The sequence below is a fragment of the Pseudophryne corroboree genome, chromosome 5 (genome assembly GCF_028390025.1).
Source record: "Pseudophryne corroboree isolate aPseCor3 chromosome 5, aPseCor3.hap2, whole genome shotgun sequence".
In the NCBI taxonomy this organism is placed as follows: Eukaryota; Metazoa; Chordata; class Amphibia; order Anura; family Myobatrachidae; genus Pseudophryne; species Pseudophryne corroboree.
Window position 1 is genome coordinate 63,010,690 of NC_086448.1, and position 144,179 is coordinate 63,154,868.

Sequence of the window (144,179 nt, forward strand, 5' to 3'; positions counted from 1 at the left end):
GCCAGTTTGTGCAAGGGCCTCCAAATTGCCTCTTTTTCCTGCCAGTATAAGTACGGACTGTGTGACGTGCCTACTTGGATGCGGTCACTCATATAATCCTCCACCATTCTATCAATGTTGAGAGAATCATATGCAGTGACAGTAGACGACATGTCCGTAATCGTTGTCAGGTCCTTCAGTCCGGACCAGATGTCAGCATCAGCAGTCGCTCCAGACTGCCCTGCATCACCGCCAGCGGGTGGGCTCGGAATTCTGAGCCTTTTCCTCGCACCCCCAGTTGCGGGAGAATGTGAAGGAGGAGATGTTGACAGGTCGCGTTCCGCTTGACTTGACAATTTTGTCACCAGCAGGTCTTTCAACCCCAGCAGACCTGTGTCTGCCGGAAAGAGAGATCCAAGGTAGGCTTTAAATCTAGGATCGAGCACGGTGGCCAAAATGTAGTGCTCTGATTTCAACAGATTGACCACCCGTGAATCCTTGTTAAGCGAATTAAGGGCTGCATCCACAAGTCCCACATGCCTAGCGGAATCGCTCCCTTTTAGCTCCTTCTTCAATGCCTCCAGCTTCTTCTGCAAAAGCCTGATGAGGGGAATGACCTGACTCAGGCTGGCAGTGTCTGAACTGACTTCACGTGTGGCAAGTTCAAAGGGCATCAGAACCTTGCACAACGTTGAAATCATTCTCCACTGCACTTGAGACAGGTGCATTCCATCTCCTATATCGTGCTCAATTGTATAGGCTTGAATGGCCTTTTGCTGCTCCTCCAACCTCTGAAGCATATAGAGGGTTGAATTCCACCTCGTTACCACTTCTTGCTTCAGATGATGGCAGGGCAGGTTCAGTAGTTTTTGGTGGTGCTCCAGTCTTCTGTACGTGGTGCCTGTACGCCGAAAGTGTCCCGCAATTTTTCTGGCCACCGACAGCATCTCTTGCACGCCCCTGTCGTTTTTTAAAAAATTCTGCACCACCAAATTCAAGGTATGTGCAAAACATGGGACGTGCTGGAATTTGCCCATATTTAATGCACACACAATATTGCTGGCGTTGTCCGATGCCACAAATCCACAGGAGAGTCCAATTGGGGTAAGCCATTCCGCGATGATCTTCCTCAGTTGCCGTAAGAGGTTTTCAGCTGTGTGCGTATTCTGGAAAGCGGTGATACAAAGCGTAGCCTGCCTAGGAAAGAGTTGGCGTTTGCGAGATGCTGCTACTGGTGCCGCCGCTGCTGTTCTTGCGGCGGGAGTCCATACATCTACCCAGTGGGCTGTCACAGTCATATAGTCCTGACCCTGCCCTGCTCCACTTGTCCACATGTCCGTGGTTAAGTGGACATTGGGTACAACTGCATTTTTTAGGACACTGGTGAGTCTTTTTCTGACGTCCGTGTACATTCTCGGTATCGCCTGCCTAGAGAAGTGGAACCTAGATGGTATTTGGTAACGGGGGCACACTGCCTCAATAAATTGTCTAGTTCCCTGTGAACTAACGGCGGATACCGGACGCACGTCTAACACCAACATAGTTGTCAAGGACTCAGTTATCCGCTTTGCAGTAGGATGACTGCTGTGATATTTCATCTTCCTCGCAAAGGACTGTTGAACAGTCAATTGCTTACTGGAAGTAGTACAAGTGGGCTTACGACTTCCCCTCTGGGATGACCATCGACTCCCAGCGGCAACAACAGCAGCGCCAGCAGCAGTAGGCGTTACACGCAAGGATGCATCGGAGGAATCCCAGGCAGGAGAGGACTCGTCAGAATTGCCAGTGACATGGCCTGCAGGACTATTGGCATTCCTGGGGAAGGAGGAAATTGACACTGAGGGAGTTGGTGGGGTGGTTTGCGTGAGCTTGGTTACAAGAGGAAGGGATTTACTGGTCAGTGGACTGCTTCCGCTGTCACCCAAAGTTTTTGAACTTGTCACTGACTTATTATGAATGCGCTGCAGGTGACGTATAAGGGAGGATGTTCCGAGGTGGTTAACGTCCTTACCCCTACTTATTACAGCTTGACAAAGGGAACACACGGCTTGACACCTGTTGTCCGCATTTCTGGTGAAATACCTCCACACCGAAGAGCTGATTTTTTTGGTATTTTCACCTGGCATGTCAACGGCCATATTCCTCCCACGGACAACAGGTGTCTCCCCGGGTGCCTGACTTAAACAAACCACCTCACCATCAGAATCCTCCTGGTCAATTTCCTCCCCAGCGCCAGCAACACCCATATCCTCCTCATCCTGGTGTACTTCAACACTGACATCTTCAATCTGACTATCAGGAACTGGACTGCGGGTGCTCCTACCAGCACTTGCAGGGGGCGTGCAAATGGTGGAAGGCGCATGCTCTTCACGTCCAGTGTTGGGAAGGTCAGGCATCGCAACCGACACAATTGGACTCTCCTTGTGGATTTGGGATTTCAAAGAACGCACAGTTCTTTGCGGTGCTTTTGCCAGCTTGAGTCTTTTCAGTTTTCTAGCGAGAGGCTGAGTGCTTCCATCCTCATGTGAAGCTGAACCACTAGCCATGAACATAGGCCAGGGCCTCAGCCGTTCCTTGCCACTCCGTGTGGTAAATGGCATATTGGCAAGTTTACGCTTCTCCTCCGACAATTTTATTTTAGGTTTTGGAGTCCTTTTTTTACTGATATTTGGTGTTTTCGTTTTGACATGCTCTGTACTATGCCATTGGGCATCGGCCTTGGCAGACGACGTTGCTGGCATTTCATCGTCTCGGCCATGACTAGTGGCAGCAGCTTCAGCACGAGGTGGAAGTGGATCTTGATCTTTCCCTAATTTTGGAACCTCAACATTTTTGTTCTCCATATTTTAATAGGCACAACTAAAAGGCACCTCAGGTAAACAATGGAGATGGATGGATTGGATACTAGTATACAATTATGGACGGGCTGCCGAGTGCCGACACAGAGGTAGCCACAGCCGTGAACTACCGCACTGTACTGTGTCTGCTGCTAATATATAGACTGGTTGATAAAGAGATAGTATACTCGTAACTAGTATGTATGTATAAAGAAAGAAAAAAAAACCACGGTTAGGTGGTATATACAATTATGGACGGGCTGCCGAGTGCCGACACAGAGGTAGCCACAGCCGTGAACTACCGCACTGTACTGTGTCTGCTGCTAATATATAGACTGGTTGATAAAGAGATAGTATACTCGTAACTAGTATGTATGTATAAAGAAAGAAAAAAAAAACCACGGTTAGGTGGTATATACAATTATGGACGGGCTGCCGAGTGCCGACACAGAGGTAGCCACAGCCGTGAACTACCGCACTGTACTGTGTCTGCTGCTAATATATAGACTGGTTGATAAAGAGATAGTATACTCGTAACTAGTATGTATGTATAAAGAAAGAAAAAAAACCACGGTTAGGTGGTATATACAATTATGGACGGGCTGCCGAGTGCCGACACAGAGGTAGCCACAGCCGTGAACTACCGCACTGTACTGTGTCTGCTGCTAATATATAGACTGGTTGATAAAGAGATAGTATACTCGTAACTAGTATGTATGTATAAAGAAAGAAAAAAAAACCACGGTTAGGTGGTATATACAATTATGGACGGGCTGCCGAGTGCCGACACAGAGGTAGCCACAGCCGTGAACTACCGCACTGTACTGTGTCTGCTGCTAATATATAGACTGGTTGATAAAGAGATAGTATACTCGTAACTAGTATGTATGTATAAAGAAAGAAAAAAAAACCACGGTTAGGTGGTATATACAATTATGGACGGGCTGCCGAGTGCCGACACAGAGGTAGCCACAGCCGTGAACTACCGCACTGTACTGTGTCTGCTGCTAATATATAGACTGGTTGATAAAGAGATAGTATACTCGTAACTAGTATGTATGTATAAAGAAAGAAAAAAAAACCACGGTTAGGTGGTATATACAATTATGGACGGGCTGCCGAGTGCCGACACAGAGGTAGCCACAGCCGTGAACTACCGCACTGTACTGTGTCTGCTGCTAATATATAGACTGGTTGATAAAGAGATAGTATACTCGTAACTAGTATGTATGTATAAAGAAAGAAAAAAAACCACGGTTAGGTGGTATATACAATTATGGACGGGCTGCCGAGTGCCGACACAGAGGTAGCCACAGCCGTGAACTACCGCACTGTACTGTGTCTGCTGCTAATATATAGACTGGTTGATAAAGAGATAGTATACTCGTAACTAGTATGTATGTATAAAGAAAGAAAAAAAAACCACGGTTAGGTGGTATATACAATTATGGACGGGCTGCCGAGTGCCGACACAGAGGTAGCCACAGCCGTGAACTACCGCACTGTACTGTGTCTGCTGCTAATATATAGACTGGTTGATAAAGAGATAGTATACTCGTAACTAGTATGTATGTATAAAGAAAGAAAAAAAAACCACGGTTAGGTGGTATATACAATTATGGACGGGCTGCCGAGTGCCGACACAGAGGTAGCCACAGCCGTGAACTACCGCACTGTACTGTGTCTGCTGCTAATATATAGACTGGTTGATAAAGAGATAGTATACTCGTAACTAGTATGTATGTATAAAGAAAGAAAAAAAAACCACGGTTAGGTGGTATATACAATTATGGACGGGCTGCCGAGTGCCGACACAGAGGTAGCCACAGCCGTGAACTACCGCACTGTACTGTGTCTGCTGCTAATATATAGACTGGTTGATAAAGAGATAGTATACTCGTAACTAGTATGTATGTATAAAGAAAGAAAAAAAAACCACGGTTAGGTGGTATATACAATTATGGACGGGCTGCCGAGTGCCGACACAGAGGTAGCCACAGCCGTGAACTACCGCACTGTACTGTGTCTGCTGCTAATATATAGACTGGTTGATAAAGAGATAGTATACTCGTAACTAGTATGTATGTATAAAGAAAGAAAAAAAAACCACGGTTAGGTGGCATATACAATTATGGACGGGCTGCCGAGTGCCGACACAGAGGTAGCCACAGCCGTGAACTACCGCACTGTACTGTGTCTGCTGCTAATATATAGACTGGTTGATAAAGAGATAGTATACTCGTAACTAGTATGTATGTATAAAGAAAGAAAAAAAAAACCACGGTTAGGTGGTATATACAATTATGGACGGGCTGCCGAGTGCCGACACAGAGGTAGCCACAGCCGTGAACTACCGCACTGTACTGTGTCTGCTGCTAATATAGACTGGTTGATAAAGAGATAGTATACTACTAATATTATATACTGGTGGTCAGGTCACTGGTCACTAGTCACACTGGCAGTGGCACTCCTGCAGCAAAAGTGTGCACTGTTTAATTTTAACATAATATTATGTACTCCTGGCTCCTGCTATAACCTATAACTGGCACTGCAGTAGTGCTCCCCAGTCTCCCCCACAATTATAAGCTGTGTGAGCTGAGCAGTCAGACAGATATATAATATATATATAGATGATGCAGCACACTGGCCTGAGCCTGAGCAGTGCACACAGATATGGTATGTGACTGACTGAGTCACTGTGTGTATCGCTTTTTTCAGGCAGAGAACGGATATATTAAATAAACTGCACTGTGTGTCTGGTGGTCACTCACTATATAATATATTATGTACTCCTGGCTCCTGCTATAACCTATAACTGGCACTGCAGTAGTGCTCCCCAGTCTCCCCCACAATTATAAGCTGTGTGAGCTGAGCAGTCAGACAGATATATATAATATTATATATAGATAATAGATGATGCAGCACACTGGCCTGAGCCTGAGCAGTGCACACAGATATGGTATGTGACTGAGTCACTGTGTGCTGTGTATCGCTTTTTTCAGGCAGAGAACGGATTATAAATAAAAGTGGTGGTCACTGGTCACTATCAGCAAAACTCTGCACTGTACACTACTGAGTACTCCTAATGCTCCCCAAAATTAGTAAATCAAGTGTCTCTCTAATCTATTCTAATTCTAAACGGAGAGGACGCCAGCCACGTCCTCTCCCTATCAATCTCAATGCACGTGTGAAAATGGCGGCGACGCGGGCTCCTTATATAGAATCCGAGTCTCGCGATAGAATCCGAGCCTCGCGAGAATCCGACAGCGTCATGATGACGTTCGGGCGCGCTCGGGTTAACCGAGCAAGGCGGGAAGATCCGAGTCGCTCGGACCCGTGAAAAAAACCATGAAGTTCTGGCGGGTTCGGATTCAGAGAAACCGAACCCGCTCATCTCTAGTATTAAGATCCTTCTGAACTGAAGATATGGCCTCCAGAATTGAACACAGTATTCTAGATGAGGCGGTACCAGTTTTGTTCATACGTTTGTAAATCCAGTCATCAGGACACAGAGACATGTGAGTTCACTGCTGTGCTGTTTATTCCCTCACCAACTCCAGGCACACTGCCACTGGACCACCCACTTCCCAGCATCCCCCTGGTCCCAGGGACCATCACTGAAGATTCAGGCTTACACAGATTAGTAAGGGAGTGTCTACAAATATTAAGCATTCTTTACACTAACATCACATCCTCTTTTCTTTAAAGATAAGCCCTGTACGCTTCAATGCAACAATTAACAACATCATATTAAGAACATCATCTAACACGTTTCAATGAGTCTCTCAGGTCTGCGTATTTCCCTTTAGGGTCTTTCATACACAGTCTGCGTTTCATCGACCATATTGGACCTTTCTAGAATCGTGGTTTGTTCACCATTATCAGGATCATCATACATGTCAGATGAAGGGTATTCTTCAGTCATGTTGTCTTCATTATGGTTAGGTTGAGATCTTAAATCCACCCGATTTCTTCTTACTTCCGTTCCATGCTCTGTACGTATAGTTTAAGATCTTGGTGCTACTTGTGCTTGCACAATACCTTTCTGCACCCAAATACCTTTCTCGTGATCCCTAAGACGGACTTGGTCACCCGATTTTAGATCAGATAAGCTTTTTGCTCGCCTGTCATGGAACAGTTTCTGTTTCGCCTGTTGACGTTCCTTACTTAGTCTGACCAACGCTGAGTTATGTGTATTAAGCAGTTCATCATGTATTGGGAGATTTGCTCTAATCCTCCTTCCAATCAGCATTTGTGCAGGAGAAAGTCCATTCTGTAAAGGTGTACTGCGGTAGATTAAAAGACTTTTGTAGAAATCTTCTTCACCTTCTTGAGCTTTTTTTATGAGACTCTTTACAGTTTTTACTGAACTTTCCACCAACCCATTTGAGCGTAGATAGTGGGGACTTGACGTAGTATGGACAAATTCCCACTCATCAGCAAATTGTCTAAATTCAGCACTGGAAAACTGAGGACCATTGTCAGTGAACACTTCCATAGGAACACCATGCCTTGCAAAGATTGACTTCATGCAATTGATTACAGCTTTACTAGTAGTTGTATGTAGTGTCTTCACCTCAGGGTAGTTAGAGAAATAATCAGTCACGACAATGTATGGTTTCCCATTACAATCAAACAAATCTGCGCCAACTTTCTGGTACGGTCTCTCTGGCACTGCGTGAGGACTCAGTGGCTCGACTTGTTGTTTCGGTCTATACGTAAGACATAATTCACATGTAGCTGTAGTCTGTGCTATGTCTTGATTCATACTTGGCCAATACATAACTTCATGCGCTCTCCGCTTACATTTTTCTTCTCCTAAGTGGCCTTCATGTATCTTGCACAGCATAGTTTTTCTTAGTCGTGCAGGTATGAGAAACCTATTGCCTTTGTAAATAATACCATCGACAACTGTAAGGTCACTGCGGTACATCCAATAATCATGGATAGACAGCGGGCATGCATGTTTTTCTGCTGGCCAACCTTTCAGAATGATATCTTTCAACACTTTCATTGTGTCATCTGTCTCAGTTTCTTTCCTAATCTGTTCTTGTCTTGCAAGAGACACTGGTAGAGAAGCTACGATCAAATTAACATAGGCTTCTATCTCTTCATCCATCAGACTTTTGGAACCTTCACTTTTGTCCACAGCATGAGAAAGTGTATCAGCAATGTACATGTATTTGCCGGGACAGTACAGCAAGTGTACATCATATTTCTGTAGTCTGATAAGCATTCGTTGAATTCTCATGGGACAGTCATGTAATGATTTAGTCATGATAGCTATCAATAGCTTGTGGTCAGTTTCCACTGTAAATGTTTGACCATACACAAACTAATGAAATCGCTCACATGCATATGTGATCGCTAGAAGTTCTTTTTCTATCTGAGCATACCTTGTTTCAGCACTTGTCAGTGCTCTTGATGCATAGATTACTGGTTGCCATGTATCCTCATGTTCTTGTAACAGCACTGAACCTAGGCCAAATTGCGAAACATCTGCTGAAATTCTTATTCTTTTCGCAGGATCAAAGAATTTTAGCACTGGTTGCTCTGTAATGATCTGTTTCAAGTTTTGCCAACATTCTTCTTGTTCATGTGACCATATCCACTCGTTATCCTTGTCCAACAACCATCTAAGAGAGGCTGTTTGTTCAGAGAGTTGAGAAATAAACTTTTCTAAGTGAGTAATCATTCCTAGAAATCTTCTGACGTCGTCTTTGCTGTTAGGACGTTCCATGTTCACTATGGCTGATATTTTCCTTGGGTCTGGTTTTACACCTTGATCCGAGACCACGTCACCCATAAAGGTAAGTGTACTCACGCCAAATTCACATTTGTCCTTGTTTAGCTTTAGATTCACTTTCTTGACAAGTTCCATTACTTGTCTCAATCTAGAATCGTGTTCTTCCTTTGTAGATCCCCAGACAATAATGTCATCCATCATTGTTTCAACACCTGGAATATGTTCAAAAATCATGTGTATCTTTTTGTGATATACTTCTGGAGCAGACAATATTCCATATGGTAGTCAAAGAAATCTGTATCGACCTTCTGGTGTATTAAATGTACAAAGCTTTGAGCTGGCCTCATCTAGCTTAATTTGCCAGAATCCTGAAGATGCGTCCAATTTACTGAACCATTTTGCTCCCGCAAATTGCTACATGATTTCATTTCTGGTTGGTAGTTTTAAATGTTCTCATTTAATAGCTTTGTTTAAATCTCTTGGGTCTTGACATATTCTGAGTTGTCCATTTTTCTTTTCAACAATTACTAAGGAGCTTACCCATTCAGTAGGCTCATCAACTTTCTGTATCACACCCAAGGCTTCCATGAGATTTAACTCTTGTTTCAGTTTTTCTCTCAGCGCAAACGGCACTTTTCTACAGGGGTGTACCACTGAAGAAACTTGTGTGTCTATATTTATTTTATGCTCTCCAGGCAAACAACCTAGACCTTCAAACAAGACTCTGTATCCTGTAAACATCGATTTGCAGTTATCTTCTACTTGTGATGTCACCATAAAAACTTTCTTTAGCAAGCTTAGTTTCTCACAGGAACTTAATCCTAGAATCGGTTGCACATTTTTATCCACAATCAGTAGAGATGTTTTAAACTGTTGTCCTTTATATTTCAGTGTCACTAAGCATGTACCTTTCACAGGAATTTCCTCCCCAGTGTACCCTGTAACTTTCACTTTGGCTGGATGAATTTTAGGTTTTACTATAAAAGTCTTATAGTCTTGAAATGATATTAAATTCACCTGCGCACCAGTATCAAGTTTAAAGGGAATGACAATCTCATTCACAGTTAAAGGGACAATCCATTCTTTCTTATCTGCACTGCAAAGTTCAATGCAATCGACAAAGAATTCATCTGTTTGTTTAACAGCATGCACTTTGGTTGTTTTACTTTTAATTTTACAGCATTTGGCAAAGTGATTAAGTCTACCACATTTCATGCAGGTTTTACCATAAGCAGGGCACATTTTAGGATTGTGAGCATTTCCACATCTACTACACATTTAGAAACATAGAAACATAGAATTTGTCGGCAGATAAGAACCACTTGGCCCATCTAGTCTGCCCATTTTTTTTAAATATTATTTTTTATCTCTAACCTTATTTGATCCTTATTTCTTTGTAAGGATATCCTTATGTCTATCCCATGCATGTTTAAATTGCTCTACTGTCTTAGCCTCTACCACCTCTGATGGGAGGCTATTCCACTTGTCCACTACCCTTTCTGTGAAATCATTTTTCCGCAAATTTCCCCTGAACCTCCCCCCCTCCAGTCTCAGTGCATGTCCTCGTGTCCTATTGCTTCTCTTCATTTGGAGAATGTTTCCCTCCTGGACTTTGTTAAAACCCTTAATATATTTGAAAGTTTCTATCATGTCCCCCCTTTCCCTTCTCTGCTCCAAACTATACATATTGAGATTTCTTAGTCTTTCTGGGTATGTTTTGTGATGTAGGCCATGCACCATTTTAGTTGCCCTCCTTTGTACAGTTTCTAATGTATTAATATCCTTTTGAAGATATGGCCTCCAGAACTGAATACAGTATTCTAGATGAGGCCGTACCAATGACCTATACAGTGGCATTATTACTTCTTTCTTTCTGCTGCTGATTCCTCTCCCAATGCAGCCAAGCATCTGACTAGCCTTCCTCATTGCCTTGTTACATTGCTTACCTGCCTTTAAGTCATCTGAAATAGTGACTCCTAGATCCCTTTCCTCCTCAGTAGTTTCCAGTATAGTGCCATTAATACTGTATTTAGCTTTAGGATTTTTGAGACCCAAGTGCATGATTTTGCATTTTTTGGCATTAAACTGTAATTGCCAGACTCTTGACCATTCCTCTAGTCTACCTAGATCCTCAATCATTTGTTTTACCACACCTGGTGTGTCTACCCTGTTGCATACCTTTGTGTCATCTGCAAAAAGGCATACTTTCCCTTTAATGCCATTTGCAATGTCACCAATAAAGATATTAAAAATCACTGGTCCAAGTACAGATCCCTGGGGTACTCCACTGGTAACATTTCCCTCCTGTGAATGCACTCCATTTACCGCAACTCTCTGTTTTCTATCCTTCAACCAAGATCTTATCCATTCAATAATCCTAATATCCAATCCCAAACTTTCAAGTTTATTTAGCAGTCTGCGATGTGGAACTGTGTCAAAAGCCTTACTAAAGTCTAGATAAGCTATATCCATGGCTCCACCTTTATCCATCACTTTAGTCACACAATCAAAAAAGTCAATAAGATTTGTTTGACATGATCTCCCCCCAGTGAATCCATGCTGTTTGGGATCCAGTAAATTGCCGGATTTGAGATAATCTACAACTCTTTCTTTTAAGAGTGTTACCATCAATTTCCCTACTACTGATGTAAGACTCACTGGTCTGTAGTTGTTTGCCTCTTCCTTGCTTCCACTTTTGTGCAGTGGGACTACGTTTGCTCTTTTCCAGTCCCCTGGAATTACTCCTGTAGCTAATGACTGGTTGAATAATTCTGTCAATGGTGCTACCAGCACCTCTTTAAGTTCTTTTAGTATCCTTGGATGTATCCCATCTGGCCCCATAGATTTGTCCACTTTCAGCTTTGAGAGTTCTGTTAGGACCTTCTCCTCTGTAAATGTACTTGTTTAATTTTCCTGAATATCCCTGCAACTTAACTGTGGCCCCTTCCCCTCTCTTTCAGTAGTAAATACTGAGCAAAAATAATCATTAAGATGATCTGCTATTAAATTGTCTCCTTCAACAAGACTCCCAGTGTCCGTCTTTAGTTTTATAATTCCGCCTTTTGTTTTTCTCCTTTCGCTTATATACCTAAAAAAAGTTTTGCCTCCTTTACCCACTGACTGGGCCATTTTCATCTCAGCTTGTGCCTTTGCACATCTGATTACCTTCTTTGTCTCCTTCTGTCTAACAAGATATATCTTTTTGACTTCATTATTTTGTGTCTGCTTATATTTCCTAAAAGCCATCTTTTTTGCTCTCACAATATTTGCTACTTCTTTTGCAAACCACACTGGCTTCCTTTTCCTTGTGTTTTTCCTAACAGTTTTGATACAAAGGTCTGTTGCCTTCAATATTGCACATTTTAATGTTTCCCACCTCTCCTGCACTGTTTCCAAGTTCCTCCACTCTGCCAAAGAATCGCTTACACATTTTCCCATCCCTACAAAATCAGCCTTCCTAAAATCCAACACCTTTGTTTTTGTATGGGACGAGTCAGTCTCTGTCTTAATGCTGAACCATACTGTTTGATGATCACTGGATCCCAGGTTCTCAACCACTTTTACGTCCGATAATCTGTCTCCATTTGTAAGTATTAAGTCTAATATTGCGTCTTTCCGAGTGGGCTCCCTCACCAATTGGTGGAGGGATGCTCCCTGAAGGGAATTTTAAATGTTCCTACTTCTAGTGGAACTAGCAACAGACACGTCCCAGTTTACATCAGGAAGATTAAAGTCTCCCATGATTATTACCTCTCCTTTTAATGCCATTTTAGTTATGTCCTGCAATAGGTTCTTGTCAAGTTCCTCTTCCTGACCTGGTGGCCTGTATATCACGCCAATACGAATAATCAACTTTTCCCCTGTTTCTATGGTCACCCAAAGGGCCTCAGTTTTTTCTTCAATACTTTGTATTAATGTAGTATTTATGGCATTTTTTACATACATTGCTACCCCTCCTCCGATTTTTCCAATTCTGTCCTTCCTAAATAAAGTATATCCCGGTATAGCTATGTCCCAGTCATGATTTTCATTGTACCATGACTCTGTAATTGCCACAATGTCTAGATCATCCCTTGTCATTATTGCAGTTAGTTCTGGGATTTTATTTCCTAAGCTCCTAGCATTTGCACACATAGCTTTTAGAGTTTTGTTTGTGCTTTTTCTGTTCCTAGCTATGTTCTTCTCTCTGCCTATTTTTATTTGGTTTTGATCTGAATTATCTTCTGTTGTTGATATGCTTCCTATTCCCTTTGCCTGCAGAAACAATACCTCTGTGTTGGGGTAGCAGATTTCTTTATTCCTGTTTGGTTCACAGCCCCCCTTTGTTAGTTTAAATAGTTCTTGATGAAGCATCCAAACTGTTCAGTTAGTATTCTTGTTCCCCTTGAAGATGGGTGCAGACTGTCACTTTTGTATAAGCTCCTATCTTGCCAGATGGTGTGACTGTGGACTATAAATCCAAATATCTCCTCATTGCACCATGTCCTCAGCCAAACATTGAAGTTTCTGATGCAATGAGTTCTGTCTTCCCCTCTGTGTACTGGCAATACTTCTGAAAAAGATACAGTGGTTGCCACCTGCTTCAGAGCAGTCCCTAACTTCCTAAATTCATCTTTTACAGCCATGAGTTCAGCATTTGCCAGGTCATTTGTCCGTAGGTGGACAATGACACCCACCTCCCCATCTTTTCTTGCTGCCTTTACAATTCTTATTTACTTATTAGACTGTGGCTTAGACTGCTTCATTCTTGAGAATGGAGGTTTGCATCGCTCTGTTTTCTGCACTACATGCACATCAGCTTCCTTGTGTAACTTTTTGGCTTGAAATCTAGTTATTTCTGCAGATCTACACATAGTCACTGCCTTTTCTAGTGTTAGGTCTTGCTCTCTCAGCAATCTCTCTCTGAGTCCATTATCAGGTATTCCACAGACAATACGATCTCTAATCACTGAATCCTTTAAATCACCAAACTCACAGGTTTTACTGAGTGATTGCAGCTCTGTAACATACTGATCAAATCCATCTACAGACTTCTGATCACATGTGAAAAACTTTTCTCTGACGTCCTAGTGGATGCTGGGAACTCCGTAAGGACCATGGGGAATAGCGGGCTCCGAAGGAGGCTGGGCACTCTAGAAAGATCTTAGACTACCTGGTGTGCACTGGCTCCTCCCACTATGACCCTCCTCCAAGCCTCAGTTAGATTTCGTGCCCGGCCGAGGTTGGATGCACACTAGAGGCTCTCCTGAGCTCTTAGAAAGTAATAGTCTTAGATTTTTTTTATTTTCAGTGAGACCTGCTGGCAACAGGCTCACTGCAGCGAGGGACTAAGGGGAGAAGAAGCGAACTCGCCTGCTTGCAGCCGGATTGGGCTTCTTAGGCTACTGGACACCATTAGCTCCATAGGGATCGACCGCAGGCCCAGTCCTTGGTGTTCGGTCCCGGAGCCGCGCCGCCGTCCCCCTTACAGAGCCAGAAGCAAGAAGATGGTCTGGAAAATCGGCGGCATGAAGACTCAGTCTTCACCAAGGTAGCGCACAGCACTGCAGCTGTGCGCCATTGCTCCTCTCACACACTTCACACTCCGGTCACTGAGGGTGCAGGGCGCTGGGGGGGGGCGCCCTGAGGCAGCAATAAAAACACCTTGGCTGGCAAAAATACCTCAATATATAGCCCCAGGGGCTATATATGAGGTAAATACCCCTGCCAGATTCCATAAAAAAGCGAGAGAATAGGCCGCGGAAAAGGGGCGGAGCTATCTCCCTCAAGCACACTGGCGCCATTTTCCCTCACAGCTTCGTTGGAGGGAAGCTCCCTAGCTCTCCCCTGCAGTTTACAACACGGAAAAGGGTTAAAAAAGAGAGGGGGGGCATTTAATTTAGGCGCAGTATACATTATATAAAAAAAGCAGCTATAGGGGACATAACTCAGTTAGTCCCTGCATTATATAGCGCTCTGGTGTGTGCTGGCATACTCTCACTCTGTCCCCCCAAAGGGCTTTTGTGGGTCCTGTCCTCGTTTAGAGCATTCCCTGTGTGTCTGCGGTGTGTCGGTACGGCTGTGTCGACATGTTGAATGAGGAGGCTTATATGGTGACGGAGCAGAGGCCGATATATGTGATGTAGCCCCCTGTGGGGCCGACACCAGAGTGGATGGATAGGTAAAAGGTATTAACCGACAGTGTCAACTCCTTACATAAAAGGATGGATGACGTAACAGCTGTGGGACAGCCGGCTTCTCAGCCCGCGCCTGCCCAGGCGTCTCAAAGGCCATCAGGGGCTCAAAAACGCCCGCTCTCTCAGATGGCAGACACAGATGTCGACACGGAGTCTGACTCCAGTGTCGACAAGGTTGAGACATATACACAATCCACTAGGAACATCCGTGACTTGATCCCGGCAATAAAAAATGTGTTACACATTTCTGACATTAACCCAAGCACCTCTATAAATGGGTTTTTAGGTTTGGGGAGAAAAAACAGGCAGTGTTTTGTTCCCCCATCAGATGAATAAATGAAGTGTGTGAAAAGCGTGGGTTCCCCCGTTTAGAAACTGGTAATTTCTAAAAAATTACTGATGGCGTACCCTTTCCCGCCAGGAGGATAAGTTACGCTGGGAGATATCCCCTAGGGTGGATAAGGCGCTCACACGGTTGTCAAAAAAGGTGGCACTGCCGTTTTAGGAACGGCCACTTTGAAGGTACCTGTTGATAAAAGACAGGAGGATATCCTGAAGTCTGTATTTACACACTCAGGTACTAGACGGAGACCTGCAGATCGTGCTGCTGCAGCGTGGTCGGTGACCCTGTCAAACATGAGAACATATTAAAGACGTCATCTTATATATGAGGGATGCACAGAGGGATATTTTGCCGGCTGGCATCCAAAATGAATGTAATGTCCATTCTGTCAGGAGGGTATTAGAGACCTGTCACGGGACAGGTGATGCTGACTTTAAAAGGATTCTGCCTTATAAGGGTGAGGAATTATTTGGGGATGGTCTCTGGGACCTCGTATCCACAGCCACAGCTGGGAAGAAATATTTTTACCTCAGGTTTCCTCACAGACTAAGAAAGCACTGTATCAGGTACAGTCCTTTCGGCTTCAGAAAAGCAAGCGGGTCAAAGGCGTTTCCCTTCTGTACAGAGACAAGGGAAGAGGGAAAAAGCTGCACCAGTCAGCCTGCTCCCAGATTCAAAATTCTTCTCTCGCTTCCTCTGAGCCCACAGCATGACGCGGGGGCTCCACAGGTGTAGCCAGGTACGGTGGGGGGCCGTCTAAAAAATTTCAGAGATAAGTGGGCTCGCTCACAGGTGGATCCCTGTTTCTTTCAAGAAGTATGTCAGGGGTACAAGCTGGAATTCGAGATATCTCCCCCCAGCCGTTTTCTAGATTATGGCTTGCCGACAACTCCCTCAGGCAGGGAGGCTGTACTAAAGGCAATTAATAAGCAGTATTCCCAACAGGTAATACTCAAGTGCCCCTACTTCAACAAGGACGGGGTTACTATTTTACACGGGTTGGGGTACCGAAACCGCATGGTTCGGTGTGACCCATTTATATTAAAATCCTTGAACACATACATAAAAAAATTCAAGTTCAAGATGGAATCGCTCGAGGCGGTTATTGCAAGCCTGGACGAGGGGGATTACATGGTATCCCAGGACATCAAGGATGCTTACCTGCATGTCCCCATTTACCATCCTCGCCAGAAGTACCTCAGATTTGTGGTACAGGATTACCATTACCAAGTCCAGACAGGACTGTACAAGGCACCGAGGGTGTTTACCGGGGTAATGGCCGAAATGATGATACTCCTTCGAAAAGGGAGTTTTTAATTATCCCGTACTTGGACAATCTCCTTATAAGGGCGAGGTCCAAGGAGCAGTTGCTAGTCGGGGTAGCACTATTTTGGAAAGTGCTACAACAGCAGAGTTGGATTCTAAACAGTCCAAAGTCACAGCTGGTTCCTATGACACGTCTACTGTTCCTGGGGATGGTTCAGGACACAGACCAGAAATAAGTGTTTCTCCGGGAGGAGAAAGCCAAGGAGCTGTCATCTCTAGTCAGAGACCTCCTGAAGCCAAAACAGGTATCGGTGCATCATTGCACGCGAATCCTGGGAATAAGGGTAGCTTCCTACGAAGCAATCCCATTCGGCAGGTTCCATGCAAGAATTTTTCAGTGGGACCTGTTGGACAAGTGGTCCGGATCGCATCTTCAAATGCATCGGCTGATAACCCTGTCTCCAAGGACCAGGGTATCTCTAAAATGGTGGCTGCAGAGTGCCCATCTTAAGGAGGGCCGCAGGTTCGACATACTGGACTAGGTCCTAGTGACCATGGAGGCCAGCCTTTGAGGCTGGGGGCAGTAACACAGGGAAGAAAATTCCAAGGACTTTGGTCAATTCAGGTGACTTCTCTACACAGGCAAGACCTCTGCTTCAAAACAAGCCGGTACTGATCCAATCAGACAACATCACGGCGGTCGCCCATGTAAACCAACAGGGCGACACAAGAAGCAGGATGGCGATGGCAAAAAGCCACAAGGATTCTCCGATGGGCGGAAAATCATGTGTTAGCACTGTCAACAGTGTTCATTCCCGGAGTGGACAACTGGGAAGCTGATCTTCTCAGCAGACACGTCCTCCACCCGGGAGAGTGGGGACTTCATCCAGAAGTCTTCCAAAGGATTGTACACCTTTGGGAAAGGCCACAGGTGGACATGATGGCGTCCCGCCTCAACAAAAAGCTATAAAAGATATTGCGCCAGGTCAAGGGACCCTCAGGCGATAGTTGTGGACGCTCTGGTAACACTGTGGGTGTACCAGTCGTTTTATGTGTTCCCTCCTCTGCCCCTCATACCGAAGGTATTGAGAATAATAATAAGAAGGCGAGGAGTAAGAACGATACTCGTGGTTCCGGATTGGCCAAGAAGAGCTTGGTACCCAGAACTTCAAAAAATTATATCAGAGGACCCATGGCCTCTGCCGCTCAGACAGGACCTGCGGCAGCAGGGGCCCTGTCTGTTCCAAAACTTACCGCTGCTGCGTTTGACGGCATGGCGGTTGAACGCCGGATCCTGAAGGAAAAGGGCAGTCCGGAGGAAGTCATTCCTACGCTTATTAAAGCTAGGAAAGAGGTTACAGCAAATCATTATCACCGCATATGGCGGAAGTATGTTGCATGGTGTGAGGCCAAAAAGGCCCCAACAGCGGAATTTCAACTAGGTCGATTTCTGCATTTCCTGCAAGCAGGAGTGAATATGGGCCTAAAACTGGGCTCCATTAAGGTACAGATCTCGGCTCTGTCGATTTTCTTTCAAAAAGAACTAGCTTCAGTACCTGAAGTTCAGACTTTTGTAAAGGGAGTGCTGCATATTCAGCCCCCGTTTGTGCCCCCTGTGGCACCTTGGGATCTCAACGTGGTGTTGAGTTTCTTAAAATCACTTTGGTTTGAACCACTAAAAACCGTGGATCTGAAATATCTCACGTGGAAGGTGGTCATTGGCGGCTTTGTCCTGTAAAAGCCCTTATCTGATTTTCCATATGGATAGGGCAGAATTGAGGACTCGTCCCCAGTTTCTCCCTAAGGTGGTGTCAGCGTTTCACCTGAACCAGCCTATTGTGGTGCCTGCGGCTACTAGGGACTTGGAGGGCTCCAAGTTGTTAGACGTGGTCAGGGCCCTGAAAATATATGTTTCCAGGACGGCTGGAGTCAGAAAATCTGACTCGCTGTTTATCCTATATGCACCCAACAAGCTGGGTGCTCCTGCTTCTACGCAGACTATTGCTCGTTGGATTTGTAGTACAATTCAGCTTGCACATTCTGTGGCAGGCCTGCCACAGCCAAAATCTGTCAATACCCATTCCACAAGGAAGGTGGGCTCATCTTGGGCGGCTGCCCAAGGGGTCTCGGCTTTACAACTTTGCCGAGCTGCTACTTGGTCAGGGGCAAACACGTTTGCAAAATTTTATAAATTTGATACCCTGGCTGAGGAGGACCTGGAGTTCTCTCATTCGGTGTTGCAGAGTCATCCGCACTCTCCCGCCCGTTTGGGAGCTTTGGTATAATCCCCATGGTCCTTACGGAGTTCCCAGCATCCACTAGGACGTCAGAGAAAATAAGAATTTCCTCACCGGTAATTCTATTTCTCGTAGTCCGTAGTGGATGCTGGGCGCCCGTCCCAAGTGCGGTGTATCTGCAATACTTGTACGTAGTTATTGTTAACTAAATCGGGTTATTGTTGAGCCATCTGTTGAGAGGCTCGGTCGTTTCATACTGTTAACTGGGTTTCATATCACGAGTTATACGGTGTGATTGGTGTGGTTGGTATGAGTCTTACCCGGGATTCAAAATCCTTCCTTATTGTGTACGCTCGTCCGGGCACGGTGTCCTAACTGAGGCTTGGAGGAGGGTCATAGTGGGAGGAGCCAGTGCACACCAGGTAGTCTAAGATCTTTCTAGAGTGCCCAGCCTCCTTCGGAGCCCGCTATTCCCCATGGTCCTTACGGAGTTCCCAGCATCCACTACGGACTACGAGAAATAGAATTACCGGTGAGTAAATTCTTATTATATCTTTCATAAGTCACATTTTTCCTTGGCACAAAGTAATCTTCAAACTTTTGCATTATAGAAGATAGCACCATATTCTGCCCCTCAGCAAACTGAAAACTATTATAAATGTCCAGCACATCCTCTCCTATCACATGGAGGAAAATGGATGCCTTCGTTTTGTCAGCCTCTGAATCAGCTCCACATGCAGCAAGATATATATTAAACCTTTGCGTAAATCTTTTCCAGTTTTCAGACAAGTTACCAGACATCAGCATGCCGGTTGGAGGAGCTAGTTTATCCATGGTTACTCACTGTTTGAAGAGAGGAGCACACGGCAGGTTTTGCAGACACTGAGTATCACAGCCTTACAGACTGCTGCAGGATTCTGTCACACTCTGAGAGCACTAGCAGTCCAAGTTAAACTTCTTCACACACCATGTTTTGTTCATATGTTTGTAAATCCAGTCATCAGGACACAGAGACATGTGAGTTCACTGCTGTGCTGTTTATTCCCTCACCAACTCCAGGCACACTGCCACTGGACCACCCACTTCCCAGCAACCCCCTGGTCCCAAGGACCATCACTGAAGATTCAGGCTTACACATATTAGTAAGGGAGTGTCTACAAATATTAAGCATTCTAATACACTAACATCACAGTACCAATGACCTATACAGTGGCATTATTACTTTCTTCTTTCTTCCTCTCCCAATGCAACCAAGCATCTAACTAGCCTATACATTGCTTTGTTACATTGCTTACCTGCCTAAAAGTCACCTGAAATAGTGACTCCTAGATCACTTTTCACCTCAGTAGCTTCCAGTATAGTGCCATTAAAACTATATTTAGCTTTTGGATTTTTGAGACCCAAGTGCATGAATTTGCATTTTTTTGGCATTAAACTGTAATTGTCATGCTCTTAACCATTCCTTTAGTCTACCTAGATCATCAATCATTTGTTTTACCCCTCCTGGTGTATCTACCCTGTTGCATACCTTTGTGTCATCGGCAAAAAAGCATACTTTCCCTTTAATGCTATTTGCAATGTCACCAATAAAGATATTAAAACGCACTGGTCCAAGTACAGATCCGTGGGGTACTCCACTGGTAACGTTTCCCTCCTGTGAATACACTCCACTTACTACAACTCTCTGTTTTCTAACCGAGATCTTATCCATTCAACCATCCCAAGATTTTGAGTTTATTTAGCAGTCTGCAATGTGGGACAGTGTCAAAAGCTTTACTAAAGTCTAGATAAGCTATATCTATGGCTCCACCTCTATCTATTACTTTAGTCACACAGTCAAAAATGTCAATAAGGTTTGTTTGACATGATCCCCCCCCCCCCCCCCATCCCCAGTGAATCCATGCTGTTAGGGATCCTGTAAATTGCAGGATTTGAGATAATATATAACTCTTTCTTTTAAGAGTGTTTCTATCAATTTCCCTACTACTGATGTAAGGCTGACGGGTCGGTAGTTGCTTGCCTCTTCCTTGCTTCCACTTTTGTGCAGTGGGACTATGTTCTCTCTTTTCCAGTCTTCTGGGATTACTCCTGTAGCTAGAGCACTGGTGGTGCTGTGTGACATATGTATGGCCACACAACACTAATACTATACATCCGCTTTGCGAAAGTAGTCATCATCACTATTAGCCTTATCCATCTAATACTAGACGGATTTCTGAGTATGCACAACATTGAAAAACCATCATTTTCGTTTGCACACCCATGACATGCCCAGAAATCTCTTGTCCTTTTATTTTGCAAATGCCCAGTTGCTGTCCAGTAAGACCCACTCAGCCACAAGTGATGACATTCCTGAGATGTGTATAACTCTGAATCTATTGGCTCAAAGTTGCGTATGTACGCTCTGATGCATGCGCACTTGCTAATAATGGTATGACCTATCCGCAGAGTGGTCTTGTGTGCAAGTCTGAATCAAGCCCAGTGTCACCAAATACAGTGGGGTAAATTTACTAAGATTCGTGTTTTCCCGTTTGAGGTCAAAGTTCAATCACGAATGACATCGAAAGTGTAAATATGCAACTTTTTGAATTGATTACGACTAAATTACTAAGCTGCTGTATTCTGCATTTTCGGGTTTTCCGATGTCGATGTCATTCGTTTTTTTTGGCAGTGTTTTACGTGAGTGACTTGTAAAACACTGCCGACTTTAATACAATGAATCTCGGCCGGATCTGAGAGATCCGTGCTGGGCTTCATTGTGCTCTTTGTTAAAAAATAAAATAAAGTTTAAATGTAAAAAAAAAATTGTGTGGGGTCCCCCTCCTAAGGCAAACCAGCCTCGGGCTCTTTGAGCCGATCCTGGTTGCAGAAATATGGGAAACAAATGGACAGGGGTTCCCCCATATTTAAGCAACCAGCATCGGGCTCTGCGCCTGGTCCTGGTTCCAAAAATACGGGGGACAAAAAGAGTAGGGGTCCCCCGTATTTTTGAAACCAGCACCGGGCTCCACTAGCTGGACAGATAATGCCACAGCCGGGGGTCACTTTTATACAGTGCCTTGCGGCCGTGGCATCAAATATCCAACTAGTCACCCCTGGCCGGGGTACCCTGGGGGAGTGGGGACCCCTTCAATCAAGGGGTCCCCCCCCAGCCACCCAAGGGCCAGGGGTGAAGCCCGAGGCTGCCCCCCCCATCCAATGGGCTGCGGATGGGGGGCTGATAGCCTTTGTGATAAGTGTTTGATATTGTTTTTAGTAGCAGTACTACAAGGCCCAGCAAGCCTCCCCCGCAAGCTGGTACTTGGAGAACCACAAGTACCAGCATGCGGCGGAAAAATGGGCCCGCTGGTACCTGTAGTACTACTACTAAAAAAATACCCCAATAAAGACATTACACACACACCTTGAAAGTATAACTTTAATACATCCATCCACACCTCCATATACACATACTTACCTTATGTTCCCACGCAGGTCGGTCCTCTTCTCCAGTAGAATCCATGGTGTACCTGTAGAAAAAATTATACTCACATAATCCAGTGTTTTCGGCTCCTCTGTAAATCCTTTTGTAATCCACGTACTTGAAAAAATAAAAAAACGGATACCCGACCACGAGCTGAAAGGGGACCCATGTTTTCACATGGGCCCCCTTTCCCCGAATGCCAGAAACCCACTCTGACTGATGTCTAAGTGGGTTTCTTCAGCCAATCAGGGAGCGCCACGTTGTGGCACCCTCCTGATCGGCTGTGTGCTCCTGTACTGTATGACAGGCGGCACACGGCAGTGTTACAATGTAGCGCCTATGCGCTCCATTGTAACCAATGGTGGGAAATTTCAGGTCAGCGGTTGACCGAAAGTGACCTCACGGATTTGTAGTTCAGCACGGCAGTGTTTGGCTATTGTCGGCAGTGTTGTCGGCAGTGTTTGTGTTTTGCACTTTTTAGTAAATTCCCGATTTCTAGCAAATTGCAGGCGTATTTGACCGATGGTGTATTGATTCGTGATTTTTTCCTAGGACTTCCAAAATATTACGAATGCCCTCATCACTGCCGTGATTTTTGCTTAATAAATTACCGAGATGACACTTTGATGAAAAAACGGCATCTCGGTCAAAATCGGGACCTTAGTAAATATACCCCAGTACGTCAAGATGTTCACAGAGATGGTTGCATTGCATAAACTATTTATTGGACATAAAGCATTCTTTTGCAAGTAGGCTAATGCAAATAACACTGGAACAACAAACTCAATAGCAGAAACTAGTAATATGGTCATATAAGTAATTCTACGCCCAGCTCCCAGCAAACAGACAAGTACTAGCAGGGCATGCTGTCAGAATCCTATGAGCAGAGGCGTAACAAGGGTAGGGCGAGCAGGGTGCGTGCCCTGGGCGCCGTGACAGCCCCAGCAGAGGGGGGCGCCACCGGCACCTGCACTGCCCACTCGCCCCACGGCAAATCACATTGTTGAAACTAGCGGCAGTGCAGCCGGTGCATTGCACCAGTGCACGCCGCAATGAAGGAGCCCGCCCTGCAGCCTCCGGCACTACAGTGAGTCAAACTAACTCATTATAGTATGCCGCTGTGACAGAGGGGAAGCCCGATCATCCACGATGCAGTCTGGCTGGCTGGATGAGAAGGGCCCTCCCCTTTCCTCTCATCTCTCCTCTCATTGGCTCCCTTCTCCCCTCTCCTCCCCCATACTCACCTCGTCTCTCACTGAGTCCCCGGCGCTTCCTTCCTGCCAAACACTGGCTCTTCCTGGCTCGTGTCTCCTCCGCTGCTCTGACTGCCTGGTGCCGCTCCCATCATACAGTGGTTTCTGTGCTGGAATATTCTCCGCTGGTGGTCCCAGGTGCAGGTATGGAATGGCTCCTCCCCTTTGGCCTCTGCAGACTGCAACCCGGTGGGGGCCTATGTGCTGTACTATTATCCTGGGGAGGTTTGCTATGTGCTGTATTATCCTGTGGTGGTGGCCTACTATATGTGCTATTTTATTACCCTCTGTGTGCGTGTGAGGGGGGGGGGGGGGGGGGTAAGCTATGTGCTGTCGTGAAGGGGGGGTAAGCTATGTGCTATCTTATTCTGCATTGGGGGCCTATGTGGTGTATTATTATCCAGGAGGTATGGGGGGGGGGGCTATGTGTCTATTATTATCCTGTGGTGGGGGCCAATGTGCTGTATTATTACCCAGGGGGGGCTTCTGGTGCGTGGCCATGCCCATTTTTTCGGCGCGCGCACATACTTCTTTTTGTGTGTGTGTTTTTTTTTTGTGGGGGGCGCCACTCTTCATCTTGCCCTGGGCTCCAAAAACCCTAGTTACGCCACTGCCTATGAGTTCACGTATCTTTTGCTCCAGCTTCTGATGAGTCTAAGGGTGTATTTTCTTAACATGAGGTCCAACCATCTCCAACATAAACCTTTCTAAATGATCACAAGTATCCAATTATAAAGAATTTCTTCACCATAGGAACTAGGATGTTCCACTTCCAGGACAGCAATCTCTACATCATTGAGGCAGACATGGTCACTAAATAGTGTGTAGGACATAAACCAGACTCCAGGATCACCCGAGCCACTAATTCTTATCCCAGCTAATTAAGGCTTATATTATGGCAGTGCTGGAGATTCTCCCACCTCCGCCACGAAAAGACTGAATGATGTAAGCGGAACACTGAAGCTGTTCTGGTGGCTGGTGGTGGACAATGCCCTAGTTAGACACCCTCAAGCCAAATTTAATAGGACTGACCAAGAACAATATGTGTCTATTTTCTCTGCCTGCTGATGGCGGGCACTGAACTAACTATAACTGCAGATACAGCAATTGACACATTCACGAGAAATCACAGTATACGGCCAAATTTTTTTTTACAAATGATTGTTAACATTAAGCACACAATTCTAAAATAAGCATTGAAATACTTGTTTATGTAGCAAGACAAACATTTTGGGTACAATTTTTTGAGACCGAACAACTGAGCTTTGTGTGGTTTGTGTTTACCTAGGTATTACGGCTGCCGCACAGCAATGTGCTTTTCTGCACACGCACAAGCAGAGGGGAGCTCTGTGATAGGTCAGCTGGAAGGTTGCGAAAAGTTAGTGGAAAAAGAGTGCCAGTTGGTAGCAGCTGTTGGTTTGAGGAAAGTTTGAAAATAGCTGTTGTGGCGGCCATCTTGTCAGGTGGAGACATCAGGGCTGAGTAAAGACTCTACGAGATCGTAGTGACAGAGATTAGAAGGACAGAGTGGCAGATACTTTCAGCAAAGTCACTGTAGTATCAGTGGGAAGCAAGGATGACAGAACAGAAATAAACAAGGTTCAGAAAGCAGGACTTCCACCTAGCTTAACTGCTGTGGCTGCATTTGGAGATCGAGTCTGAACCTGAGGAGCGGATCATGTGGGTGAGAAAGTTTCAGCTGTTATATACGCTGTCTGCTAATCACACACAAAGTGTTATACTGCAAGATATGCTGTCAGACTTGCCAGACAAAATATGCTACCAGTTCCCTTGCTGTGACTGACTACTAAGACACGAAAATCTTAGGAAAGAAATGATTTACTGAAAGAAACCCTGTTGTAATAAAGAACTATATTTCAGTTCTAGCCACGTACAAAGGCTTATTGTGCACAGACCGGACAAACATCTTTATAAAGTACTAAGCTATAATCCCGTTACATTTCAAGTTTCCTGTTATTGGACTTTAATGTTACCTCAGGACTTTCCTGTCAGAGTTAGTGTGTGCTGTGAGCCTCACCGTTAATAGGTAATAATATATGCCATTAGTCCTATAGTGTGTTGTAGACTGATAGAAAGTGCATTTATTTTAATACTTTAGAATTCATCTGATAAATGTCTCTTAAAAGTCTTTATACCTATTGAACTAAAGTCCTGTGAAGAGTTTTAATCCATATTATTGCAAAGTTTACAACATACATTTACAGTATGTTTATCCTTGAATAACTGAGCTACACTAGTTTTACAGAAATACTGATTGCAGAATAAATTCCACAATTCTTTTACTTACCACCCAAGTCATATCTCTTTGTGTCTGTAATGGGTACTGTCCTTACCTCTCTGCGGGGGTGTGGAAAAGCAAGAGAGCAACTCAGGTGAGAAGCTGACCAAGGGGGTCATACAGATATGATCGCTGGGCTGCTAAACGTGTAGCCGCCCAAAGGGGAGTGTATATTCGCCGTGCAAGTGTGCGATCGCATGTGTACGCCGAGCTGCAAAAAATCACTCAGTCAGCGGGAATCCGTTTGCACCTCACTCACCAGCTAATGATTTTACCACTGTGTGCAGTGTGTGCGCAGCCCAGGACTTACTCCTACAGTGTGATGAGAACAGGCTGATCGGGGCCGGAGCTGACGTCACACACCCTCCCTGAAAACGCTTGGGAACGCCTGCGTTTTTCCGGACAGTAAACGGTCAGTTGCCATCCACAAACGGCTTCCTCCTGTCAATCACCTTGCGAACACCTGTTGTTGCTGTCCGACACTCATGCGCATTGCTGTGCATACGCATGACCAGTTAGTACCTGATCGCCCACTGTGCAAAAACGCACAGCAGTGATCAGATATGAATGAACCCCGAAGAACCAGCTACTTGCAATTTGTACTAAACACACCCACCGCACCCACATCACACATCGGGGCACTTTATAACTATGGGGGTCATTCCGAGTTGTTCGCTCGCTAGCTGCTTTTAGCAGCATTGCACACGCTAGGCCGCCGCCCTCTGGGAGTGTATCTTCGCTTAGCAGAATTGCGAACGAAAGATTAGCAGAATTGCGAATAAATAATTCTTAGCAGTTTCTGAGTAGCTCCAGACCTACTCCTACACTGCGATCAGCTCAGCCCATTTCGTTCCTGGTTTGACGTCACAAACACGCCCTGCGTTCGGCCAGACACTCCTGCATTTTATCCTGGCACGCCTGCTTTTTTCCGCACACTCCCAGAAAACGGTCAGTTTCCGCCCAGAAACACCCACTTCCTGTCAATCACACTCCGATCACTTCAACAATGAAAATTCTTCATTCGGACGTGAGTAAATCTACTAAGTTTTGTGCTAAATTACTTAGCGCATGCGCACTGCGTACCATGCGCATGCGCATTTTTGTGCCTTAATCGCTCCGTTGCGAAAATCGGCAACGAGCGAACAACTCGGAATGACCCCCTATGACTGATGGGATGGGTGGAGATATTGTAGCACACTCTGGCGAACCAACGTACTTCCAGGGGTGCTGTAATGCCATTATTCTATAGCAAATGCTTTCCACCTGTAAGTGTTGAGGATATTTAACAAATATATCTCACATGTCAACATGTCTACTAAATGCACATTTTCTATCACTGCTCATTGCAGTGATAGAAAATCCTAACTCATACCATGATTTTTTTGTTTTTATTTGTAAAACCAGTGAGGCAGCCGAGTAATGCTCAGCTCACTGGGAACAAAGGCTGCTAATAGTGGGCCTGATTCTGAGTCAAACGAATTTCTGTGCATAGGCGCAAATGGTGATTGTTTTTCTATACAGTGTAAGGGCAGATGAGAATTTACACATTTCTACTTATTTCTGTCCTATTCTGAGTCATGCAGAACTCAGTCAGACCTGTCTGTCTGTAAAATTAGGCATTATGGGGCTTCAACTGGATGACAACAGTACGGGCACATGGAACCGTCCTGTCTAGATCAGGCTTCCACAGCTGCTCACAACTGCTCCTACTCTGCGTGCAACCAGAGCCATTACGCCGGGTACGTGGCTGAGTAAGGCGCCAAGGTACAGAGGGCGTCGGCAGCCTGGTCCACGCCCCCAGCCTACAAGTAAGCTCATGCTGTTGTGGCATAACATGTAAAACCATCTCTACTGTCTGGCGTAACGTGTATAAGGGGCTCTACTGTGTGGTGTAACGTGTATAAGGGGCTCTACTGTGTGGTATAACATGTATAACGGTTACTAGTGTGTGGTGTAAGTGACTAACGGACACTACTGTGCGGTCTAATGTGAACTGATACTAATATGTGACCACGCCCCTTCCTATGAAGCCACGCCCCATCCAGTTCCACAAAGGTGCGCCAAAATATATATTCGTTTACAAAAAAATTAGGCTTGGGCCGGCCGTACATGCAACTGAGCCCCAGTAAAAGTAGTTTTATCATCTGTCAGGCCAGGCATTTGTGAATCAGCACATGCTTCCCTGGGCTTTGGCTTCGTGTTTAATATTCCTAAAAAAAAAAGCATTTTTTTTTAAAGAGATAATAATAATAAAAAATTTTTTTTTTATAATAATAATAATACTAATAATAATAGTAGCAATATTTTAAAATTAAAACCATTATTTTTCTTTTCAATGCATTTTCTCCAGTGTGAGCAGCCCAGCAATGCCATTGTAAGATGTCTATGATAAATAGGCTTTGCAAACAGCTTCTGGTGAATGATTCTGCTGGCGTTAACTGGCGTTAGTCATCACTAGAAGGGGACTTTGATGTGCAGTATAGGCAGAAGCCCTAAACCCTGCCAAAACTCCCTAAGCCTGTTATTGCTAAGAACGCAGATGAAGATGTTTGCACTAACCTTTCCCAGTGCCTCACTTTATTAATCTCCTTCTGATGGTGTTTCTGTTATTATAGCAGCTACCTGTATGCTACAGCTGACCTCTTCTAAACTATTTTACTTGTCTTAAGTTTTAGACATCACGTTGTTATGATTCTATAAGCATTTGTATTTCAGAAAACAGTTTCAAAGGTTCCTTTCAACCTACGGTAAAGAGAAGGCTGATTATTCCCATGTTAATAAAGAATCACTATCTTTGTGTGAAATTCCTATAACTTAGGTACACACAGGGACAGATCTGTTCGTAGCATTAAAATTCCCTTTAACAAATAACCCCCTGTGCGGAGGCTGTGGTTTAGGGTCTTGTAGAGGCAACGTGTCTGTCTACGTTAATAATAAGATATCAAATCCATTCTTCTTGGATTTGTGCTGCACGCCTGTCAGCATTTATAGAGAAAATGTTTCTGATGTTTGCTGGAAGAAAGAAACAGCGGTCTTGTTTTTCACTTTGCCTGCTGTCATTCACTTCATCCTATTATCATGTGTTATAAAAACAACTCCGTTCGGACAAAATTATACAACCAAGAACATGTCAAGATAATGTTTTAATACGTGCAGTAAACATGTAACTGTGACCAGGGCCGAAATTCGTCATTTGGAGCAAGGCAGTAATTTGGTGCGAGCCTGTGTTTGTGTAACCCCTCTTGCCATCACCACTTACCTGGATCTTCTTCTTGCTCCTCCATAAGGCAGCAGCAGCAGGCTCCTCACACATATTCTTCAGAGCACATGACGTTATGACGTGATGCTCGTAGTGCAGTTAGAGGGAAAAAAAAACTTTTTTTTGCCAGGTGATCCCAGGCCATCTATGACTGTGCCCTGCTGATTAGTCCAGCAGAACAGGGACGGAGCCCGGTCATGGTCACCGGAGCGGACATCAGCTCAAGATGGGTTGGGGGAGCTCTGGTCATCTCGGCACCCCATCAAATACGTCACCCGGGGCACATGCCCCATTAGTTGGGGCCCTGCACTGTGACAGTCACATAGTGCAGCATCATGGAGGAGCAAAACAGGTCCCAGTAAAAGTGTAGGAAGAAATCAGGAGAGCAGAAGCTCTGGTGCCAAATTCAAGATCTTTTGTCTGACATGGTGCTTCCCTTAAAAAGCAATCTATTCACCCCTTCATCTTATTTTAATTATCGCATTGTACAAAATTCAATAATAACATTGCTCAGAATAACTTGTCTCATCGTTGCATCTACTCTGTGCCGTACAAGGAACCCTACCTCTGCCCAGCTCCTCCCTTATGTGCAAACTGGCCAGCAACGTCTTGTCAAGCTTGCCTTGTCAGCAGGGCTCACATCATTAATTGTAGGGCCCGGGACTGACAAAATGGACAGGGCCCCTCCCTCCCCCCAAAAAAAGATTCTGCCGCACTGCTCCACCCCTATGTGATGTCATACACTGTGATGTGGAATGTTGTGGACCTACAGGGATGGTTCACAGAGAACTGATACAAAGATAAGGCTTGTTTTAAGAAGTAGTTCCTGCGTATCAGCCTGCTGTTGATTTACAGACTGCTGCAGCTCTACAGATATTGGCGGTGGGAGCCAGGGGTGGGGCCCTCTCTCTGTAAGGGCCTGGGACACTAGTCCCCACAGTCCCCCCCCCCCCCCCCCCCCCCGATGTCTGCCCTGCTGGTCAGTATGCCAACGTGTCCAAATTTGGAAGAGTGTGATCAAGCTTTATAATAAATGGGGGCCATTCAGTACATCAACTAGATTAGGTTCTGCTTTGTATACTAGTCACCAGATTGGACTTAGCTCTCTTCATTGGTTACCACAGTTAGACTAGCTTTGCACACTCAAACTAGCCACCAGACCAGATTGGGCTCAGCCGTCTTTGTTGGTCACCAAATTGTGATCAACATTAAATGCTAGCCTCCAGACATCGGTCATCTGTCTTCACTGGACATCTGATTGGGATCAGTTCTCCTGACCTTTCCAGCTAATCAGTTCTCCTGACCTTTCCAGCTAAGGTTGCAAACAGTGAAATACCAGTTAGTAGGGACTAGAGAGCACTCCCCCATGAGGATAATGTGGACTGGACTACAGTTTATTACAATCACTGTCATATACACATATTTCACTTCCTCCACTGTGGATTGTCTATGGGCAGACACAGATTTACAGATGTTATGCAGAATTTTATTTACATTTTATACATATGACACTAACATACGTATTCCTCAGCAGAGACATTTGGGAACATACACCCTAATAAAACAACACTGGGTATTAACAACCGGACAAAGCATAAGACAGGACATTTTAATAATGTATACTCTGATCTTATTTACTGTATATTAAACTGTTAGCAACTTTAAAGCTGGTTATACACTGTACGATCTATAATCCAGTATGTTGTTCTGCTGCGAATTTGAACAATATATCGTATACATCTTATAGTGTGTACACCCAATGTGTCGTTACCGCACGTTGTTCTTCAAAACACTCCATTGGATGTGCTGTACGTCCAACGGGACGATTCCATAGCTGACACAGTTCACTTACATGCGTCGTTGCATGGTGGATTGTATAGTGTGTACGGCGGATGCTGTGTGTTGTAACATGGCATCTCTGCATAGCTGGGTCACACCATCAGAAGGTGTGTACCTAGCTGTAGTGTGGGTGGCCCTTGCGGGAGCATGGATTCTGGATGAGCCGGGTGAGCGGGATGCGGTCAATTTATCTACAATCAAAATCCCAACGGTTAAAATACCGACAACCATTGACCAACGCCCACAAGTTTAAAATCCAGACATGGTCACAATACCGACATGTAAAATACTGACAAGGTCATAATACCGACATTTAAAATGTTGACAGGTCAAAAAAGTCGACATGAGTTTTTCATGATTTCATTGAAACCGATTTGTTCATACTTTACCATCCCAGTGGACGTGGAGGGGGAATATAATAGTGTGCTGAGTACATCGAGGCACAGTGCCCGAAGCCATGCTAGGGGACGCGGCACACTTATACGGTATCCATGTCAACCTATGTCGACATACACACCAAAAAAAAAAGAAAAACCATTTGTCGACTTTTTGACCTGTCTACATTTTAAATGTCTGTATTTTGACCTTGTCGGTATTTTAAATGTCAGTATTTTGACCTTGTCGGAATTTTGACCGTCGGTCAATTGTTGTTGGGATTTTGACCATCGTGATTTTGATTGTAGGTATTTCATACTGATCCCGGATGAGCCACGTGCCAGTGGCTTCAGCAAAAAGTGAGGATAATCATTGTGATTAATAAATGAGATGTTCATGTGTATGAACCGTACTTTGTGAAATGTGGTAGAGCAGGTGTGGGATGGAAGTTTAAGTGACCCATGTGTGAGTACAAAGGGGGTAATTCAGAGTTGACTGCAGCAGCAAATTTGTTAGCAGTTGGGCAAAACCATGTGCACTGCAGGTGGGGCAGATGTAACATGTGCAGAGAGAGTTAGATTTGGGTGGGTTATATTGTTTCTGTGCAGGGTAAATACTGGCTGCTTTATTTTTACACTGCAAATTAGATTTCAGTTTGAACACACCCCACCCAAATCTAACTCTCTCTGCACGTGTTACATCTGCTCCCCCTGCAGTGCACATAGGGGGTCAATCCGAGTTGATCGCACGCTGCAACTTTTTGCTGCTCGTGCAATCAACTAGACGCGGCCTATGGGGGGAGTGTATTTTTGCATAGCAAGGCTGTGATCATTTGTGCAGCCCTGCTGTGCAAAAAAAGTTTTTTTGTAGAACAAGGCCAGGGTAAGAGTTACTTACCCTGTGCGATCAATCCAGCGTTGCAGGTCCCGGAATTGATGTCAGAAATCCGCCCTCCAAACGCCTCGACATGCCTGCGTTTGGATCTCCATGCCCAGAAAATGGTGAGTTGACGCCCAAATCCGCCTACCTCCTGTCAATCTTCTTGCGGTCGCCGCTGCGACTGCTTTCTTTGTCAGCGTGCGATCGGGTCGGAATGACCTCTATGGTTTTGCCCAACTGCTAACAAATTTGCTGATGCGATCAACTCTGAATTAGGCCCATAGTACCCACGAGCCATTAGTGAGCATGGTGTGTGAACGAATCGCAATGGCTCACATATAAATAGAAGCATACATGCAAAGAGTGGTATAGAAAAGTGTGTGTGTGGGGGGGAGGGGGGGGCTAGACCTGGTGAATGGTGGTTACAAAATGTTAGTGTTTTGAATTATTTTTGTTTAGCTATTTTCTATCTATTTATTTTTTAAGGGGACATTGGAGCTGGAAGCCCATATCTGGCTATCCCCTTCAACATTCACATATTCATTTTATTTATTTTAAATTACAGCTAAAAGGGAATCATCCTTATCTCCGCAGATGGGGATCTCTTACTAAATAGACCCCTTGCTGTCTCCCCATATTTCTCATCTGGAAATCATTTTTTTTCTTTTTTGTTTTCTTGCGCCAACACATACGGTATGCAACGCCCTTTGCTTTACAGAGAATCCTACTGCAGAATTGTTTTTTCTTTTTTTTTTTTTAAATGTGGAGATTTTGTAATTCAATTTTTTTCCACTTAACCCATATACCAGAAATAATAATAATTAAAAAAAAGGTCTGACGAGAAAAGATAAAAAGAAACACGGAATGAAACATACAGCCCCGCCGCATCGTTTGCAAAAAAAACAACAAATTTTTTTAAAGCCCCAGGACGGACGCTTCCTGCCGAATTAGGCTTACAAAGCACTCCTGCTCTCATTCATCTCCTCTCTCGAAGAAAAATCATTTATGCGATCCTGAATTCAAGCTCGTACGAGCTGCATGAATCATGTAAGTAAGGTATTGGCTCTCCTGGGAGGTTAGAGCCAGCTGTCTCATTGACTCAGCCACTCTCTTGGCTGATTCCGGAGTTCCTCTGGCATCATTACCAGAAGGAGCTGTTTAATAAGGTGCCACAATGCTAGCAGTTACCAGACAGAGAGAACGAAAACATCTGGTATAATACAGAGAGCAGTCCATTGCTTGATCCGTGCTTGGCTATAAGTATTCAAAGATAAATATGGAAGTTTGTGTATGCCAACATGGCCTGCCAGGAAGGAACTGCGCGAGTATCAACTAAATATTAAAATAAGAACAAAAAGAACTCATATCAAATCGGTTTTATTTTCCCCTCCCCCACTTTTTGACAACGACTCCCCAGAGAGCTCTCATTGATGGATGTTAACAAGCGAGGTGTTAACAAATAAATCTGTATACTTTATGTGCTTGTCGTTGTATGTCTCATGCCCAGATTTCATTCAGAGAATATAAAGGTCTTTAATCACCATCAGAGTAAGTTTTCAGCTCTCACTCATAGCACCGTCTTCTCATTGTATCGTCCAATAACAGGGAATTGAAGAGTCACTTGTCTCATAATAAGTATTTTTAATTTTTTTTTTTGTCCTATGAATAGTGATTGAAGCACTTTAGAGTCTATTTATGACACAATGCGAACGGCATAATGATCTGTAACCGCCGGCTACCGATCAGATATTTGGAGTTGTTTACGAAGATGGAAAAACGTGAAGGTGTTGATCGATAGCCATTTATTTCTTTAGTCAACAGTTGCCTTGTTAGTTTTTATAGAGGCAATGATACTAATGATTTGTGTGACAAGACGGCCGTAGAAGGGCACTTCTGTGACAGGTCCTGGCTGATGATGACCCTCCAAAGGGGATGTCATGTGCCCTGGGCATTAAACTAGAACCACAGGGGCAGTGATAGTTCCGACCTTCCTGGCCTTGCACCTTAGGTGGCAGCAACAGTCATGGCCACCATCAGGGGGGTGCTGGGGGCACAGCTGTCCCAGACCCAGCCTCTCTGACAGAGAGAGGATGGCCCGGGATGATCATGCAGCCACCTGCCCACCCACCACCGTCCCCGCCAGTCCGCGGTCGTCCACGCTGTTCTGTTGCTCTCCTCCGACCCTCCAGCAGCTCTGTATTGAAAACTTCCCTCCCAAATTGGCCGCCGCCCAGAGGAGACAGTTATTCAAGATACTAGAGGAGCCCTCTAGTATCTTGAATAACTGTCTTCTCTGAGGCAGATCACAGAATTTGGGGGTATTTTTGATCCTACAGTATTATTAACCTCAATAACATTCATTTCCACTGATTTCCAGTCTATTCTGAACACCTCACAATATTGTTTTTAGGCCAAAAGGTTGCACCGAGGTCGCTGGATGACTAAGCTAAGCGACACAAGTGGGCGGCACAAACACCTGGCCCATCTAGGAGTGGCACTGCAGTGGCAGACAGGATGGCAGTTTTAAAAACTAGGCCCCAAAGAGCACATACTGCAAATTAAAAAAAGAGGTGCAAGATGGAATTGTCCTTGGGCCCTCCCACCCACCCTTATGTTGTTTAAACAGAACATGCACAGTTTAATAAACCCATAATTTCAGAGACAGGTGGTCCCCCTGGAAAAAGCTTGCCAAGTTTTCCGAATCATAGCTAGCTACAAACATACCACCTCCTTCTTTGATGACTTTTCACATTATGAGAAGAGGCAAGAGGAAGAGGACAGTGTCAAGAAGGTGATTAAAAATTAGAGAGGCACATGCAATCAGGAACAACACACAGGGTTTCACCTCCACTCCTATATTGGTGTGGAATGGAAAAGACTTCAACCAAGCAAATATATAATTACCACATTACTGGCCAAACTGAAAAAATAGGATTCAAAGCCTCCGAATTTATACCCCCTTCTCCGTTTTTAGGGATTAAGATAATCTCGGATTTAATGCTGGGATGCAAATAAACTGGTGTATACCACAGGATCAAGATTGGATATTTTGCCCTCAACGGAGTCTGGAGACTTATTTTGTGAAAATCTCGTAGGTTTCTTTTTTTCCATTTTTTTATTGCATTTTTAATTACATATTTTGTGGCAGATGCCTTATTTTCATTTTTCACAGCTCCCAGTTACTAGAGATGAGCGGGTTCGGTTCCTCGGAATCCGAACCCGCCCGAACTTCATGATTTTTTACACGGATCCGAGCGACTCGGATCTTCCCGCCTTGCTCGGTTAACCCGAGCGCGCCCGAACGTCATCATGACGCTGTCGGATTCTCGCGAGGCTCGGATTCTATCGCGAGACTCGGATTCTTTATAAGGAGCCGCGCGTCGCCGCCATTTTACACGTGCATTGAGATTGATAGTGAGAGGACGTGGCTGGCGTCCTCTCCGTTTAGAGAAGAAATAGATAGGAGAGTGAGAGTGAGACAGTGACACTTCATTTACTGGAGCTTAGGAGGAGTACTCAGACAGAGAGTGCAGAATTTTGCTGATAGTATTAGTTAGTTATACTAGTGACTGACCAGTGACCACCAGTGCAGTTTTATATTATTTAATATAATCCGTTCTCTGCCTGAAAAAACGATACACAGTGACTCAGTCACATACCATATCTGTGCTCAGCCCAGTGTGCTGCATCATCTATGTATAATATCTGACTGTGCTCACACAGCTTAATTGTGGGGGAGACTGGGGAGCAGTTAGGTTATAGCAGGAGCCAGGAGTACATATTAAAATTAAACAGTGCACACTTTTTTTCTGCAGGAGTGCCACTGCCAGTGTGACTGACCAGTGACCTGACCACCAGTATAGTATACTATATTGTATTGTGATTGACTGTCTGCCTGTAAAAGTTAAACACACGTCGTGTGACTTGTGTGGTGTTTTTTTATTCTATAAAATAAAAAACTCATTCTGCTGACAGACAGTGTCCAGCAGGTCCGTCATTATATAATATATACCTGTCCGGCTGCAGTAGTGATATATATATATTTTTTATATCATTATTTATCATCCAGTCGCAGCAGACACAGTACGGTAGTTCACGGCTGTAGCTACCTCTGTGTCGGCACTCGGCAGTCCATCCATAATTGTATACCACCTACCCGTGGTTTTTTTTTTCTTTCTTCTTTATACATACTACATCTCATTATCATCCAGTCTATATTAGCAGCAGACACAGTACAGTACGGTAGTCCACGGCTGTAGCTACCTCTGTGTCGGCACTCGGCAGTCCGTCCATAATTGTATACCACCTACCCGTGGTTTTTTTTTTCTTTCTTCTTTATACATACTAAATCTCATTATCATCCAGTCTATATTAGCAGCAGACACAGTACAGTACGGTAGTCCACGGCTGTAGCTACCTCTGTGTCGGCACTCGGCAGTCCGTCCATAATTGTATACCACCTACCCGTGTTTTTTTTTCTTTCTTCTTTATACATACTACATCTCATTATCAACCAGTCTATATTAGCAGCAGACACAGTACGGTAGTCCACGGCTGTAGCTACCTCTGTGTCGGCACTCGGCAGTCCGTCCATAATTGTATACCACCTACCCGTGGTTTTTCTTTTCTTTCTTCTTTATACATACTACATCTCATTATCATCCAGTCTATATTAGCAGCAGACACAGTACAGTACGGTAGTCCACGGCTGTAGCTACCTCTGTGTCGGCACTCGGCAGTCCATCCATAATTGTATACCACCTACCCGTGGTTTTTTTTTCCTTTCTTCTTTATACATACTACATCTCATTATCATCCAGTCTATATTAGCAGCAGACACAGTACAGTACGGTAGTCCACGGCTGTAGCTACCTCTGTGTCGGCACTCGGCAGTCCATCCATAATTGTATACTAGTATCCATCCATCTCCATTGTTTACCTGAGGTGCCTTTTAGTTGTGCCTATTAAAATGTGGAGAACAAAAATGTTGAGGTTCCAAAATTAGGGAAAGATCAAGATCCACTTCCACCTCGTGCTGAAGCTGCTGCCACTAGTCATGGCCGAGACGATGAAATGCCAGCAACGTCGTCTGCCAAGGCCGATGCCCAATGGCATAGTACAGAGCATGTCAAATCCAAAACACCAAATATCAGTAAAAAAAGGACTCCAAAACCTAAAATAAAATTGTCGGAGGAGAAGCGTAAACTTGCCAATATGCCATTTACCACACGGAGTGGCAAGGAACGGCTGAGGCCCTGGCCTATGTTCATGGCTAGTGGTTCAGCTTCACATGAGGATGGAGGCACTCAGCCTCTCGCTAGAAAAATGAAAAGACTCAAGCTGGCAAAAGCAGTAGCACCGCAAAGAACTGTGCGTTCTTCGAAATCCCAAATCCACAAGGAGAGTCCAATTGTGTCGGTTGCGATGCCTGACCTTCCCAACACTGGACGTGAAGAGCATGCGCCTTCCACCATTTGCACGCCCCCTGCAAGTGCTGGAAGGAGCACCCGCAGTCCAGTTCCTGATAGTCAGATTGAAGATGTCAGTGTTGAAGTACACCAGGATGAGGAGGATATGGGTGTTGCTGGCGCTGGGGAGGAAATTGACCAGGAGGATTCTGATGGTGAGGTGGTTTGTTTAAGTCAGGCACCCGGGGAGACACCTGTTGTCCGTGGGAGGAATATGGCCATTGACATGCCTGGTGAAAATACCAAAAAAATCAGCTCTTCGGTGTGGAAGTATTTCACCAGAAATGCGGACAACATTTGTCAAGCCGTGTGTTCCCTTTGTCAAGCTGTAATAAGTAGGGGTAAGGACGTTAACCACCTCGGAACATCCTCCCTTATACGTCACCTGCAGCGCATTCATAATAAGTCAGTGACAAGTTCAAAAACTTTGGCCGACAGCGGAAGCAGTCCACTGACCAGTAAATCCCTTCCTCTTGTAACCAAGCTCACGCAAACCACCCCACCAACTCCCTCAGTGTCAATTTCCTCCTTCCCCAGGAATGCCAATAGTCCTGCAGGCCATGTCACTGGCAATTCTGACGAGTCCTCTCCTGCCTGGGATTCCTCCGATGCATCCTTGCGTGTAACGCCTACTGCTGCTGGCGCTGCTGTTGTTGCTGCTGGGAGTCGATGGTCATCCCAGAGGGGAAGTCGTAAGCCCACTTGTACTACTTCCAGTAAGCAATTGACTGTCCAACAGTCCTTTGCGAGGAAGATGAAATATCACAGCAGTCATCCTGCTGCAAAGCGGATAACTGAGGCCTTGACAACTATGTTGGTGTTAGACGTGCGTCCGGTATCCGCCGTTAGTTCACAGGGAACTAGACAATTTATTGAGGCAGTGTGCCCCCGTTACCAAATACCATCTAGGTTCCACTTCTCTAGGCAGGCGATACCGAGAATGTACACGGACGTCAGAAAAAGACTCACCAGTGTCCTAAAACATGCAGTTGTACCCAATGTCCACTTAACCACGGACATGTGGACAAGTGGAGCAGGGCAGGGTCAGGACTATATGACTGTGACAGCCCACTGGGTAGATGTATGGACTCCCGCCGCAAGAACAGCAGCGGCGGCACCAGTAGCAGCATCTCGCAAACGCCAACTCTTTCCTAGGCAGGCTACGCTTTGTATCACCGGTTTCCAGAATACGCACACAGCTGAAAACCTCTTACGGCAACTGAGGAAGATCATCGCGGAATGGCTTACCCCAATTGGACTCTCCTGTGGATTTGTGGCATCGGACAACGCCAGCAATATTGCGTGTGCATTAAATATGGGCAAATTCCAGCACGTCCCATGTTTTGCACATACCTTGAATTTGGTGGTGCAGAATTTTTTAAAAAACGACAGGGGCGTGCAAGAGATGCTGTCGGTGGCCTGAAGAATTGCGGGACACTTTCAGCGTACAGGCACCACGTACAGAAGACTGGAGCACCACCAAAAACTACTGAACCTGCCCTGCCATCATCTGAAGCAAGAAGTGGTAACGAGGTGGAATTCAACCCTCTATATGCTTCAGAGGTTGGAGGAGCAGCAAAAGGCCATTCAAGCCTATACAATTGAGCACGATATAGGAGGTGGAATGCACCTGTCTCAAGCGCAGTGGAGAATGATTTCAACGTTGTGCAAGGTTCTGATGCCCTTTGAACTTGCCACACGTGAAGTCAGTTCAGACACTGCCAGCCTGAGTCAGGTCATTCCCCTCATCAGGCTTTTGCAGAAGAAGCTGGAGACATTGAAGGAGGAGCTAACACGGAGCGATTCCGCTAGGCATGTGGGACTTGTGGATGGAGCCCTTAATTCGCTTAACAAGGATTCACGGGTGGTCAATCTGTTGAAATCAGAGCACTACATTTTGGCCACCGTGCTCGATCCTAGATTTAAAGCCTACCTTGGATCTCTCTTTCCGGCAGACACAAGTCTGCTGGGGTTGAAAGACCTGCTGGTGAGAAAATTGTCAAGTCAAGCGGAACGCGACCTGTCAACAACATCTCCTCCTTCACATTCTCCCGCAACTGGGGGTGCGAGGAAAAGGCTCAGAATTCCGAGCCCACCCGCTGGCGGTGATGCAGGGCAGTCTGGAGCGACTGCTGATGCTGACATCTGGTCCGGACTGAAGGACCTGACAACGATTACGGACATGTCGTCTACTGTCACTGCATATGATTCTCTCACCATTGAAAGAATGGTGGAGGATTATATGAGTGACCGCATCCAAGTAGGCACGTCACACAGTCCGTACTTATACTGGCAGGAAAAAGAGGCAATTTGGAGGCCCTTGCACAAACTGGCTTTATTCTACCTAAGTTGCCCTCCCACAAGTGTGTACTCCGAAAGAGTGTTTAGTGCCGCCGCTCACCTTGTCAGCAATCGGCGTACGAGGTTACATCCAGAAAATGTGGAGAAGATGATGTTCATTAAAATGAATTATAATCAATTCCTCCGCGGAGACATTGACCAGCAGCAATTGCCTCCTCAAAGTACACAGGGAGCTGAGATGGTGGATTCCAGTGGGGACGAATTGATAATCTGTGAGGAGGGGGATGTACACGGTGATATATCGGAGGATGATGATGAGGTGGACATCTTGCCTCTGTAGAGCCAGTTTGTGCAAGGAGAGATTTATTGCTTCTTTTTTTGGGGGGGTCCAAACCAACCCGTCATATCAGTCACAGTCGTGTGGCAGACCCTGTCACTGAAATGATGGGTTGGTTAAAGTGTGCATGTCCTGTTTATACAACATAAGGGTGGGTGGGAGGGCCCAAGGACAATTCCATCTTGCACCTCTTTTTTCTTTTATTTTTCTTTGCGTCATGTGCTGTTTGGGGAGGGTTTTTTGGAAGGGCCATCCTGCGTGACACTGCAGTGCCACTCCTAGATGGGCCCGGTGTTTGTGTCGGCCACTAGGGTCGCTTATCTTACTCACACAATCAGCTACCTCATTGCGCCTCTTTTTTTCTTTGTGTCATGTGCTGTTTGGGGAGGGTTTTTTGGAAGGGCCATCCTGCGTGACACTGCAGTGCCACTCCTAGATGGGCCCGGTGTTTGTGTCGGCCACTAGGGTCGCTTATCTTACTCACACAGTCAGCTACCTCATTGCGCCTCTTTTTTTCTTTGCGTCATGTGCTGTTTGGGGAGGGATTTTGGAAGGGCCATCCTGCGTGACACTGCAGTGCCACTCCTAGATGGGCCCGGTGTTTGTGTCGGCCACTAGGGTCGCTTATCTTACTCACACAGTCAGCTACCTCATTGCGCCTCTTTTTTTCTTTGCGTCATGTGCTGTTTAGGGGGGGGGGTTTTGGAAGGGACATCCTGCGTGACACTGCAGTGCCACTCCTAGATGGGCCCGGTGTTTGTGTCGGCCACTAGGGTCGCTTATCTTACTCACACAGTCAGCTACCTCATTGCGCCTCTTTTTTTCTTTGCGTCATGTGCTGTTTGGGGAGGGTTTTTTGGAAGGGCCATCCTGCGTGACACTGCAGTGCCACTCCTAGATGGGCCCGGTGTTTGTGTCGGCCACTAGGGTCGCTTATCTTACTCACACAGTCAGCTACCTCATTGCGCCTCTTTTTTTCTTTGCGTCATGTGCTGTTTGGGGAGGGTTTTTTGGAAGGGACATCCTGCGTGACACTGCAGTGCCACTCCTAGATGGGCCCGGTGTTTGTGTCGGCCACTAGGGTCGCTTATCTTACTCACACAGTCAGCTACCTCATTGCGCCTCTTTTTTTCTTTGCGTCATGTGCTGTTTGGGGAGGGTTTTTTGGAAGGGACATCCTGCGTGACACTGCAGTGCCACTCCTACATGGGCCCGGTGTTTGTGTCGGCCACTAGGGTCGCTTATCTTACTCACACAGTCAGCTACCTCATTGCGCCTCTTTTTTTCTTTGCGTCATGTGCTGTTTGGGGAGGGTTTTTTGGAAGGGCCATCCTGCGTGACACTGCAGTGCCACTCCTAGATGGGCCCGGTGTTTGTGTCGGCCACTAGGGTCGCTTATCTTACTCACACAGTCAGCTACCTCATTGCGCCTCTTTTTTTCTTTGCGTCATGTGCTGTTTGGGGAGGGTTTTTTGGAAGGGCCATCCTGCGTGACACTGCAGTGCCACTCCTAGATGGGCCCGGTGTTTGTGTCGGCCACTAGGGTCGCTTATCTTACTCACACAGTCAGCTACCTCATTGCGCCTCTTTTTTTCTTTGCGTCATGTGCTGTTTGGGGAGGGTTTTTTGGAAGGGCCATCCTGCGTGACACTGCAGTGCCACTCCTAGATGGGCCCGGTGTTTGTGTCGGCCACTAGGGTCGCTTATCTTACTCACACAGTCAGCTACCTCATTGCGCCTCTTTTTTTCTTTGCGTCATGTGCTGTTTGGGGAGGGTTTTTTGGAAGGGACATCCTGCGTGACACTGCAGTGCCACTCCTAGATGGGCCCGGTGTTTGTGTCGGCCACTAGGGTCGCTTATCTTACTCACACAGCGACCTCGGTGCAAATTTTAGGACTAAAAATAATATTGTGAGGTGTGAGGTATTCAGAATAGACTGAAAATGAGTGGAAATTATGGTTTTTGAGGTTAATAATACTTTGGGATCAAAATGACCCCCAAATTCTATGATTTAAGCTGTTTTTTAGGGTTTTTTGAAAAAAACACCCGAATCCAAAACACACCCGAATCCGACAAAAAAAATTCGGTGAGGTTTTGCCAAAACGCGGTCGAACCCAAAACACGGCCGCGGAACCGAACCCAAAACCAAAACACAAAACCCGAAAAATTTCCGGCGCTCATCTCTACCAGTTACACGCATGTGAGCATACCTGTGTGTCTTGTTTATTTTATTCAGATTTTATTTTTAATTAAAGCAACCCCTTAGATGTTTTAGCAGCCCCTCCTGAGCCCACACAGCAGCCCCGGATCGGGCAAGTTGAGATCGGGTGGGTTTGGTACAGTACTAAGCAGGACTGTGCAGTGAATTTTTTGTTATTGAGCCCCTGCCCTAGTGGTGCTTACCACTCTACAATCGAAACTCATCTCATACTATAAGTATGTCTGTGTGTGCCTCAGCCTGGCAAGCCAGACATCTTCCTGGCTGTAAGCCACCATGAGTCTCCATACTGGGCCTTATTCAGTAACTGTTTGTGCCTCACAGGAGTTCCTGGCTCATCAATTGCTGCAGTGCAATGGAAAGCTGATGCAATGCAAGATCACTGAAACTCTGTTCTTCTAACACCGCAAGGTCTTGCAATAACTCTACGTAGCCCTTAGGAAAAGAATCCTGTACAACAAATGCGTATCTTGTAAATGATCCCTAAATGTGGAACATTAATGACAAATCAAAATTAAGGTTGACTAATGGGAGCCATTCATTTGAGTGAGTCCCTAATATGAAATAATTGAGAAGAACCTCTCTCTAATGCTGTGTACACAGTGCACACTAGAAGATGTAGATGAGCGGGTTCAGATAGGGCACCCCTGGAATTAAATGGCAGACATATAGACATAGGTGTGTTTGGAAAATCTAGTTTTCTCCAGCAGTTGTGCTGGATTATGATTTTGTCTCTTCTGAGTGTGACTGACATTGGCCACAAATGTGGTCTCATTGGAAAACACTAACTCAAAATTGCAATTTCCATTTCAACCGTTATGACTATATGTTTTCACAAATCTGGTTGTGATGTTGAAGCTTGTTTCATATTCTGCCCTAGGCTTTAACTTAAACCTAGGATCAAGTACAGCAGCACCCCTGGAATTATACAGCATCGCCTCTGGATTTATACAACAGATAGGCAGCACCGCTGGATTTATACAGCATAGGCAGCACCCCTGGAGAATTACACAGCAGAGGAGACAGGGAACAGCACTCCTGGACTTAAACAGCAGTGGGGCAGCACCCCTGGAATGATGTGGCAGACAAAGAAAAGACGTGCAAGATGGAATCCCACCCACCCTTATGTTGTATAAACAGGACATGCACACTTTAACAAACCAGTCATTTCAGTGACAGGGTCTGCCACATGACTGTAGCTGAAATGATTGCTTTGCTTAGGCCTCCATCAAAAAATAAGCAATTAATCTCTCCTTGCACAAACTGGTTCTACAGAGGCAAGATGTCATCTTAATTCTCAGATTCCCCAACCCCCTTCAGTGTTTACATCCTCATCCTCACAGAGAAATAATATTCAAACAAACCACATTATTTAGGTATCAGTGGACTGCTTATGCTATTACCCAAAGTTTCTGAACTTGACAATGACTTATGATGAATGCGCTGCAGATGACGTATAAGGGAGGATGTTCTAGGTGGTTAACGTCCTTACCCCTACTTATTATGGATTGACAAAGGCAACAGATGGTTTGACACCTGTTGTCCGGATTTGTGGATAAATAATTCCACACAGAAGAGGTGGCTTTTTTGGTATTTTGGCCAGGCATCACAATGGGCTTTTTCATCCCATGGCCAACAACTGTCTCCACTGGTGCCTTATTCAAACAAACCACATCACCATCAGAATCCTTATCATCAACTTCCTCCTCAGCGCCAGCTACACCAATATCCTCCTCATCCTGGTGTACTTCTACAGTGACATCCTCAATCTTAATATCAGCAACTGGACTGGCGGTGCTCCTCACAGCACTTGCAGGGGCCGTGCAAATGGTGGGAAAAGCCTTCTTTTCCCATACAGTCTTGGGAAGGTCAGGCCTAGACATCGCAACTGCGGACAAACTTGGACTCTCCATGGGAATTTGTGATATTTCTGAATGCACAGTTGTTTTTTCCTGTGCTTTAACAAGCTTTATTTGTAAAAATTTTCGAGAGGGAGGAGGACTTCCATTTTCATGAGAGGCTGAACCACCAGTCATGAACATAGGCCCTTCCTTGCCACTTCATGTTGTGAATGGTATATTGTCAATTTGATGTTTCTGATCAGATAAAAAAAAATTGGGTTCTTAATTTTTGCTTCTTGGATTTACATGCCTTCTATGACATTGGGCATTGGATTTAGCGGACGATGTTGATGGAATTGCATCATCAATGTCATGACTGGTGGCAGCAGCAGCTTCTGCACTAGTACTAGGAACTGGAAGTGGTTCCTGATCTTTCACTATTTTTTCCTTTTAACTTTTGTTCTCCATTTCATAGGACAGCACCCCTTTATTATTACAGCACACAGTGCCCCTCTATTTTCACAGAACCCATGTATTTTTACAACATACAGGACAAGGCCAGCACCCCTGTATTTTCACAACACCCCTGTAATTTTACAGCATACAAGACAGGGCCAGCACCCATTTATATTCACAGCACTCCTGTATTTTTACAGCATACAGGACAGGGACAGTGTACATTTATTTTCACAGCACCCCTGTATTTTTACAACATACAGGACAGGGCCAGTGTACATTTATTTTCACAGTACCCCTGTATTTTTACAGCATACAGGACAGGGCCAGTGTACATTTATTTTTACTGCACCCCTTAATTTTTACAGCATACAAGACAGGGCCAGTGTACATTTATTTTCACAGTCCCCATGAACTTTAACAGCATACAAGACAGGGCCAGCACCCATTTATATGCACAGCACTCCTGTATTTTTACAGCATACAGGACAGGGACAGTGTACATTTATTTTCACAGCACTCCTGTATTTTTACAACATACAGGACAGGGCCAGTGTACATTTATTTTCACAGTACCCCTGTATTTTTACAGCATACAGGACAGGGCCAGTGTACATTTATTTTCACTGCACCCCTTAATTTTTACAGCATACAAGACAGGGCCAGTGTACATTTATTTTCACAGTACCCATGAACTTTTACAGCATACAAGACAGGGCCAGCACCCCTTTATATTTACAGCACCCCAGTATTTTTACAGCATACAGGACAGGGCCAGTGTACATTTATTTTCACAGCATCCCTGTATTTTACAGCATACAGGACAGGGCCAGTGTACATTTATTTTCACAGCACCCCTGAATATTTACAGCATACAACACAGGGCTAGTGTACATTTATTTTCATGGCACCCCTGAATCTTTACAGCATACAAGACAGGGTCAGTGTACATTTATTTTCACAGCACCCCTTAATTTGAACAGCATACAAGACAAGGCCAGTGTACATTTATTTTCACTGCACCCCATAATCTTTACAGCATACAAGACAGGGCCAGTGTACATTTATTTTCACTGCACCCCTGAATTTTTACAGCATACAAGACAGGGCCAGTGTACATTTATTTTCACAGCACCCCTGAATCTTTACAGCATACAAGACAGGGCCAGTGTACATTTATTTTCACTGCACCCCTGAATTTTTACAACATACAGGACAGGGCCAGTGTACATTTATTTTCACAGTACCCCTGTATTATTACAGCATACAAGACAGGGCCAGTGTATATTTATTTTCACAGCACCCCTGAATCTTTACAGCATACAAGACAGGGCCAGTGTACATTTATTTTCACGGCACCCCTGAATTTTTACAGCATACAAGACAGGGCCAGTGTACATTTATTTTCACTGCACCCCTGAATTTTTACAGCATTCAAGACAGGGCCAGTGTACATTTATTTTCACAGCACCCCTGAATCTTTACAGCATACAAGACAGGGCCAGTGTACATTTATTTTCACAGCACCCCTGAATCTTTACAGCATACAAGACAGGGCCAGTGTACATTTATTTTCACGGCACCCCTGAATTTTTACAGCATACAAGACAGGGCCAGTGTATATTTATTTTCACTGCACTTCTGAATTTTTACAGCATTCAAGACAGGGCCAGTGTACATTTATTTTCACAGTATCGTTGAATTTTTACAACATTCAAGACAGGGCCAGCACCCCTGTATTTTCACAGCATACAGGAGGACAGTGCCCCTTGCCCCCTGTACAGCACAGTGGCAGCCAGGACAGCAACACCCATGTACAGCTGCAGCACCCCTAACAGCACATGACACCACAGTGACAGCCAGGACAGCACCCCTAACAGCACAGTGACAGGACAGCACCCCTAACAGCACAGTGACAGGACAGCACCCCTAACAGCACCCCTAGAGAGCACACACTGACCCCACCCAACGCCACCACCCACAGAGAGAGACAGAGGTCTGTCTCCCTCGCTCTCCAAGTCTGGAGTGAAAATGGCGGCCTGTTTACAGGGAATCCAAAACCCGCGAGAATCCGACAGTGGGATGATAACATTTTGCCTCGTTTTGGGTTCCGAGGAAGGCAGGAAGTCCCCGCTCGAATCGTGAAGTTACCGCTCATCTCTAATATGAATGATCTAGTATCAGCTTAGTAATGTCATGCAGACGGAAATAATCACTACGAATTCCGTACTGATCATTATCCGTTGTCCGGATACAAGGGAAAGTCAGACACGGAATAAGCATGCGCTAGAAAATGGCAAATTTAGATGGCTTGCATAAAATACATCTTAATGCAAGAAGTCTTAAAATCTATAAAACTGTTTAAAAAGAGAGGAGGAAAGATCTGTTATCAGATGACCCAGGAGACCTGTACTGTGCTGTCATGTGGAACCCTATCAGTGGAGGATGAAGGGATGTGTTTCAATGCTTAGTGAACCATTGTAAGCTGTTCTGGGAAAAAAACAAAAACCTGCTATATGCATCTAAATCTATTACATGCAATGTATTTTTAAGAACAATTCTACACTACAGTGATTTAAACTGTCAGCTCTGGAATCGTGCTGACCCCAGCATCTTCCTCACGCAATGCTTGTCGCGGTGTTCCATCTTTGTCAACACAGACAGCGCATTGGGGCACTGAGCTCTGGGGGCAGAAATACACTTTAGAGAGAAAAGGTCTGTAGCAAATCAAACTGACAAATATTGCTTGGAAAGTTTGTTTTTAGAAATACCATAACTGTTTCCCAGGGCCGCAGTGCTGGAGCCAGAACGTTCTCCAAATTTCAGTCTGGACTTCACACAGCAAGATGGCTCCTGTACAATAAAGAAGATATGAAAATACTGATAGATATTCATCATGATTTTCATCAGATCAGCTGTTCCGGCAAGAAGGTATTCCCATATGTCGGAAATTTAAAATGCTGGTATGCAGCTGAATGCAGGGGGAGATGATATGTTGCTATAAATTATACATCTCCCTTTTAGATGCTCAAACTTGTGTCTGATACATGCGTAGTTAGGGATGGCCATGGACCATCTATGATTTGAAATCATCGATGGTCTATGACCGATGGTAACTACTTTTACCATCGATGGGGGAGAACCAGATGGTTTCCCACCATCGATGATAAAGAGCTATCGAATAGTTTTATTTTTTCTCCAAGGTGTCAGGGACACGGAGCATAGCTCCGTCCCATGACACCCACAAAACCACGCCCCCGGGCCCTGATTGGCCCACGGCTAGCTCAATACTAAAGTAATGGTGTTCATCGCTATCGATGGTCAAAACCATTGATGGTCCCCTTAAAGATTTTCCCACCATCTAGGTTATCCACTTATGGTACCATCGATGGTAACCATCGATTGATAACCCACCGATGGACATCCCTATGTTACAAAAAAAATTCTAGATCTTTCTGCAAAGCGTTTTGTATGCATCACATTATCTGGCCCAATGAGTGCATGAATTCAAGTATTTGATTCTTTCCTGAATTGATTGCCGCAATCAAGGGCATAGCTACCATAGGTGCAGGGAGTGCCGCTGCTATGGTGCCCAAAGCTGAGAGGGGCCCACCTTCCCTTTCAGTTACGTTATATACATTTTTCACCACTGGATGGTACATAAGCGCCTTAACAACTTTTGACTTGGGGCCTACAAGGGAAGCAGTTAGCTTCCTGACAGATGGGATCCCTGCGGTCAATACACCAATGACGAGATCCTGAAGTAGGAGGCAATGCCGGCGTCGAGATACTGAAACCACATAGGATGCTAGCGTCACATTACCAACAGCCGGCATCCCGATAGAAACATAGAATTTGACAGCAGATAAGAACCACTTGGCCCATCTAGTCTTTTATCCTTTAAGTAATCTCAACCCTTTTTGAGCCTTAATTCTTTGTAAGGATATTCATATGCTTATCCCAAGCATGTTTAAAATTGCTCTACAGTCTTAGCCTCTACCACCTCTGATGGAAGGCTATTCCACTTATCCACTACCCTTTCTGTGAAGTTATTTTTCCTTAAATTTCCCCTGAACCTGCCTCCCTCCAGTTTCAGTGTATGTCCTCGAGTTCTAATACCTCTCTTCCTTTGAAGAATGTTTCCCTCCTGAACTTAGTAAAACCCTTGGTATATTTGAAAGTTTCTATCATGTCCCCCCTTTCCCTTCTTTCCTCCAAACTATACATGTTAAGATCTTTTAGCCTTTCCGGATAAGTTTTGTGATGTAGGCCATGCACCATTTTAGTTGCCCTTCTTTGTACACTCTCTAATGTATTTATATCCTTCTGGAGATATGGTCTCCAGAACTGGGCACAGTATTCCAGATGAGGCCGCACCAATGACCTATACAGTGGCATTATCACTTCTTTTTTCCTGCTACTGATTCCTCTCCCTATGCAACCAAGCATCTGACTTGCCTTCCTCATTGCTTTGTTGCAATGCTTCCCTGCCTTTAAGTCACTTGAAATAGTGACTCCTAAATCCCGTTCCTCCTCAGTAGTTTCCATTATAGTACCCTTGATACTATACTTAGCCTTTGGGTTTTTGAGACCCAAGTGCATGATTTTGCATGATTCTGCATTTTTAGCATTAAACTGTAGTTGCCATGTTCTTGACCATTTCTCAAGCCTAGCTAGGTCATCAATCATTTGTTTTACCCCTCCCGGTGTGTCTAGTCTACCCTGTTGCATATCTTTGTATCATCTGCAAAAAGGCATACTGTCCCTTCAATACTATTTTCAATGTCACCAACAAAGATATTAAAGAGAACTGGTCCAAATACAGATGCCTGGGGTACTCCACTGGTAACATTTCCCTCCATAGATTGCACTCCATTTACTAAAACTGTCTTTTTCCTATCCTGCAACCAGGTTCTTATCCATTTAACTGTTTTATAATCCACACCCAAGCTTTCACGTTTATTTAGCAGTCTATGATGTGGGACAGTGTCAAATGCCTTACTAAAGTCTAGATATGCTACATATACAGCTCCCCCTTGATCTATTATTTTCATCACAGAGTCAAAAAAGTCAATAAGATTTGTTTGGCATGGTCTTCCACCAGTAAATCCATGCTGTTTTGGATGCTGTAAGTGGTTTGATTTAAGATAGTCCACAACTCTTTTCTTTTAATAGTTTTCTATTACTTTCCCTACTACTGATATAAGGCTTACTGGCCTGTAGTTACTTGTTTCTTCCTTGCTTCCACTTTTGTACAGTGGAACTACATTCACTCTTTTCCAGTCCTCTGGAATGGCACCTGTATTTAGTGACTGGTTAAATAATTCTGTTAATGGTGCCACCAGTACATCTTTTAGTTCTTTTAGTATCCTTGGGTGTATCCCATCTAGCTCCATTGATTTATCCACTTTTAGTTTTGAAAGTTCTGTTAGGACCTTCTCCTCTGTAAATGTACTTTCATCTACCGTATTTTTATGAATGTCCTTGCAACTTAATTGTGGCCCTTTCCCTTCTCCTTCTGTAGTAAATACTGAGCAAAAATAATGATTTAGGTGATCTGCTATTGCCTTGTCTCCCTCCACAAAATTCTCACTCTCTGTCTTAAGGCTTATTATTTCTCCATTTGATTGTCTCCTTTCATTTATATACTTAAAAAAAAGTTTTGCCCCCTTTATCTACTGACTGGGCCATTTTCTCCTCAGCTTCTGCCTTTGCACGTCTGATCACTTTCATAGCATTCTTCCGTGATACACCTCTTTGTCATTATTATTTTGAGTCTGTTTGTATTTCCTAAAAGCCATCCTTTTTGCTTTCACACTAGTTGATACATCTTTTGTGAACCACACCGGCTTCCTTTTCCTGGTGCTTTTCCTGACCCTTTTGATACAATGGTTTGTTGCCCTTAATATTGCACTTTTCAGTTTTTCCCACCTCTCCTGTACTCCTTCCAAGTTCCTTCAGTCCACCAATGAATCACTTAAACATCTCCCCATTTTTGCAAAGTCAGCATTTCTAAAATCCAACACCTTTGTTTTTGTGTGACAGGAGTTGGATCCTGTATTTATACTAAACCATACTGCTTGATGATCACTGGATCCCAGGTGATTACCCACATATATGTCTGATATCCTGTCACCATTTATAAGAATTAAATCTAATATTGAGTCTTTGCGAGTGGGCTCCTTCACCAATTGCTTGAAAGATGCTCCCTGTAAGGAATTTAGAAATGTGCCATTTGTAGCAGAACTTGCAAAAGACCCCTTCCAATTAACATCAGGTAAATTAAAGTCTCCCATGATTATAACTTCTCCCTTTAAAGCCATTTTAGTGATGTCCATCAATAGGTTCCTGTCCAAATCCTGCCCCTGGCCTGGTGGTCTATAGATCACCCCACTGCGAATAATGTCCTTCTGTGGTGACCCAAATGGCCTCAGTTTTGTCTTCAATATTTTGTATTAATGTAGCGTTTATGCTTTTTTCACATACATTGCTACCCCTTCGCCTATTTTTCCCATTCTATCCTTCCTAAATAAATTGTATCCTGGTATAGCTATGTCCCAGTCATGATTCTCATGGCACCATGACTCTGTAATTGCCACAATATCCAGGTTATCCCTTGTCATTATCGCAATTAGCTCTGGAATTTTGTCTCCTAATCTCCTAGCATTTGCACACATAGTTTGTGCATCTGTTATTAGTAGCCATGTCCAGACAGTACAAAATAAATGACAAGTTTAAATAAGATTTTACTTACCGGTAAATCTATTTCTCGTAGTCCGTAGAGGATGCTGGGACTCCGTAAGGACCATGGGGAATAGACGGGCTCCGCAGGAGATAGGGCACTTTAAGAAAGCTTTGGATTCTGGGTGTGCACTGGCTCCTCCTTCTATGCCCCTCCTCCAGACCCCAGTTAGGGAAACTGTGCCCAGAGAAGATGGACAGTACGAGGAATGATTTTTGTAAATCTAAGGGCGAGATCCATACCAGCCACACCAATCACACTGTATAACTTGTGATAAACTACCCAGTTAACAGTGTGAACAACAACATAGCCTCGGTTCAACCGATAAACTATAACATAACCCTTATGTAAGCAATAACTATATACAAGTCTTGCAGAAGAAGTCCGCACTTGGGACGGGCACCCAGCATCCTCTACTGACTACGAGAAATAGATTTACCGGTAAGTAAAATCTTATTTTCTCTAACTTCCTTGAGGATGCTCGGACTCCGTAAGGACCATGGGGATTATACCAAAGCTCCCAAACGGGCGGGAGAGTGCGGATGACTCTGCAGCACCGAATTGAGCAAACAGGAGGTCCTCCTCAGCCAGGGTATCAAACTTACAGAACTTTGCAAAGGTATTTGACCCCGACCAAGTAGCAGCTCGGCACAGCTGTAGTGCCGAGACCCCTCGGGCAGCCGCCCAAGAAGAGCCCACCTTCCTAGTGGAATGGGCCTAAACCGATTTAGGTAACGGCAATCCAGCCGTAGAATGCGCCAGCTGAATCGTGTTACAGATCCAGCGAGCAATAGTCTGCTTTGAAGCAGGGCCGCCAACCTTGTTGGCTGTATACAGGACAAACAGTGCTTCTGTTTTGCAGATCCTAGCCGTTCTGGCCACGTAAATTTTCAAAGCCCTGACCACATCAAGGGACTCGGAATCCTCCAAGTCACGCGTAGCCACAGGCACGACCATAGGTTGGTTCATATGAAAAGATGAGACCACCTTTGGCAGGAATAGAGGACGGGTCCGCAATTTTGCTCTATCCATATCGACAATCAGATGGGGCTTTTAGTGATAAAAGCCTCCAATTCCGAAACTCGCCTAGCCGAAGCCAAGGCTAACAACATGACCACCTTCCAGGTGAAATATTTCAACACCACTGACTTAAGTGGTTCAAACCAATGTGACTTAAGGAACCGTAACACCACGTTAAGGTCCCAAGGTGCCACCGGCGGTACAAAAGGAGGCTAAAAATGCAGTACTCCCTACACAAACGTTTGTACTTCAGGAAGAGAAGCCAATTCTTTTTGGAAGAAAATGGATAAGGCTGAAATTTGAACCTTTATCGATCCTAATTTCAGGCCCAAGTTCACTCCAGTTTGAAGGAAGTGAAGCAGACGGCCCAAAAGGAATTCCTCCATAGGAGCATTCCTGGCCTCACATCAGGAAACATATTTTTGCCATATTCGGTGATAATGTTTCAATGTCACTTCCTTCCTAGCCTTAATTAGGGTAGGAATGACCTCCTCCGGAATACCCATTACCGCTAGGATCCTGCGGTGAACCGCCATGCCGTCAAACGCAGCCGTGGTAAGTCTTGGAACAGACAGGGCCCCTGCTGCAGCAGGTCCTGTCTTAGAGGAAGAGGCCACGGATTCTCTGTGAGTATTTCCTGCAGATCTGGATACCTGGTCCTCCGTGTCCAATCTGGAACAATGAGAATTGTTCTCACTCCTCTTTTTCTTATTATCCTCAACTACATGGGTATGAGAGGAAGAGGAGTAAACACAGAGACCGACCGGAACACTGGTCCACAGGTCGTGTCCAATGAGGAAGTCTGCTTCCCAGTCGTCCACTCCCGGAATGAACACTGCTGACAGTGCGCTTACATGATTCTCCACCCAGCGAAGAATTCTGGTGGCTTCCGTCATCGCCACTCTGCTCCTTGTGCCGCCTTGGCGGTTAACATGAGCTACTGCGGTGCCGTTGTCTGACTGGATGAGAACCGGTTGGTCGCGAAGTAGGGTCTCTACCTGACGTAGGGCGTTGTATATGGCCCTTAGTTCCAAGAAGTGAAGACAAGTCTCTTGACTTACAAAAGAAAATCAGACTGAGTTTGTTACCAGGCGCCACTTATACAATATGTCACAATGAAATGTCCATGTGTAGTACGTTCCTGATAACGGATCCACCAAAACTCCTCCCACTGTTGCGTTTATAGATCTCAGCGCATGTGGAGAGAATGGATAAGAATAATCATGTGTAGTACAGTATTTGTTTAATGACATACACAAGATAAAACACAGTGAAAAACAATTCTATGTTCCCCTGTTCTGTAAGAGATGCTGTAGATGTAACAATTACCAGAATAATATGAGGGCTGGTGTGAAGCAGTCCTCAACAAAAGCGTGTTATTTGAATAATCACCACAGTAGTCCTCCCGGGATGGACCATCAGGTGTATTCGTCTGGTCACTGGAACAGTCTGTCTCTCACTGGAGCAAAGGGGTTCAAAGTACAGCCGACGCGTTTCAACCCAAAATGCTATGGGTCTTTCTCAAGGCAATGTAAGGAAGTTTTCATTCTGAGCTTCCTTATAAACCCCCATCCTCCAATCAGGGGTTCCTTCCCGGAATTTTCTATCCGATAACCAATCCCAGCAGTCCTCTGTATTCCCCTATGGTATCTGCAGCTGTCACTCAAAGGATCCTGAGGGCTAGGGCTCCGGAAGTCCCACCCCCAACACAAATCTAAAACCTCCGAGCGAATAGTACGCTCGTCCCGCCGGAAGTGTGTTCACCCACTTCCGCCCTCACCGCTGGCTTCCTGTTTGTCCCTCCGGAGAAAGTCTCCTCCTGGCATCCTCGGATATTCACATTAGTTCCGGGCGCGGGTGTAGCATTATGGTTTCCCCGCCGTAGTGTCACAGGAAGTCCGGATCTGCGGGCCGAAGTGGCGTAACGTCACTTCCGGTTCAATGTTTACTGTCGGAATAGGTTCCTTTCTGCATTCCTAAACGCTCCATCCAATGATAGAATGGAATCTCACTGAGTGCATTCATGATCGGAGTAGTTTGTGATTAAACTACAATAAAACATATTTTAAACATATTTTAAAACATATTTTAAAAACATATTTTAAAAATCATTACATAATTCATAAAACATTAAACATTTAAAACAATTGTCGTTTAAAAACTCATAAAATAAAAACATGATTGTCATAATAATGGATCATAAATGACATTACATGATCAAAATGACTTGAAACATTTGTCAAAATGGCTTAACAATTTCTCTAATAAAATTATAATAATTATAAAAACCACTTTAGTTCAAAGTCATTATTGATCCCATGTGGCTGCAATGTATCAAAATCAAAAATACATTGCATCTCACACTTGGCTAAGAGGGAGGCAGTATCCCTTTGGCGTTGATTGCACCTTACTAATTTGATACCCGCAAATCGTACAATGTTCTGTGTAGAGCTATTGTGAAATCTTTTAAAATGACTGGAGAGGGCATGAGACTCCAGCCCCTTTCTTATATTGCGACAATGTTCTCCTATACGAACTTTCAAAGCTCGCGAAGTCCTTCCTATATAGAAAAGGTGGCAAGAGCATTCTAAAAAATAAACTACATTACTCATATTACATGTTATAAAATCTTTAAGTTTAAAAGAATGCCCATTAATACTAATTTCCTCCAATTTTTTTGTGCCATCTGGTTTGATCTCTCTACATCCTACACATGACCCACAACGGTGAAAGCCCTGAGTGGCTATTCTACCATCTCGTTTCTTTTGAGGTAGGTAGCTTTTTACTAATGCAGTTTTCAAATTAGGCGCTTTTTTATAAATAAACATTGGGCGGTCTGGAATGACCTTACCCAATATCGGATCCTTACATAAAATGCTCCAATTTTTCTTAAAAGATCTCTCTAAAATTTTGTGCTGGGAATTAAAACCTGTGATAAATGCCCACTCTTTCTTATTATTCTCCTGCCTCGTAGAAGATCCATTCTTTAGAAGATCCTCTCTATCTACCTCAATTGTTCTAAACAGAGCTTTTTCTACTAGGTCCATTTTGTAACCATTTTCCCCAAGGGTTTCCTTAAGTTCTTCTGCCTGTTCTCTAAATACCATCTCGTTTGTGCAGTTCCTTTTCAGGCGTTTGAATTGCCCCTGGGGAATGGAATTAAGCCAATTCATATGGTGGCAACTGTCATATTCAATGTAGGCACGTGAATCTGTTTGTTTAATGTAGGTTTTTGTATGTAGTGTCTGATCCATAATACTTATAGTGATATTCAAAAAATCCACTTTATATTTATCTATGTTAAAGGTCAGATCTATGTTTAGATTATTAGTATTGAGATATGTACAAAACTGGTCCAATGTCTCTCTTTCCCCTTTCCATATGAAAAAAATGTCGTCAATATAACGACGCCAGGACACCAGGCCCGCTCCAAATGGGTTATTATGGTATACCCAATCCATCTCCCACTGGCCCATGAAGATATTGGCGTAACTTGGAGCGAACCTGGTGCCCATGGCTGTGCCCACTTTCTGAACATAAAAAGACCCATTGAAAATGAAATAATTGTTGTTAAGAATAAATTTTATCCCATCAATGATGAAATTTTGAACATTTCTTTCTAGGGTGCTGTCTTTTAAATATTTAGTCACAGCTTCCAACCCAGCCTCATGTTTTATGATAGAATAAAGTGACCGCACATCCGCGGTCACCAAAAACATATCTTCTTCCCACTTTATTGTTGAGAGGAAATTAAGAAAATCTTTGGTATCTTTCAAATGAGAGGGGTTTTTAATCACTAACGGCTGGAGGAAAAAATCTATATACTCAGAGAGGTTTGCTGTTGCTGAATTCACTCCGGACACAATAGGTCTGCCCGGTGGATTAGTTGCATTTTTGTGCACTTTGGGCAATAAATAAAGTGCAGGAGTTGTAGGGTTAATACTAATCAAAAATTTCACTTCCTTATCCTCCAAAATGCCTAGATCTTCATATCTTTTCACAAGATCCTGTAATTCCTTACAGATTTTATCTGTGGGATCTGATCTCAGTTTAGGGTATGTTTCTTTATCCTCAACATGGCTCTCCACAGATTTCAGGTACCAGTCAGTGTTCATTATCACTACCCCTCCGCCCTTATCTGTGGGTTTTATAGTTATTTCTGAGTTTGTCCTTAACTCTTTCAAGGCTGCCCTTTCCTTAAAAGAGAGATTGAACTTCATGCCAGTTGGTTTTATTTCTTTCAAGTCACTTTTAACCAATTCACAAAAAGTATCTATAAAACTCCCTTTCATATGTGCCGGAAAAAATACTGATTTTGGTTTGAAAGGTGTCCTTGCCGTTATTTCTACATTACTTATCTCCTCTATAGTGTCCTTACTCAGAAAGAATTTCTTTAGACACAATTTACGAATAAATTTGTGTATGTCAACGAAAGTCTCAAATTTATTTATGGATACCGAGGGGGCATATTTCAAGCCCTTACTAAGGACTTTCCTTTCATGTGTTGTTAGTACATGTGAACTTAGATTAAATATTTTTACACCTTTTTCTTCCTTTTTCTCTATTGTCTCTTTTAGTATATTATCCCCAATTATGGGAGTAACAACTTCCATCTGGTTGAGTTTATTTTCCTTTGATGCTATTTTCCTCCTAAGACGGTATCTTTTTCTCTTCTGTTTATTGACTTTCCTATTTCCCCCCCTTTTACCTCTATGGGTCTTTCTCTTTTCTATCTCCAACTGACATTCCTCCCTCTCCTCTCTAAAAAACGTGAACTATTCTGGATCCTCTCATATCTGTTTCTTAATTGAACCGGTACGGGATCTGGTGTACCATCCCTTCTGTAGTGTGTATTTCTATAACCTAGATTTCCCTCCTCTCTCAAATTACTTCTCCATTGATTTCTATTTCTATCATCCTCTCTCTGCCGATCCCCATATTTATCCTGGGTTTTCTGACTTGATCTAAAACCTCTTCTGCGATTTTCTCTTTTTTGAAAATTATAATCCGTATTTGTATTTGCATTGTCTCTCCATTGTGTATTTCTATCCCTATTAGATGTTCTATTTGTTCTGCTGGGTTCGGGTTGCTTTCTTACTGGTGTTATAGGTAAGTCACTAGGTGGTGAGATCTCCTCTTCGGATTCCTTTTTGTCCCTAATAAATTTCCTAATCTTTCTTTCCACTAGGATTTTTTCATTTTTCTTAATATTTAACTCTATCCTATTTTCAAACATTTTATAATCAGTCATGTCTGCAAAAGGGACAATTAGGTCCTTGCATTTCTTTATCTCTTCATCTAAGTGGGATAATTCCCTCCGTCTTTCATTAATAATTAGATTCATTAATGAGAAAGAACATTCGTTTATGATCCTTTCCCATTCATCCTTGAAAGACTCACTTGAGGATTCAAAAGATGCTTTTTTTTATCAATTTTGAGACCTCTTGGGATTTTTTCATGTGCTACATATTTCTCAAGTGTGACCATCTCCCACCATATTTTGTTCTCTTTCAGTAGTGTATTTTCTAACTTTCGCATAACATTTTCCAAGCTAACATCCAATAATTCAATACGTTCCCCTTCGTCCTTAAATAAATTCTCCAATAAGGACTTCCTCTGGTCCCTATATTTGAACATATTGGCGGCAGTCATGATACAATCAAATGGAGAAAACACAATACGTAATAGATAAACAGAAAAGTTGTATCACTAACCGCGCAAAAGGCTTCCTGGACACTACAACAGTCAAAGTAAGTGTTTCCCCAAGACACTTATAAACATATACATACAAAAGAAAATCAGACTGAGTTTGTTACCAGGCGCCACTTATACAATATGTCACAATGAAATGTCCATGTGTAGTACGTTCCTGATAACGAATCCACCAAAACTCCTCCCACTGTTGCGTTTATAGATCTCAGCGCATGTGGAGAGAATGGATAAGAATAATCATGTGTAGTACAGTATTTGTTTAATGACATACACAAGATAAAACACAGTGAAAAACAATTCTATGTTCCCCTGTTCTGTAAGAGATGCTGTAGATGTAACAATTACCAGAATAATATGAGGGCTGGTGTGAAGCAGCCCTCAACAAAAGCGTGTTATTTGAATAATCACCACAGTAGTCCTCCCGGGATGGACCATCAGGTGTATTCGTCTGGTCACTGGAACAGTCTGTCTCTCACTGGAGCAAAGGGGTTCAAAGTACAGCCGACGCGTTTCAACCCAAAATGCTATGGGTCTTTCTCAAGGCAATGTAAGGAAGTTTTCATTCTGAGCTTCCTTATAAACCCCCATCCTCCAATCAGGGGTTCCTTCCCGGAATTTTCTATCCGATAACCAATCCCAGCAGTCCTCTGTATTCCCCTATGGTATCTGCAGCTGTCACTCAAAGGATCCTGAGGGCTAGGGCTCCGGAAGTCCCACCCCCAACACAAATCTAAAACCTCTGAGCGAATAGTACGCTCGTCCCGCCGGAAGTGTGTTCACCCACTTCCGCCCTCACCGCTGGCTTCCTGTTTGTCCCTCCGGAGAAAGTCTCCTCCTGGCATCCTCGGATATTCACATTAGTTCCGGGCGTGGGTGTAGCATTATGGTTTCCCCGCCGTAGTGTCACAGGAAGTCCGGATCTGCGGGCCGAAGTGGCGTAACGTCACTTCCGGTTCAATGTTTACTGTCGGAATAGGTTCCTTTCTGCATTCCTAAACGCTCCATCCAATGATAGAATGGAATCTCACTGAGATTCCGGAGATCCGGACTTCCTGTGACACTACGGCGGGGAAACCATAATGCTACACCCGCGCCCGGAACTAATGTGAATATCCGAGGATGCCAGGAGGAGACTTTCTCCGGAGGGACAAACAGGAAGCCAGCGGTGAGGGCGGAAGTGGGTGAACACACTTCCGGCGGGACGAGCGTACTATTCGCTCGGAGGTTTTAGATTTGTGTTGGGGGTGGGACTTCCGGAGCCCTAGCCCTCAGGATCCTTTGAGTGACAGCTGCAGATACCATAGGGGAATACAGAGGACTGCTGGGATTGGTTATCGGATAGAAAATTCCGGGAAGGAACCCCTGATTGGAGGATGGGGGTTTATAAGGAAGCTCAGAATGAAAACTTCCTTACATTGCCTTGAGAAAGACCCATAGCATTTTGGGTTGAAACGCGTCGGCTGTACTTTGAACCCCTTTGCTCCAGTGAGAGACAGACTGTTCCAGTGACCAGACGAATACACCTGATGGTCCATCCCGGGAGGACTACTGTGGTGATTATTCAAATAACACGCTTTTGTTGAGGGCTGCTTCACACCAGCCCTCATATTATTCTGGTAATTGTTACATCTACAGCATCTCTTACAGAACAGGGGAACATAGAATTGTTTTTCACTGTGTTTTATCTTGTGTATGTCATTAAACAAATACTGTACTACACATGATTATTCTTATCCATTCTCTCCACATGCGCTGAGATCTATAAATGCAACAGTGGGAGGAGTTTTGGTGGATTCGTTATCAGGAACGTACTACACATGGACATTTCATTGTGACATATTGTATAAGTGGCGCCTGGTAACAAACTCAGTCTGATTTTCTTTTGTATGTATATGTTTATAAGTGTCTTGGGGAAACACTTACTTTGACTGTTGTAGTGTCCAGGAAGCCTTTTGCGCGGTTAGTGATACAACTTTTCTGTTTATCTATTACGTATTGTGTTTTCTCCATTTGATTGTATCATGACTGCCGCCAATATGTTCAAATATAGGGACCAGAGGAAGTCCTTATTGGAGAATTTATTTAAGGACGAAGGGGAACGTATTGAATTATTGGATGTTAGCTTGGAAAATGTTATGCGAAAGTTAGAAAATACACTACTGAAAGAGAACAAAATATGGTGGGAGATGGTCACACTTGAGAAATATGTAGCACATGAAAAAATCCCAAGAGGTCTCAAAATTGATAAAAAAAAGCATCTTTTGAATCCTCAAGTGAGTCTTTCAAGGATGAATGGGAAAGGATCATAAACGAATGTTCTTTCTCATTAATGAATCTAATTATTAATGAAAGACAGAGGGAATTATCCCACTTAGATGAAGAGATAAAGAAATGCAAGGACCTAATTGTCCCTTTTGCAGACATGACTGATTATAAAATGTTTGAAAATAGGATAGAGTTAAATATTAAGAAAAATGAAAAAATCCTAGTGGAAAGAAAGATTAGGAAATTTATTAGGGACAAAAAGGAATCCGAAGAGGAGATCTCACCACCTAGTGACTTACCTATAACACCAGTAAGAAAGCAACCCAAACCCAGCAGAACAAATAGAACATCTAATAGGGATAGAAATACACAATGGAGAGACAATGCAAATACAAATACGGATTATAATTTTCAAAAAAGAGAAAATCGCAGAAGAGGTTTTAGATCAAGTCAGAAAACCCAGGATAAATATGGGGATCGGCAGAGAGAGGATGATAGAAATAGAAATCAATGGAGAAGTAATTTGAGAGAGGAGGGAAATCTAGGTTATAGAAATACACACTACAGAAGGGATGGTACACCAGATCCCGTACCGGTTCAATTAAGAAACAGATATGAGAGGATCCAGAATAGTTCACGTTTTTTAGAGAGGAGAGGGAGGAATGTCAGTTGGAGATAGAAAAGAGAAAGACCCATAGAGGTAAAAGGGGGGGAAATAGGAAAGTCAATAAACAGAAGAGAAAAAGATACCGTCTTAGGAGGAAAATAGCATCAAAGGAAAATAAACTCAACCAGATGGAAGTTGTTACTCCCATAATTGGGGATAATATACTAAAAGAGACAATAGAGAAAAAGGAAGAAAAAGGTGTAAAAATATTTAATCTAAGTTCACATGTACTAACAACACATGAAAGGAAAGTCCTTAGTAAGGGCTTGAAATATGCCCCCTCGGTATCCATAAATAAATTTGAGACTTTCGTTGACATACACAAATTTATTCGTAAATTGTGTCTAAAGAAATTCTTTCTGAGTAAGGACACTATAGAGGAGATAAGTAATGTAGAAATAACGGCAAGGACACCTTTCAAACCAAAATCAGTATTTTTTCCGGCACATATGAAAGGGAGTTTTATAGATACTTTTTGTGAATTGGTTAAAAGTGACTTGAAAGAAATAAAACCAACTGGCATGAAGTTCAATCTCTCTTTTAAGGAAAGGGCAGCCTTGAAAGAGTTAAGGACAAACTCAGAAATAACTATAAAACCCACAGATAAGGGCGGAGGGGTAGTGATAATGAACACTGACTGGTACCTGAAATCTGTGGAGAGCCATGTTGAGGATAAAGAAACATACCCTAAACTGAGATCAGATCCCACAGATAAAATCTGTAAGGAATTACAGGATCTTGTGAAAAGATATGAAGATCTAGGCATTTTGGAGGATAAGGAAGTGAAATTTTTGATTAGTATTAACCCTACAACTCCTGCACTTTATTTATTGCCCAAAGTGCACAAAAATGCAACTAATCCACCGGGCAGACCTATTGTGTCCGGAGTGAATTCAGCAACAGCAAACCTCTCTGAGTATATAGATTTTTTCCTCCAGCCGTTAGTGATTAAAAACCCCTCTCATTTGACAGATACCAAAGATTTTCTTAATTTCCTCTCAACAATAAAGTGGGAAGAAGATATGTTTTTGGTGACCGCGGATGTGCGGTCACTTTATTCTATCATAAAACATGAGGCTGGGTTGGAAGCTGTGACTAAATATTTAAAAGACAGCACCCTAGAAAGAAATGTTCAAAATTTCATCATTGATGGGATAAAATTTATTCTTAACAACAATTATTTCATTTTCAATGGGTCTTTTTATGTTCAGAAAGTGGGCACAGCCATGGGCACCAGGTTCGCTCCAAGTTACACCAATATCTTCATGGGCCAGTGGGAGATGGATTGGGTATACCATAATAACCCATTTGGAGCGGGCCTGGTGTCCTGGCGTCGTTATATTGACGACATTTTTTTCATATGGAAAGGGGAAAGAGAGACATTGGACCAGTTTTGTACATATCTCAATACTAATAATCTAAACATAGATCTGACCTTTAACATAGATAAATATAAAGTGGATTTTTTGAATATCACTATAAGTATTATGGATCAGACACTACATACAAAAACCTACATTAAACAAACAGATTCACGTGCCTACATTGAATATGACAGTTGCCACCATATGAATTGGCTTAATTCCATTCCCCAGGGGCAATTCAAACGCCTGAAAAGGAACTGCACAAACGAGATGGTATTTAGAGAACAGGCAGAAGAACTTAAGGAAACCCTTGGGGAAAATGGTTACAAAATGGACCTAGTAGAAAAAGCTCTGTTTAGAACAATTGAGGTAGATAGAGAGGATCTTCTAAAGAATGGATCTTCTACGAGGCAGGAGAATAATAAGAAAGAGTGGGCATTTATCACAGGTTTTAATTCCCAGCACAAAATTTTAGAGAGATCTTTTAAGAAAAATTGGAGCATTTTATGTAAGGATCCGATATTGGGTAAGGTCATTCCAGACCGCCCAATGTTTATTTATAAAAAAGCGCCTAATTTGAAAACTGCATTAGTAAAAAGCTACCTACCTCAAAAGAAACGAGATGGTAGAATAGCCACTCAGGGCTTTCACCGTTGTGGGTCATGTGTAGGATGTAGAGAGATCAAACCAGATGGCACAAAAAAATTGGAGGAAATTAGTATTAATGGGCATTCTTTTAAACTTAAAGATTTTATAACATGTAATATGAGTAATGTAGTTTATTTTTTAGAATGCTCTTGCCACCTTTTCTATATAGGAAGGACTTCGCGAGCTTTGAAAGTTCGTATAGGAGAACATTGTCGCAATATAAGAAAGGGGCTGGAGTCTCATGCCCTCTCCAGTCATTTTAAAAGATTTCACAATAGCTCTACACAGAACATTGTACGATTTGCGGGTATCAAATTAGTAAGGTGCAATCACTGCCTCCCTCTTAGCCAAGTGTGAGATGCAATGTATTTTTGATTTTGATACATTGCAGCCACATGGGATCAATAATGACTTTGAACTAAAGTGGTTTTTATAATTATTATAATTTTATTAGAGAAATTGTTAAGCCATTTTGACAAATGTTTCAAGTCATTTTGATCATGTAATGTCATTTATGATCCATTATTATGACAATCATGTTTTTATTTTATGAGTTTTTAAACGACAATTGTTTTAAATGTTTAATGTTTTATGAATTATGTAATGATTTTTAAAATATGTTTTTAAAATATGTTTTAAAATATGTTTAAAATATGTTTTATTGTAGTTTAATCACAAACTACTCCGATCATGAATGCACTCAGTGAGATTCCATTCTATCATTGGATGGAGCGTTTAGGAATGCAGAAAGGAACCTATTCCGACAGTAAACATTGAACCGGAAGTGACGTTACGCCACTTCGGCCCGCAGATCCGGACTTCCTGTGACACTACGGCGGGGAAACCATAATGCTACACCCGCGCCCGGAACTAATGTGAATATCCGAGGATGCCAGGAGGAGACTTTCTCCGGAGGGACAAACAGGAAGCCAGCGGTGAGGGCGGAAGTGGGTGAACACACTTCCGGCGGGACGAGCGTACTATTCGCTCGGAGGTTTTAGATTTGTGTTGGGGGTGGGACTTCCGGAGCCCTAGCCCTCAGGATCCTTTGAGTGACAGCTGCAGATACCATAGGGGAATACAGAGGACTGCTGGGATTGGTTATCGGATAGAAAATTCCGGGAAGGAACCCCTGATTGGAGGATGGGGGTTTATAAGGAAGCTCAGAATGAAAACTTCCTTACATTGCCTTGAGAAAGACCCATAGCATTTTGGGTTGAAACGCGTCGGCTGTACTTTGAACCCCTTTGCTCCAGTGAGAGACAGACTGTTCCAGTGACCAGACGAATACACCTGATGGTCCATCCCGGGAGGACTACTGTGGTGATTATTCAAATAACACGCTTTTGTTGAGGACTGCTTCACACCAGCCCTCATATTATTCTGGTAATTGTTACATCTACAGCATCTCTTACAGAACAGGGGAACATAGAATTGTTTTTCACTGTGTTTTATCTTGTGTATGTCATTAAACAAATACTGTACTACACATGATTATTCTTATCCATTCTCTCCACATGCGCTGAGATCTATAAACGCAACAGTGGGAGGAGTTTTGGTGGATTCGTTATCAGGAACGTACTACACATGGACATTTCATTGTGACATATTGTATAAGTGGCGCCTGGTAACAAACTCAGTCTGATTTTCTTTTGTATGTATATGTTTATAAGTGTCTTGGGGAAACACTTACTTTGACTGTTGTAGTGTCCAGGAAGCCTTTTGCGCGGTTAGTGATACAACTTTTCTGTTTATCTATTAAGTCTCTTGACTTGACCAAAGACCTTGGACATTTTATTTTTCCCTGTGTGACGGCTCGCGTCCGTGGTCACCAGGATCCAGTCCTGAATGCAGAACCTGCGGCCCTATAGAAGGTGAGCACCCTGCAGCCACCACAGGAGAGATACCCTGGCCCTGGGGGAGAGGGTGATCAACTGATGAATCTGTAGATGTGACCCGGACCACTTGTCCAGTAGGTCCCATTTGAAAGACCTCACATGGAACCTGCCGAAGGGAATGATTTTCCCCGGACTCGGGTGCAGTGATGCCGACACCTGTCTTGGTTTCAATAAGTTCCTGACCAGAGTCATGAGTTCCTGGGCCCTCACTATCTGAAGGTAAACCCCTTTCTGGTCCGTATCCAGAATCATACCCAAGAAGGGCAGGCTAGTCATAGGAATCAACCGTGACTTCGGGATATTGAGTAACTAGCCGTGTTGCTGTGACACCTTCAGCGAAAGTGACACGCTGTTCAACAACTGCTCTTTTGATCTCGCCTTATAGGAGATCGTCCAAGCATGGGATAACTGTGACTCCTTGCTTGCGTAGGAGCACCATCATTTCCGCCAATTACTCTGAAATTGGTAATGACAATACTGTACCACAATTCTCAGGTACGCCTGATGGGGTGGATAAATAGGAACATGAAGGTATGCAGCCTTTATGTCTAGATACACCATCAAATCCCTCCTTTCCAGGCTGGCCATGATCGCTCTGAGCGATTCCACTTTAAATTTGAATCTTTTCCAGTATAGGTTCAGAGGTTTTAATTTGAAATAGGTCTGACCGAACCGTACGTATTCGGGACTACAGCCAAGGTTGAGTAATAGCCCCCTCCTTGTTGTAGGAGGAGATTCTTGAGTACCACCTGTTGGAGATACAATGTGTGAATTGTATTTAATATAACTCCCCTTCTGGGGGAGAAGCCGGTAGGTCCGATAAGGAAAACCGGCGAGGAGGCACCTTTCGAATTCTTTTGTAACCCTGAGAACCATTTTTTTATTGCCCCGGGATCCACCTGTGAGTGAACTCAGATGTGGCTGAAGAGTAGAAGACGTGCTCCCCCTGGGACGGACTCCCTTAGCGGAGCTCCCGCATCCTGCGGTGGATGTAGTAGAGGCAGGGGAGGACTTCTGTTCCTGGGAACTAGCTGTGCCCCGTGCCCTTACCTCTGGTAAGAACAGACGCTCCTCATACTTTCTTGATATTCTGCGACCGAAAGGACTGCATTTGATAATGTCGTGCTTTCTTAGTCTGTGAGGGAATATAAGGCAAAAGATCAGAATTACCAGCTATAGCTGTGGAGACTAGGTTGGAGAGCCCTTCTCCACACAATTCCTCAGCCTTGTGAGGTAAACCCTCCATATGCCTCTTTTAGTCGGCATCACCTGTCCATTGCATGTTCCCCAGGACAAGTCTAGCAGAAATCGACATAGCGTTGACTCTAGAACCCAGTAGACTAACGTCTCTTTGGGCATGTCGTATATATATATATATATATATATATATATATATATATAAGACAACATCTTTTAAATATAAATATATAAATATATATATATATATATATATATCTATATACTAGGGACAATAACATGGCATCCTTATCTAGGGTTTCAACCTCCGCTGATAAGGTATCTGACTACACTGCTACAGCGCTATAAACCCATGCCGACACAATCGCCGGTCTGAGTAGTGTACCAGAATGTGTGGACTTCAAAGTACTTTTACTGCATGCTATCTGCAGGATCCCTGAGGATAGCTGTTAAGTCAGCGCTACCTTTTTGGGTAAACGTGTCAATGCCTTGTACACCCTAGGGGAAGATTCCCATCGTATCCTGGCCCCATTAGGGAAAGGATACTCCCTGAGAATTCCTTTTTGGGAAGCTGCAGCTTCTTGTCTGGAGATTCCCGCTCTTTTTCTTCATGAGAGGAGGGAAATTTACCTCAGCTTTCTTCCCCTTAAAAATGTGTACCCTTGTGTCAGGGACAGATGAGTCATCAGTGATATGCAAAACATCTTTTATTACAAAAATCATAATGAATACATTTCTGCCAGTCTTGGCTGTACTTTGCATTATCGTAGTCGACACTGGAGTCAGACTCCGTGTCGATAACAGTGTCTACTATTTTGGATAGTGAGCGTTGTGAGACTCTGAAGGTCTCTGTGACATAGGGGCAGACATGGGTAGATTCCCTGTCTGTTCTCTAATCTTTTGTAATAAGCTCATCTTATTACTTAATTTCACATATCCAATCAGGTGTCGGCGTAGACACCACGCACCCACACAGATTTGCTCCATCTCTTCCTTAGGAGAGTCTTTTACCGCAGACATGTCGACACACACACGTACCGACACACTCCACACACAGGGAATCTCTTTTCTGAAGACAGGTTCCCCCTGAGGCCCCTTGGAGAGACAGAGAGAGAGTATGCCAGCACACACCCCAGCGCTATATAAACCAGGAAAAAACACCGAATGTTTACCCAGTAGCGCTGCTGTAATGTATAATCGCCAAATATGTGCCCCCCCTCTACTTTAAAACCCTCTTCACCGTGTGTCAAGCAGGGGAGAGTCCGGGGAGCTTCCTCTCAGCGGTGCTGTGGAGAGAAAATGGCGCTGTGAGTGCTGAGGGAGAAGCCCCGCCCCCTCGGCGGCGGGCTTCTGTCCCGCTCAAACTTACTAAAATATGGCGGGGACTCTTTTATATACATGTACAGTGCCCACCTGTACATGTATATATACTTTTTGCCATAAGAGAGGTGTTATATTGCTGCCCAGGGCGCCCCCACTGCGCCCTGCACCCTTACAGTGACCGGAGTATGTGAGGTGTATGGGAGCAATGACGCACAGCTGCGGTGCTGTGCGTTACCTCAGTGAAGCTCCTGAAGGCTTGTGCCGCCTGAGACGTCTTCTGACTTCGTTTCTTCTGGCTCTGTGAGGAGAACGGCGGCGCGGCTCTGGGGGTGGACGCCCAGTAAGAACCTGTGTTCACCCCCTCTGGAGCTAATGGTGTCCAGTAGCCGAGGAAGCAGAGTCTATCTAAGGGTGTGTACACACGGTGAGATCTTTGCTATGTCCGATTTTCACTTGCGATTTCCCTTGAACTTCCCGGAGCCCAGATAGCACAGATTTTGACTAACTTTTCTTGAGATATGGACTATGTGTGCTTACGATTTTGGCTTATGTGAGATTTTGGCTTATGTGAGATGTCATTGACATGTGAGTTAAACTAGATAGTACACCGATCTAGCAAGGATTGACTTGCCTGCACAGTCTATCTTTTCTTGCGATGCCGACCTGGCGGGACCGCGCATCGGGATCGAATCGGGATCGCAAGGTGACTTTCACCTTGCGATCTGCATTAACTTTTCTTGCAATTTTGACTATATAGTCAAAATCGAAAGAAAATATCTCACCGTGTGTACACACCCTTAGACAAGAAGGTCTGCCCCTCTCTCCTCAGTCCCTCGATGCAGGGAGCCAGTTGCCAGCAGTGCTCCCTGTAAAAATGTAGAAAAAAATCCAAACAAAAATGCTTTCTAGGCAGAGAACTCAGGGAGCTCCCTGCAGTGCACCCATCTCGCTCTGGGCACAGTGTAAAACTGGGGTCCGGAGGAGGGGCATAGAGGGAGGAGCCAGTTCACACCCAGAATCCAAAGCTTTCTTAAAGTGCCCTATCTCCTGCGGAGCCCGTCTATTCCCCATTGTCCTTACGGAGTCCCAGCATCCTCAAGGACGTTAGAGAAAAGATGAAATTACCTGTTTGGTGATGTTGCTCAGTGTTTACTAATCAGGAATCACACTCTGTCCTTTATACCACGACTACACCTCACTAAATGTAAAGATATAGTACACCTGACCACAATGAGCAAATGATCAAAGGAGGTAAACACCAGACAGCATGCAATAATAAACTATGTTTCACTGAGCAACTTCCCCACACATGCAATGCCAATTACAAGCAAATCATTACATCAAAAAAGATACATGAGTTTTCATAAGAGAGAACTGTAGTGAGCAGAATGGGGATCATCTGGACAGCAGGACGCGTGGGGAAGGGGTGGTAGGTTTAGGCAGAAGAAAGGGGGTTAGGGTTAGGCTGCAGGGCTGGTAAGGTTAGGGTTAGGGACCGGGGAGGGAGGGTTAGTGTTAGGCACTTAGTAGGGGAGATTAGGGTTAGGCATTAAGTGGGGAGGATTAGGTTTTGGCCGCAGGGAAGGGAGGGTTAGGGTTAGGCACAAAGTGGACAGGGTTAGGCACCAACGGGGAGGGTTAGGGTAAGGCACCCACAAGGGAAGGTTAGGGTTAGCGTAGGGAGCAGATCATACTGATCCCATCACTATATATCTATTGTGGTAGGACCTGGACAAATAGTTACGGCAGCCCCCCTCCCCTTCAAAAGCCTTCATTGGCCAGATTTGGATGCAGTCTCTTTGGCACCTTGAAGGAAGTTTATGTGGGTAACATGCATCGACTTCAATTGTTTTTGATCTCTAAAATGATATCATCACATGTAATTTGCATATGTGGGTTACACAGCTCATCCTGTAGAAAAATGATGTCATGGTCTAGACAGATGCTAATTGTAATCAGAGCATTTCTACACATAGATAGAAATCATTCTTCTTCTATTAGATAATATCTGAACATAACGTATTGGGGCACAGATCCTAACTCTAAATTTATAATCATTAAAATGACTTATGTCTCAAGCACAAAATTACATGTTTTAGCTGGAGAATAATTGCTCTCTGTAGGTTGCAAATGAAATAATGAAAGATGACAAGACAAATGCCCCACAATTATTAACTTCATACACTCCTAGGCGGACTTTCTGATTAATCCAGAAAATAAGTTTAGCCGAAACCCTGGGACGAGAAGCCCAACACAGATCACTGACATTTCTATTACAATTCCCATTCAGCTAGTGGGCTGTATGTTGTGTAGTGACAGGCATTGTAACACCTGCCGTACCTCTTATTTACCGTGTCATTGTATATTTAGCCACAGCGTCTGCCTATTTATACGAGACAGAAACCTGGGAACTCTCTGTGATATACTGTAGCATTAACTTCATTTTGCAAGTAAGTGAAGAAAGGGATGAAGTGGATTTCATATACATGCTGGTTTCTAGGAACCAAATTTGCTAAAAGGACATCAGTCACTGTCACCGGGATGTTTGAGGTCCCCTGGTAGTCCCTTCCTCTGCATCGGAAGAAATTGAACTGTAAATGTGGAAACAGTGAGACTTGGGTAGGGTTTTACATGTGGTTTTTAGTTTTGCAAAATATCAGCAATCTTTGTTCTCCGCATGTATTATTGTGCATTTCACCAGTGGTGCCAAGAGAGGGGGGGAAGCAGGTACTATTTACCCAGGCCTGATGGAGGTGCCCTGCGGGGTCCCAAGTTCCCCCTCCCCCCCTTACCTGGCTGCAGTGTGCAGGGCTGTGCTTCCCGTGATTAGGCCATGCCCCCTTAAAAGTACCTGTGACCGGTAAAGTTCTCTACTGCCCTGCATTTTACCCTTATAATTCCTTACATCTGGAAAGGCAGGAGAGGGAGAGGGATGGGCGAGCAATCAGAGACCTAGTACAATAAAGGATTGTTCCCTCAAGCAAATGTGGGTGCAGAGGTTCCAGTGTGAAATACCGGCGCTTGGGATCCGGCGGTCATAATATTGACACCGGGATCCCAATGTTGGCAAGACAGGCAAGGGTACATGTAGGGTGTTCTTCCCCCTCTCCTGCCCCATAACACTCTGTTCCCGCATCCTAACCCTAACCTATCCCCACAGTGCCTGACCCTAACCACCCCCTGCAGGTGCGTAAACTTAAGTCCCCCTCCCCGCTGCCTAAACCTAACCCTCCCTCCCCTGCAGCCTGACCCTAACACTCCCCATTTCCCCAGTAAGCCTAACCCTAACCTAACCCCCACCTGCGTAGCCTAACCCTAACCCCCATCTGGTGCCTAAACCTAAACTTTCCTCCCCTAAACTTAAGCCGTCGGGTATACTCATAGTCGGGATGTCGGCATCGATCTCCTCGCCCTTTTGGAGTTCCGGCATTGGGATTCTGAAGGGTGATGGCATTCCGTTGTCGGTGTTTTGAAAGTCGAGATCCTGACAGCCGGCATTCTGACTGCATCCCGGTGCAGGTGTATGTGCACCTTCTTTGAGGTGAGGTGCTGATGGGCTAGTGCAAATATTTCATTGATGACGACTATCAGAAGCACTGACTGGCTGATTCATTTTGACCCAAATATAAATTCATTAGTGTGCCAGCTATATTATCTGAAGTCACACCCAACTATTGGCATTACTTACAGTAGTTGATATTTCCATTTGGACTGCAGCAAGAAAGAAGAGTCCCATTTAATTTTCAAAGGGGAAAGCAAAAGATGCTTGTGTATTATTTAGTTTACTTTGTATTTGTGTTGTTATGTAATTACTTCATACTTACCGACAATCTGGCTGCCCCCTCCGGGAAGAGGCCGCCAGGTCGGAGAAGCAGGGGCATGGCGATGGTGGAGGCTGTCGTTTAGGGGATTGGGGGCGTGGCTGCATGCTCACGTCATCATGGCCTCACCCCCTATCTAGCAATGCCAATAATATTGGCATTGCAAGGCAGGGGATGGGTCCGGGATGACGTGAATCGCGTCATCTGAACCCCAGACCACCCACTTTCAATTGCGCCGCCGGGGGTTTGTTAGGAGATGCGGGGGGGTTGTGGGTGGTGGGCGATCGGCCAAGAGACTTGCCCACTCTTCCGGAGGGCTGGGAGCGCCACACGATTTTCGGGAGCTTCCTGGCCATTCCGGGAGAGTAGGCAAGTATGAATTACTTTGTATATTAAACATTCAACATTTATCGATAACTGTCCAGGAAACTATTCTCCCTTGTGTTTATGGCAATTCATTGCATGAATATATTGTGTACAAACAGGGTAATGCAAATTTAGCACTTGCTACAAAGCGTTAGGCCACGCCTCTATATTATCTGTGCACTAGATGTAAGTGCAGTATATACACACTTGTACATCTGAGATATGTCTGGTAGGAATGCACGTTTTCAAGCTTGGTGTACCTTGACATGTAGCAGACTGAACAATTGAATGCAAATGCGCTTTTTTTGTATGCGTAATTTCCTGCATGTGTATGGGTCATTACTTTAAAATATAAACTGATGCAACTAAGCACAATAGACTGACCACTAGGCAGCCGGCAGGCAATCATTGACATTGAGACCACACCATCCTCCTTTAGGCAGCCAGTGGGAGATGTGATTGCTGTGCTGGAGAATTAATCATTTTTTACATATGAGGGTAGATTCAATTAGCTGCAGGGCTTACTGTGTTGACAGAGTGTTAGCGGTTGGATAAGGATGTTAGTCCACACAACGGCACTTAACCAGGATGATTGGTTTATTCAGATAACAGAGTTAACAGCTTGTAATATATAGAAGATGTTCTGCAGCAGCAGGAACTCACAGTATACATGTGAAGCAGTACAGCGGTAACAGCGTCTCAGTACACACAGGATGCGGCTGCATAGACACAGGGTGCGGCTGCGGGGTAGACAAGGTCACACACTCAGGAGAGCAGAAGCTGCACGTCAGTGCAGTTGTCTCTCCCAGGAATAACTCTGTCTCACTGTGCACTAAGCACCTCCTTCTGCACTGAGCTAACACTAGGGGGAAAACTCTAGAGCAGGGAAGCTGCCTCTAGTGCTGGGAACGGAGACAGACCACAGAGTAATTGTTATGTTCTCTGTACTTGGAACCCAGGAGATAGGGTGGCAGCAGAAGAGTTCCAAGTACAGATGTGTGAAGCTGCGATAGAACTGGGGTACGCAGCAATACCTAATGGAAAACCCTGGCTCCGTCGTCCTTCCCTAGTGGTCAGTTAATTCCTGCGAGACTATGGTTTCTTGGGCCCACGGCAGCCGCGTTTGAACGGGCGGATTAGGTCTGCCCGAACTCCGATGTCCCCCGGTCTTAGTTGATGACAAGGCATTAACCGAGACAGAGAGAGAGAGAGAGAACAAGGGGAAAACTAAGACAGACACAAAAGCGCAAGGGGAAACACAGAAAATAATAAACTAATTTATGTGCGGTGCGGCCGCCAAGAAAAACCGTGACCAAAGTAACGCTGCCCAAATGCCAAATACGAATCCGTCATAGTTCGGCAAGGACAACCATGCATAAGCCTCCACCAAAATAACTCAATCAAAAACAGATAACGTGAACACAGCTTCAGCCGTAAGGTGCGGCAGAGCCGCTACTCACGACACCACAGAAGGTGCGTGCAGGAAATGACCGGAACCCCGAGACTACAGACACCAGACCACTCCACTGAAAGACAAACTCAGAGGACAACAGGAAACGATCCCTCAGATCGTACTCTGGAAACTGTACACAGGACACTGGATACTGGAGTACACAAGCTGGAAGACAAGCTCCACTGGAAGCTGCTGACAGTGACCAGGAACAGGCTTGCTGGAAGCTAACCAAGAACTGGAACATACAGGTATCATAATAAACTTCTATCACCAGCACTGGACTGCAGGGCTAGCTGGGTAATAAGGGAAGCATGCCCCAATCAGGATGGCTGGAAGCCAGGCACAAGGTAATGGCCAAAATACTGGCAGGTGAGGTTACACAGACAAGAGCCAGACTCCAGGCTGCAGTTCCACAGACTCACCACCGGTGGCCAACAAGAGTCTTCTAAACAAGTACAAGAGAAATCCTGGCATGCAAACAGAACTATAACATAAAATTCATGAACAGAAAGCAAACAGAAATGAACCACTGCTTGTGGTTCATAGCAGTACCCTCTCCTTAAGGGTGGACTCCGGATACCCCATAAAAGCCAAGGGGAACAGAACAGAAGTATAACATAAAATACATAACCAAAATGCAAAATAGGAATGAGCCACTCCCATGGCTCATAACAGTACACACCCCTTGAGGAGGGGTCAAAGGACCCCAAAACTCAGGTTTTCCAAAACAAGGGATACATAAAAAAAAACCTGACACACTGGTATAAACAGACAATAGCAAGAAAACACAAACAAGCTGTGGCAGCAGCATGTAACAGTGCCCCCCCCCCCCGCCCTTTGACGGTGGCCACTGGACACAAGACATTATTTTAACAAAAAGGCAAGAGTCAGCAATTATTTATTTTTCTTCTTTTTTTTTTTACATGGTTCTTGAGATCTGACCAAGGTAATTCCCCATTGTCTGAACTGATGGTACCTTCCAGCAAAACTGGGTTCAATCCCGAGATTGCTTTTTTAATCTTGTGGGCTCAACTTTCAGAAGAAGTACTGCTAGAAGAAGAGAGAACAGCACACCCTGCAGTCAAAACAATAGGCTGAGATTTTTGTGCCGAGTTTATAGTATTCGGTGGACTTTCAGCAGATAAGATGGGTGACTTAGAGGAACCTGAACCAATTTCTTTGGAACCATATTTCTTAATAACTGCATCACTGAATGCCCGGGCATCCTGAAGAATGGGATCTTTAGTTTTAATTAAGTTGGACGCCCATTCAAAAGGCTCCCCTCTAAAGGAATATATCAGATAGAGCGCAAAGTTCTCTGAAGTGATGCCCAAAAATGGTCTAGACAGCATAATGGTGAAGTAGTGTTTGGTGAGCGCAACAAATTGGACTAAGTCCCCATCAAAGACTATAGATGTTGGGGTATCAAAAGAGTCAGGATCCGCTTCATTTCCATCTGACTGGAGTGCATTGCTGGGACCAGGTCACTACCGACCTTACTCGAGGCTGTGGCCTTTGGGACCCTCTTTGGGACAGTGGCCTTTGGGACCCTCTTTGGGGCAATAGCCTTCAGGACCCCCTCAGGGGCAGTGGCCTTTGGGACCCCCTCTGGGGTCAGCACCTCAGACTCACTGGTACCGGATCGTCGGACTCCCTCGCTGGGACCGGACCATTGGACTCCCTCACAGGGACCGGACCATCGGACTCCCTCACAGGGACTGGACCATCAGACTGCCTCACAGGGACCGGACCATCGGACTGCCTCACAGGGACCAGACCATCGGACTCCCTCTCTGGGACTGGACCATCAGACTCCCTCTCTGGGACTCGACCATCGGACTCCCTTTCTGGGACTGGACCATCAGACTCCCTCTCTGGGACCGGACCATCGGACTCCCTCGGTGGGACTGGACCATCAGACTCCCTCTCTGGGACCAGACCATCAGACTCCCTCTCTGGGACCAGACCATCGGACTTCCTCTCTGGGACCAGACCATCGGACTCCCTCTCTGAGACCGGACCATCGGACTCCCTCTCTGGGTCAAAAATTATCGAGACTTCTCTCAGGGATATAGCCTTTTGCTGAAGCTATGACCTTCAGAACCTCCACTAAAGCTATGCCTCTTGAGTCCTGTCCTGGGGAAGCGACCTCTAGAACCCCTCCTGGGGTTGTGCCTCTCGAGACCCCACCTTGCTACATGGTTTTAGATGCCCTTTGTGGGGTTGCACCTTTCAAGTCCCTACCTGGGGTAACAGCTTCTGAGACCCCTTCTGGGATTGACACCTGAACCATTATATCCAATGCCCCTCTTAGACCCTGAGCATTGGGCACCACTCCAGGACCCTGAGCATCGGGAACTGCTCCAGGACCCTGAGCATCGGGCACTGCTCCAGCACCCTGAGCATCGGGCACCCTTTCAGGACTCTGAGATTCCACTACTGGGGTTTGCAACTCTGATTCAACAGGAAAGTCAAGAGATGAGAGAAACATTCTCCTTTGATTCCTGAATCTATAATGGAGCTCCCTAGACTAAGGACCCCAATTATAATACAGAGTGCTTTTTAGTGTGGGTTTCGTGACAAGTACCTCTGCCACAGTAGAGACAGGAGTATGTCTTAAATCCTGACTCAACTTAGACAGAGGGCAGGACTTGTCATAACATATTGGCTTGTGCAACTCATAGGTCTGCAGATAGTTCCTGGGCCACAGGAAACTTTTAAACCTTTTCTCTCCAACCAAATCTGAGGATTCTCTGGTCACAATATTGTGAGCAAGAGTCTCTTTAGAGATAGATGAACTCTCAACAAATTCAGGCAGGATAAGCAAAATTTTGGTCAGAAGGCTTTGCAGTTGCTTTAAGGATTGCTGCAAAACTTCCAGCTGCTCAGGTTTCAAGGCACTGAAAGCAGAGTTCAGGACTGAGAGAGATGCCTGCAGGGCTTGCATAGTAGGCACAGGAGGATTCCAGGCTAGACAGACAAGACTGGACAAGACAAGACAAGGCTGGACTGGATTCTGAACTAGTCAAGACAAGGCTGGACTGGATTCTGAACTAGACAAGACAAGGCTGGACTGGATTCTGAACTAGACAAGACAAGGCTGGACTGGATTCTGAACTAGACAAGACAAGCCTGGACTGGATTCTGGACTGGATTCTGGACTGAACCAAACACTGGACTGGACTAAACCAAACACTGGACTGGACTGAACAAAAAAAACTATTCCATTTAGCTTTTTTTCTTTTTTGTTGTATGGCTGGTGATACTGTTATGTTCTCTGTATTTGGAACACAGGAGATAGGGTGGCAGCAGAAGAGTTCCAAGTACAGATGTGTGAAGCTGCGACAGAACTGGGGTACGCAGCAATACCTAATGGAAAACCCTGACTCCATTGTCCTTCCCTAGTGGTCAGTTAATGCCTGTGAGACTATGGTTTCTTGGGTCCACGGCAGCCATATTTTAATGGGCGGATTAGGTCTGCCTGAACTCCGATGGCCCCCGGTCTTAGTTGGTGACAAGGCATTAACCGAGACAGAGAGAGAACAAGGGGAAAACTAAGACAGACCCAAAAGCGAAAGGGGAAACAGAAAATAATAAACTAATTTATGTGCAGCGCGGCCACCAAGAAAAACCGTAACCAAAGTAACGCTGCCCAAATGCCAAATACGAATCTGTCGTAGTTCGGCAAGGACAACCATGCATAAGCCTCCGCCAAAATGACTCGGTCAAAAACAGATAACGAGAACACGGCTTCAGCCATAAGGTGTGGCAGAGCCGCTACTCACGACACCACGGAAGGTGCGCACAGGAAACGACCGGAACCCCGAGACTTCGGACACCAGACCACTCCACTGGAAGACAAACTCAGAGGACAACAGGAAACGATCCCTCAGACCGTACTCTGAAATCTGGACACAGGAAACTGGATACTGGAGTACACAAGCTGGAAGACAGGCTCCACTGGAAGCTGCTGACAGTGACCAGGAACAGGCTAGCTGGAAGCTAACCAAGAACTGGAACATACAGGTATCATAATAAACTTCTATCACCAGCACTGGACTGCAGGGCTAGTTGGGTAATAAGGGAAGCATGCCCCAATCAGGATGGCTGGAAGCCAGGCACAAGGAAATGGCCAAAATACTGGCATGTGAGGTTACACAGACAAGAGCCAGACTCCAGGCTGCAGTTCCACAGACTCACCACCGGCGGCCAACAAGAGTCTTCTAAACAAGTACAAGAGAAATCCTGGCATGCAAACAGAACTATAACATAATAAATATATCCTCAATCAAAAAAGAAAAAATCAGGCGCTCCTACTCGTGTAGTATTACTATATAGATATACACACACCTTCTCCTTTGCTGGGACGTCATCCGCTTCTGACTGCCGCACCGACGAGCACCGTACTGCCCAGGAGCTCTGGAAGTGGGTTTCTTCCTACATCTGCTGCGGTGAGCTTCTATACTGTCGGATTGCGGTGGGGGGTTGTAGCCTTACCCACGTGCTGTGGGAGGAATCAACTGCATCATACTTCATCTATATAAATGTTGCAACTTTCATAAGAGGATCAAGTGGACCTGCCATGGTTCTAGTGTTCTTTTCACCATCTTTAATCCTTCTGGTGGGACATTGAACATACACATTCCTCAACGCAATTGAGAACTGTTTCTTTTCTCCCCATATTCATGTGGAAAATACAATTATATATGATTGATCAGTTCAGTGGTTTCTAATAGTGCAATTTCATTTATATTTTTTAATGATTAGCAATATTGCATATTCCGAACACTACTGCACAACCAACCCACTCACATGCACACAGCACTCACAATGCCACTAACACTGTGACCTCTGCCTCTGCTTGGATACAGATGTGTCCTCATAAATCTTGCCTCAATGCTAATGTTGGGCACCTTTTTTTTTATGAAAATGGGTTTTATTTGCATTGCTATGTGGCTAAGATGCACAAACAGCTTCTGCTGATTAAAATGATATGCAGCATTCCTATATACTGTGTGAGACTGTGGCTGTATCTGCATATGAAATGTTAGACACAGAATATAGGCATGCCGCATATCATTTTAATCAGCAGAAACTGCTGATGCCCCTAAGCATATCAAATGCCCTAGGCAATTGCCTAGTTTGCCTATGCCTATGGCCGGCTCTGTCTGCATACCACTGCAATTTCTCAGTCTGCAATCTGAGGCCTTGTGCCCCACCTTGTGACATATAAAGCACTTGAACTTGAGCTTTCTGGACTTAGTACCTTTTGTGAATAAGACAGAACCCTCAGTATGTGTCTTGATAGGAATACGTTCTGGCTCCGGCCTGGAGCTGACGTCAGGAACCCTCCCTTAAAACGGCTGGACACGCCTGCGTTCTCCCAGACACTCCTTAAAAGCGGTCAGTTGACACCCACAAACAGCCTCTTCCTGTCAATCTTCTTGCGATCGCCGTTGCAATCGCTTTCTTTGTTAAATCCGTCGCTGTCCGGCGATCCCTGTCACCGACGGCCGATGCGCCTGCGAATTGCGGAGCATATGCATGCGCAGTTCAGACCCGATTGCACCGCTGCAAAAAAAAGCTAGTATGCGATCGGGTCTGAATGACCCCCATAAGCTCCAGTGTTCCTAGTTTCCAGTGTCCTGGTTATTCATATCTTGTATCTTAAATGTGTGCTGCGTTCCTAATCTAGCTAAGCGTCGGTAGATCCTCTTGTCTACTGTTACAGCTCCGCCCCTGCCCATTTGGTTCTAGACCTGTCTGTGGTGAGGTTCCAATCTGGCCGTACTCCTGTCTTATCTGCACTAGATGCGTCCCTTCCTCCTGTCTCACAGGCACAACACACCTGGATGGATAGCAGATGGCTGAGAGCTTCCGTACAACAAGTCCAATCCTCCTGGTGGAGAGCGATGATTTGTTAGACTCCAAATCCATGTTGGAAAATTCAAATCCAACATTTCAGTCTAAACCATGGCAGTTTCCAACCTATCTATTTGTGAGCTTTCAAATTCAACTCCCATGTATCAAACAAGTTTAAAAAGATACTAGTCTGTGCAGAGTCAGTATATTATGTTGTCTTTGACCACGCCAACATTAATAGGGGTCAATTACGTATCCGGTGCAATTCGGTGTGGCTATATGCAGCACCTACGGTACCTCCTAATGCGTAAATTTCTATTTGCAGCCCCATAGGGCTGTGTAGAAAAACCTTGAATCCAGGGCAACATTGGGTCATGAGAGTAGTGAATTGTTGTGCCATTGGTGCTATTTTCATGCCGTTGCAATGGTCCCCCTCTCGCAGCTAAATAAATTGACTTCATATGTTGGTAATAATGTCAGCAGACATGTCGACGTGTTCCTTATGCTGACAGTCAGGGCCGGTTCTAGATCTTGTGTTGTCCAGGGTGAACGTTTCCTTTGGCGCCCCCCATTGAAAACAGGGACAGTGCGTGCCGGAGGTGCTCAACAAAAATATATAGTCCACAGAGTAGTACCAATCACACCTCACAGTAGTGTCCATCAGTCACATTACACCGCACAGTAGTGTTTGATATATATCAGTCCCATTACACCACACAGTAGTGTCCGTCAGCCACATGACACGACACAGTAGTACCCCTTATACATATTATGCCATGTTAGAGCCTCTTACACGCATTACACCACAGTAGAGCAGAGCCCCTAAATCACATTAAGCCAGGTAGAGCCCCTTTTATATACGTTACACCAGGTAGAGCCCCTTCCACACATTACGCCAGGTAGAGAGCCCCTTCCACACATAACGCCAGTTAGAGCCCCTTACACATGTTAAACCAGGCAGGCCCCATTACACACTTTGTGCCAGGTAGAGCCCTTAACACACATTACACCAGTTAGAGCCTCTTACACACTTTGCGCCAGGTAGAGCCCCTTATACACTTTGTGCCACATTGAATCCATTATACACATTGAGCTGGGTAGATCCCCTTATACACATTACACCAGGTAGAGCCCCTTATACATGGTACACCAGGTACAGCCCCTTATACATGTTACTCCAGGTAGAGCCCCATATACACATTGTGCCAGGTAGAGCCTCTTGTACACATTGTGCAAGGTAGAGCATCTTATACACTTTGTGCCAGGTAGATCTCCTTATACACGTTGCGCCAGGTAGAGCCCCTTTATTCACATTCCACCAGGTAGACCCCTTATACATGTTGCACCAGACAGAGCCTCTTATCCACTTTGTGCCAGGTAGATCTCCTTATACACGTTACACCAGGTACAGCCCCTTAAACACGTTGGGCCAGGTAGAGCCCCTTTTACACGTTGCACCAGATAGAGCCCCTTATACACATTGTGCCAGGTAGAGCTCCTCTATAGAAAGATAGCGAGAGAGAGAGAGAGAGAGAGAGAGTGTGTGTGTGTGTGTGTGTGTGTGTGTGTGTGTGTGTCCTGTCACTCACCAGCCCCCATCTCTCTGTCCTGTTCTGGCTGCAACAGCATACCTCCCAAATTTGCCTCTTTCACCCACTGCAGTAGCCTTTTCCTGCAAGGCCACACCCATTGCAGCAAATCCACGCCCATTACAGTGAGGCCACACACGCTTTTGGGGGTGCGCACAAATGTTCATTTTTTAATGTGTATTTGGGGGTGGCGCATTTTTTATAGTGTTCGCAGTGGGAGCCAAATTGGCTAGCAACGGCCGTGCCCAGCAGTAAGGGTACTGCGCATGCAGCGTTAAGCAAACATGCTATATCAGCCCCAATGTTCTTGTGCGCCTTGAAAAACAGGTAATTCTTTATGCTTCAGATAACTGAACAGAGGAAAATGTTTGTGAAACATTTGATATCAATCGACAGATACAAATAAGAAAGAAAATTGAGAGAATGTTTCTTGTACGCAGTACATTTTGTAGTTATTCTTCGTAGAAAGTGTTAACCCGGGAACTCCAATCACTCCAGTAATATATTCCTAGCACACATAATTATCCTTCACCATCAGTCATGTTTTATTGGGGAACTGGTTTGTACACTCGTTATTTTGCAGTTTATGTTCTTGATAAATAGCGCAGGGAAAGGGCACAACTTGGCTTTTTGTTCTTCAAATGTCTTCTGCAAAGGGTATAATATTTCCTCAGTCTGTTTCCTTTCCATCCATCACAATTTACCCTAAAAGAATGCGAAACGGGAGATGGAACAAGGCTGTTCTTTTGTAATAAAAACAGAACATCGTAAACCAAAATAATTCCTGATAGAAAAATAAAAAAAGCAAACCTGATTTTATACAATTTTGCAGCTAATAGAATACTGTTCAGATCTGATGATGACATAAAATGTGCATGATACCTCCAAAACATAGAACATATGATGGGTAAGAGAATTGTTTGGCATACATTTTCAGGATGCTGTACAGCAAATATATTGTTCCTTTATGATAAAGCACTTTCCGGCAGTCATAGCAATATAATAAATGTCAGTATTCTGCCTAGGAAAATTGAGATGATATTAACAAATTGAATGAAATAAATTTCACTTAATTTACAAGCATTTTACGCATCAGTTTCCTAAAAGAAACAACAAGAAATAAAACAAAAACAGCGCTCTATTAGTTTTGGTCAGTGTCGGACTTGGGATGTAGGGCCCACCAGGGAAGGGGGGGTGGGAGGGTGCAGTGGTAGGGGCCCATGTTAGGGGTGTGGCCAGTCTGCAGAGGGGGTGTGGCCTGCCACCTCATTGGTTTGACTAACCATTAGAGAGTGCAACGTCTGGGCCAATATATGCAGTAAATTCAACTGCTATATGCATGATAATGTAACAGGTTAATAACAGCAAAGCACTGTAGAAAATACACTATAGTCCAGTATAAGGTAACATATGTATAACGTATAATTCAAATGCACAGTCTGGAACCTGATCCTTAGAGCAGAAGGTGGGCCCCCAGGCAGTAGGGCCCACCAGTGGTTTCCCCTGTACTCCAGTGGGCCAGTCCAGGCCTGGTTTTGGTAATTGATAATGCTAGCTGCCCTGAATTCGTTAGAACTATTTTAATCAGCTCTGAGCTAGCTTTGCTGGCTAGCATGATTGAGGACAGATCAGCAGGTGCCAAGAAAGACCATGCTTGTCTATGGGACCCAAGCCAGCTCTGCAGGAGGAAAGAAGCACCGCTCCTCACCACGCAATGCAGCTGCGCACAGTTGTTTTATTTCATTTTTATGGAACCGTTGTTGCCCCACCCCCAGGATTTGGCCATGCCCTCCCTATCACCCAGGCTCGCCATTGCCTTCCTTCCTGGTACTAGTAGTTAAACTATGCAATTTGTTGGAAGATAAGAACCACTTGTCCCATCTGCACTTGGGATGCAGTTAATTTGCTGGCGGTTCGGGATCATAGCGTTCGGGATACAGAAGCAGAAATCCCACCAGCAGACAATGGGGCTAATTCAGACCTGATCGGTGCTGTGCATGTTCACACAGTAGCGATCAGTCCTGAACTGCGCATGCGCCGGCCTGATTGGCAGGCTGGGGCGGTCACTGGGCGGGAGGGGGAGGGCCGGAGGAGTTTAGGGGGGTGCGGTCCGGGCAGCGCAGGCGTGCCTGATCCAGTGGAGGGGCGGGCCTCGGCAGCTGCGTGATGTCACACGCAGCCGTTGTGACCCGCGCTGCGACGGATAGATCCCCGACAGCGCGCAGGAGCTGCGCTGGCTGGGAGCTACTCTTCCAGTACAAAAGCATCACCACTGTGTGATGCTTTTGTACTTGTGCGGGGGGGGCTGACATGTGGGGTGGACTAGCCCTGTGCTCGACGTCCCCCCGCATGTCAGGGAAGCTGATCATAGATGTGCTGAATTTAGCACATCTACGATCAGGTTCTGAATCACCCCCAATGCCGCCAGACGGAATCCCAGTGTATCAGAGCTATTCCCCCTCTTGGGAGTCCACGATACCGAGAGTGGGAATAGAGCCTGTGGAGAGCGCTGCCGGTATATTCGTGGGTGGAATCCAGCTGTCAGGGTATGTACAGCCGGCATCCTGTCCGATGGTAATACATACCGAACCCCTGCACTCTGCCCAGGTGCCGGGACCAGCGTATGAACAAACGCCTCGGTGCAACTGTGCATGTGCAAACCCCCAGCTTCTATGGACTGCATCGGTTGCTGCCTATAGAAGCCGGATTGGGCTGTGTGAAAGGCAGGAAATTGCTTCCTATAGGAACCCAGCTCTCTGCCTATCGCAGCCCGGTCTGGCAGTCCCGGAGGGAGGAAACACCTCCTAATTGGACTGCCTTTTGTGTCTGTGACTGACAGGCAGGACTTCCATAGGATATCACTTGCAGACACAGTCAAGTCAGTGCACCCTCATGGATTGTATCTGGCTCACTGACACTCGACTGGGTCGTGGAATTTACTTGGGGGAGGGGGGGGGGGGGCTGCCACTGACACACACACAAACACATGCACCCTAGGGTTAATTTTTGTCAGAGTCAACTAACCTACTTTTTGGATTGTGGGATGAAACCAGAGTACCGGGAGGAAACCCACACAAGTATGGGGGGAATATACAAACTCCACACTGGGTCATGGTGGGATTTTAACCCATGAGTCTGTGAGGCAGTATTGCTAACCATTGCACAAGCCATGCTGCCTTTATGATATAAAATAAACCATAATGATATCTTCGGTATCACTTAGTGTTTTTATGGCGTGAGACGCCTGACATAACTAAGACGCTCCACCATGGGAAGTGTTTCCCGTACCTTCATACTTACTCCTTAATTTTGCTTCTTATTCACATCATAGCCACATACAAAGTCACTCACCGTGTACCAGGCACACTAGATTCATATTTTTGAAGTGGTATAAAGTCACAGACTAAGCACAACGAAGTTTATTGGCACACCAAATGGGGCTACTCAGTGCAATTTGTGGATAGGTGTGTGTGGAAACATCTGCTGCCCTAGGGCTACTCACTGTAGTCCTCAGAGGCGGATGTGTTGGTTAATGTTCCAAAAAAAGACAAAGGGGGTAATTCTGAGTTGATCGCAGCAGCAAGTTTGTTAGCAAATGGGCAAAACCATGTGCACTGGAGGGGGGGCAGATATAACATTTGCAGAGAGAATTAGATTTGGGTGAGTTATTTTGTTTCTGTGCAGGGTAAATACTGGCTGCTTTATTTTTACACTGCAAATTAGATTTCAGTTTGAATACACTCCACCCAAATTTAACTCTCTCTGCACGTTATATCTGCCCCCCCTGCAGTGCAAATGGTTTTGCCCAATTGCTAACAAAATTGCTGCTGCGATCAACTCAGAATTAGGCCCAAAATATATATTTTTCTGGCTATTTATAGCACATATAGAGGGTCGGACGGTGCTACAAGTTCCAGCTTACCCATCACTTCAGCTATACAAAACTGAACCATGCAACTAAGACATTATGATTTACAAAGAGTAAACACAGTTGTTTGACAATAAATGGCTTCACCCAACCACTAAACATGAGTGAAAGAAAAGTTTGTGAGTTATCATTCATATTCTCTGACAAATGGCCAGAAAATCACAAATTCTGCTAGGGTATGTAAACTTATGAGCACAACTATATATTGGCCGTCGGCTGTGCTGCGGGACCAACGCGATATGTCTGCGAACGTCGGAGTTCACAGACATATCGCCCGTACACACTGGCCAACGGACCAGCAATATATCGGCCGTTCAATAGAACGGCCGATATATCGGCCAGTGTGTACCCACCTTTAAGGGCCCCATACACTAGAACGATTTTGCTCAATTTCAGCTCAATTTGGTCATTCGGGACTATATATTGGGTGAAATTGGTCATTTTTAGCTGTGTATCCGATCTGATGTGCGGCCCCGTGACCGTCGGGTCGACTCCTCCAGGTTGTTGGTGCTGCATTCGTTATTTGTCGTGATCAGGTGGAATTGTATGGAATCGAACGGTGGTTTTTGTGCTCACGATACATCGCTTGTGATCTATAGTAGGAAGTTTGAAGCACCCTAATCCAGCCCATCAGATGTATCTGGTGGTACCTGTGAATGCATGCTATACATCCCATGTGATATGTAGGTGCTTGACATATCCTATGTGATGTATAGCATGCTCCAAAAAGTCACATTGTACCAAATCGTTTGGAATCGTATGTAAACACTTCCGGGAAGCTCCCGGGAGAGTTCAAGAGAAATTGGCCCGGCTTCAGCCTCTAGACATATCGTTCTAGTGTATGGGGCCCTTTAGGGTGACAGTTTCTTGCTTTGTTCTTGTCTTGTTACCCTGTCCAGCCGTGTCCTGAAGACATGACCGGCTGAGTCCTGAATACATTGACTTCTCAGTATCCTGCCTGAATTGCTGGCCTGCATGTTCCTTGCCATTGCCTTGTCAGTATCAAGCCTGAATCTCTGCCTTGCATGCAGAGGCAGAACTACTGATGGTATAGCTACACCGCAGTAAAGGGGCCTGCAGCCAGCAGAATAATAATAGGTCAGTGTGACTCATAGGGGTCTAAGCAGTGAAAAGAGTGGAGAAGTGAGCCAGTGGAGAAGTTGTCCATGGCAACATATAGTTTTATAGCATGCACTTTATAAATGATATCTCAACACTGATTGGTTGCCATGGGCAATTTCTCTACTGGCTCACTTCTCCACTCTTTTCACTGCTTCATGAATAGACCCCATTGTTTGCAGCCGCATGCTGGCAGCCCCCCACTAACACTGAGCTGCTGACTGTGGTCTGCCTTCTGTCACTTGCAAGGGAAAGCTGGTGTTAGTATTCCAGCTCCACCCCAGATCCGCCTCTCATAGCAGCACTGTCTACTGTCAGCAGAGTGCTGGCTCTTGTCTTCAGCCGCACCTCCACTGTAAGAGCTGTCTTTAGGGATTACTCTGCTCGCCAGCTGGGAATTCACTGGTGTTGGGGTCCGGTCATGCTGCGGCACCCACACAGCCACTGCCCATGCTCTGCCCACTCAGATGCAGCTTACAGACGGCCATCATCAGTGGGACTCTGGCAGTGTGGTCTGTTCCTGCCATAGCCACCTCAACTCCCACCGGTCAGTGTGGGCTCCTATATATAACTGTCTGCCTAAGTGCCCAGATACTTCCCTGTGTGTCAGTGCATGCCAGCTTTAGTTCACACCTTACCCACTTGCTGCTGTTTGTCCTCCCCTAGCACTATCATTGTGCTTGCCAGTGTCACCAATTTTAAACAATGTTGGCTAATATGTACAATATATAGATAGGTGGCTGGCAGACCTTCCGAAATGTACAGGGCTGCATACACAGTATAGATTAACTAAAAGTTCCATATTTAAGCCCCTTCTTTGTTAAGGTTAAGGGGCACTTCTACTGGATGGTCATAATTTGTATTGGGCACTACTACTGTATGGCATAACATGTACAGTATAAGGAGTATTGCTGGGTGGTGTAACATGTATAAGGAGTATCGCTGTGCGGCATAACATGTATAAGGAGTACTACTGTGTGGCGTAACGTGTATAAGGAGTACTGCTGTGTGGCATAATGCGTATAAGGAGTACTACTGTGTGGCGTAACGTGTATAAGGAGTACTGCTGTGTGGCATAACACATATAAGGAGTATTACTGTGAGGCGTAACGTGTATAAGGAGCACTATTTTGTGGCATATCATATATAAGGAGTACTACTGTGTGGTATAACATGTATAAGGAGTATTACTGTGTGGCGTATTATGTATAAGGAGTACTACTGTGTGGCGTAACATTTAAGGAGTACTACTGTGTGGCATAACATGTATAAGGAGTATTACTGTGTGGCGTATTATGTATAAGGGGTACTACTGTGTGGCGTAACATGTATATGGAGTACTACTGTATGGCATAACATGTATAAGAAGTATTACTGTGTGGCGTATTATGTATAAGGAGTACTACTATGTGGCGTAATGTGTACAAGGAGTACTACCGTGTGGCGTAACATGTAAAAGGAGTACTACTGTGTGGCGTAACGCATATAAGAAATATCACTTTGTGGCGTATCGCATATAAGGAGTACTACTGTGCGGTGTAATGTGTATAAGGAGTACTACTGTGTGGCATAACATGTATATGGAGTACTACTGTGTGGCGTAACGTGCACAAGGAGTACAACTGTGTGGCGTAACGTGTATAAGAAGTACTACTGTGTGGCGTAACGTGTATAGGGGGTACTACTGTGTGGCGTAGCATATATAAGGATTACTACTGTGTGGTGTAACATGTATAAGGAGTACTACTGTGTGGCATAACATGTATAAGGAGTACTACTGTGTGGCGTAATGCTACTGGTGTTTCTATAATGGGTGCAGTGCGTGTGGTGCACACGGGCCCCTGAGTCTAGATGGGGCCCCCACCGCACACACTGCAGCCATTTTTAAAATACTCACCCCTCCGGAGTCCAGTGCCGGCATCCACAGCATTCTTAAAACACCGTGAAAATGGCTCAGCGGCCATTTTCACGGAGTTCTGCGCATGCACAGTAGAGAAATCTCAGGGAAAATGGCCACCGCGCCATCATTACAGACAGGTGTAACCATAGCACCCAGTGGGCGATCAGGAGTCATCTTCTATTGCCCATTCTCTCCCTCTCATCTTCCTTCCTGCTAAACAAGTGCCAAACACATAGGCACACACAGGGGTCTATTTACTAAGCCTTGAAGAGAGATAAAGTGAACTGAGATAAAGTACCAACCAATCAGCTCCTACCAGTCATTTTTCAAACACGCCCTGTAACATCTCCATCCATTTTATCTCTTAGGCTTTGTAAATTGACTCCATATGGAGCTGCAGAGGAGTTTTTAGCATAAACATAGATGAAGGTCTAAACTGGACAGGCAAGAACAACGGTCTGGCTTCAAAATATCTCTTTGGCTGCCATTTGTAGCAGTGGTTATCCTGGAATTTACAAAAAGCTGTTCTATACAAATGTATATGTAAAATAATTCTGTCATCAGTCCATTGCACAAATCATATAGGAAAGATTCATATAATTAAGTGTATTGATGAGAGTTTTTTTTTAATGACGTTCCAGGAGTACAGTCTAGACACCAAGAGGGATAAGGTGCAGACAACATACCCCCCCGAGTCAACTGTCTCTCTGTGGGGCAGATGTATTAACCCGGAGACGACATAAGGAAGTGATAAACTAGTGATTAGTAGAGATGAGCGCCTGAAATTTTTCGGGTTTTGTGTTTTGGTTTTGGGTTCGGTTCCGCGGCCGTGTTTTGGGTTCGAACGCGTTTTGGCAAAACCTCACCGAATTTTTTTTGTCGGATTCGGGTGTGTTTTGGATTCGGGTGTTTTTTTCAAAAAACACTAAAAAACAGCTTAAATCATAGAATTTGGGGGTCATTTTGATCCCAAAGTATTATTAACCTCAAAAACCATAATTTACACTCATTTTTAGTCTATTCTGAATACCTCACACCTCACAATATTATTTTTAGTCCTAAAATTTGCACCGAGGTCGCTGTGTGAGTAAGATAAGCGACCCTAGTGGCCGACACAAACACCGGGCCCATCTAGGAGTGGCACTGCAGTGTCACGCAGGATGTCCCTTCCAAAAAACCCTCCCCAAACAGCACATGACGCAAAGAAAAAAAGAGGCGCAATGAGGTAGCTGTGTGAGTAAGATTAGCGACCCTAGTGGCCGACACAAACACCGGGCCCATCTAGGAGTGGCACTGCAGTGTCACGCAGGATGGCCCTTCCAAAAAACCCTCCCCAAACAGCACATGACGCAAAGAAAAAAAGAGGCGCAATGAGGTAGCTGTGTGAGTAAGATTAGCGACCCTAGTGGCCGACACAAACACCGGGCCCATCTAGGAGTGGCACTGCAGTGTCACGCAGGATGTCCCTTCCAAAAAACCCTCCCCAAACAGCACATGACGCAAAGAAAAAAAGAGGCGCAATGAGGTAGCTGTGTGAGTAAGATTAGCGACCCTAGTGGCCGACACAAACACCGGGCCCATCTAGGAGTGGCACTGCAGTGTCACGCAGGATGTCCCTTCCAAAAAACCCTCCCCAAACAGCACATGACGCAAAGAAAAAAAGAGGCGCAATGAGGTAGCTGACTGTGTGAGTAAGATTAGCGACCCTAGTGGCCGACACAAACACCGGGCCCATTTAGGAGTGGCACTGCAGTGTCACGCAGGATGTCCCTTCCAAAAAACCCTCCCCAATCAACACATGATGCAAAGAAAAAGAAAAGAAAAAAGAGGTGCAAGATGGAATTGTCCTTGGGCCCTCCCACCCACCCTTATGTTGTATAAACAAAACAGGACATGCACACTTTAACCAACCCATCATTTCAGTGACAGGGTCTGCCACACGACTGTGACTGATATGACGGGTTGGTTTGAACCCCCCCCAAAAAAGAAGCAATCAATCTCTCCTTGCACAAACTGGCTCTACAGAGGCAAGATGTCCACCTCATCATCACCCTCCGATATATCACCGTGTACATCCCCCTCCTCACAGATTATCAATTCGTCCCCACTGGAATCCACCATCTCAGCTCCCTGTGTACTTTGTGGAGGCAATTGCTGCTGGTCAATGTCTCCGCGGAGGAATTGATTATAATTCATTTTAATGAACATCATCTTCTCCACATTTTCTGGATGTAACCTCGTACGCCGATTGCTGACAAGGTGAGCGGCGGCACTAAACACTCTTTCGGAGTACACACTTGTGGGAGGGCAACTTAGGTAGAATAAAGCCAGTTTGTGCAAGGGCCTCCAAATTGCCTCTTTTTCCTGCCAGTATAAGTACGGACTGTGTGACGTGCCTACTTGGATGCGGTCACTCATATAATCCTCCACCATTCTATCAATGTTGAGAGAATCATATGCAGTGACAGTAGACGACATGTCCGTAATCGTTGTCAGGTCCTTCAGTCCGGACCAGATGTCAGCATCAGCAGTCGCTCCAGACTGCCCTGCATCACCGCCAGCGGGTGGGCTCGGAATTCTGAGCCTTTTCCTCGCACCCCCAGTTGCGGGAGAATGTGAAGGAGGAGATGTTGACAGTAGAGATGAGCGCCTGAAATTTTTCGGGTTTTGTGTTTTGGTTTTGGGTTCGGTTCCGCGGCCGTGTTTTGGGTTCGAACGCGTTTTGGCAAAACCTCACCGAATTTTTTTTGTCGGATTCGGGTGTGTTTTGGATTCGGGTGTTTTTTTCAAAAAACACTAAAAAACAGCTTAAATCATAGAATTTGGGGGTCATTTTGATCCCAAAGTATTATTAACCTCAAAAACCATAATTTACACTCATTTTCAGTCTATTCTGAATACCTCACACCTCACAATATTATTTTTAGTCCTAAAATTTGCACCGAGGTCGCTGTGTGAGTAAGATAAGCGACCCTAGTGGCCGACACAAACACCGGGCCCATCTAGGAGTGGCACTGCAGTGTCACGCAGGATGTCCCTTCCAAAAAACCCTCCCCAAACAGCACATGACGCAAAGAAAAAAAGAGGCGCAATGAGGTAGCTGTGTGAGTAAGATTAGCGACCCTAGTGGCCGACACAAACACCGGGCCCATCTAGGAGTGGCACTGCAGTGTCACGCAGGATGGCCCTTCCAAAAAACCCTCCCCAAACAGCACATGACGCAAAGAAAAAAAGAGGCGCAATGAGGTAGCTGTGTGAGTAAGATTAGCGACCCTAGTGGCCGACACAAACACCGGGCCCATCTAGGAGTGGCACTGCAGTGTCACGCAGGATGTCCCTTCCAAAAAACCCTCCCCAAACAGCACATGATGCAAAGAAAAAAAGAGGCGCAATGAGGTAGCTGTGTGAGTAAGATTAGCGACCCTAGTGGCCGACACAAACACCGGGCCCATCTAGGAGTGGCACTGCAGTGTCACGCAGGATGGCCCTTCCAAAAAACCCTCCCCAAACAGCACATGACGCAAAGAAACAAAGAGGCGCAATGAGGTAGCTGTGTGAGTAAGATTAGCGACCCTAGTGGCCGACACAAACACCGGGCCCATCTAGGAGTGGCACTGCAGTGTCACGCAGGATGTCCCTTCCAAAAAACCCTCCCCAAACAGCACATGACGCAAAGAAAAAAAGAGGCTTTTTACTGATATTTGGTGTTTTGGATTTGACATGCTCTGTACTATGACATTGGGCATCGGCCTTGGCAGACGACGTTGCTGGCATTTCATCGTCTCGGCCATGACTAGTGGCAGCAGCTTCAGCACGAGGTGGAAGTGGATCTTGATCTTTCCCTAATTTTGGAACCTCAACATTTTTGTTCTCCATATTTTAATAGGCACAACTAAAAGGCACCTCAGGTAAACAATGGAGATGGATGGATTGGATACTAGTATACAATTATGGACGGGCTGCCGAGTGCCGACACAGAGGTAGCCACAGCCGTGAACTACCGCACTGTACTGTGTCTGCTGCTAATATATAGACTGGTTGATAAAGAGATAGTATACTCGTAACTAGTATGTATGTATAAAGAAAGAAAAAAAAACCACGGTTAGGTGGTATATACAATTATGGACGGGCTGCCGAGTGCCGACACAGAGGTGACCACAGCCGTGTACTACCGCACTGTACTGTGTCTGCTGCTAATATATAGACTGGTTGATAAAGAGATAGTATACTCGTAACTAGTATGTATGTATAAAGAAAGAAAAAAAAACCACGGTTAGGTGGTATATACAATTATGGACGGGCTGCCGAGTGCCGACACAGAGGTAGCCACAGCCGTGAACTACCGCACTGTACTGTGTCTGCTGCTAATATATAGACTGGTTGATAAAGAGATAGTATACTCGTAACTAGTATGTATGTATAAAGAAAGAAAAAAAAAACACGGTTAGGTGGTATATACAATTATGGACGGGCTGCCGAGTGCCGACACAGAGGTAGCCACAGCCGTGAACTACCGCACTGTACTGTGTCTGCTGCTAATATATAGACTGGTTGATAAAGAGATAGTATACTCGTAACTAGTATGTATGTATAAAGAAAGAAAAAAAACCACGGTTAGGTGGTATATACAATTATGGACGGGCTGCCGAGTGCCGACACAGAGGTAGCCACAGCCGTGAACTACCGCACTGTACTGTGTCTGCTGCTAATATATAGACTGGTTGATAAAGAGATAGTATACTCGTAACTAGTATGTATGTATAAAGAAAGAAAAAAAAACCACGGTTAGGTGGTATATACAATTATGGACGGGCTGCCGAGTGCCGACACAGAGGTAGCCACAGCCGTGAACTACCGCACTGTACTGTGTCTGCTGCTAATATATAGACTGGTTGATAAAGAGATAGTATACTCGTAACTAGTATGTATGTATAAAGAAAGAAAAAAAAACCACGGTTAGGTCACTGGTATATACAATTATGGACGGGCTGCCGAGTGCCGACACAGAGGTAGCCACAGCCGTGAACTACCGCACTGTACTGTGTCTGCTGCTAATATAGACTGGTTGATAAAGAGATAGTATACTACTAATATTATATACTGGTGGTCAGGTCACTGGTCACTAGTCACACTGGCAGTGGCACTCCTGCAGCAAAAGTGTGCACTGTTTAATTTTAATATAATATTATGTACTCCTGGCTCCTGCTATAACCTATAACTGGCACTGCAGTAGTGCTCCCCAGTCTCCCCCACAATTATAAGCTGTGTGAGCTGAGCAGTCAGACAGATATATAATATATATAGATGATGCAGCACACTGGCCTGAGCCTGAGCAGTGCACACAGATATGGTATGTGACTGAGTCACTGTGTGCTGTGTATCGCTTTTTTCAGGCAGAGAACGGATTATAAATAAAAGTGGTGGTCACTGGTCACTATCAGCAAAACTCTGCACTGTACACTACTGAGTACTCCTAATGCTCCCCAAAATTAGTAAATCAAGTGTCTCTCTAATCTATTCTAATTCTAAACGGAGAGGACGCCAGCCACGTCCTCTCCCTATCAATCTCAATGCACGTGTGAAAATGGCGGCGACGTGCGGCTCCTTATATAGAATCCGAGTCTCGCGATAGAATCCGAGCCTCGCGAGAATCCGACAGCGTCATGATGACGTTCGGGCGCGCTCGGGTTAACCGAGCAAGGCGGGAAGATCCGAGTCGCTCGGACCCGTGAAAAAAAACATGAAGTTCTGGCGGGTTCGGATTCAGAGAAACCGAACCCGCTCATCTCTAGTTGACAGGTCGCGTTCCGCTTGACTTGACAATTTTGTCACCAGCAGGTCTTTCAACCCCAGCAGACTTGTGTCTGCCGGAAAGAGAGATCCAAGGTAGGCTTTAAATCTAGGATCGAGCACGGTGGCCAAAATGTAGTGCTCTGATTTCAACAGATTGACCACCCGTGAATCCTTGTTAAGCGAATTAAGGGCTCCATCCACAAGTCCCACATGCCTAGCGGAATCGCTCCGTGTTAGCTCCTCCTTCAATGTCTCCAGCTTCTTCTGCAAAAGCCTGATGAGGGGAATGACCTGACTCAGGCTGGCAGTGTCTGAACTGACTTCACGTGTGGCAAGTTCAAAGGGCATCAGAACCTTGCACAACGTTGAAATCATTCTCCACTGCGCTTGAGACAGGTGCATTCCACCTACTATATCGTGCTCAATTGTATAGGCTTGAATGGCCTTTTGCTGCTCCTCCAACCTCTGAAGCATATAGAGGGTTGAATTCCACCTCGTTACCACTTCTTGCTTCAGATGATGGCAGGGCAGGTTCAGTAGTTTTTGGTGGTGCTCCAGTCTTCTGTACGTGGTGCCTGTACGCCGAAAGTGTCCCGCAATTCTTCTGGCCACCGACAGCATCTCTTGCACGCCCCTGTCGTTTTTTAAAAAATTCTGCACCACCAAATTCAAGGTATGTGCAAAACATGGGACGTGCTGGAATTTGCCCATATTTAATGCACACACAATATTGCTGGCGTTGTCCGATGCCACAAATCCACAGGAGAGTCCAATTGGGGTAAGCCATTCCGCGATGATCTTCCTCAGTTGCCGTAAGAGGTTTTCAGCTGTGTGCGTATTCTGGAAAGCGGTGATACAAAGCGTAGCCTGCCTAGGAAAGAGTTGGCGTTTGCGAGATGCTGCTACTGGTGCCGCCGCTGCTGTTCTTGCGGCGGGAGTCCATACATCTACCCAGTGGGCTGTCACAGTCATATAGTCCTGACCCTGCCCTGCTCCACTTGTCCACATGTCCGTGGTTAAGTGGACATTGGGTACAGCTGCATTTTTTAGGACACTGGTGACTCTTTTTCTGAGGTCTGTGTACATTTTTGGTATCGCCTGCCTAGAGAAATGGAACCTAGATGGTATTTGGTACCGGGGACACAGTACCTCCAACAAGTCTCTAGTTGGCTCTGCAGTAATGATGGATACCGGAACCACGTTTCTCACCACCCAGGATGCCAAGGCCTCAGTTATCCGCTTTGCAGTAGGATGACTGCTGTGATATTTCATCTTCCTCGCAAAGGACTGTTGGACAGTCAATTGCTTGGTGGAAGTAGTAAAAGTGGTCTTACGACTTCCCCTCTGGGATGACCATCGACTCCCAGCAGCAACAACAGCAGCGCCAGCAGCAGTAGGCGTTACACGCAAGGATGCATCGGAGGAATCCCAGGCAGGAGAGGAATCGTCAGAATTGCCAGTGACATGGCCTGCAGGACTATTGGCATTCCTGGGGAAGGAGGAAATTGACACTGAGGGAGTTGGTGGGGTGGTTTGCGTGAGCTTGGTTACAAGAGGAAGGGATTTACTGGTCAGTGGACTGCTTCCGCTGTCACCCAAAGTTTTTGAACTTGTCACTGACTTATTATGAATGCGCTGCAGGTGACGTATAAGGGAGGATGTTCCGAGGTGGTTAACGTCCTTACCCCTACTTATTACAGCTTGACAAAGGGAACACACGGCTTGACACCTGTTGTCCGCATTTCTGGTGAAATGCCTCCACACCGAAGAGCTGATTTTTTTGGTATTTTCACCTGGCATGTCAACGGCCATATTCCTCCCACGGACAACAGGTGTCTCCCCGGGTGCCTGACTTAAACAAACCACCTCACCATCAGAATCCTCCTGGTCAATTTCCTCCCCAGCGCCAGCAACACCCATATCCTCCTCATCCTGGTGTACTTCAACACTGACATCTTCAATCTGACTATCAGGAACTGGACTGCGGGTGCTCCTTCCAGCACTTGCAGGGGGCGTGCAAATGGTGGAAGGCGCATGCTCTTCACGTCCAGTGTTGGGAAGGTCAGGCATCGCAACCGACACAATTGGACTCTCCTTGTGGATTTGGGATTTCGAAGAATGCACAGTTCTTTGCTGTGCTGCTTTTGCCAGCTTGAGTCTTTTCATTTTTCTAGCGAGAGGCTGAGTGCTTCCATCCTCATGTGAAGCTGAACCACTAGCCATGAACATAGGCAAGGGCCTCAGCCGTTCCTTGCCACTCCGTGTCGTAAATGGCATATTGGCAAGTTTACGCTTCTCCTCCGACAATTTTATTTTAGGTTTTGGAGTCCTTTTTTTTCTGATATTTGGTGTTTTGGATTTGACATGCTCTGTACTATGACATTGGGCATCGGCCTTGGCAGACGACGTTGCTGGCATTTCATCGTCTCGGCCATGACTAGTGGCAGCAGCTTCAGCACGAGGTGGAAGTGGATCTTGATCTTTCCCTAATTTTGGAACCTCAACATTTTTGTTCTCCATATTTTAATAGGCACAACTAAAAGGCACCTCAGGTAAACAATGGAGATGGATACTAGTATACAATTATGGACTGCCTGCCGAGTGCAGACACAGAGGTAGCCACAGCCGTGAACTACCGTACTGTACTGTGTCTGCTGCTAATATAGACTGGTTGATAAAGAGATGTCTATGTAACTATGTATGTATAAAGAAGAAAGAAAAAAAAACCACGGTTAGGTGGAATACAATTATGGACGGACTGCCTGCCGAGTGCAGACACAGAGGTAGCCACAGCCGTGAACTACCGTACTGTACTGTGTCTGCTGCTAATAATATAGACTGGTTGATAAAGAGATGTCGTAGTAGTATGTATGTATAAAGAAGAAAGAAAAAAAAACCACGGTTAGGTGGTATACAATTATGGACGGACTGCCTGCCGAGTGCAGACACATAGGTAGCCACAGCCGTGAACTACCGTACTGTACTGTGTCTGCTGCTAATATAGACTGGTTGATAAAGAGATGTCTATGTAACTATGTATGTATAAAGAAGAAAGAAAAAAAAACCACGGTTAGGTGGTATACAATTATGGACGGACTGCCTGCCAAGTGCAGACACAGAGGTAGCCACAGCCGTGAACTACCGTACTGTACTGTGTCTGCTGCTAATATAGACTGGTTGATAAAGAGATGTCTATGTAACTATGTATGTATAAAGAAGAAAGAAAAAAAAACCACGGTTAGGTGGTATACAATTATGGACGGACTGCCTGCCGAGTGCAGACACAGAGGTAGCCACAGCCGTGAACTACCGTACTGTACTGTGTCTGCTGCTAATATAGACTGGTTGATAAAGAGATGTCTATGTAACTATGTATGTATAAAGAAGAAAGAAAAAAAAACCACGGTTAGGTGGTATACAATTATGGACGGACTGCCTGCCGAGTGCAGACACAGAGGTAGCCACAGCCGTGAACTACCGTACTGTACTGTGTCTGCTGCTAATATAGACTGGTTGATAAAGAGATGTCTATGTAACTATGTATGTATAAAGAAGAAAGAAAAAAAAACCACGGTTAGGTGGTATACAATTATGGACGGACTGCCTGCCGAGTGCAGACACAGAGGTAGCCACAGCCGTGAACTACCGTACTGTACTGTGTCTGCTGCTAATATAGACTGGTTGATAAAGAGATGTCTATGTAACTATGTATGTATAAAGAAGAAAGAAAAAAAAACCACGGGTAGGTGGTATACAATTATGGACGGACTGCCTGCCGAGTGCAGACACAGAGGTAGCCACAGCCGTGAACTACCGTACTGTACTGTGTCTGCTGCTAATAATATAGACTGGTTGATAAAGAGATGTCGTAGTAGTATGTATGTATAAAGAAGAAAGAAAAAAAAACCACGGTTAGGTGGTATACAATTATGGACGGACTGCCTGCCGAGTGCAGACACAGAGGTAGCCACAGCCGTGAACTACCGTACTGTACTGTGTCTGCTGCTAATATAGACTGGTTGATAAAGAGATGTCTATGTAACTATGTATGTATAAAGAAGAAAGAAAAAAAAAACACGGTTAGGTGGTATACAATTATGGACGGACTGCCTGCCGAGTGCAGACACAGAGGTAGCCACAGCCGTGAACTACCGTACTGTACTGTGTCTGCTGCTAATATAGACTGGTTGATAAAGAGATGTCTATGTAACTATGTATGTATAAAGAAGAAAGAAAAAAAAACCACGGTTAGGTGGTATACAATTATGGACGGACTGCCTGCCGAGTGCAGACACAGAGGTAGCCACAGCCGTGAACTACCGTACTGTACTGTGTCTGCTGCTAATATAGACTGGTTGATAAAGAGATGTCTATGTAACTATGTATGTATAAAGAAGAAAGAAAAAAAAACCACGGTTAGGTGGTATACAATTATGGATGGACTGCCTGCCGAGTGCAGACACAGAGGTAGCCACAGCCGTGAACTACCGTACTGTACTGTGTCTGCTGCTAATATAGACTGGTTGATAAAGAGATGTTTATGTAACTATGTATGTATAAAGAAGAAAGAAAAAAAAAACACGGTTAGGTGGTATACAATTATGGACGGACTGCCTGCCGAGTGCAGACACAGAGGTAGCCACAGCCGTGAACTACCGTACTGTGTCTGCTGCGACTGGATGATAAATGATATAAAAAATATATATATATCACTACTGCAGCCGGACAGGTATATATTATATATTATATAATGACGGACCTGCTGGACACTGTCTGTCAGCAGAATGAGTTTTATTTTTATAGAATAAAAAAAACAACAACACACAAGTGAAGTCACACGACGAGTGTTTAACTTTTTCAGGCAATCACAATATAAGTATACTACTAACTATACTGGTGGTCAGTGTGGTCAGGTCACTGGTCAGTCACACTGGCAGTGGCACTCCTGCAGCAAAAGTGTGCACTGTTTAATTTTAATATAATATTATGTACTCCTGGCTCCTGCTATAACCTATAACTGGCACTGCAGTGCTCCCCAGTCTCCCCCACAATTATAAGCTGTGTGAGCTGAGCAGTCAGACAGATATATAATATATATAGATGATGCAGCACACTGGGCTGAGCCTGAGCAGTGCACACAGATATGGTATGTGACTGAGTCACTGTGTGTATCGCTTTTTTCAGGCAGAGAACGGATATATTAAATAAACTGCACTGTCTGGTGGTCACTCACTATATAATATTATGTACTCCTGGCTCCTGCTATAACCTATAACTGGCACTGCAGTGCTCCCCAGTCTCCCCCACAATTATAAGCTGTGTGAGCTGAGCAGTCAGACAGATATATAATATATATAGATGATGCAGCACACTGGGCTGAGCCTGAGCAGTGCACACAGATATGGTATGTGACTGAGTCACTGTGTGTATCGCTTTTTTCAGGCAGAGAACGGATATATTAAATAAACTGCACTGTCTGGTGGTCACTCACTAGTAAACTCTCTGCACTCTCTACACTTCTACAGTACTCCTCCTAGTCCTAAGCTCCAGTAAATCTCTCTCTCTTATAATCTAAATGGAGAGGACGCCAGCCACGTCCTCTCACTATCAATCTCAATGCACGTGTGAAAATGGCGGCGACGCGCGGCTTCTTATATAGAATCCGAGTCTCGCGATAGAATCCGAGCCTCGCGAGAATCCGACAGCGTCATGATGACGTTCGGGCGCGCTCGGGTTATCCGAGCAAGGCGGGAGGATCCGAGTCTGCTCGGACCCGTGAAAAAAACCATGAAGTTCGGGCTGGTTCGGATTCAGAGAAACCGAACCCGCTCATCTCTAGTGATTAGTGCAAGGTGATAAACGCACCAGCCAATCAGCTCCTAACTGTTAATTGACCTGTTGGGCTGGTACGTTTATCACCTTGCACTTATCACTGGTTTATCACTTCCTTATGCCTTCTCCAGGTTAATACATCTGCCCCTGTAATCCAATAACACAGTACCTACTGTAAATGAATAAGTGTCAAGGTTCTCGGCTCAGCAAGGCTCCATGCAGACGTAACATCACGCTGGGATGAGCGTCACTACACAAAATGCACTCACAGGAATTCCATCCTCCATAATGGAATATTACCTGCTCACCTCCTAGGTAATGAAGCGTTCCGGCCTCTTACTTGGCATGAGTGGCATTAATTAATCAGATGCTGGCTCTCATTAGCTGTGGGCATGCGTTCAGATGCAGGCCCTAACAGAGATTTCCGTGGGGATGGGAGACATGTCCGTGTGTTCGTGTTCTGGCTGTTTCCAGCCCATCATCCGCATCAGCTCAGCCAGTAATAAAGCCATGAAATCTCTTTCCCTATGACCTGCAGTGAAACTTTGCAAATCACTGCGGCAGATGCTGTATGATTCGGCCTCATTATGACTTGACAACTCACTCCTTTAATGGGATAGGCAAACACATGGTAGGAGACACTTATTAAAACAATGTGCATATGGTGGAAAAGATGGTGCGATCGCACATCATTTCTCTGTGTGTTTATTATTTGTCAAACAACATTTAATAAGCTACAAAAAGAAATTATATATATATATATATATATATATATATATATATATACTGCTCAAAAAAATAAAGGGAACACTTAAACAACACATCCTAGATCTGAATGAATGAAATATTCTTATTAAATACTTTGTTCTTTACATAGTTGAATGTGCTGACAACAAAATCACACAAAAATTATCAATGGAAATCAAATTTATTAACCCATGGAGGTCTGGATTTGGAGTCACACTCAAAATTAAAGTGGAAAAACATACTACAGGCTGATCCAACTTTGATGTAATGTCCTTAAAAAAGTCAAAATGAGGCTCAGTAGTGTGTGTGGCCTCCACGTGACTGTATGACCTCCCTACAACGCCTGGGCATGCTCCTGATGAGGTGGACTAAAGCATCCGCCAACTCCTGGACAGTCTGTGGTGCAACGTGGCGTTGGTGGATGGAGCGAGACATGATGTCCCAGATGTGCTCAATTGGATTTAGGTCTGGGGAACGGGTCGGCCAGTCCATAGCATCAATGCCTTCATCTTGCAGGAACTGCTGACACACTCCAGCCACATGAGGTCTAGCATTGTCTTGCATTAGGAGGAACCCAGGGCCAACCGCACCAGCATATGGTTTCACAAGGGGTCTGAGGATCTCATCTCGGTACCTAACGGCAGTCAGGCTACCTCTGGCGAGCACATGGAGGGCTGTGCGCCCCCCCAAATAAATGCCACCCCACACCATTACTAGTGATGAGCGGGTTCGGTTTCTCGGAAACCGAACCCCCCCGAACTTCACCCTTTTTACACGGGTCCGAGCCATACTCAGATTCTCCCGTATGGCTCGGTTAACCCGAGCGCGCCCGAACGTCATCATCCCGCTGTCGGATTCTCGCGAGATTCGGATTCTATATAAGCAGCCGCGCGTCGCCGCCATTTTCACTCATGCATTGGAAATGTTAGGGAGAGGACGTGGCTGGCGTCCTCTCCATTATTGTTGAACTTGATTGTGCTTTATTGCTTAACTGTGGGGAGGACTGGGGAGCAGCTGTATAATATAGGAGGAGTACAGTAGTGATGAGCGGGTTCGGTTTCCGAGAAACCGAACCCCCCCGAACTTCACCCTTTTTAGACGGGTCCGAGCCATACTCGGATTCTCCCGTAAGGCTCGGTTAACCCGAGCACGCCCGAACGTCATCATCCCGCTGTCGGATTCTCGCGAGATTCGGATTCTATATAAGCAGCCGCGCGTCGCCGCCATTTTCACACGTGCATTGAGATTGATAGGGAGAGGACGTGGCTGGCGTCCTCTCCGTTTATATAGTTACACAGTTGATCTGATTGCTTAGCTTATTGTGGGGAGGATTGGGGAGCAGCTATTAGGAGGAGTACAGTGCAGAGTTTTGCTAATAGTGACCACCAGTTTTTTATCCATTCTCTGCCTGAAAAAAATGCTCCATACCATATCTGTGCTCAGTGTGCTGCATGATATATCTGTGCTGAGTGCTCACACTGCTTAATTGTGGGGACTGGGGAGCAGCTATAGCAGGAGTACAGTGCATAGTTTTGCTGACAGTGACCACCAGTATACATTTGTCTGCCTGAAAAACACTCCTGTGGTGTCTTTTTTTTTATACTATAAACGCAGTCTGCTGACAGTGTTCACCAGGTCCATTATACTGTATATAGCAGTACGGTAGGCCACTGCTCTACCTACCTCTGTGTCGTCACTCGTCGTCCATAAGTATACTATCCATCCATCTACATTGTATACCTGTGGTATCTTTTTTTTTATACTATAAACGCAGTCTGCTGACAGTGTCCACCAGGTCCATTATACTGTATATAGCAGTACGGTAGGCCACTGCTGTACCTACCTCTGTGTCGTCACTCGTTGTCCATAAGTATACTAAGTATCCATCCATCTACATTGTATACCTGTGGTGTCTTTTTTTCTTTATACTATAAACGCAGTCTGCTGACAGTGTCCACCAGGTCCATTATACTGTATATAGCAGTACGGTAGGCCACTGCTGTACCTACCTCTGTGTCGACACTCGTCATCCATAAGTATACTAAGTATCCATCCATCTACATTGTATACCTGTGGTGTCTTTTTTTCTTTATACTATAAACGCAGTCTGCTGACAGTGTCCACCAGGTCTATTATACTGTATATAGCAGTACGGTAGGCAACTGCTGTACCTACCTCTGTGTCGTCACTCGTCGTCCATAAGTATACTAAGTATCCATCCATCTACATTGTATACCTGTGGTGTCTTTTTTTTTATACTATAAATGCAGTCTGCTGACAGTGTCCACCAGGTCCATTATACTGTATATAGCAGTACGGTAGGCCACTGCTGTACCTACCTCTGTGTCGTCACTCGTCATCCATAAGTATACTAAGTATCCATCCATCTACATTGTATACCTGTGGTTTCTTTTTTTTTTATACTATAAACGCAGTCTGCTGACAGTGTCCACCAGGTCCATTATACTGTATATAGCAGTACGATAGGCCACTGCTGTACCTACCTCTGTGTCGTCACTCATCGTCCATAAGTATACTATCCATCCATCTACATTGTATACCTGTGGTGTCTTTTTTTTCTTTATACTATAAACGCAGTCTGCTGACAGTGTCCACCAGGTCCATTATACTGTATATAGCAGTACGGTAGGCCACTGCTGTACCTACCTCTGTGTCGTCACTCGTCGTCCATAAGTATACTAAGTATCCATCCATCTACATTGTATACCTGTGGTGTCTTTTTTTTTATACTATAAACGCAGTCTGCTGACAGTGTCCACCAGGTCCATTATACTGTATATAGCAGTACGGTAGGCCACTGCTGTACCTACCTCTGTGTCGTCACTCGTCGTCCATAAGTATACTAAGTATCCATCCATCTACATTGTATACCTGTGGTGTCTTTTTTTTATACTATAAACGCAGTCTGCTGACAGTGTCCACCAGGTCCATTATACTGTATATAGCAGTACGGTAGGCCACTGCTGTACCTACCTCTGTGTCATCACTTGTCGTCCATAAGTATACTATCCATCCATCTGCATTGTATACCTGTGGTGCCTTTTTTTCTTTATACTAGTAGTACTAGCTTAGCAGTCTGCTGACAGTGTCCACCAGGTCCATTATACTGTATATAGCAGTACGGTAGGCTACTGCTGTACCTACCTCTGTGTCGTCACTCGTCGTCCATAAGTATACTATCCATCCATCTACATTGTATACCTGTGGTGCCTTTTTTTCTTTATACTAGTAGTACTAGTTTAGCAGTCTGCTGACAGTGTCCACCAGGTCCATTATACTGTATATAGCAGTACGGTAGGCCACTGCTGTACCTACCTCTGTGTCGTCACTTGTCGTCCATAAGTATACTATCCATCCATCTACATTGTATACCTGTGGTGGCTTTTTTTCTTTATACTAGTTTAGCAGTTTGCTGACAGTGTCCACCAGGTCCATTTATTATACTGTATATAGCAGTACGGTAGGCCACTGCTGTACCTACTTCTGTGTCGTCACTCGTCGTCCATAAGTATACTATCCATCCATCTACATTGTATACCTGTGGTGGCTTTTTTTCTTTATACTAGTTTAGCAGTTTGCTGACAGTGTCCACCAGGTCCATTTATTATACTGTATATAGCAGTACGGTAGGCCACTGCTGTACCTACCACTATGTCGTCACTCGTCGTCCATAAGTATACTAAGTATCCATCCATCTACATTGTATACCTGTGGTGTCTTTTTTTTTATACTATAAACGCAGTCTGCTGACAGTGTCCACCAGGTCCATTTATTATACTGTATATAGCAGTACGGTAGGCCACTGCTGTACCTACCTCTGTGTCGTCACTCGTCGTCCATAAGTATACTATCCATCCATCTACATTGTATACCTGTGGTGGCTTTTTTTCTTTATACTAGTAGTACTAGTTTAGCAGTCTGCTGACAGTGTCCACCAGGTCCATTATACTGTATATAGCAGTACGGTAGGCCACTGCTGTACCTACCTCTGTGTCGTCACTCGTTGTCCATAAGTATACTATCCATCCATCTACATTGTATACCTGTGGTGCCTTTTAGTTGTGCGCATTAAAATATGGAGAACAAAAATGTGGAGGTTAAAAAAATAGGGAAAGATCAAGATCCACTTCCACCTCGTGCTGAAGCTGCTGCCACTAGTCATGGCCGAGACAATGAAATGCCATCAACGTCGTCTGCCAAGGCCGATGCCCAATGTCATAGTACAGAGCATGTAAAATCCAAAACACAAAAGATCAGTAAAATGACCCAAAAATCAAAATTAAAAGCGTCTGAGGAGAAGCGTAAACTTGCCAATATGGCATTTACGACACGGAGTGGCAAGGAACGGCTAAGGCCCTGGCCTATGTTCATGGCTAGTGGTTCAGCTTCACATGAGGATGGAAGCACTCATCCTCTCGCTAGAAAAAAGAAAAGACTTAAGCTGGCAAAAGCACAGCAAAGAACTGTGCGTTCTTCGAAATCACAAATCCCCAAGGAGAGTCCAATTGTGTCGGTTGCGATGCCTGACCTTCCCAACACTGGACGGGAAGAGCTTGCGCCTTCCACCATTTGCACGCCCCCTGCAAGTGCTGGAAGGAGCACCCGCAGTCCAGTTCCTGATAGTCAAATTGAAGATGTCAGTGTTGAAGTACACCAGGATGAGGATATGGGTGTTGCTGGCGCTGGGGAGGAAATTGACAAGGAGGATTCTGATGGTGAGGTGGTTTGTTTAAGTCAGGCACCCGGGGAGATGCCTGTTGTCCGTGGGAGGAATATGGCCATTGACATGCCTGGTCAAAATACAAAAAAAATCAGCTCTTCGGTGTGGAATTATTTCAACACAAATGCGGACAACAGGTTTCAAGCCGTGTGTTGCCTTTGTCAAGCTGTAATAAGTAGGGGTAAGGACGTTAACCACCTCGGAACATCCTCCCTTATACGTCACCTGCAGCGCATTCATCATAAGTCAGTGACAAGTTCAAATACTTTGGGCGACAGCGGAAGCAGTCCACTGACCAGTAAATCCCTTCCTCTTGTAACCAAGCTCCTGCAAACCACACCACCAACTCCCTCAGTGTCAATTTCCTCCTTACCCAGGAAAGCCAATAGTCCTGCAGGCCATGTCACTGGCAAGTCTGACGAGTCCTCTCCTGCCTGGGATTCCTCCGATGCATCCTTGAGTGTAACGCCTACTGCTGCTGGCGCTGCTGTTGTTGCTGCTGGGAGTCGATCGTCATCCCAGAGGGGAAGTCGGAAGACCACTTGTACTACTTCCAGTAAGCAATTGACTGTACAACAGTCCTTTGCGAGGAAGATGAAATATCACAGCAGTCATCCTGCTGCAAAGCGGATAACTGAGGCCTTGGCAGCCTGGGCGGTGAGAAACGTGGTTCCGGTATCCATCGTTAATTCAGAGCCAACTATAGTCTTGATTGAGGTACTGTGTCCCCGGTACCAAATACCATCTAGGTTCCATTTCTCTAGGCAGGCGATACCGAAAATGTACACAGACCTCAGAAAAAGACTCACCAGTGTCCTAAAAAATGCAGTTGTACCCAATGTCCACTTAACCACGGACATGTGGACAAGTGGAGCAGGGCAGACTCAGGACTATATGACTGTGACAGCCCACTGGGTAGATGTATTGCCTCCCACTGCAAGAACAGCAGCGGCGGCACCAGTAGCAGCATCTCGCAAACGCCAACTCGTTCCTAGGCAGGCTACGCTTTGTATCACCGCTTTCCAGAATACGCACACAGCTGAAAACCTCTTACGGCAACTGAGGAAGATCATCGCAGAATGGCTTACCCCAATTGGACTCTCCTAGGGATTTGTGACATCGGACAACGCCAGCAATATTGTGCGTGCATTACATCTGGGCAAATTCCAGCACGTCCCATGTTTTGCACATACCTTGAATTTGGTTGTGCAGAATTATTTAAAAAACGACAGGGGCGTGCAAGAGATGCTGTTGGTGGCCCGAAGAATTGCGGGCCACTTTCGGCATTCAGGCACCACAGACAGAAGACTGGAGCACCACCAAAAATACCTGAACCTGCCCTGCCATCATCTGAAGCAAGAGGTGGTAACGAGGTGGAATTCAACCCTCTATATGCTTCAGAGGATGGAGGAGCAGCAAAAGGCCATTCAAGCCTATACATCTGGCCACGATATAGGCAAAGGAGGTGGAATGCACCTGTCTCAAGCGCAGTGGAGAATGATTTCAACGTTGTGCAAGGTTCTGCAACCCTTTGAACTTGCCACACTTGAAGTCAGTTCAGACACTGCCAGCCTGAGTCAGATCATTCCCCTCATCAAGCTTTTGCAGAAGAAGCTGGAGACATTGAAGGAGGAGCTAAAACAGAGTGATTCCGCTAGGCATGTGGGACTTGTGGATGGAGCCCTTCATTCGCTTAACCAGGATTCACGGGTGGTCAATCTGTTGAAATCAGAGCACTACATTTTGGCCATCGTGCTCGATCCTAGATTTAAAACCTACGTTGTATCTCTCTTTCCGGCAGACACAAGTCTGCAGGGGTTCAAAGACCTGCTGGTGAGAAAATTGTCAAGTCAAGCGGAACGTGACCCGTCAACAGCTCCTCCTTCACATTCTCCTGCAACTGGGGGTGCGAGGAAAAGGCTAAGAATTCCGAGCCCACCCGCTGGCGGTGATGCAGGGCAGTCTGGAGCGAGTGCTGACATCTGGTCCGGACTGAAGGACCTGCCAACGATTACTGACATGTCGTCTACTGTCACTGCATATGATTCTCTCACCATTGAAAGAATGGTGGAGGATTATATGAGTGACCGCATCCAAGTAGGCACGTCAGACAGTCCGTACGTATACTGGCAGGAAAAAGAGGCAATTTGGAGGCCCTTGCAGAAACTGGCTTTATTCTACCTAAGTTGCCCTCCCTCCAGTGTGTACTCCGAAAGAGTGTTTAGTGCAGCCGCTCACCTTGTCAGCAATCGGCGCACGAGGTTACTTCCAGAAAATGTGGAGAAGATGATGTTCATTAAAATGAATTATAATCAATTCCTCCGTGGAGACATTCACCAGCAGCAATTGCCTCCAGAAAGTACACGGGGACCTGAGATGGTGGATTCCAGTGGGGACGAATTAATAATCTGTGAGGAGGGGGATGTACACAGTGAAAGGGGTGATGAATCGGACGATGAGGAGGAGGTGGACATCTTGCCTCTGTAGAGCCAGTTTGTGCAAGGAGAGATTGATTGCTTCTTTTTTGGTGGGGGCCCAAACCAACCAGTCATTTCAGTCACAGTCGTGTGGCAGACCCTGTCACTGAAATGATGGGTTCGTTAAAGTGTGCATGTCCTGTTTATACAACATAAGGGTGGGTGGGAGGGCCCAAGGACAATTCCATCTTGCACCTCTTTTTTCTTTCATTTTTCTTTGCATCATGTGCGGTTTGGGGAGTATTTTTTTGAAGGGCCATCCTGCGTGACACTGCAGTGCCACTCCTAGATGGGCCAGGTGTTTGTGTCGGCCACTAGGGTCGCTTAGCTTAGTCACACAGCTACCTCATTGCGCCTCTTTTTTTCTTTGCGTCATGTGCTGTTTGGGGAGTATTTTTTTGAAGGGCCATCCTGCGTGACACTGCAGTGCCACTCCTAGATGGGCCAGATGTTTGTGTCGGCCACTTGGGTCGCTTATCTTAGTCACACAGCTACCTCATTGCGCCTCTTTTTTTCTTTGCATCATGTGCTGTTTGGGGACTATTTTTTTGAAGGGCCATCCTGCGTGACACTGCAGTGCCACTCCTAGATGGGCCAGGTGTTTGTGTCGGCCACTAGGGTCGCTTAGCTTACTCACACAGCTACCTCATTGCGCCTCTTTTTTTCTTTGCGTCATGTGCTGTTTGGGGAGTATTTTTTTGAAGGGCCATCCTGCGTGACACTGCAGTGCCACTCCTGGATGGGCCAGATGTTTGTGTCGGCCACTTGGGTCGCTTATCTTAGTCACACAGCTACCTCATTGCGCCTCTTTTTTTCTTTGCATCATGTGCTGTTTGGGGACTATTTTTTTGAAGGGCCATCCTGCGTGACACTGCAGTGCCACTCCTAGATGGGCCAGGTGTTTGTGTCGGCCACTAGGGTCGCTTAGCTTAGTCACACAGCTACCTCATTGCGCCTCTTTTTTTCTTTGCGTCATGTGCTGTTTGGGGAGTATTTTTTTGAAGGGCCATCCTGCCTGACACTGCAGTGCCACTCCTAGATGGGCCAGATGTTTGTGTCGGCCACTTGGGTCGCTTATCTTAGTCACACAGCTACCTCATTGCGCCTCTTTTTTTCTTTGCATCATGTGCTGTTTGGGGACAATTTTTTTTAAGGGCCATCCTGTCTGACACTGCAGTGCCACTCCTAGATGGGCCAAGTGTTTGTGTCGGCCACTTGGGTCGCTTAGCTTAGCCATCCCGCGACTTCGGTGCAAATTTTAGGACTAAAAATAATATTGTGAGATGTGAGGTGTTCAGAATAGACTGAAAATGAGTGGAAATTATGGTTATTGAGGTTAATAATACTATGGGATCAAAATGACCCCCAAATTCTATGATTTAAGCTGTTTTTTAGGGTTTTTTGAAAAAAACACCCGAATCCAAAACACACCCGAATCCGACAAAAAAATTTCGGTGAGGTTTTGCCAAAACGCGTCCGAACCCAAAACACGGCCGCGGAACCGAACCCAAAACCAAAACACAAAATCCGAAAAATTTCCGGTGCACATCACTAGAGTACAGTGCAGAGCTTTGCTGATCAGTGACCACCAGTTTTATCCGTTCTCTGCCTGGAAAAAACGCTCCTTATCTGTGCTCAGTGTGCTGTATATATCTGTGCTCACACTGCTTAATTGTGGGGACTGGGGAGCCGCTGTATTATATAGCAGGAGTACAGTGCAGAGTTTTGCTGACAGTGACCACCAGTATACGTTGTCTGCCTAAAAAACACTCCATATCTGTGCTCAGTGTGCTGCTTTATTGTGGGGACTGGGGACCACCAGTATAATATTATATAGGAGGAGTACAGTGCAGAGTTTTGCTGACCAGTGACCACCAGTATATAATATATAGCATTACGGTACAGTAGGCCACTGCTGTACCTACCTCTGTGTCGTCAAGTATACTATCCATCTAGATTCTATACCTGTGGTGCATTTCAGTTGTGCAGTTTGCTGACACAGTGACCACCAGTATATATAGCAGTACGGTACGGAAGGCCACTGCTGTACCTACCTCTGTGTCGTCATTAAGTATACTATCCATCTACATTCTATACCTGTGGTGCATTTTAGTTTTGCAGTTTGCTGACACAGTGACCACCAGTATATATAGCAGTACGGTACGGAAGGCCACTGCTGTACCTACCTCTGTGTCGTCATTAAGTATACTATCCATCTACATTCTATACCTGTGGTGCATTTTAGTTTTGCAGTTTGCTGACACAGTGACCACCAGTATATATAGCAGTACGGTACGGAAGGCCACTGCTGTACCTACCTCTGTGTCGTCATTAAGTATACTATCCATCTACATTCTATACCTGTGGTGCATTTTAGTTTTGCAGTTTGCTGACACAGTGACCAACAGTATACTATATATAGCAGTACGGTACGGAAGGCCACTGCTGTACCTACCTCTGTGTCGTCATTAAGTATACTATCCATCTACATTCTATACCTGTGGTGCATTCTAGTTTTGCAGTTTGCTGACACAGTGACCACCAGTATATATAGCAGTATGGTACGGAAGTCCACTGCTGTACCTACCTCTGTGTGGTCATTAAGTATACTATCCATCTACATTCTATACCTGTGGTGCATTTTAGTTTTGCAGTTTGCTGACACAGTGACCACCAGTATATATAGCAGTACGGTACGGAAGGCCACTGCTGTACCTACCTCTGTGTCGTCATTAAGTATACTATCCATCTACATTCTATACCTGTGGTGCATTTTAGTTTTGCAGTTTGCTGACACAGTGACCACTAGTATACTATATATAGCAGTACAGTACGGAAGGCCACTGCTGTACCTACCTCTGTGTCGTCATTAAGTATACTATCCATCTACATTCTATACCTGTGGTGCATTCTAGTTTTGCAGTTTGCTGACACAGTGACCACCAGTATATATAGCAGTACGGTACGGAAGGCCACTGCTGTACCTACCTCTGTGTCGTCATTAAGTATACTATCCATCTACATTCTATACCTGTGGTGCATTTTAGTTTTGCAGTTTGCTGACACAGTGACCACCAGTATACTATATATAGCAGTATGGTACGGAAGGCCACTGCTGTACCTACCTCTGTGTCGTCATTAAGTATACTATCCATCTACATTCTATACCTGTGGTGCATTTTAGTTTTGCAGTTTGCTGACAGTGACCACCAGTATATATAGCAGTACGGTACGGAAGGCCACTGCTGTACCTACCTCTGTGTCGTCATTAAGTATACTATCCATCTACATTCTATACCTGTGGTGCATTTTAGTTTTGCAGTTTGCTGACTCAGTGACCACCAGTATATATAGCAGTACGGTACGGAAGGCCACTGCTGTGCCTACCTCTGTGTCGTCATTAAGTATACTATCCATCTACATTCTATACCTGTGGTGCATTTTAGTTTTGCAGTTTGCTGACACAGTGACCACTAGTATACTATATATAGCAGTACAGTACGGAAGGCCACTGCTGTACCTACCTCTGTGTCGTCATTAAGTATACTATCCATCTACATTCTATACCTGTGGTGCATTCTAGTTTTGCAGTTTGCTGACACAGTGACCACCAGTATATATAGCAGTACGGTACGGAAGGCCACTGCTGTACCTACCTCTGTGTCGTCATTAAGTATACTATCCATCTACATTCTATACCTGTGGTGCATTTTAGTTTTGCAGTTTGCTGACACAGTGACCACCAGTATACTATATATAGCAGTATGGTACGGAAGGCCACTGCTGTACCTACCTCTGTGTCGTCATTAAGTATACTATCCATCTACATTCTATACCTGTGGTGCATTTTAGTTTTGCAGTTTGCTGACAGTGACCACCAGTATATATAGCAGTACGGTACGGAAGGCCACTGCTGTACCTACCTCTGTGTCGTCATTAAGTATACTATCCATCTACATTCTATACCTGTGGTGCATTTTAGTTTTGCAGTTTGCTGACACAGTGACCACCAGTATACTATATATAGCAGTACGGTACGGAAGGCCACTGCTGTACCTACCTCTGTGTCATCATTAAGTATACTATCCATCTACATTCTATACCTGTGGTGCATTTTAGTTTTGCAGTTTGCCTACAGAGTGACCACCAGTATATATAGCAGTACGGTACGGAAGGCCACTGCTGTACCTACCTCTGTGTCGTCATTAAGTATACTATCCATCTACATTCTATACCTGTGGTGCATTTTAGTTTTGCAGTTTGCTGACACAGTGACCACCAGTATACTATATATAGCAGTACGGTACGGAAGGCCACTGCTGTACCTACCTCTGTGTCGTCATTAAGTATACTATCCATCTACATTCTATACCTGTGGTGCATTTTAGTTTTGCAGTTTGCTGACACAGTGACAACCAGTATACTATATATAGCAGTACAGTACGGAAGGCCACTGCTGTACCTACCTCTGTGTCATCATTAAGTATACTATCCATCTACATTCTATACCTGTGGTGCATTTTAGTTTTGCAGTTTGCTGACACAGTGACCACCAGTATACTATATATAGCAGTACGGTACGGAAGGCCACTGCTGTACCTACCTCTGTGTCGTCATTAAGTATACTATCCATCTACATTCTATACCTGTGGTGCATTTTAGTTTTGCAGTTTGCTGACACAGTGACAACCAGTATACTATATATAGCAGTACAGTACGGAAGGCCACTGCTGTACCTACCTCTGTGTCATCATTAAGTATACTATCCATCTACATTCTATACCTGTGGTGCATTTTAGTTTTGCAGTTTGCTGACACAGTGACCACCAGTATACTATATATAGCAGTACGGTACGGAAGGCCACTGCTGTACCTACCTCTGTGTCATCATTAAGTATACTATCCATCTACATTCTAAACCTGTGGTGCATTTTAGTTTTGCAGTTTGCTGACACAGTGACCACCAGTATACTATATATAGCAGTACAGTACGGAAGGCCACTGCTGTACCTACCTCTGTGTCTTCATTAAGTATACTATCCATCTACATTCTATACCTGTGGTGCATTTTAATTTTGCAGTTTGCTGACACAGTGACCACCAGTATATATAGCAGTACGGTACGGAAGGCCACTGCTGTACCTACCTCTGTGTCGTCAAGTATACTATCCATCTACATTCTATACCTGTGGTGCATTTTAGTTGTGCGCAGTATATATAGTAGCAGGCCATTGCTATTGATACTGGCATATAATTCCACACATTAAAAAATGGAGAACAAAAATGTGGAGGTTAAAATAGGGAAAGATCAAGATCCACTTCCACCTCGTGCTGAAGCTGCTGCCACTAGTCATGGCCGAGACGATGAAATGCCATCAACATCGTCTGCCAAGGCCGATGCCCAATGTCATAGTAGAGAGCATGTAAAATCCAAAAAACAAAAGTTCAGTAAAATGACCCAAAAATCAAAATTGAAAGCGTCTGATGAGAAGCGTAAACTTGCCAATATGCTATTTATGGCACGGAGTGGCAAGGAATGGCTGAGGCCCTGGCCTATGTTCATGGCTAGTGGTTCAGATTCACATGAGGATGGAAGCACTCATCCTCTTGCTAGAAAACTGCAGTGCCACTCCTAGATGGCCCAGGTGTTTGTGTCGGCCACTTGGTTCGCTTAGCTTAGTCACACAGCTACCTCATTGCGCCTCTTTTTTTCTTTGCATCATGTGCTGTTTGGGGACAATTTTTTTGAAGTGCCACCCTGCCTGACACTGCAGTGCCACTCCTAGATGGGCCAGGTGTTTGTGTCGGCAACTTGTGTCGCTTAGCTTAGTCACACAGCGACCTTGGTGCGCCTCTTTTGTTCTTTGCATCATGTGCTGTTTGGGGACTATTTTTTTGAAGTGCCATCCTGCCTGACACTGCAGTGCCACTCCTAGATAGGCCAGGTGTTTGTGTCGGCCACTTGTGTCGCTTAGCTTAATCACACAGCGACTTTGGTGCGCCTCTTTTTTTCTTTGCATCATGTGCTGTTTGGGGTCAATTTTTTTGAAGTGCCATCCTGTCTGACACTGCAGTGCCACTCCTAGATGGGCCAGGTGTTTGTGTCGGCCACTTGTGTCGCTTAGCTTAGTCACACAGCGACCTTGGTGCGCCTCTTTTTTTCTTTGCATCATGTGCTGTTTGGGGACAATTTTTTTGAAGTGCCATCCTGTCTGACACTGCAGTGCCACTCCTAGATGGGCCAGGTGTTTGTGTCGGCCACTTGTGTCGCTTAGCTTAGTCACACAGCGACCTCGGTGCAAATTTTAGGACTAAAAATAATATTGTGAGGTGTTCAGAATAGACTGGAAATGAGTGGAAATTATGGTTATTGAGGTTAATAATACCATGGGATCAAAATGACCCCCAAATTGTATGATTTAAGCTGTTTTTTAGGGTTTTTTGAAAAAAACACCCGAATCCAAAACACACCCGAATCCGACAAAAAAATTTCTGTGAGGTTTTGCCAAAACGCGTCCGAATCCAAAACACGGCCGCGGAACCGAATCCAAAACCAAAACACAAAACCCGAAAAATGTCCGGTGCACATCACTAACCATTACTGACCCACTGCCAAACCGGTCATGCTGGAGGATGTTGCAGGCAGCAGAACGTTCTCCTTGGTGTTCTCAGACTCTGTCACGTCTGTCACATGTGCTCAGTGAGAACCTGCTTTCATCTGTGAAGAGCACATTGTGCCAGTGGCGAATTTGCCAATCTTGGTGTTCTCTGGCAAATGCCAAACGTCCTGCACGGTGTTGGACTGTAAGCACAACCCCCACCTGTGGACGTCGGGCCCTCATACCACCCTCATGGAGTCTGTTTATGATCGTTTGAGTAGACACATGCACATTTGTGGCTTGCTGGAGGTCATTTTGCAGGGCTCTGGCAGTGCTCCTCCTGTTCCTCCTTGCACAAAGGCGGAGGTAGCGGTCCTGCTGCTGGGTTTCTGCCCTCCTACGGCCTCCTCCACGTCTCCTGATGTACTGGCCTGTCTCCTGGTAGCGCCTCCATGCTCTGGACACCACGCTGGCAGATACAGCAAACCTTCTTGCCACAGCTCGCATTGATGTGCCATCCTGGATGAGCTGCACTACCTGAGCCACTTGTGTGGGTTGTAGACTCCGTCTCATGCTACCACTAGAGTGAAAGCACCGCCAGCTTTCAAACGTGACCAAAACATCAGCCAGAAAGCATAGGAGCCGAGAAGTGGTCTGTGGTCACCACCTGCAGAACAACTCCTTTATTGGGGGTGTCTTGTTAATTGCCTATATTTCCACCTGTTGTCTATTCCATTTGCACAACAGCATGTGAAATTGATTGTCAATCAGTGTTGCTTCCTAAGTGGACAGTTTGATTTCACAGAAGTGTGATTGACTTAGAGTTACATTGTGTTGTTTAAGTGTTCCCTTTATTTTTTTGAGCAGTGTATATTGAAAAAGCCATATTCACATAATACACTTCAGCTCCTCCATGTGTCACTCCAGTCAACTCCCCCATGTGTCACTCCAGTCAGCTCCCCATTGTCTCTACTGCCAGGATTCTCCTTTGTCACTCCAGCCAGTTCCCCATTGTGCCACTCCTGCCAGCACCCTCCTGTGTCACTCCAGCCAGCACCCTCCTGTATCACTCCAGTCAGTTCCCCCATTATATCTCTCCTGCCAGGATCCTTCTGTGTCACTCCAGTTCCCCCTTGTGTCACTCCAGCCCACCCTCATATGTCACTACAGTCAAGTATCTGGCTCCCTCAGTTTTCAGTTGCCGTGGTGCTGCTGTGTGTCTGGTTGGAGTGTACCAGTTTCCAGGATCTGTTGTGGTCAGGTGACTGAGTGTCGGGAGCCACATTTGAATAAAGAAAGAGCCGCATGCGGCTCAAGAGCCACAGGTTGGCCACCGCTGGCTTAGCTGTTTGCAGTTTGGAAGAATTCTAGGCGCAAGACACTTCGCAAATTTCCAATAAATTAAAAAGTATTTAAAATGTGGAAAAAAAATGCTCAAAAATGAAAAACTAAATTAGAGCTTTACAGAATAATACAATGACGTGTTTCAGATGTATGGCTTGTTCAGATGATGGTGTTTGCAGAAGTTTCAAACACAATGCAACATATGCAAATCACTATGAGAATTGGGATCTTTAATCCTTGTGCTTGAACATCAGTACTCGTGATGTAGTCAGATTATCATCTGAATGTTGATGTTATGCTGAAATTATCGCCCCTACACACTTGCTGATGTGTGTGGGCGATATAAATGTTCTTGTTCAGTAATGAACGATAAATCATTCATATCGCTCAGTGTGTATGCACCAATGGGGAACGATGCACATCCCTGCGTTCATCATTGGTTTTCCCTCGTTCTGCATAGCAAGCCAATTTGGACGATGGTCATTAATCATTGAAATTGATCATTGTCCAAATCAGAAGCATCGGCAAGGGGATCAGTACGAGATCCCGGTCTTTGGGATCCCGGCGGTCAGGAGACAGATGCCGGGAGCCCGACAGCTGCGATCCCGGCGGCAAGCCCAGCGTGTCCCTTCGCAGGCTCGCTGTGCTTGCCATGCTTCGGGCCCAGTGGCGACCTTTGGTTTCCATTCCCCTCTGGGTGGTGGCGTGGACCACCACCCAAGATGGGTGACCAGCCGGCGGTCAGGACTCCGAGATCCTGACAGGCGGTCCATTGACTGCCTCCCTCGGCAAGTGTGTAGGGCTCATTAGGATTAGACTGCAATTAGGGTTAGGCTGAAATATGAGTGTTGACGTCCTGGCTGTTGACATTCATACTGTCATCATATTGAACAGGTCGTCGACATGGCATCATTTGTTGCATTAGTGCAGTATTAATGTTAGTGTGAATGAGTGAAGTCAGGGTGACTGTGGCATTTATTTACGAACAAAGGTCACCGTAACCCATAGCAACTAATCAGACATTTGCCTTCATTGTGGACCACAATACTCACAGCTAATTGCTTATTGGCTATTATGGGTTACTTCCTAATAATGAAACCAAAAGTTCCATCTATGGCATTCAGGCAGCTGCATTTTGTTTAATACCCCCTTATTAATTTATGTATTTCTATTACTTTATCTCTATCTTCTTCTGGATGCTCATTCATCTTCATTTTCACAGCTGTTCTTAAGAGTCACAAACTGAATGATGATCCGTTCACTGTAGGATCTTCCTCCAGAAAATGTCATTTAGTTTCCCGATTCACTGGTGGAAACCAATTGTACGGCAATGGCCATTGTTTATCCCTTGTATGAATTACTCATCAATTAAACGCTAATACAGCCAGCATATTTTATTTCTTGAGATTAATTTCTGTAACATAAAACGATGACACATGAAAAAATAATTTTGAGCTTCAGTGCTTTTAAGCAAAATATTGCAGAGAAGAATATTTCAGTGTAATTCAGTATAGTAAGAGATTTTTGTCAACTTTTTCAAAGCACTGTCTATAAATTAGTAGGCTGGCTGATTGCAACTGGGGCCAGTGTATCATTCAAACTAGAGTAGTTTTTACTGTGCTTTAGACACCTCTTGTGGGTGACCTCAATTAACCTTGCAGGTTTCCACCATAGGCGCTAATGAAGATTTATTTCCCCATTACTGCCCATGTGCCCTGCTTGACTGGCAGGACAGGAGTGCACAGCCAATCAGGAGGGTGCTATGACGTGGTGCTCCCTGATTGGCTAGCGGTCCCCAAGGGACAGGAGCCACAAGTGTACACATGGATCCCCTTTATTTTCGTGGAACGGGTTATTTTCGTTTTATTTTTTTTAACCCCTGGATGCCTACATGGATTGAAGAGGTCTGATCTACACGGATTAGGTGAGTATATTTTTTTGTACTTACAGGTACCCCGTGGATTTCACTTTACAAGGGGACCGAGGGGCTCCGTGGGATACTAGGTAAGTATGTGTGAGTGTGTAAGTGTGCGTATATGTTTAAATAAAATTGTTCTTTCACAGTGTGTGTGTGTGTGTGTGTGTATGTGTGTGTGTGTGTGTACTGTGTTTTTTTAAATATTTCTTTAACTGTAGAACTACAGGAACCAGCGGGCCCTTTAATACCCCGCATGCTGGCACTTGTGGTTCTCCAAGTACTAGCATGCGGGGAGGCTTGCTGGGACTTGTAGTTCACCGGCCACAGCCCAGGGGTGATGGCCATAGCCTTGGGCTTCATCCCTGGTGCTTGGGTGCCTTGAGGGGGGGACCCTTAAATTGGGGGGGTCCCCACTCCCACAGGAAACCCCAGCCAGGGTTGACTAGTTGGGGGGTGGGGGGGGTAATGCCATGGCCGCAGGGACCAGTATAAATGTGTCCCCCGGCTGTGGCATTATCTCCTTGACTAGTGAAGACTGTTGCTGGTTTTAAAAATACGGGGGACCCCTACGTCCCCCCCCCCCGTATTTTTGGAACCAGGACCGGTCCAAGAGCCCGGTGTAGGTTTTTAAAATACTGGGAACCCCTATGCAATTTTTTTCCTGGTAATTTAATAACCAGGACCGGCTCAAAGAGCTCGGGACTGGTTGTGTTTAGGAGGAGGCACACCATGCATTTTTTTTTTTAACTCTTTTCTATATTTTACATTACAAAAGCATACGTGGATCTCAGTGATCCGTGCATGATTCTACAAACATGCCATCCAGAAGCAGATCTATTTGAATGTTCTATTTGTGTACAAATTCAATGCTTTTTTAGCAGTATATGGCTATTGTCGGCAGTGATTGAGAATACAAATTCTTAGTAATTTCCCGTGTTGTATTAGGTGTACAAAACAACCGTGTTTGACTGATGGTCTAGTGATTCGTATTTGTGTGGACAGCAGTGTATCTCAATACGAATTGTCTCTACACTGCCGAGATTTATGTTTAGTAAATTTCCGAGTTGCATTTTCGTATTAAAATGCAATCTCGACTCAAATCGGGACCTAAGTAAATTTCCACCTATATGGTATTTTGTAAATAATAATCAGCATTGCAATTGAGCAGATCTATGTAGTGTGCAGCCACACATCTAATCTCTTGCAGCCACACACTACATAGATCTGCTCAGCCACAATGCCAAGTATTTTTTCACAAAGTACAAGGTAAGCTTGAAATAGTTAGAATTCTCTATCTTAGAATTCTCTAGCTTTCTATACAAGAGCAGATAGCTCAACGAATAGATTGTCTGACTGCAATGCCACAGGAAATGGGTTAGAATCCCGGTATGTAAGCATCTTGAAATGTGGTAAAGGACAGTGTGACTGAATAACAAAGTAATCTCAAGTTGATTTCATGAATGTTGTATAGGTTTCAGCGAGAGGAGAGGTCAGGTTAGGAGACAGGGGCAGTCAGGAGATGCTGGGCTTCAAAAAGGGGGGAAGCAGCAAGTGAACATAATTAACAGATAATTGACAAGTGCCGCCAACAGTGCCCCCAACCCTGCAGCGTCATGTGCGGTGCCCCCTCCACACACACCTAGTTACGGCCCTGGCTGCATCATTTCCATTCAGGACTCCTGGCAGGGCCGTTTCTAGACAATTTGGCTCCCAGTGCGAGATTTCAAAATGCGCCCCCCCCCCCATTGCTATAAAAAAAAATTGCGTGCCCCCCCATATAGCCATAAAAAGAAAAAGCATGCGCACGCCGAATGCGTGCGCGCTCCCGACAAGGGTGTGTGGACTGATTAAAATGGGCGTGGTCTCATTAAAGTGAGCGTGGCCTCATCTGATATCATCACGCCCACCACAGGAAAAAAAAAAAAAAGTCCCCATTTTACACATTACAGCAGGCAAGTGTCCCCATATTGCGTGGCAGGCAGGTGTCCCCATTTTACACAACGCAGCAGGCAGGTGTCCCCATTTTACAAAGTGCGGCAGGCAGGTATCCCCATTTTACACAGTGCGGCAGGCAGGTATCCCCATTTTACACAGTGCGGCAGGCAGGTATCCCCATTTTACACAGTACGGTAGGCAGATATCCCCATTTTACACAGTACGCAGGCAGGTGCCCCCATTTTACACAGCGCGGCAGGCACGTGCCCCCATTTTATACAGCGCGGCAGGCATATATCCCCATTTTACACAGTGCGGCAGGCAGGTGTCCCCATTTTACATAGTGCGGCAGGCAGAAATCCCCATTTTACACAGTACGCAGGCAGGTGCCCCCATTTTACACAGTGCGGCAGGCAGGTATCCCCATTTTACACAGTGTGGGAGGCAGGTATCCCCATTTTACACAGTGCGGCAGGCAGTTATCCCCATTTTACACAGTGGGGCAGGCAGGTATCCCCATTTTGCACAGTGCGGCAGGCAGGTATCCCCATTTTACACAGTGCGGCAGGCAGGTTTCCCCATTTTGCACAGTGCGGCAGGCAGGTGTCAAGTGGGGGGGGGGGAGGAAAGGGGAGAGAGAGGAGAGAGAGAGATAGAGTTAATACTTACATCTTCCTGCTCTTCGGGTCCCGCTGACACGTCCCTCGCTCCGGCCGCCTCCTCCTTCCAGGCTTATCTCTTCTCCTCCTAGTGTGACTAACAAACTGAAACAGAATCATACAATATTCTGACTTAGGTCTTGATTTAGAGTTAGGAGCAAATGCAGCTAATAAAATACTATTGGACCTGATTCTGGTCACACGCCAAATTTACTAACTTATGCTAAACGTGAGTATCTGTACAGCTTCACCTATGAATGGCTGTAGATAGCGTGGACGGGCCTGGGTAATGGGGGGAGGGTGGCCTAATGTAAGGGTGTGGCCACACCTCAACACAAAATCCCACTAGAAGTAGTATTTTTGGCATAATGAAGCAACAGCCATCAGGCCCGAGCCTGGGCAATTAGTACCCACCCACTCACCCCCATATCGGCACCACTGACCCCATGCTGGGTGTAGAAAATCTGACAGATACAGTCAGCCCTTTGTCATATGCACGTCTCATAATAGCACCGAACTCTGGGAATACGGTCATGGTGTGCCCATGACACTGAGGTCTTGCATGCATGCACAAGGTAGCTGCCCAGTTGCATAGCCAGATTAAGGGAGGGGGGGAGATGCAGGGCATACTGTACCTCAGGCCCCCCTTTGTCTGGGTGTCTCCCTGGCCAGAGCACACTGACATCACTAGCTTTCCCTCTTATGCAGCAGCAGAACCAGCAGCCAGAATGCGAGCAGGACAGTATGCAGTGCAGGCAGAGACACAGGAGTATCAGGTTTTTTGAGCTACCAACAGAGCTTTCCGACCAGAGGAGAGATAGGAGGGAGGAGAGAGCTGTAAGTGACACAGGGATCACATCTTCTCTTCCTCCCCACCCGGGTGTCTGAGTCATTTGGGTCTAGAGATAGAGACACACACAGAGGACTCTCCTGAGTCCTGTCCCAATGTGTAAGTAGTACAGAGGCTGCTGCTATTCTTGCATGTGCCTGGATAAATTATTTTATTTTTCTATGTGTATTTTTAAGGCCTGATTCAGAAGCACACATAGACCGCACATTTTTCTAATGGTCACATACAGTAGTTGAGTGATTGTTTGCTACTCAGAATACCGCTATGGTGCATGTGTTATACATAGTGTACACACAAAGGCGCTACTGCCATCAGGACAGGTGGTCCCATAAATGGAGTGGTAAAATGATGGCATTCCTGGGCGCCGACTGAGAGGTAGCCTGAAGTGAGCGCAAAAATGTCTGTGTCGTGGGCATCTGGCGGAGTGTCAGGGAAAGTGGCTGCATACCCAGGTGCATAGTCACTTCCACAGATTCTATAGTCAGATGGAGAAACTGCGACCGCCATAATCAGGTGCGAGTTTCGATGGTGCAATGATGGTGGACTGTCTAGAACCACAGGGTGTACAAATGCTCAAAGTGGGTGTCTCAGGGCTTGCACATTTCAGAGCACATTAGTGCACAAGGGGAGGGTTGAAAGTTAACATCTACATATAATCGCACCAACAAAACAACTCTGGTAACAGATGCTAGAGCAGCATTTACCTCTGAATCGAACCTATAGGCTATGACATGTAGGCATACACGGGGAGGGGTTCCAGTTGCCCAGAAATCACCCTTCCCCACAACTTGGCCAGCACCCACTACATGCAGTATAAAGGACAGAATGGAGCTGTTGCAGCAGATATTGCTACCAAGTCTGCTGTGTGGGTCTGAGTGCTCAATCACTGCGCCAGACAGAGAAATCCAGAAATCTTACATTTGCCCCTGACCTCCATCAAAGGTGACACATGTGCAGTTGCTCGATGCATCTGCTTTTGGACTTGTCAGTGACTCAGAATAAGGCTCAGAATAATACAGGAAATGTATTTTGATTTTGCACTCGGATTTAAACTAGGACGCATGCCCTCCCAATTATAAATCCTGATTTTTACAGGGTGCAAAAGGGCACATTCTAACTGGATTTTCTCCTAACTCTCTATTAGGCCCCTGCAGTAGTTTAGAGCCCTTTGGAACCACAGGAGCTGAAACTGCAGCAGAACAGACATTCCACAGCCTGTAACAATCCTCCAACCTCTAAATGAAATTCTGTAGCATTGGGACAAGTTTGAGTTGAACACTTAATTTATCTTATGTTCCTCTAAACACTTTCCACTGCCAATTTCCTGCTTCGCTGCTTCTTTTCCATAAAATAAGTCTTGAGATTCAGGAAACATACAGCGGAGGTAAGTAACAGAATATGTTAAAAAAAAGAATTCCTTTTTTTGAAAGATTTATTTGACATCTTTCAGATGTTAGACTCCTTTGGAACTGCACAGAACACTGGGCAAAGAGCAATGTCAACCTCTCATTAATTAATTTTTTGTTATGTTCTGCTTCTCATATGATGCTGGTTTATCTCTCACTTAGCAGTTAGTTCTCTATCACAGTGACTTTTTCCGTTTACAGTGTCTACAAACAAATATTAATTAAGAGATATCATCTGCACCGATTTATAACTTCTAAATGTATTGAGTCTGATTAAAATATGTAATAAATTGTCCCAAAATGTATGAAAGAAATAGGGGACCAGGTGAAATTGACCCATCACCCCAACATGTTCCATGTTGCACAATGCGCTTCTATGGGTTAATGTTTGGGTAAAGCGAAGTACAATGTCTCCAGAGGTCTAAATGGCAAAGACTTTGGATTCATTGGGTCAATTCTCACTGACCGCACTGATGGCCATTAACCATTGATGGTTAGCAACCATTAACAGTTTACCACCAATGGTCAATGGTTTTGATGGCACAGATCCAGTGGTTCTTTGCCTTCAAAAGTAGAGATGTGGCAGTGTTCTTTTTTTTCCCACCCAGTGCAGGGGGCACAGTGGTAATTTCCATTCCATGATTGTGTATCCCCCACACCATAGTCACTTGTCATCCAGCAGGAAAGCCATCTATGGTTCAAAGTTTGAACCTTCGTCGGAAAATTATTGATGGTTTGAACTTCAAACCATCAATGATTTTCCGACGATGGTTTCATGCCATCTATGGAAAGCTTACCTGGCACCATTAATGGAAACCATTGATGGTAAACCTTCGATTTCCATCCGTAACTGAACAGAGCCACAGTGAAAGAATTTATGGTCAAGTCTGGACAGGTAGTTAGCTGGTTTGGTAAAGCTGTAATTTAGAGGGAATCAGTACGTAATCCCGCTGGACGGGATCCCGGCGGTCGAAATACCGACGCCGGAATCCTGACCACACAATCCCGACAGGGGTGGCGAGCGGAACGCTGCCCCTTGCGGGCTCGCTTCGCTCGCCGTGCTGCGGGCACGGTGCCTCGCTGCGCTCGGCACACTATTATATTCTCCCTCTATGGGTGTCCTGGACACCCACGGAGGGAGAATATGTCGGGATTGTGGCGGTCGGGATTCTGGTGTCGGTATTTCGACCGCCGGGATCCCGTCCAGCGGGATGTTGACCGCATCCCATTTAGAAATGATTCTAACAGTTGAACATGTGCAGTGCATATGGATACCTGGCTTCTAAATGGAAACAGGAATCTATTTTCAGAGGGACTGTTAGAGAAGATAGAAGTATATCGAGAGTTCCACTCTAGATATTCCCTCACCTACAATATACTCTTCTACTACTACTAATATAAGAGTGATCCAAAAGTATTTCTTGCACTAACTACCACTCCGCATTTCACCAACATACCAGAAACATGTCTGTACCGTGAGAACTGAATTGTTGTAGTTCGTGACTATTCTATATAGACTGCAGTTCTCATACTGTAACTTATCTTTGGTTTTGAGCTATTACCCATTGATAAACTGCTCTTCTTCTATGAACCTTTCAGTAGTTTCTTTGAAGGCTAAGGGTTGAGAAAGCAAAGACACAGAAAATAATGAAGGAGTGAAGGATTTCCATGGCAACGCGTGGATTGTTTGGGGTTTTGGCTCTCATTCCAAAGTAAAAAGCTGTGGACACACTTTGCATATCATATAAACGCTCTGATCCTTATGGTGTGTACACACGGTGAGATATTTTCTTACGATTTTGACTATATAGTCAAAATTGTAAGAAAAGTTAGTGTAGATCGCAAGGTGAAAGTCACCTTGCGATCCCGATTCGATGCCGATGTGCGGTCCCGTGCGTCCCGCGCGGTCGGTATCACAAGACTAGATAGACTGTGCAGGCAAGTCAATTTTGACTATCTCTATAGAAGAGATACTCAAAATTGACACTTAGCCAAAATCGCACATAGTCAGTATCGCAAGCACATAATGAGTGTGCTTGCAATACTGACTATGTGCCGACCTAGCCCCTGTCGCATAGTGAGAATCGGGCATAGCCCGAATCTCACCATGTGTATGGGCCTTTAGAGTGATCATTAGATCAGTATGCACCCTGTTTACGCTGAGCTAATGTATTTTAGCTCAGTGGGTGCTTTCTTCAAGGGGATCAGGTGGTCAGGCATCGCAGTTTTTTAAGAATGACTACAAATCCCAACCTCCCAATCTGACCATTGCAGGAACTTTTAAAGCCATTTATCGGCTAATGCTCCTTCGTACACACCAACATATGCAATTATTGGGTGGGTCAGTCAATACCGGCTGATCGGTCTAATAATTTCATAGGTGTGTACCCAGCTAAAGACACCGCTCATAGCTCCTCAAGTCTAGTTCCTTGGAAGGAACCTCATTTGGGCTATTGTTCTACAAATTAGAAAAACAAGAACCCATACAGGGGTGGTCAGGGCAGCCATCAGAGAGGGACTGTGGGGACTGGTGTACAGGGCCCTTACAGATAGGGGGGCCCACCCATGGCTCCTAGCACCAATACCTGGAGAGCTGTGAAATAACAGCGGGCTGATGCACAGGGAGGACTTAAAACAAGCCTTTAACTGCACATCAGCTCTCTGTGAACTGTTCCTGTAGGTCCGCAACACTCCACCTACAATGCATCTGGAAAATACTCACAGCGCTTTACTTTTTCCACATTTTGTTATGTTACTTACAGCCTTATTCCAAACTGAAATAAATTCATTTTTTCCCCCAAAATTCTACACACAATACCCCATAATGACAACGTGAAAAATGTTTTTTTAGAGATTTTTGCAAATTTATTAAAAATAAAAAACTAAGAAATCACATGTACATAAGTATTCACAGCCTTTCCTCAATACTTTGTTGATGCACCTTTGGCAACAATTACAGCCTCAAGTCTTTTTGAATATGATGCCATGAGCTTGGCACACCTATCTTTTGGCAGTTTCGCCCATTCCTCTTTGTAGCACCTCTCAAGCTCCATCAGTTTGGATGGGAAGCGTCGGTGCACAGCCATTTTAAGATCTCTCCAGAGATGTTCAATCGGATTAAAGTCTGGGCTCTGGCTGGGCCACTCAAGGACATTCAATGAGTTGTCCTGAAGCCACTCCTTTGATATCTTGGCTGTGTGCTTAGGGTCGTTGTCCTGCTGAACGATGAACCGTCTCCCCAGTCTGAGGTCAAGAGCAGGTTTTCATCCAGGATGTCTCTGTACATTGCTGCATTCATATTTCCCTCTATCCTGACTAGTCTCCCAATTCCTGACGCTGAAAAACATCCCCACAGCATGATGCTGCCACCAACATGCTTCACTGTAGGGATGGTACTGGCCTGGTGATGAGCGGTGCCTGGTTTCCTCCAAACATGACGCCTGGCATTCATGTCAAAGAGTTCAATCTTTGTCTCATCAGACCTGAGAATTTTGTTTCTCATGGTCTGAGAGTCCTTCATGTGCATTTTGGCAAACTCCAGGTGGGCTGCTATGTGCTTTTTACTAAGGAGTGGCTTCCATTTGGCAACTCTACCATACAGGCCTGATTGGTGGTTTGCTGCAGAGATGGTTGTCCTTCTGGAATTTTCTCCTCCACAGAGGAATGCTGTAGATCTGACAGAGTGACCATCGGGTTCTTGGACACCTCGCTGACTAGGGCCCTTCTCCCCCGATCGCTCAGTTTAGATGGCCAGCCAGCTCTTGGAAGAGACCTGGTGGTTCCAAACTTCTTCCATTCACAAATGATGGAGGCCACTGTGCTCATTGGGACCTTCAAAGCAGCAGATATTTTTCTGTACCCTTCACCAGATTTGTGCCTTGAGACAATTCCTTTGACTTCATGCTTGGTTTTGCTCAGTTATGCACTGTCAAGTGTGGGACCTTATAAAGTGTGCCTTTCCAAATCAAGTCCAATCAACTGAATTTACCACAAGTGGACTCCAATTAAGCTGTAGGAACATCTCAAGGATGATCAGTGGAAACAGGATGCACCTGAGCTCAATTTATAGCTTCATGGCAAAGGCTGTGAATACTTATGTACATGTGATTTCTTAGTTTTTTTATTTTGAATAAATTTGCAAAATCACAAAAAAAATAATTCCACGTTGTCATTATGGGGTATTGTGTGTAGAATTTGGAGGGGAAAAGCGAATTTATTCCATTTTGGAATACGGCTGTAACATAACAAAATGTGGAAAAAGGGAACGCGGTGAATACTTTCCGGATGCACTGTATATGTAATATCACAATGTATGACATCACATAGTTTTTCTTAGGAGGACGCGGAGCAGATGTTAGATTAAAAATGTAAGAAAATATTAATACATGCCAAAATGTACTTACATATTATACCTTTCCTGTTTATTAAAGGTTGTTTACAGAAAACTTCCTATTTATTCCCTTTGCCTCTGTGATGTAAGTCTGCTGCAATTCAGCACCTAAGATTAAAACACCATCTCAGAGTCTGAGGGGCCCTGATACAGAGGTGGACACAAATCCCATTGTGACTGTGTATTGGTACTGCAAAACTAGGCTAATGATGCAGCTGCGGGGATTTGCACAGAGACGTTTGCCGGCTGCATCAATAATCGGCAACATCGGGTGCACCACCTAACTTGTGAGTAGCCTAATGACTGCTTAGAACGTCAGATGGAACTAAGACGATGGGGCCAGTCCAGCTGAGAATGCAGACGCTAGCAGCGACATACCCAGAAAACACTTGCAACATGCCCGCATTTTTACAATCTACTACCCGTTGCCTCCCAGAAATGCACACTGACTGTAAATCACTTTGCGTACAAATCCGCTTTGCGACCGATATCATGCGTGGTAGGTGCAATGCAAAGATCAACAGAGAGTGGATTGGTAGTAATATATAGGTTCATGAGAGAATGTGGGTTGGTTATACTCGTAAATTAATAGGAAGTTCTGGAAACATTTCTCTGAATAATGAGAATGCTTTCCAAGTATTAGGATGAAAGAGTTTAAAGGGGAATTCAACTGTTGGTGGCTTGTTTGCCTGGACGAATTCTAATGACACCCGACGCACTTTACGGTGGCGTGATCTCGCACAAAAGTGTTTGCTACGTCATAGGGTAGAGAGTACATTTGAGCGCATAGGGGTGTGAATTGGCTGGGCGAAGTGTGCGAGTCGACCTGCCATTGCCTTCGTTTCAAAGATGTGGCAACTGCAACTCGACACCCCTTCACCAACAATTGAATTGCCCTTCCCCAAGTGATGATGAGTTTTTGTAGGTGCAAAATTTAAAACTAATGGAAGTCGCCCCCCAAAAATAAAAAAAGATCAAGGAAGAATTCTATCACAGAATATGTAATACAAGCAGTGGTGCAAATATGCGGGTACGCTCGGGTATGGAGTACCCTTAAGAATTTGGCAGTGGGTACGCAGTACCACCTGCCATACACTTTGCATCCGTAACCGTCATTACCACAATTATAATGCACCACAAAGCAACAAGACCATGGTGCTTGGTAGCATGATGGCGCCTCCCACTTTGTCAGGGTTACTGGGAGCGCGACGGTGGTGTCATGACATCACATCACGCTTCCTCCTCTGGCAGCTGTGGTTGGCGTGAATAGAGGAGCCTAATTGCACATTCCTGCAGTGTCCCTTGCTGGGAGCAGCAGTGCAGCTGTTTCCATTCACTCAGATCATGTGACGCATCGGCTTTGAGCGTCTTTTGTTCTTCACAGGCTGGGCTGCCGGGCACGTCTCTGGCTTCACTGTGTGGGGTCATTAATTTCTTATATAATGTGGACACTACTATATATTTCGATTATTATAGGGGTATTACTATAGATTTCTATTGTAATGTGGACACAACTGTATATTTCTATTATTATGGGTTATTACTAGTGATGTGCACCGGAAATTTTTTAGGGTTTTGTGTTTTGGTTTTGGATTCGGTTCCGCGGCCGTGTTTTGGATTCGGACGCGTTTTGGCAAAACCTCCCTGAAAATTTTTAGTCGGATTCGGGTGTGTTTTGGATTCGGGTGTTTTTTTACAAAAAAAACTCAAAAACAGCTTAAATCATAGAATTTGGGGGTCATTTTGATCCCATAGTATTATTAACCTCAATAACCATAATTTCCACTCATTTCCAGTCTATTCTGAACACCTCACACCTCACAATATTATTTTTAGTCCTAAAATTTGCACCGAGGTCGCTGGATGACTAAGCTAAGCGACCCAAGTGGCCGACACATACACCTGGCCCTTCTAGGAGTGGTACTGCAGTGTCAGACAGGATGGCACTTCAAAAAAATAGTCCCCAAACAGGACATGATGCAAAGAAAAAAAGAGGCGCAATGAGGTAGCTGTGTGACTAAGCTAAGCGCCCCAAGTGGCCGACACAAACACCTGGCCCATCTAGGAGTGGCACTGCAGTGTCAGACAGGATGGCAGATTAAAAAAATTGTCCCCAAACAGCACATGATGCAAAGAAAAAAAGAGGCGCAATGAGGTAGCTGTGTGACTAAGCTAAGCGATCCAAGTGGCCGACACAAACACCTGGCACATCTAGGAGTGGCACTGCAGTGTCAGACAGGATGGCAGATTAAAAAAATAGTCCCCAAACAGCACATGAAGCAAAGAAAAAAAGAGGCGCAATGAGGTAGCTGTGTGACTAAGCTAAGCGATCCAACTGGCCGACACAAACACCTGGCCCATCTAGGAGTGGCACTGCAGTGTCAGACAGGATGGCACTTCAAAAAATAGTCCCAAACAGCACACAAAAACTTAAATGCACCACAGGTATGGATGGATAGAATACTTGACGACACAGAGGTAGGTAGAGCAGTGGCCTACTGTACCGTACTGCTATATATTATATACTGGTGGTCAGCAAAATTATGCACTGTACTCCTACTATATATACTACAATGCAGCACAGATATGGAGCGTTTTTCAGGCAGAGAACGTATAATACTGGTGGTCACTGGTCACTGGTCAGCAAAACTCTGCACTGTACTCCTCCTATATAATACAGCTGCTCCCCAGTCCCCACAATAAAGCAGTGTGAGCACAGATATTTGCTGCACACTGAGCACAGATATGGAGCATTTTTCAGGCAGAGAACGTAGATATTTGCAGCACACTGAGCACAGATATTTGCAGCACACTGAACATAGAAACTGAGAGGACGCCAGCCACGTCCTCTCACGATCATCTCCAATGCACGAGTGAAAAATGGCGGTGACGCGCGGCTCCTTATATAGAATACGAATCTCGCGAGAATCCGACCTTGGGATGATGACGTTCTGGCGCGCTCGGGTTAACCGAGCAAGGCGGGAGGAGCCGAGTCTGCCTCGGACCCGTGTAAAATGGGTGAAGTTCGGGGGGGCTCGGATTCCGAGGAACCGAACTCGCTCATCACTAGTTATTACTGTATATTTCTAATGGAATGTGGACGCAGCTATATATTTCTATTATTAAGAGGGCAATACTATATATTTCTATTATACCAGGGGCACTACCACAGTATATTTTCCTGTTATAATGGAGGCATTGCTATATATTGTTATTAAATTGGGGGCATTACTATATATATTTATTATACTGGGGGTATTACTATATATTTCTGTTATACAGGGGCATTACTATATATTTCTAGCCTTGTCTCCAGAGTGCAAAGAAAAGGGACTGTGTAGTGTGGCCACGTCGCTAGTGTCATGTAGCCACTCCCACTAGTGGCGTGTGACCATGCCCCATCACAACACATGACCACGCCCATTTCTACTTGCACCACTGGATACAAGTGACATCACTATACCTTAAATATAAGCAATGACATCACTGCTGACCCAATATAAGGAGATGTACTGCATGATATTTTACTTATATTCTTGATACTTTTCATTTAAACAATTATAAGTTATGTTTTGTATTATTTTATTTTAAGTGAAACTTTTTTCTCATTCTCATTAATTTTATTAATTTTTAAAAAACTTTTCAACTATCGCCAGAATATTAAAAATAAGGGGCTAGATGTAATAGGGTGCGATTTTTTAGGTGTTTAAAAAATCGCACCAAATCACACGTTTGTAACTTGCAAATGTAATAGGGTGCAAATTTTAAGGTTAAAACGGAATTCGCATGCGATTATTGGCGATTTAAAGTAAAGTAAACTTGCAATTTTTAGTAATAAAAACATGCGGTTTTTGGTCATGTTTTTTTTACTAGGTCAGAAGCATGCACAGATCAGTGAGATCAAGTCTAAACAAACTGTTTAAAATGTAAAAAAAAACGACGTGCAGGTCCTTCCCAAAAGCATAACCAGCTCCGGCTCTTCGAGCCGGTCCTGGTTGCAAAAATACGGGGAGAAAAATTGACTGTGGTTCCCCCCGTATTTAAACAACCAGCACCAGACTCTTGGACCAGTCCTGGTTCCAAAAATATGGGGGACAAAAGAAGTAGGGGTCCCCCGTATTTTTGAAACCAGCACTGGGCTCCACTAGCCAGGGAGGTGATGCCACAGACAGGGAGCACTTTTATATAGGTCCCTGCGGCCAAAGCATCACAATCCCCCTAACTAGGTACCCCTGGCCAGGGTTCCCTGGGGGAGAGGGGACCCCTTAAATCAAGCCCCCCCCCTCCAGGCACCCAAGGGCAAGGGATGAAGCCCGTGGCTGTCCCCCCCATCCCTGGGCGGTGGATGGGGGGCTGATAGCCTTAAAAGTGATAAAAATAATCTTGTGTTTTGCTGTAGAACTACAAGTCCCAGCAAGCCTCCCCCGCATGCTAGTACTTGGAGAACCACAAGTAACAGCATGCGGGGAAATAATGGGCCCGCTGGTACCTGTAGTTCTGCAACAAAAGGAATATTACAATAAACACACAGCCACCGTGACAGTAAAACTTTGATAAATCATACTTGCACACTCACACTCACATACATACACACACTTACACATACCTACATCCAACGTAGCCATTCACGTCCACTTGTCCAGTAGCATCCATGATCGCTGTAAAGAAAAATAAAATACTCACCTACCCCTTGTGTCTAGTCCTCTTCTTTCCAGTAGGCATCCCATGGGTAAACAAATAAAAAAAATTGGAAACCCGAACCCTCGAACTAAAGGGGGTCCATGTTTACACATGGATCCCCTTTACACGAATGCCGGGACCCCCCCGTGACTACTGCCACGTCATAGCGCTCTCCTGATTGGCTGACGGGTCCCGGCCTGTCAGTCAAGCGGAGGCCATAGTGTATAATGAAGGAGCGCACCCTCCATTACACTCTATGGTGGGAATCCTGCGGTCTGCGGTAGACTGCAGGGTTAATTGAGGTCACCCACAAAAGTGACCCCCATATTTTTGGGACCAGGACCGGTCCAAGAGTCCAGTGCTGGTTGTTTAAATATGGGGGAACCCCATACAATTTTTTTCCTGTATTTTTACAACCAGGACCGGCTCAAAGAGCCCGGGGGTGGTTATGCTTTTGGGGGGGACCTGCACGTCGGTTTTTTTTTTTAAATTTTAACACTTTATTTACTGTTCCATACAGAAGCATGCACGGATCTCACTGATCTGTGCATGCTTCACCAAAAATCGCCAGTCTAAACCTGGTCTATTATTCTGGTGATTTTTGGTAAGCTTTTGTGTGCAAGTGAAAAAATCGCATCCTATTACATTTGCGATTTTCATTGTTTTCAATGGGAAAACATCTGGATGCGATTCTTCATTTGCGATTTTTGGTATATATTCAAAACTTGCGATTTTAAGCAAAATCGCAAGCTATTACATTTGCAATTTTTGGAAAACGTGCGATTTTGCTGTAAAAATCACACATTTTCCGAAATCGCATCCTATTACATTTAGCCTAAGATGTCTCAGGCAATGATTTGTGACTATAAGGGAGATTTATCAAATCTTCTAAAGAGATCAAGTGGAGATGTTGTCCTTAGTAACCAATCAGACTTTAGCTATCATTTTATGTACTATACTAGATAAATATCTAGAATCTGAATGGTTGCTATGGGCAAGTGGACAACAAGTAGGTTTGATATATTTCTTCTTCTTCTTCTTCTTCTTCTTCTTCTTCTTCTTCTTCTTCTTCTTCTCCTTCTCCTTCTCCTTCTCCTTCTCCTCCTCCTCCTCCTCCTCCTCCTCCTCCTCCTCCTCACTGTGAATTATTAGATACTGTTTTATTGAATCTCCTTACACTGAAGTGGAATGGCTGATTATCGGGGCTCAGATTATTGTTATTTTCTGGAAAGGACAAGAGGCAACAATGCACAACAGCTCAAGATCTGCAACCAGCCTGTGCTGGCCAAGATAAGAACCAGACTATTCCCGGTATGGGGACCAAGCTGATATTGTAACGGAGGCATTTCTGGCTTGGAACTCTAAACTGTAAATTACCAATGTAGTGTTAACTCTATAAGATAAGAGTTTTTTTTAATTATTATTATTATTATTATTATTAGGGAGATATATCAAAGCTTGGAGAGAGATAAGGTAGCAACTGATCAGCTCCTGTCATTTTTCAAACATAACCTGGATCATAGCAGTTAGGACCTGATTGGTTGGTACTTTATCTCTCTCCAATCGTTGATAAATCTCCCCCTTAATAAGATAAGGGTTAAAAAAAAATCTTTTGTGTATTATGTATCAAATGAATAAGGAAACAATTATCTTTGCAATCAAGAGTAAAATCAAGATATGAAGGAGGCTACGCACGGGCCTCCTCCTCTGCTGAAGCCCCCGAGACCAGCAGATATCGTTGCCATACACTGTGAAATATCTCAGTGTATGGCCACACAATATCTGACGTCATTGCACACCGCACAGCAAAGGTCCTCTCCACGAAGGGAAACTAGACGGGGACTTATACTCATGGGGACTTATACAATAAAGTATCATATAATTTATAGAAGAACAATGGGGATGCAGTGTCTGCAAACAATATAACAAATGAAACAATAGTATCAGAGGCAAAGCGAGAAATATATAATAAAAACAAAAATGACTGTGAAATATGCATTATGTGGTTTGACAATAATTGAATTGATATATTGGTCTAACTGGGTTACATGTGCAATCATATATTTTATGTGCAGTTTGACATTTTACTGTTATAATTAAGATCTAGAAAATCCCATTTGTTCCATCTCCCTATTACCACAACAAATGATATTTTCGCTGAATGATTGATTTTCTGGGAAATGTTTGTCTTATACCCATATCCTATTTGATTTGTTTCAGGGAATAATAGAAAAGACAGTTGTTGTTTCTGCTTGCATGTGAGATGGTTTAGCCTGCGGACATCCGTGTTGTAGAGCTCAACGCATCTGATACAAACCGTATCTGGTCTATACAGAGGGAATATTTGATATATTTATATTGCTTTCCTGTGATTACCTTGTGTTTTATTGTTTTATTTTTATTTTATTTTGAATGTTGTTTATTATGTAACGGTATTTTATGATAATCAGAACTTCATTAACCACTTCACTTTTTTTTATAACTCAATAAAGTTTAAAAAGTGATTTTAATAGAATATTAAAATATTTTATTTAAAAATAAAATAAATCTAGGGGGTGTTTTGCATCCCCTCCCCTTCATCCCCCCCCCCCCCCCCCCGTGTCCATAGACCTCCATTATGAAATAACTTCCCACCCCTGTTCAGTGGTCTTAAATTCTAATAATAGTAGCCCACGGGTTGGAATTGAGAGAATGGCATTTGGAATCCTGGAGGTCACCATACCGACCCCGGGATCCCGGTCTCTAGAATGCCAGTGTGCTGGGGTTTGTGTGTGTGATCGCTATGACACAAGAGTGGGAATAGTCCCTGTTAGTCCGCATGCTGACTGTCGGGCTGTCCAGCACTTGGAATTTCGGCGTCGGTATAGTGACATAACTACATCTCGTAGCCAACAACCCCTTAGCACTGAAAAAAAAACAAGTTTTATAACTTCCCCCACCCCTCTGTGAAAAAAAAACTTTTTCTGTACCTTCACCCGATCGCCCCCCCCCCCCCAATACCCTATGACCAGGTTATTTTTTTAATTATATTTTAAACCCCCCCTCCAGCATAATTTAAATATTTAACTTTATCTTCCCCAGCCCCACTGTACAAAGTTTCCCCCAGTGATCAGCCAAATTGTGCAGTGCACTGCAGGGACGTGCAGTCAGGGCAGGCAGTGCCTCCCCTGTCATTCATTAATGATTAAAATAATACAAAAAGATACATATGACACATATTCTGTGTCATATGTATCCTGTTTATATTATTCTAATAATTTTAGTTTAATTAAACTAGTTTGGGAGGCACTGATAGCAAGTGCCTCCCGTAGACAATGGGTACACAGTGGAAACAGGGGATAAAGCTGGGGGTGGGGCCAAGCACTGGGCTGAAAAAGCCAATTACAAAAAACACTGAAAGCGGCACTTATGTGAGTGCCTCGCTGCCAGGGAAAGCACGTCCATGCTAGCGAGGCACATTTAATTGGACAGCGGATCCAGTGCTGGATCCGCTGGCCGAATCACCAGTACGCAGTGGCAGGACAAGGAAGGGACTCAGAGCTCCCCTCTCTTCATTTCCCCCTGACTTCTGTCCTACCAGAGGGAGCCTGCCAGCTCCTGCCAGCACCTGCCAGCACCCGGTGATTTACAGGTAGAAGAACCAGGGAGGGGGAGCCAAGTGCCGCCGTGCTGCAGCAGCTAATCTGCTCAGCGGCAGCAGCGGTAAGCCCAGACCTAGGGAGGAAATTGTGCAGCGTCCGGCGCTCTCCTCCTCCGCTCTCTCTCAGGCAGAAGCCCCAATGCCTGCTGCACTCTCCCGGCGGTGGCTTCTGCGCGGGACCCAGCGCTGCCAGCTCTAGCCCAGACTGCTCTTTCCATGTGATCTCTGGAGAGGGCCCACCGCCACAGATCAGATCAGGTGCTTCCACTTGTCCCTACCCGGATCCCCAGCAGGGGCAAATGCAGGATTTATTCAGGGGTGTTTCCATGGGTGTGTATGTGTGTATAATTATAATATACTGTATATATATATATAGCGGTGTGTGTGTGTATATATATATATATATATATAAACAAAAATCGATCTGGCACTTTGCACTGGATAATGTTTGTGTTCGGGTGCCTTCGGTGTGGGTACAGATGCTAACCATGAAAAAACTGCGGCACTCCCAGACTTGCTTTTTAAAAAGTTTTTAGTGAAGCAAAATCATCTTGCATAGGTGTAACGTTTCGGGGCCCCTACAGTACCGTTTTCAAGCACAACATATAAAACATACAAAAAGTGTGTGTACTGACAACTCACCTAAATAGGCGTCTTCCATCCCGCTGTGAAGGAGCGGAACCCGGCTCCTTCACAGCGTAATGGAAGGCGCCTATTTAAAAACTTTTTAAAAAGCATGTCTGGGAGTGCCGCAGTTTTTTCGTTGTCTATATGTATATATATATATATATGTATATGTATGTATATATATATGTGTGTATATATATATATATATATATACAGTGTGTGTGTATTTATGTATGTATGTGTGTGTTATATATGTGTTATATATGTGTGTATATATATGTGACGTGCGGTGGGGTGAGGCAGGTGAGGCAGAGCCTTTTTTGTCATACTAACGTTTGTACCAGAGTTTTGATGGTATAAAGTATATGAAAAATACAAAGAATATGTTTGAAATATCTTCTTTGCATTATTCTAATCATTTTTATAGCCAAAACTCTGGAGTAAAAAGTCTATGGCAGGTGAGGCAGTGCCTCACCTGCTGACCTTTTCTGCACTTCTCAGATCAAAACTCACCAAATTTCCAGAAGTTTACACTGCTGCACCTGTGTATAATGCCCAGATGTACCCTTTGGCTCATATATTGCATTTAAATCTGGCTCTGTTGCTAGCCAGTGCCTCCTGAGCCATTTAGCTCACCGCATATATAAACACACATAAATAAATGTACATACACACATACATACATACATACATAAATACACACACACACACACACACACACACACACACACACACACACACACACACACACTGTATATACATACACACACACACACACACACATATATACAGAGACTTGGCTGTCAGCACTGCACTACTGGAGGGTCTACCACGTGGAGGGTCTACCACGTGTTCTAAATTGGTTAGACATTATACCCATTTGAATTGCCTTCACTCCTGAGTCTCTGAGTGTCAGGTTCAAGCTGCTGACCGATGAGGTTCCTTATGCTTGTGAACCAGTTAGATTCTATACACATATGATCTTCCCCATATTCGAATATCTGAATGTCAGACTCAAGCTGATGATATATGAGGTATGGTCCTCGCTGTATCAATCAAGTCCCATTGAAATATTGAAACGTTGTTCATACATCTTTGAATGACCTTTTATGTGCTGACAATATGTTCTGAAATGAAGAGATTTTACCTCTGATGAAGTCTTGGAACAAGACGAAACGCGTTTATTTATCTATCTATTATCTGATGTTACCTCCGAATCTACAATAAGGAGAAGGAGGAAATTGTAGTGATATATCTACGCTTTTTCCTCATCACTACAAACTGATTGTTTAAATTGTGCGACAAATGTAAATGTATCAACTCTGTATACTTATGAACATTTGTGTCGGGTTTATATGTTGTTTTAATACATTTTTATGTTAGTATTTGTTATCTGACGTAATTTATCAGGAGAGTACTGTAAGGGTCCGTTTTTATCCGCTCATCACTAGGTTGATATAACTCCCTTGGCGCCATCTCCTCTATTTCGTTTCATATTTTCACACATTTAGTTCCTCCTAACAGGGAACTTAGAGGATACAGGCAGCCATATAATTAATTAATTTTAGTGTTTTATTTGAAATAGCGCAGTGGGAGAGTAATTCTTGTCTTATATATATATACACATATATATACATATATATACATATATATATATATATATATATATATATATCTCACCTAATACACTTAAATATAAATAAATGGTGGTATACATACCACCAGGGACTGGGAGCAGGAGTTCTGTGACGAGGGAGGGAGGGACGGAGGGAGCTGCTGTGGCTGAGCTTCCACAGCCAGCAGCTCTTCACCGGACTTTCACTATGCAGAGAGCTATGTACTGTAGCTCTCTTCTGGTGCTGCAGGAGGTCCGCTGTAGCGGTCGCGATCGCGGCTTTTGCTGAGACGGAGACAGTCTCAACAATAACACATTTGGCTCATCAGGGGGGGTTTCCAGGTACTCGGAAACCCCCCCTGCGTGTGCCACTGCCCAGACTTCATCTTTGCAGCACTGGCACCCAAGAGCATGTGAGCTCTGGGCTCTGCAGGGACCATGCAGAAGCAGCAGGTAGGGAGGACTGGGGCCCCAAATTGGTGGTGGGAGATTAGAGGAGATTGTGCAGTATAGCATTTAGCTGTGTCTCAGTGCTCTCTACCTGGTGCAATGTGTCTCAGTGCTCTCTACCTGGTGCAATGTGTCTCAGTGCTCTCTACCTGGTGCAGTGTGTCTCAGTGCTCTCTACCTGGTGCAGTGTGACTCAGTGCTCTCTACGTGGTGCAATGTGTCTCAGTGCTCTCTACCTGGTGCAGTGTGTCTCAGTGCTCTCTACCTGGTGCAGTGTGTCTCAGTGCTCTCTACCTGGTGCAGTGTGTCTCAGTGCTCTCTACCTGGTGCAGTGTGTCTCAGTGCTCTCTACCTGGTGCAGTGTGTCTCAGTGTTATCTACCTGGTGCAGTGTGTCTCAATGCTCTCTACCTGGTGCAGTGTGTCTCAGTGCTCTCTACCTGGTGCAGTGTGTCTCAGTGCTCTCTACCTGGTGCAGTGTGTCTCAGTGCTCTCTACCTGGTGCAGTGTGTCTCAGTGCTCTCTACCTGGTGCAGTGTGTCTCAGTGCTCTCTACCTGGTGCAGTGTGACTCAGTGCTCTCTACGTGGTGCATGTGTCTCAGTGCTGTCTACCTGGTGCAAAGTGTCTCAGTGCTCTCTACCTGGTGCAATGTGTCTCAGTGCTCTCTACCTGGTGCAATGTGTCTCAGTGCTCTCTACCTGGTGCAGTGTGTCTCAGTGCTCTCTACCTGGTGCAGTGTGTCTCAGTGCTCTCTACCTGGTGCAGTGTGCCTCAGTGCTCTCTACCTGGTGCAGTGTGCCTCAGTGCTCTCTACCTGGTGCAGTGTGTCTCAGTGCTCTCTTCCTGGTGCAGTGTGTCTCAGTGCTCTCTACCTGGTGCAGTGTGTCTCAGTGCTCTCTACCTGGTGCAGTGTGCCTCAGTGCTCTCTACCTGGTGCAGTGTGCCTCAGTGCTCTCTACCTGGTGCAGTGTGTCTCAGTGCTCTCTTCCTGGTGCAGTGTGTCTCAGTGCTCTCTACCTGGTGCAGTGTGTCTCAGTGCTCTCTACCTGGTGCAGTGTGTCTCAGTGCTCTCTACCTGGTGCAGTGTGTCTCAGTGCTCTCTACCTGGTGCAGTGTGTCTCAGTGCTCTCTACCTGGTGCAATGTGTCTCAGTGCTCTCTACCTGGTGCAATGTGTCTCAGTGCTCTCTACCTGGTGCAGTGTGACTCAGTGCTCTCTACCTGGTGCAATGTGTCCCAGTGCTCTCTACCTGGTGCAGTGTGCCTCAGTGCTCTCTACCTGGTGCAGTGTGCCTCAGTGCTCTCTTCCTGGTGCAGTGTGTCTCAGTGCTCTCTACCTGGTGCAATGTGTCTCAGTGCTCTCTACCTGGTGCAGTGTGTCTCAGTGCTCTCTACCTGGTGCAGTGTGTCTCAGTGCTCTCTACCTGGTGCAGTGTGTCTCAGTGCTCTCTACCTGGTGCAATGTGTCTCAGTGCTCTCTACCTGGTGCAGTGTGTCTCAGTGCTCTCTACCTGGTGCAGTGTGACTCAGTGCTCTCTACGTGGTGCAATGTGTCTCAGTGCTCTCTACCTGGTGCAGTGTGTCTCAGTGCTCTCTACCTGGTGCAGTGTGTCTCAGTGCTCTCTACCTGGTGCAGTGTGTCTCAGTGCTCTCTACCTGGTGCAGTGTGTCTCAGTGCTCTCTACCTGGTGCAGTGTGTCTCAGTGTTATCTACCTGGTGCAGTGTGTCTCAATGCTCTCTACCTGGTGCAGTGTGTCTCAGTGCTCTCTACCTGGTGCAGTGTGTCTCAGTGCTCTCTACCTGGTGCAGTGTGTCTCAGTGCTCTCTACCTGGTGCAGTGTGTCTCAGTGCTCTCTACCTGGTGCAGTGTGTCTCAGTGCTCTCTACCTGGTGCAGTGTGACTCAGTGCTCTCTACGTGGTGCATGTGTCTCAGTGCTGTCTACCTGGTGCAAAGTGTCTCAGTGCTCTCTACCTGGTGCAATGTGTCTCAGTGCTCTCTACCTGGTGCAATGTGTCTCAGTGCTCTCTACCTGGTGCAGTGTGTCTCAGTGCTCTCTACCTGGTGCAGTGTGTCTCAGTGCTCTCTACCTGGTGCAGTGTGCCTCAGTGCTCTCTACCTGGTGCAGTGTGCCTCAGTGCTCTCTACCTGGTGCAGTGTGTCTCAGTGCTCTCTTCCTGGTGCAGTGTGTCTCAGTGCTCTCTACCTGGTGCAGTGTGTCTCAGTGCTCTCTACCTGGTGCAGTGTGCCTCAGTGCTCTCTACCTGGTGCAGTGTGCCTCAGTGCTCTCTACCTGGTGCAGTGTGTCTCAGTGCTCTCTTCCTGGTGCAGTGTGTCTCAGTGCTCTCTACCTGGTGCAGTGTGTCTCAGTGCTCTCTACCTGGTGCAGTGTGTCTCAGTGCTCTCTACCTGGTGCAGTGTGTCTCAGTGCTCTCTACCTGGTGCAGTGTGTCTCAGTGCTCTCTACCTGGTGCAATGTGTCTCAGTGCTCTCTACCTGGTGCAATGTGTCTCAGTGCTCTCTACCTGGTGCAGTGTGACTCAGTGCTCTCTACCTGGTGCAATGTGTCCCAGTGCTCTCTACCTGGTGCAGTGTGCCTCAGTGCTCTCTACCTGGTGCAGTGTGCCTCAGTGCTCTCTTCCTGGTGCAGTGTGTCTCAGTGCTCTCTACCTGGTGCAATGTGTCTCAGTGCTCTCTACCTGGTGCAGTGTGTCTCAGTGCTCTCTACCTGGTGCAGTGTGTCTCAGTGCTCTCTACCTGGTGCAGTGTGTCTCAGTGCTCTCTACCTGGTGCAATGTGTCTCAGTGCTCTCTACCTGGTGCAGTGTGTCTCAGTGCTCTCTACCTGGTGCAGTGTGCCTTAGTGCTCTCTTCCTGGTGCAGTGTGTCTCAGTGCTCTCTACCTGGTGCAGTGTGTCTCAGTGCTCTCTACCTGGTGCAGTGTGTCTCAGTGCTCTCTACCTGGTGCAGTGTGACTCAGTGCTCTCTACGTGGTGCATGTGTCTCAGTGCTGTCTACCTGGTGCAAAGTGTCTCAGTGCTCTCTACCTGGTGCAATGTGTCTCAGTGCTCTCTACCTGGTGCAATGTGTCTCAGTGCTCTCTACCTGGTGCAGTGTGTCTCAGTGCTCTCTACCTGGTGCAGTGTGTCTCAGTGCTCTCTACCTGGTGCAGTGTGTCTCAGTGCTCTCTACCTGGTGCAGTGTGTCTCAGTGCTCTCTACCTGGTGCAGTGTGTCTCAGTGCTCTCTTCCTGGTGCAGTGTGTCTCAGTGCTCTCTACCTGGTGCAGTGTGTCTCAGTGCTCCCTACCTGGTGCAGTGTGTCTCAGTGCTCTCTACCTGGTGCAGTGTGTCTCAGTGCTCTCTACCTGGTGCAGTGTGTCTCAGTGCTCTCTACCTGGTGCAATGTGTCTCAGTGCTCTCTACCTGGTGCAATGTGTCTCAGTGCTCTCTACCTGGTGCAGTGTGACTCAGTGCTCTCTACCTGGTGCAATGTGTCCCAGTGCTCTCTACCTGGTGCAGTGTGCCTCAGTGCTCTCTACCTGGTGCAGTGTGCCTTAGTGCTCTCTTCCTGGTGCAGTGTGTCTCAGTGCTCTCTACCTGGTGCAATGTGTCTCAGTGCTCTCTACCTGGTGCAGTGTGTCTCAGTGCTCTCTACCTGGTGCAGTGTGTCTCAGTGCTCTCTACCTGGTGCAGTGTGACTCAGTGCTCTCTACCTGGTGCAGTGTGTCTCAGTGCTCTCTACCTGGTGCAGTGTGTCTCAGTGCTCTCTACCTGGTGCAATGTGTCTCAGTGCTCTCTACCTGGTGCAATGTGTCTCAGTGCTCTCTACCTGGTGCAGTGTGACTCAGTGCTCTCTACCTGGTGCAGTGTGTCTCAGTGCTCTCTACCTGGTGCAGTGTGACTCAGTGCTCTCTACGTGGTGCATGTGTCTCAGTGCTGTCTACCTGGTGCAAAGTGTCTCAGTGCTCTCTACCTGGTGCAATGTGTCTCAGTGCTCTCTACCTGGTGCAATGTGTCTCAGTGCTCTCTACCTGGTGCAGTGTGTCTCAGTGCTCTCTACCTGGTGCAGTGTGTCTCAGTGCTCTCTACCTGGTGCAGTGTGTCTCAGTGCTCTCTACCTGGTGCAGTGTGTCTCAGTGCTCTCTACCTGGTGCAGTGTGTCTCAGTGCTCTCTTCCTGGTGCAGTGTGTCTCAGTGCTCTCTACCTGGTGCAGTGTGTCTCAGTGCTCTCTACCTGGTGCAGTGTGTCTCAGTGCTCTCTACCTGGTGCAGTGTGTCTCAGTGCTCTCTACCTGGTGCAGTGTGTCTCAGTGCTCTCTACCTGGTGCAATGTGTCTCAGTGCTCTCTACCTGGTGCAATGTGTCTCAGTGCTCTCTACCTGGTGCAGTGTGACTCAGTGCTCTCTACCTGGTGCAATGTGTCCCAGTGCTCTCTACCTGGTGCAGTGTGCCTCAGTGCTCTCTACCTGGTGCAGTGTGCCTTAGTGCTCTCTTCCTGGTGCAGTGTGTCTCAGTGCTCTCTACCTGGTGCAATGTGTCTCAGTGCTCTCTACCTGGTGCAGTGTGTCTCAGTGCTCTCTACCTGGTGCAGTGTGTCTCAGTGCTCTCTACCTGGTGCAGTGTGACTCAGTGCTCTCTACCTGGTGCAGTGTGTCTCAGTGCTCTCTACCTGGTGCAGTGTGTCTCAGTGCTCTCTACCTGGTGCAATGTGTCTCAGTGCTCTCTACCTGGTGCAATGTGTCTCAGTGCTCTCTACCTGGTGCAGTGTGACTCAGTGCTCTCTACCTGGTGCAATGTGTCCCAGTGCTCTCTACCTGGTGCAGTGTGCCTCAGTGCTCTCTACCTGGTGCAGTGTGCCTTAGTGCTCTCTTCCTGGTGCAGTGTGTCTCAGTGCTCTCTACCTGGTGCAATGTGTCTCAGTGCTCTCTACCTGGTGCAGTGTGTCTCAGTGCTCTCTACCTGGTGCAGTGTGTCTCAGTGCTCTCTACCTGGTGCAGTGTGACTCAGTGCTCTCTACCTGGTGCAGTGTGTCTCAGTGCTCTCTACCTGGTGCAGTGTGTCTCAGTGCTCTCTACCTGGTGCAGTGTGTCTCAGTGCTCTCTACCTGGTGGTGTGTCTCAGTGCTCTCTACCTGGTGCAATGTGTCTCAGTGCTCTCTACCTGGTGCAATGTGTCTCAGTGCTCTCTACCTGGTGTAGTGTGCCTCAGTGCTCTCAACCTGGTGCAGTATGCCTTAGTGCTCTCTACCTGGTGCAGTGTGTCGCAGTGCTCTCTACCTGGTGCAGTGTGTCTCAGTGCTCTCTACCTGGTGCAGTGTGTCTCCGTGTTCTCTACCTGGTGCAGTGTGTCTCAGTGCTCTCTACCTGGTGCAGTGTGTCTCAGTGCTCTCTACCTGGTGCAGTGTGTCTCAGTGCTCTCTACCTGGTGCAGTGTGTCTCAGTGCTCTCTACCTGGTGCAGTGTGTCTCAGTGCTCTCTACCTGGTGCAATGTGTCTCAGTGCTCTCTACCTGGTGCAGTGTGTCTCAGTGCTCTCTACCTGGTGCAGTGTGACTCAGTGCTCTCTACCTGGTGCAATGTGTCTCAGTGCTCTCTACGTGGTGCAATGTGTCTCAGTGCTCTCTACCTGGTGCAATGTGTCTCAGTGCTCTCTACCTGGTCCAATGTATCTCAGTGCTCTCTACCTGGTGCAATGTGTCTCAGAGCTCTCTACCTGGTGCAGTGTGTCTCAGTGCTCTCTACCTGGTGCAGTGTGCCTCAGTGCTCTCTACCTGGTGCAGTGTGTCTCAGTGCTCTCTACCTGGTGCAGTGTGTCTCAGTGCTCTCTACCTGGTGCAGTGTGCCTCAGTGCTCTCTATCTGGTGCAGTGTGCCTCAGTGCTCTCTACCTGGTGCAATGTGCCTCAGTGCTCTCTACCTGGTGCAATGTGCCTCAGTGCTCTCTACCTGGTGCAATGTGTCTCAGTGCTCTCTACCTGGTGCAGTGTGCCTCAGTGCTCTCTACCTGGTGCACTGTGTCTCAGTGCTCTCTACCTGGTGCAATGTTCCTCAGTGCTCTCTACCTGGTGCAGTGTGCCTCAGTGCTCTCTATCTGGTGCAGTGTGCCTCAGTGCTCTCTACCTGGTGCAGTGTGTCTCAGTGCTCTCTACCTGGTGCAATGTGTATAACGTGCTCTGCCTGGCGCAAAGTGTAGAATGTGCTCTATCTGGCGCTATATGTATAACGTGCTCTACCTGTCGCAGTGTGTATAGGAGGATCTACCTGGTGCAGTGTGTATTAGCTGCACTACTGTGTGGTGTAATCAGTGGCGGATCTTGCCACGGGCAAGCAGTACTTTTGCCCAGGGTGACGCCTTCCGGAGGGCGACGGCGCCATCCAGAGGGCGCCGCACTATAGCAAGATCCGCCACTGTGCCTCCCGCTGTGCCCGCCGCTGGTCCCCCGCTTTGAAGGGAACCAGACGCTACGCGTCTAGTTTCCCTTCATGGAGAGGACCTGTGCTGTGCGGTGCGCGATGACGTCATCGCGCACCGCACAGCAAAGGTCCTCTCCATGAATGGAAACTAGACGCTATGCGTCTAGTTTCTCTTCATGGAGAGGACCTTTGCTGTGCGGTGCGCGATGACGTCATCGCGCACCGCACAGCATAGTGGCAGAGACACTAGGGGTCATAATTGACCTCTAGTGTCTATGCTGTGCTATGGGAGAGACGAAATGACGTCTCTCCCATAGATCCGAGGACTGGAGAAGAGCGGCGCCGGCGGAGGAGGAGGTCTGGAATCAGGAGCGGGGATTGTAAGTATACTTTTATTTTATTTTTATTTTTCTTCCAGCTGTGCTACAGGGGCACAATGGGGGCGTAAATGACCACGCCCCCATATGAAGCCACGCCCCTATTTTTTCCCCGGGGCGCCAGAAGGGCAAGAACCGGCCCTGGGTGTAATGTGAAATGCCACTATTATGTGGCCATGCCCCTTCCCCACAAACAACGCCCCTACATTTTTGTAGCGCGCCTTCTGCGCGCACTGTCCAT